Source organism: Styela clava, chromosome 11 (genome assembly GCF_964204865.1).
Source record: "Styela clava chromosome 11, kaStyClav1.hap1.2, whole genome shotgun sequence".
Taxonomy (NCBI): Eukaryota; Metazoa; Chordata; class Ascidiacea; order Stolidobranchia; family Styelidae; genus Styela; species Styela clava.
The window spans coordinates 16,244,278-16,357,766 of NC_135260.1; the positions used below are offsets into that span (position 1 = coordinate 16,244,278).

Sequence of the window (113,489 nt, forward strand, 5' to 3'; positions counted from 1 at the left end):
TTCGTTTGTGGGATGGCGGGATAATCGGAATAGTTGATTTGAAAACTCCGATAATTAAATTTTTCTGGCCAGCAATTGTTCATAACAGCCTTCCATTGTTTCATAACTTTCTAAGCGCCCGGGTGTCCATAAAGTCTCTCTACTGTTTCAATTTTGTTATGAAGTCAGTTCTCAATATATCTCAACCAGGTTTGTTGTTTTCTGATCAGTAATTGTTTAGGTATTTTTACGTCATTTAATACATAAGTCGGGGCCGAAACAATATATGGTATCGATAAATTCCCTTTGCAATTTAAAAATTAGGACTTCTTGGACACCCTGGGCCTATATAACCCTAGTCGTCGAGCGTCTGAAACAAAAAAGATGCGGTCGTCTGAAACAAGAGAGCTATGCTCAAATATATGGACATGTAGCGCCACATAATTTTGATGACATCCTAGCAAAAAATAGAAGTAATAGCCTTCTGGAGAAAATTCCATCTTTAACTAAGGAAAATTCCAAATGGTCCAGTAATCAAAGAGAAAAGGGATTTCTTCAAAACGATACAAAGAACAACAAAACGATCGTTATGTCCAGTTGTCCACTACGTGTCCGACAAGAATAACTTTGCTGTGAGAGAGAGAGATTTAATATTTTGTTAAGCCACATAATTTTGATGACGTCCTCGCAAAAATAGAAGTAATAGCCTTCTGGAGGAAAATTCCATCTTTAACTACGGAAAATTCCAAATGGTCCAGTAATCAAAGAGAAAAGCGATTTCTTCAAAACGATACAAAGAACAACAAAACGATCGTTATGTCCAGTTGTCCACTACGTGTCCAACAAGAATAACTTTGCTGTGAGAGAGAGAGGTTTAATATTTTGTTAACCTAAAAAACAATGATAATGTAGCAATTTTATTTCTGTTACATTTTTATTGTATTTGATGACTGTTTGATTGGTTGACAAAATAATAACAAGAGAGCAATGCTCAAATATATGGACACGCAGAACAATTCCCCCAAAATCATATGCGGTGACCAACGACTAACATACCGGCGGTGACTTACCAGTACCTGTATCGGGGTACCGTGACGGTACAAGGACTGTCATAGATATTTTAGGTCCTGTGACAATTGAAATATCTCGTGATATCAGTCAATTATGTACCGTATTATCGGATCAGGTACCAAACCACAGTCAAACATTTCACATAAAAACTTTACTAAATAACATGCGTCAACTTAACACCAGCCGAATCGGGGTACAATTTTTGGTACAGTGACTGTCATAGCCGTTTAGGGCTGATCAATGACATTAAACAACATGATGCGCAACTACGGCATTTTGGCCGAGGATCGTATCCGATAGCACGCTCCAATGCACATACTTGACGAGACGAAAACGAGCGGATGTGTGCTGCTTTCAAGGCATAGCACGAATGGTGTTCGTGCCTGCTTTGACAGTTGTTGTCGATTTTAATGATATTTTGGAAAGTTGAGGTAAAAAGAAATCGGAAAAAGGTACGGTAAATACTATTGTTGTATATCACACCCGGGCATCGCACTGTTAAGAACATGTGGGAAAGCCAGCTTTTGTTATATACTACGAAGTTATTAATTCAGTACGGTACGTAGTTGCCCATTTGCCGAAATTGCATATTTACTTACCCCTTATGGTTTCAAATAGTTCATGCACCTCCATTTAGATTTTTTTTTAATCAGTGAGGATTGAATCAAAGGGTTAACAAGTTCACCTAACATTTCACTCATACCGGTCTATATTGTATAGTCTGATCTCTCAAGTATATGGAGCCACGAATGCTTGTAATTTTCTGACCAAACCCCTTTATTAGTTGGTTTATATACCAAATTCAGTAAAACATTTTTTACATTAAACATGATTTATTGGATTTATTATCTTTTCCATTCTAAATCATATAGACTGCTTCATTTATTATTGACGAAAATTAATAAATCTCCTCTCTTTTTTCAGATGTGAATGTTGTGGACAAACCTGTCTAAGCATTGTGAGACTCCTGCAGCACAAGAGGCAATAGCTAAAATAGTACGTATATCAATCAAGAAATTAAGCCGACATAAAGCAAAAGTTTCAACTAATCGTCTAATCTCAATTTCCTATCATTTATTCACAGGACAATTATAGCAGAAGGGGAGATATCAGAAGTCTGGCGACATACCAGTGACCGTGTGATTCCAAGAAATATAATTAGAGTACTCCATAAATGTTTGCAATAGAAGAACAACCTATGGAGGCATGCAAAGACATTTGACCCTCCGGTAGAGTTGTGTATGGCCCCCACATCCTGCATGGCTTAGGGAAAATAACTAAAAATTCTAAAGCGTGAGATTGCATAAGCGGTCCTATTTGTAAAAAGGTACAAAACACGCAAGACATACTTAAAACAGCTTTGGAAAATGAGGATTACGGGTAACTCACTACACCTGTGTTATATTTGGTTCATCAACTTTTGGTAGTACTATATAAGAAATTCAGGAAAGGGTATAATCATGATTCATGATAAAATACTGTTATATATATTTTGGACAACTTCAATCTAGACCAGGGATGTCAAACTCGCGGCCCCAGAGAACTTCCAGTGCGGCCCTCGAACGCTTAGCAATAATTGTAATAGCATTTTGGAAGTTTTTTTCTTTTTAAATGTAATAGATTTTTCAAACCTTTTAAAGTGAAATTGATTATTCACACAGAAAACAATTTACTGAAAGTAGTTTTGAAATATTAATTTTTTTTTGTTCACATTTTTACCCAATTAAGAATACACATCAAGCTAGCAAAAGAATACTTGAATAAAACACTTGAGTGATTAAATTAAACGCAAAGTACATGAAGAAGGTGGTATTTTCAAAGAAAATGGAGAGTTGCAATATTTCTGCATTTCACAAAATTCTGAAGCACGTTGTTTAATTTGTTATATTTCCATCAATACACTGAAAAATCGCAATAAGCTCAGCAGTCAATATGACAAATTCGAAGAGCAACTTTGAACAGAAAATTTTCATGTATTTGTATATTAATATAATTATACAACTTAGTTACTAAAAATCAATATCAATAATATTTCAAGCAATCCTATGCCACGCAATGTGGTGCGAAATGTCTTGTCGAAAAAATCTGTCATTTGTTTTTTTACTGATCTATACATGAAATTATAAAAATAACTTTTTTGCATTATTGGAATTTATTAAACATTCGCAAAGATCCAGATTAGCCCATGATCATGGTACTATAAAATCATTTCAGCCTGGCCTTAGTATGCTGGTGACACAAAAAAGATACCAAACGTCAGGACAAATGTAATTAAAAAAACATTGAGTTTATACTGTAGTATTTTTGTTAATTTTAGGTCCATATATTTAAGTTAAGTCATTTTTAGTGTGTATTATTCTTTCCTTATCCAAAGTTTGTTCAAAAATGATTTTGATGGTTGTACATAGAATTTTATGATTTTTTGTAAGAAATACAGTAACGTGCAATAATAGTGGAATGCAAATATTAATATGTAATTGCATTTGGAATTAAAGAAAATAATGAAACTTAATCCAACTGTTTAGATGCATCACAACATATGTCACAAACTAAAACTATCTTAAAAATATCTTCCAAGTATACATTATCGAAAACTGTTTGCGGCCCTTTTTACAATTTCCAAAACGCAATGCGGCTCTCAAAAACCCATTAGTTTGACACCACGATCTATTCTATACGATTCAAGCATTGCCTGGGAAATAATATCACTTTAATTAAATTGAAAAAAATCTTGCTATATTAAATACAAAATCGTTGCCATCATAAAGGTAAACCAATTCAGCCACTCAAAATATTTTGGCCTTCACAAAGCAATGGAGGCACAATTGAGAGTTCATGAGCTATGAACTCTTGTTCTTTTCTTTGTCTTGAACTTTTCATATTCCATAGCCGCTAATAATTTTTTTTTTAATTTTAATTACCATGTGATGGTCAAACATATCTTTAACTTGTATTTTCTGTCATGATGTATTATCTCAATGTGTCAAACTATTAATTAGTGTGCATATTTTGCTTCCAGATGACATAAATGTATTGTCTTGTTTATTACCTCAGCTTGGACTTGGAGTATTGACAAAAAAGAGGTGCCAGTAAATTACGTAATTTTTTTTTTAACTCTTTGTTATAATCAGAATTCACAATTAATAGGAATTATAAACAGCCAATAATCAATGAGAATTATATGCGAAATCCCTTAGAATAAATTTGTCTTCTAAAATCGAAGAAAGGTAAAACATATAGGTAGTTTCCATTCACACAAGTCTTTCAAGAAGACTTGCTCGAGCCAAACTAAATGAGCATGGTCAGGTGATCGGTAAGGCTGCAAGTTGAATTCAGCCCTGCAACCTCCTGCACAGAAGATAATATTAATTAGTGGGCTATGAGCTGAATTCCTAAATTTAAACAAACCTATCTACGAGGCATTATGTACCAGCAATGTTACCTACGATTAACTGAATATGTGATATGTCTAATTAATTCACCTACAAAAACAAGTTCGATTGGTGCAAACTTTGTGTTATGGAATTGTATCACAGCACCGTTAGGAGAAGTAAAAACAGTTTTGCTGTCCTGTATGACACCCTTTTTAAATGAAATTTCAATGTTTAAGCGCAAACATTAAAATTACTAACTTTGAAATTTGTCATTATCTGCAAAATGTTCCACACAAATCTTTCCGCTATCGCGTTTGTAATCTTCTCTGATAAAGAAAAGTCCATGATGTCCAGAATTGCTCTTTACAGCTTGTCTGCCATTCCAGCTTTCCAAGTGAGTAAAACTTCTTAGATATAGAGATTATTTTCTTTCGTTACAGTCGCAAAAGGGCAGGTACTACACGTAAAGAAGACGCCGAGTAGTAAAAGCGAGCTGGAAACGGTCGCGAAAGGCGACGAGAAATATGTGCATTGGAGCGTATCATGAAATACAATCTTTCGCTTGTAGTCTTACGGAGTGACGTCAGAGTTGCCTATCATGTTGTTTAATGTCATTGGGCTGATGGACAATTCGACTACACGGACAACTCACCAGGCCTAGGGTGGTGTAGCCAGTCTGCGGACAATTTCATTCAAACCGCTATAAAACAAAAATCAATATATCTAACCCGTTAATTTTTTCACCGTGGGTGGCGTGGATTGGCATTTATTCTACACGCTAAATCTCGTATTAACTTTCTACGACAAAGGGTTAAAGCTATACAAATCCCCTAAGTACGGCACTCGAAAGACGTATTTGCGACCAGTGTGCGACCACGGATTTCAAGCCTTGATCATCGTTTCTGCTGCGTCGAGACTATCGCATACGCAGCCATACAGCAATCAAACAGACAAAACACGGTGGTCGCAAATTGGTTGACAAAGATATTATCGACGTATTAGGATAGGATTTACATATTTATCCCGGGGGAGAGAAGTAACTATCAAAGATGGTTAACACAACTCTACCCACCTGCCAAGTTTCATCTTTTTATCTCTTATATTTGTATGGATTTTCAAGCTTTTGACAGCTACGAGTTAGTTCAGTGTCACCACGCTGTGTTACGGTACCAGAACTACTCTATCTTTAGAAGTTCCTGTCTTGTGACAGCGTGAAAACATTGAGCTTCTAATTGCATTTCTGACCGTCATATATTTCAAGAACACGGTTATTTCGAACAAAACTCGTTAAATTATAAACAAAGCACCACATCACAGCAATCAAACAGACGAAAACACGGTGGTCGCAAATTGGTTGACACAGATATTATCGACGTATCGGAAATGCACACCCCCTATTCCCCCTCCCTCAAATGTAGAAACGCGAAACCTTCAAATATGGTTAAAAGAAACACAACTCTAACCACCTGCCAAGTTTCATCTTTTTATTTCTCATATTTGTATGGATTTTCAAGCTTTTGACAGCTACGAGTTAGTTCAGTGTCACCGCGCTGTGTTACGGTACCAGAACTTCTCTATCTTTAGATTAGAAGGTCCTGTCTTGTGACAGCGTGAATTGAAATTGCTAGATGGTCCGTTGGACACAAAATGGCGTCCGATATCCGAAGAACGTTTAGTGACGTCATAGCAAACAAAAACAAATCTTACAGAGCTAACAGAAATATTTGAAATAAATAAAAGTAATAGCCTTCTGGAGAAAAATTTCATCTTCAACCACTGAAAATTTCAAAGCAATTAGTCCAGTAATTAAAGAGAAAAACGACTTTTTAAAAACGTGTCAAAGAACAACAACAACAAGAGAGCTACGCACAAATATATGGACACGTTAGACCAGAGCGAATCAGTCTTTACCGGTACCTTTGACGCTACCGGTACCCTCAAAAAAGTTCTGAATTTCCAGTAGCAAGAATTTTGCAGAATCAAAACGTACAGCCAGTCATGACACTGACTAAAATCCGTGTTCCCATGGATAAAAAATAATACAGCAAAATTTTAGACGAAATATCAAATTTCATAGAATTCACGCAAAATTTTGAAATAAATAAAAGTAATAGCCTTCTAGCGAAGAAATTAATCTTTAACCACTGAAAATTTCAAAGCAATTGGTCCAGTATCCGAAGAGAAAAGCGATTTTTTAAAAACGTGTCAAAGAACAACAACAACAACATAATATTGAAACGATCGTTATGGCCACTAAACGTGTCCAACAACAACATAATATTGAAACGATCGTTATGTCCACTACGTGTCCAATAAATATATCTTCAGACGTTAGACCAGCGTTTTCCAAACTGTGTGCTGAGAGATTGCCGCGGAGCTTTTTTGAATTTTAGAAAATAAGCTATTCGTATTACACATAGGCATGTAATGCAACGGGCAAGCTTTAATTATTTGATAATGGTATTTCATTATCGATAATATTACTGCATTAATATTAAAGAATTTCAGGCTAGTCTATCACAGCCTAATTTTTATTACTGCAATTAAATTAAAACTCCTAGAAAGACAGAGTGATCATTGAATTATCTGATTTTTGTTTAAGTTCCCAAAACACAACTGAAAACTAACGAATAGAGTTAAAAAACGCGAAAACGAGGTAATGTTTACAATCACGCTTGAAAATCTGTCTGAGTGAGAAAAGTGTCAGAGCGGATGCGAAAAGGGGGCATTGTTACGTCACTTTTTGCATCTTGCTGATTGGCCAATGTCACGAAGTAAACAAGGAAGTCCATGCTCGGGGAAAGGTCCATTGCATTTGCCTTGCCGTTGTTGTAAGAGTGATAGGATAGGATTTACATATTTATCCCGGGGGAGAGGAAAGCCGATAAGACGGCTTATCCATATGGCGAACCACGGCCTCTCGTCCGGTTACCATTCCAAGTCGGGTATGGGATTAGTTTTACTGTATTGTTTGTTTTCGGGAGCATGGACTTGGTGGTGGAGGAAGCCGTAACCGACCAGCGGTTACGTGAACCACCACCACGTTATAATTGTATGTCATATTGTATTTGTAATCAAGCCGTCCACCTTCAGTCAGTCAGTAGTTTATTTTTACCGAATGTAAACATTGACGAACAAAATTAAGAAAAATAAAAAATCGCATTTCATTGTGAAAGGAGACGCGATAAACCAGAGATGGTTATCGAGCAGCGTGACCGCGCTGAATTGACTAGTGCTTAATTTAGTTTAGGCTAACAGAAAAGTAAGTTTTGGCTATCTGCTTACAAATTCTATTTAATCATCTGTGCAAAATCCATAAAAATAATCTAGCCATTTGCATCTCCATGGCTCTGTGAGCACGAATTTTCTGCTCTGACTCAAATTAATATTTATATCTCACTTTTTGCATCTTGTTGATTAGCCAATGTCACGAAGTGACATTAGAATACAGAAACAAGGAATGCTCGGGAAAGGTCCATTGTGTGCCGTTTATCTATTCTTGGCACTAATGTGGCTCGAGAACAATGCGAAAATAATTTTGTGACCCCCGACATTGATAAACTTGGATCACGCAGTACCAATAAACATTATTAAAATATTATCTCTAAAATATCAGGCCTCTCTGTACGAAAAGTACCGCACCTGCCGGTATCGGGCAGGATTGTATGCCCAACGAAGTAGGCATACGTTGTACACTCGTCACGCTCGTATATATAGGCTTTGGTATACATCGCATACCGGTGTACATCAGCCGCAGGCCTAAATCAATTATATTCACTTGTTAATCATCTTGTATTGTTGAAAATATTAACCAGCTGTGTATGCATATGGCCTTCATCGCTTTCAAACATTGGTTGGGTCACATTTGGCTTGTGGCATCCTTGCAAATCCTATCCTTGTTGCTGTGTTGGGTCACCCTACAGATGCTGCAATGAATGCCATTACCGTACTAACCTTGAAAAGCGAAGCCACTAGGGCTGTAGGGTCAGACTTGACGTTCATCCTGTTTTTATTGCTACGAATGATCTGATGTCTTTTCGGTTGTTAGAATAACAGCTCTGGTGCGGTACAGTACCAGTCTGCCAGTGTATTTCAAATAGCCTAGTTTGTTCTGAAGTAAAGAAGCATTTGGGAAAAGCGTTTGTTTTGAAAAGAAAATGAAAACTGAGGAAAGTTTAAATATATTTTCTTGTGATTTCAGATTCTAAACACTTTTTCATAGTTTGGCTCACATAAGAATAACAAATTTTAAAAGGTATTATTTATGAACGGTAATGTATTATGATTAAATCAAGGATCTTCGCGAGGCGATTTTTTCATACTGCCAGATGCAAAAAGGTAGACTTCCTTCGCAAATCTTGCAATGTGCGGACACTGCAACAGTGTAGTCAGATAAAATCTAAAATACTGTTCGTCAGACATTTTCATAACAGTCGAAACTCATGGATGCCTGTCGTTTCATTCAATTTATCCGATATTGGTGAAGGAATAAAAGAAGTTGAACTAACAGAATGGTTTGTTCAAGAAGGAGATGAAGTTGCTCAATTTGACAGCATTTGTGAGGTGATGCTTTTATAATAACTTCAGCTGAATATGCCTACTTGATGCATATATTTTTACACTTCATTAATTTGATAAATTTACACTGATTCGTCTTACAGCTTATAATACAGTAATAAAGTGTGCCTAGTAAGAGTGAAATATGCAAAAATTATCGAACCACCCCACTGGAAGTACTTGTGGTACTATACCAGACCCGGAAGAATTGAAGATGTAGGCTACCGATATATCGGACATTTTTTCGGTATTGGCATAAATGAGACTGATATGTTCAGCTCTTTGATCTGATCTAGAATGTTTTGAAGTATAGGTAAGAATACATATATTGATAACTGAAATGTGCAAAAAAAAGGTCGATAACCATGGATCTAAAATTTGTTTATTACTCACTAAACAACGAAGATTCTATAGGCTATATAGCTGCAATTTTAACAATTTATTTATTTCGTTTCTAAGGTGAAGAGTGATAAAGCTTCAGTGACGATTACCAGCAGATTTGATGGCGTTATCAAAAAACTCCATCATGAAGTTGACGATATAGTATTAGTTGGGCAAGCCCTCGTTGATATTGAGACTTCTGGATCATCAGATGATGATAACCAAGATGAAGAAGAAGGTATTTAAACAGTCATAAAATCATTTACAGTCATTCTCATAACCCAGACAAAGATTGCTTGATCTATTAATTTATTTCACTTACAAACCAAGTTAGGAAGCTGTTTCAAATAATTATTTTTTTTGAGGTTTGTCTATATCCAAGAATTATTTTTCAGTATTTATATTTCTGATATTCATAATGATTTCCACAATCGTTGTGAGGCTACTCCAAACACAAATCTTCATTTCCTTTCCATGTGTCACACCTAATCTGGAATTTGGGTTTGCTTTGTTGTGTTTGCAAATTATGATTACCGATGAATGTTCATAACCGAGTGGCTTTTTTTATTTTTGTTGCTTCTATATAAGATTGTTGGGTCAAATTGGCATTGGAGCATATTTCAAGTCAGAAGTATTTTGTGATTTATTTGGTTTATCCAAGTTCATATTGTGTTGTTTACATAAATTTCTGCACTGATTATTTCAGTATCAGAAAAAGTTATTGTTGATAGAGATGATGAAGAAAATATAAATTTAATTACAAAGAAAGCGCTTGCATCCCCTGCTGTCAGAAGTCTTGCAAAGAAGAACAGTTTAGACATATCTACAATACAGGTACGTGTTTTATTTCACGGTGAAAAGTTTTTTAATTATGGTATGTTAATTCGCAACTCAGATGTATCATCGAATATTGCTCAAAACCAGGATTATATCTATTAGACTTTTCGACTGAAGTCACTTTTTTCTCAACCTGTCAATTATGTAGTTTAAATGGAGGAGATCACTAAAAAATTTTCCAGCAGTCAGTTTATCCTGCTTTTGATGTGTTTATTTATAATCATTACAGTATGCTGGTTTATTTAACATACTACTTTTTCACAGTACCTATTTAAATCAATTGACATGAAGTAATAAATATAGTACAAGGCCAACCAAATTAAGCAATCTAAGTGGAACACAATCTGAGGAAAGAACAAAACAGTTAAATCATGCAATGAAATGTATTGTAACGTTCAGTACCCTAAGAAAGTTATCTTTTTGGCATTATTATTAATAACAACAAGCTGCTTTTACAACCTAATGCAGTTCGAATCTTGTTTTTCGACTTATGTATATTGTATCAGGTTATATACTTTAGTCATAATGATATTATAATCTTAAAATATAGCTCTTGCCTGAATATACCTGACTGCTAATGTGAAATAAACTACATTATATTCATCTATTATACAGTAATAAGAGGAATTTTTATTTGTAAATGAATAATTTTTAATATTTCAGGGTTCTGGACCTGATGGTAGAGTATTGAAAGAGGATATTCTTAATTTGATAAAAGGATCAGATTCAAAGCCTGTTCGTAAGCCCACTATTTCTCCACCTGTGCCTGTATCTGCAACTATCCCAGCAGAAGACAAAATTGAGCCAATTAAAGGAATACGAAAGGTTAGCTATCCCATTCGTAATTAGGTATTTTATTTTATTTGTCTTGCATACTTGAAATAACGTGGAGTATGAGTTTTAGTGAATCAATTTGAATCAATTGTTTTCATAGGTTATGTTGGTAAACATGACGGAAGCAAACAAAATCCCACATTTTGGGTATAATGACGAATATGATCTATCAAATCTTGTTTCTGTGAGAAAAGATCTTAAACATGAAGCAAAGAAACATGATATAAAATTATCTTATTTGCCTTTCATACTCAAAGCTGTCTCTATGTCATTGAGCCAATATCCAATTCTCAATTCCAGTATCAGTGATGATATGGAAAATATTATCTATAAGGTAAGTGTAGTTTTCTGCATGAATTACCATTTGCAACTAATCTCGTGAAGTTTTATCCATCTGAAATGTGATCAAATAGTTATGTTCTTTGTGATTTTGCCTTCATTAAATCTTTTTTACTCCCGAAGTATGTGAACCAAAATGGCAAACACCGGAACGTATTATGTATACCAGGTTAGTTTTAGGCCATAATTTCAGGTACAAATACGAGAGTCACTTGGCTAGTCCCCGAACTTGTAATAGAACTAAAATAAGAAAAATTGGAATAAAATTATGACCTAACCCTAACCTGGTACACATACTACGTTCCGCAGTCCGCCATCTTGGTTCACATACTTCGGGAGTATCAAATCTTTTTCATGATAGGATATGATACAAGCTTGTGCGAATAGTTTTTTTTACATTTTGCACATAATTAGGACTTCAATTTGAGATTAATATCATAATTTACAATGAAAATTGGCTCATCATCAGGGAACAATCCTTTTTCTTAGTCAGTAGTTGTGCCTTTCATGATACATCCTCATGGTTACTTGGATTGTCTTGACTATACCAACTCAAAATATAGTGACCTTGAAATATTCGAAAATGCGCCTCTACTTGTGTCTACATGTGCCAAATAGCTTGAAATAATATTCCTGACAATTCTTGCTTTCAGTCAAGTCACAACATCGGTATTGCAGTGGATTCACCACACGGTCTTTTACTTCCATGCATCAAAGATGTTCAGAACAAATCCATACTTGAAGTTGCACATGAAGTGATACGATTACAGAATGCCGGACTCGATAATAAACTTCACCCCAATGATCTTTCAGGAGGCACTTTTAGTATTTCTAACATTGGATCAGTGAGTTTTCATAATAACTGTGGAAATGTTGACATACTTTTGGTTTTGATTTCAGTTAGTCGTAATGAAGCATTCTTAAATTTAATTCTAATTTCAGATCGGAGGTACATATGCTCATCCAGTTATTTTTCCTCCACAAGTTGCAATTGGAGCGCTTGGAAAAATTCAGGTACTTTTGGTATCTAAATTAAAGATTTTGATTTTTTATATGCTTCATTTTTTCCATCGTCACATTTGTATTAAAGCTTTTAGATTAGGTACGCATTTCTGCTTTTAAAAGTTTGGTGACTGTTGCCTTCCAAGTTATTTTAAAATTGTGAAGAAAAAAATGATGTGAGCAGAGTGAAAATAAGAGCAGTTTTCCCGTAGTATGTGAACCAGGATGGCCTACACCGGAATGTGTACCAGGTTAGGGTTGGGCAATAATTTCAGGCACAAATACTATTTATCAATAATTTTATTTTATTTCCAGGTTTTACCAAGGTACGATCGTGAAGGTGATCTAAGGAAAGCTCACATAATGTGTGTGAGTTGGTCAGCAGATCATAGAATTATTGAAGGAGCTACAATGTCAAGATTTTCGAATAATATTAAGTATTTATTGGAAGACCCATCTCGAATGGTATTTTACCTAAAGTAGCAAATATTCTACCCTTCGATGCTTTTATGTACATAATTTAATAGTGGTTCTCAAATTTTTTAAGCCGTGCCCACTTTTTAGAATTTGTCAAGTCTCGCACCCCACCTTTAAAAGAAACGGCTTACAATAAGCTACAAATAACAGATAGTAAGGCGAAAGTATGTTTTATTCAAAAAACACGTTGAAAGACGTGGATGGAATGTAAATATTCAAAGTAAAGAAATGTAAATATCCCAAGTTAGGCGATTAAAATCTAACAAATATATTTTTATTTTCAATTATCCCCCCCATAAAATTTTCTACGTCCCTTCCTTGTGGGGGTGTGCCCCACTGTTTGAGAACCACTGGTCCAATAGAATTTTCTCGGTGCTCCCGAAGTATGCGAACCAAGATGGCGGACATCGGAACGTAACATGGGTAACAGGTTAGGCGATAATTTTTTTCCAATTTTCCTTATTTTAGTCCTATTATCAGTTCGAAGACTAGCCAAGAGCCTCCTGTAGTATTTATAGCTAAAATTATGGCCTAACCCTAACCTAGTACACATATTACATTCCGATGTCCGCCATCTTGGTTCGCATACTTCGGGAGCCCCATTTTCTCTTATCATTACATATTTTAGGATATCTTGAAATAATGACTTACAAACATATTGTAAAATTGGTTATTGACTCAAAAAATGACTCAATTTAAAAACAAAAATTTAGCTCTTGCTCCACACCATCATGTTACCTATTTATTCTGAGACGTACTTTGCATTGTTTTTCATAATCATGATTCTTTCATGCTGAGCGCTATGTTTGCTAGAGTAATTAGTTTCAGTTACCTGAAATTGATCCCTATCCCACACTCGATCATGTCTCAAATGATTCTATATATAGTGCTAATGTAAAAGTACAACAGGTTATAGTTTTGATTTTTAGTTTTGATGTTACATACAGTTATGTGAACATTTGGAATCTTGGATTCGTTTTAAGTATATGAGAAATTAATTATGTTTCGTAGAAGGGACTGAATATTTTTCCTTCTAATTTTTGTGATTCGTACTAGCTATTTTTAACTATAATCAAAATTGACTTGGTTGCTCTGTTTTTCTTATCTGAAATTTGTGTATTAGATGCCTGCTTTGCCTTTATTGCCAATATTGCATCCTGTTACACAACTTCATCAAACTGCTTTGTCAGTCGAATATATGGTGTTCATTCTCAATTCACAAATTTTTTAACAGCCAATTATGTTGTGTCTGTTGTTTTGTCTCGAGTCTCTTGACCTTGCATAAGCTCTCAATTTTGATCAAAATTTGGATTCAGCTATCTGTGTACATTCAATCTAAGATTCTGAAAATATTGTCATATAATTTTAGTTTTCAATGTCAGCCACACTTTGATTTGATACACTGAAATCTCGAAAAAGAACCGGATACTGTAGTGTAGTGGCTATACTGCATGGATCTTTAGAAAGTCTAGATTCAGATCGCTGAGGCCAGTGTCTCCCAACCTAGGGAAGGGATGGGACTTATAGGACCCACCATATGCGCCAATGCTTCGTCGAACTGGCTATCAGCAGTTATTGCGATTCAGATTATCAGGGCTTGTGTGGTCTTCTGGACTCTGTAAAATTTCTCGCCGCAACCAGCCAAAAACAAGAAATCCAAACGGACTACAGACCAGGTGGATTTTGGAGCTTTAAGGGCTACATTCGAGACACCCAAACCCCCGATTGCAGCCACAGTGAATGAATAGCTGAGTCTGGTAACTGATAAATGGGTTTCATTAGACAACGGATGCTTGTTTCCAGCTGTTTGAGGTCGCGCAGAAGGAACTAACAAATTTGTAGAAGAGTCGTGGTGCAACAAATTTCAAAATTGCTTGTGCGAAGCCCTCGCCACTGAATGCAAAATTGTGAGATTTAAGAAAAATAGCCCCGCCATTAATTAACAACTTTGTAATTATCCACTTCGGGTTAAGAATGATTTGAAAATCCAGCACAATCTGCATTACTAACCCCTAGCTGTATAGTTTAGAGATGTATCGGGTATCGGCCATGTACCGGTATCGGTTGGATTAAGGCCGATATTTCCGATATATTAACTTTTTTTATATGGTCCAGAATGTTTTGAAAGATAAGTTGAAATACTACTTTTTAATTTATTTTTTGTCCAAAGAGATCGTGAGCTATGAGCCATACATGTCCCCACCCCCGCGAGGGAATAGGATTCACCTGTTTTTAACTATTTATCAGCCAAACTAGCTCAACTAATTTGGCTGTTTTTGCTGTCAAATTTTTATATTGACATTTTTAATATTACATAGTAATTATGAAGAAATATATCAACACAGCACATAATAAAAAGCAACCAGGCGCCCAGTTTTAAATCATATACAGTGGTATTGGAGTCCTTGTTAACGCCACATGCACTTTGGGCACGGCCATAAATTCTGACTGTTTGTCGTCATATCAAGTATGAGTGTCATTTAGTCCGTCGACATCGATAAACTAAATTCCGACACAATTATCCCTCTACGCAGGTATTAATTTTAATTTTGTTTAACTACACAATTTCTTTATAGATATATTGACATGACCGCCTAGAGCCATAGACTGTCTCAAAATATATGATAGAAATTGTAAAAAATTAAAAAATAGTAAAAAAAACATCCTTGACAGTTATAGGTAGGTAGGCCTTCTTTTTGTCGGTGCTGATTGATATTCTTTCTTTCATGTTGGCTTTGATTTATTGCGGCGACGATTATGATCAACCACAAAATAAAATATTTGTAAAATGCTTTTAATTTGAACGTAGGACGGCGGTGTTAGAATGTGTGGGCGATATTCGATATTCTTTCAAACACGAATAACGATGTTCGAAGGTCGCGATATTAACATTAACTTCGAATTGGATATCCCGGCTTATGAGTTTTCTAATTGAACACCGAGATTACTAGCGTCACTGTACAATGCATCTTAATCAGCATCTAGATAGCAAACATCAATTTCATATTATGTGATATATCTCTTTTTTCGAATTTAATCTGAAATAATGTGTAGCCTACTATGAACAACGCTCAAGGACCATTGTTTTAACCCTTCTGCCCTACACAGCACACTTAATTAACTAATAATTACATAGTATCGGTATCGGAATATCGGCATTTTTGTAGTATCGGCGTATCGGTATCGATATCGGCGTTTTTAGCTGGTATAGGATCGGTATCGGTATCGGCGACAAAAGTGGTATCGGTACATCTCTAGTATAGTTACCAATTTTCTTATTTTGATCGTTGGAGGGGGGGGGGATTCGTACGAAATATCCAAAAACTCTATGGTGGAAGAAAATTTGTTAAAGCTCAAGTATAAATTCAAAATTTTGTGGTATTTGCTCTTTGTCTGATGTTGTGCCCCTTGTTGGCGTAAACTTTGATTTCCCGTCTTAGTTGGTGAAAGTGCTCTCAGTTGAGTTCTCTTTGGTTCAGCTCCGACCGGACTCTGTGGTGGTTAGAATATTTTCGGTATCGAGAAACTGCACGAGTTCGCAAAATCAAAACGGAAGACAGTCGTCCCGCTTGATAGGATTAAACTGTGTTTCCGTGAATAAAAATTGAACAGCGGAATTTTAGGTGAAATATTAAATCCCACAGGATTAATAGTAAATTCAGCGACAACAATATCTTCAACCACTAAACATTGGCCATGTAGTCAAATTTCGTGTCCAATAACGTAATCGAAGTTTAGACGAGAATATCGGTCGGAGACCGAAGACTTATCGATCGAAAGTTAGGGGACCCCCAAAACAGAAACTGCGGTTTCGATTCATCCGCTCTTACTCCATAGTGACAATGTGTGTCCATCACTAATTAATTAATAACTCGCTAATTATACGACATGTTTCATCCAAAATCGATAGGCTTCTGGTCCGAGATATGATGAATGCACATGCTAAATTTGGAGCAGATTCAACCTCGCTTTCGTGAGATATCGCGTGTATCTAACGGACAAACAGACAGACAAACAAACAAATACCTATCAACATACTTACCGATCAAGATCGATAAGTAACAAACGCTATACAATCAAATAAACAATAGGCCTATATCGGCTCAATGAGCCCAGCTATCTCAACTAACGCGATGGATGAGCGTGCTTTTCAGCTAGCGACAAGCTCATTAATACGAGGGGAAACATAAGCGACAGCCCAACGAAAATGATGTTCAGCGGTTTTCGAGCTTTGATCTGTATTTCGATTTGATTCCAAGAAGCACCGAAAATGTCGAGTTCATCATGTTGATGGAAACTCAACAAACCGCAAATATCTCCCCTCCGCAACTGAAGTTTCGACAGAAATGCTTTGACTTTAGGTATGAACTCCACACTGTTGGGTCTCTTTCTTGGAGACTCTTGTTTAGCATATTCTAAGCATCAAAAATATCAACAAAGTAGGCAAAATAAAAGTAAAAAGTTACTCAAGAAACAGACAAAATTTGTTTCATCAAAGTTAGTAACAACGGATTCCGTCGTTCCAGAAGACTATGCCGTACTTATAGCTTTACCTATATGCCAGGGGTGGGCACAATTTTTCAGTATAAGAGCCGCATGCTGCAAGTCAGAACTTTAAAAGAGCCGCAAAATTTGTGAATTTATTAATATTATTGAAATACCATGGACAGAAAAAAAATTCACACAAGAGTCTAATAACAATAAATAGATAAACAAGGCAGCTATACTCAAATATAGGCACAATTTGAGCTCATTTAATTTGTGTTTCCTTATAGCTGATTTACGAGGGTAGTCTCGTAAAAGGTTTTCATGATTCGTTTCATGGTGCCATTTAACATTGCTGACTTTATTCTGACTTAGTAGCTTATGACAGATTGAGCACAAAGGTTTATTCTCCTGACTGGTAAATGCGTATTCTTCTTCCCATTCTGACTTGACAACTCTGTTTTCATCTTCGTACTTTCGTTTTTTAATTGAGGACTTATCGCACAGTAACTTAGACCAGTGCTCTTCAATCGGGTATACGGTATACCCAAGTGTATACCAGACCATAAGTTGGGTATATAACTGATAAAGGGTATACGAAAAGTGTACAGCCTAAATCAGGAAATCTAAACTCTAATCAATTCAATTCAAAAGAATTGAATAGAATAGCCATTTACACTCTTGCTACAGCATCCTTGCGTAATACGCATACGGATCCACCTGCGCAAAGGCATAGAGAGCAAGGAAAGGTAGTTGGTATCACGCAACCTCAACTGTTAGTCTAAACTCTAATATATACAATAAATTATAAAATATTCAATTGGAGACAACAATGCAAACGCGGTGCACATGAAATATAAAATGTTATTAACGATAAGAACCGACGTGAGCACGTTGTTACATCACAAATTATATAGATAATACGGTCATGTGTCTGGGTTGGTGATTTTGGCTGCCATGCACTTTGTTTGATTTACGTCGAATATTATTCCCGTCCACGCTAAGGCAGTCAGTCAAATTTATAACTTGCGGTCACTAGCCTATTAAATCAGGGGTGTCAAACTTGCGGCCCCAGAGAACTTCCAATGCGGCCCTCGAACGCTTGACAATAATTGTAATATTTTTTAAGTTTTTTTTTATCTAAATGTAATACATATTTAAAACTTTTAAGAGTGAAATTGGTTATTCAAACAGAAAATGACAATTTACTGAAAGTAGATTTGGAAAATTTAAATATTTTTTGTTTCCAATTTGACCCAATTATGAATACACCTCAAGCTAACAAAAGAATACTTGAAAAAAAAAACTTAAATGAAACGCAAAGTACATGAAGAAGGTGGCATTTTTGAAGAAAAATGGGAGTTGCAATATTTCTGCATTTCTCAAAATTCTAAAGCACATTGTTTAATTTGTCACATTTCCATCAGTACAATGAAAGAATATTATACAAGTAGACATTATTAGAATAAGCTCAGCAGTCAATATAACAAATTTAATAATCAATTTCGAACAGAAAATTTGTATGTGTTTATATTTTATTATAATTATACAACTACCTAGATACTAAAACTCAATATCAATCATAACTCAAGTGTTCCTATGCCATATAATAGTAGGAAATGTCACGAAATGTGGCGGTAAATATCTGGTCCGAAAAGTCAGTCATTTGTTTGTTTACTGATCTATACATTGAATGATGAACGTAATATGTTTGCGTTACTCAAATTAATCAAACATTCTCAACGATACAGATTAACCGATGATCATGTGAACTCGTTAATTAGAGTTGGTACTGAAAAATTCTTTCAGCCTAATATTCATAAGTTAATGGTACAAAAGAGATGCCAAACGTCAGGACATATGTAAAACATTGAGTTTATTCTGTAGCATTTTTATAAATTTTAGGTCTAAATATTTAGATTAAGTCATTTTAGTGTATGTATTATTCTTTCCCTATCAAAACTTTATTCAAAAAGGTTTTGGATAGTTGTACATAAAAATTTATGATTTTTGTAATAAATAAAGTAAATCGCAATAATAGTGAAATGCAAAAATTAATATGTAAATCGCATTGGAAATTTAAGAAAATAACAAAACTTCACTCAGCTGTTCAATTACATCGCAATATTTGTCACAAACTAAACCTATTTGCCTAAAGTATGCATTATCAAAATATATAAAAAACTGTTTGCGGCCCTTTGGGCAATTCCCAAAACGCAATGCGGCCCTCGAAGACTCACGAGTTTGACACCTCTGTATTAGATTGTATGATGGTATTGCAGTACAATATGTGCCTAAATTTTATTGTTTATTTGAGCCTTAAATAAACATTGGTATTTGTGAAGGTATACAAAGTTTTTGAAAAACTGTAAAAGATATACTTCGATAAAAAAGGTTGAAGAACACTGACTAAGACTAACTAACCGCAATCAAGCTGCAATACCGTCGACGCATCAATAAATATTGACCATTGTGACGAAAGATTTGCTGACTTGACTGACTTAAATTCGAAATTCAACGCTACAGCGATTTTCATACCAAAACATAATTTGTCTTAATCATTGACGAAAACTTCTTTAATAAATTAAAAGAGTTTACATTATAGTTTTTCTCTTAGTTAAAATTTGGATAATAATTTATGTTAGCGAGAAGAGCCGCACAAAAAGTCTGGCGAGACGCATGCGGCTCGCGAGCCGCGGTGTGCCCACCCCTGCTATATGCCATATAGATTCATTAATTACGACATCCAGTGCATAGCTTTCGAAACGCCAATTATAACACTATTCGACATTTCAATAACTGGTTTACAAATGTAGCCTACTACAAACAACAGTCGTATATGATAAATAGCAGTATAACGATGTAAAACTCATTTCGGTGGTTTATACTTAAACATATGCTAACAATTACGCCATGTAGAAACAAGTGACAAATAAATATGTCATCGTACTCAGGGATTATAAAAAAACACGAAACGACTTCGACTTAAGACGTCCATCCCTCGGCTGCGAAGGAATATGTACATCACAGAAACAGTTGCAAAAAGTCAGATATTTATTTTCGTTATGCAAAACCAATATACGAAAGGAAATAAGTTGAAAGTACATAACAGATTGCAAAAACGGATATCGGCTTGTTTCAGTACAAGAGAGGTCGCGAAAGACTCAGAGTCATCCAGTCAACGACACCTTGTAGCTGCATTGAAGAATCAAATATATCAACCGAACAACTCAATATTAAACATTTACTAAATTCGACACAATCATATAAAAAGGGACAACAAAAAGAATACTAAATAAACTGCAAATGCCACAATGCCTGTGGAATATTACCTAAACATTCACTTAATTTGACTCATTATACAAAAAAGAACAACAAAGTTCAAAATAAAATACAGGATGCCATGAGCCCATGATGACTATGGGATATTAGACATTTACCTAATTAAAGTCAGTCATACAAAGTAAGAACAATATGAAATTCGAAATAAACCGCGCAATGCCACAATGATTATGGCGTATTAGATGGCTCAACAGCAACACTTGTAAACAGGATATATTATTGTCCCAAAGCTGACCCCACACCCCAGATCAAGCATGGTTTAAGTTAAGGAATGGAATTCTGTCTCAAGCTAAAATATTTGGGTTTGAATATGACCGCGTGTACAAATATCGATGGGTGCAAATGTCCCAGAGTGCATATGAACCGGTACAAATATTCTTGGGTGTGAATGCCAATGTGTAAAACCAAATGTGGTTGCAAATATCTATGTGTGCGAATTCCGTTAGGTATGAATGTTTTTTAGTAGTAAAAGTTTTCATAGGTGCAAATGCTCGTGAGTGCAATCTGTATGCGAATGCTAAAATCTGTGGGGAAATTGTAACGGTGAAATATCCATATCTGCAAAAGCTTGCAGGTTCAAATTTATTGGATGCAAAGATAAGGGAAATTACTCAAATATTTGTTTACGGCTAATTTTGGAACGTAGCGATCGTGCATTGACGTAATGCTGATATGTCACGCCACCCTGGCAGTCGCATGGAAATTGCACCATCTGTGGAGTGATCTCAAAATAGACGATGAATAAACAACGCTGAAAGGAGTTGCTTGATCCGATTATGGCGAAAAATAGCAAATCCAAAGTATATTAGGAATCCTGCTGTTAGAAAGCATTTATTCTGACATTTCATCTCTCAGTGAATGAACGACTCAGTAAACTATGAAGCTTCTTATTCTCGCCGCTCTTGTGAGCGTTTGCGGTATGTATATTGTTTGAAATATTTAGTTTAGAGCAGCGTTTCTCAAACGTTTGTGTTCTACGAGCTCTTTGGAGCGTTCCGTGGAACAGGGATCAGAATTGCGACTAAATTGGTCGCCATGCCGATCTCGGTCGTACGTCGGCGACTCCGGGCGGGAAACTTGTCTTCCTACTGGCGAAATACAGACGGACAAGCCTTGTTACCTAAACAGGCGGATAGCCTTCGTGCCAGTTTGGAAAGCATGGAGTTTTCGTCAACCGTTCAATATTATTAATCGTTGATCTTATTTTTATTTGTTAAGTTTACAGCAAACTTTTAATCTACCATGGGTGAATTTGTTGCAAACCACCCATCTTACCTTCTAATTTCATGGTGTTCCGCTAAGCGAGATAAAAAGCGTAGACGTTCCGGGGCTTAAAAAAAATTGAGAAACTTTGGTCTAAAATAAAAAATAAAATTGTAATAAGCAGGAGCAAGAGATCTCACCCAAATGTTTGAAGTAAAATACCTTATGTCAAATATTTTCCATAACTTTCAATAACATTGTATACATTCGATTATACCTTAAAATCTTACTTTGAATAATTATATTGGCAAATTGTTGGTGAACTCATCACAATGTGTAAACTTATTTTCTTCTTTAACAAGCGACGCTTCCAAAATCTATTTTTCAAATATTTACAATCATGACTAGGCTTACCATACGTCCCGTTTTAGGCGGGACAGTCCCTCTTTTTAAACTTAATGTCCCGGTGTCTCGACCGGCCAGCCAGAAGTCCCGATTTGGCGTTCAGCCAGTCAGCATAATACAATAATAATATCAATTGTCATGTTCTCGATACTGTAGTTGCTGTGTAGCGTAACAGTAGCCTACCTACTGAACGCGGATGCGTGGTTTTATCTGTTTCGTTGTTTTCCGCTAACATATTTGCTACGATTTGTCACGTGTAAGCCCCGTACGCCAAAAGGTTGCTTAACGTTAACGTAAATTTATTTCTATTTTTCAAACTAAAACCGACATTCAGACAGACAGCGCATGAATTCTCGATGACAATATGGTCAAGGAAGACAACCGGGATGGTTTTAAATGTAGACCTCTAATGTAAAATCGGTAAATTTAAAGAAGAAAAAATCACAGCTATGGTCTTTGGAGGCGTCCCGTTTTAAGGTCACAAAAATATGGTAACCCACATCATGACACATGTCGTGCTTTCCTATTTCAATGCGCACGATGCCTATTCATTGTGTTTCAAATACATATACTAACAATATACAATTGTTTTAGCTGCTGACAAAATAGTTGGAGGTGACGAAGCAGCGAAGGACCAATTTCCTTTCATCGTTCATTTGGACTCGAAAACAGTTCAAGCATTCTGTGACGGCTCCATCATCGATGAATATTGGATCATAAGTGCTGCTCATTGCTACCAAAGCGGGTATATAATGATATCATTTGCAAATAAAAAAATTAAATATATCGGTTTCCTGCAGTGTAGTGTAGGGCTCCCTAATATTTTTGTCATGGCATCACTTTTACTATCATAAAATTGGTTCATAACCTTGTTTATAATAATGAAGCAAAAGTCGTAATTTTTAAATAAAACCTTACATAAGTGAACATGAATCAAAAGCGACTCTCGATCAAAACTGTCTCTCCACCATTTTAAATCTATCCGATGGTAGATTTTGCCCCAAAGTTACATTCGAGAGATGTCATTGTAATTATGCGAGAAGAAACATAAGATTAATACGCAAATAATATGAACACTTATTTTGCAATTTAAGCTAATTTCCAACCAAATGTTATACCAATTGCGTTAGGTGTCTTATGAAAAATGAAGGAATAGTACCGTCATACCTTGTGTACCGTACCGTGTGTAAATTGTACTTAAAATTGAAATCAACAATTTTTGAAAATCTTTAAACACTGAAAATCTGAAATATTTTGGCCTCAGTTACGAGAAAAGCAATTGTTCACAACCCCATAAACCAACAACAATCTACCAACCGATTCATAGGTTAACTCCGCGTCCAATAAATTATTTCGTACTGTTTTTGACGCCATGTCTATATTTTATTACTTCGTACTAGAGATGTATCGGTATCGGCAATATCGGCCAATTTTTCGGTATCGGTAGTATATCGGTATCGGCTAAATTTAGACCGATATTTCCAATATATTTAGCTTTTCAATATGATCCAGATTTTTTTTTAAATTATGTTAGAATACTGATCTTGAAATTATTTTTTCTTGGATAGATCGTGAACTGTGAGCCATGCACGTCCCCACCCCCGATAATAGAAACGGGAATCGTATTCTGTGCTGTTTCTAGCCATTTATCAGCTAAACTGGCTCAATCAATTTGAGTATTTTCGCTGCCAAATTTTTAATATTACATGGTAATTATGGAAAAATATATCAATCGAATATTAGTTATGTTATAGTTATGTTATATTATTAATGCATTTGGATCCCAAACATCTACTTCTTAATAAATATATATGTGTGTGATATTTCTTTTTTTATACGGAAATAATGTGCACTTTTAATAATGCTCAAAGACTATTGTTTTAAACCGTCTGTCTTGCACACTTGAGGTAATAATTACATAGTATCGGAATATCGGCAATATTGTTCGTTTTCGAATATCGGTGCATCGGTATAGGCGTTTTCTAGATGGTATCGGCATCGGCGACAAAAGTGGTATCGGTACATCTCTACTTCGTACCTTCATTCGTACCCCTGGTCACCTGCTACTCTAAAAGATGTTTTCATTCGATATACAGGATTATGAGATTTAGTTTTTATGCACTTTTATTCAAATAAACAATTTATTACATACATATGGGCATTAGTTAGTGACAATATTGTTACCATTCTTTTGAGTTGACTTTGTAATCTATGATAACACCCACGGATATATACAACTCGGTGTGAAAGAAATTGGACAAAACTTGACGTTGATATTATCGTAATCCAATATGTTTTTAATTTTTATTCTTGAAAACATTATCGAGTATGAATTATTATGTAAAGATTGTTTCCAGATTGGTTGGTACTGACAATGCGACATTATTGTTTGCCTTGAGAGCCTAACCTACGACTTGGCACCTGCGGATAGATATAACGCAAGTCGGTTTAGAAAACGAGCGATTGATGTTTTTAATTGATGGTGTTATTTTTGGTTTTAATTGGTTCGATTTCGTATCATTTTAGGAACAGCAACAAGGCTGTTGCAGGTGACTTCTATTTACAAGCGGATGATTCTAGTACAGACGGTTCACAGAACAGATTAATCGAAAAATTTATTAAACATGGAGCTTATAATTCAAGAACGTTGGAAAACGACATCATGTTGATTAGACTTGTGGTTAGTATTAACTGGTTCAGGCTCTCAATTTCGCTTTTATACAAGTTTTGATTCTGAATTCAGTTACCAATCTTGTTTAATTAAAAAATATTCATTTTAAACCCCGACCTCAGTTTTGTTATCCACTGAACTATTTTTTTTTTGTTACTCTTAAAAACTTTGACTAAGAACTGTCGAATGACATTAAGACCGACAAGCATTATCGATTAAAATGACTTTGAGATATGTATGTGACTAATCACGACACTCGTATTATATTCACTATGGTGAATAGTGAATTCGAACGCAATATAGAGTTAGATGTCATATATACATATTTTTATGGAAAGTTTCGAATGTGAAATCTTGATTCAAATAAGCAATAACCAAACAACAAGTAAGAGACGTGGATACGTCGCATACATGCCCTATTCAATATAAATTTCAATCAAAACGCAATCTAGTGTGCATTATATTTTTTAATATCTCTGTTTCTCCGATAATAATCACAAAAGAGGGACGTTTAGTGCAATTTCTGTTCAGGAACCATTTACAATGGGAGCCTTCATTTCGCCTATAGCTTTACCCACAGAAACTCCACCAGCGGGAACCGAAACAGATATATCTGGCTGGGGAAATACACTATCGAGCGGAAGTAAGAGTATATGAGATAAAACTTCAATATATAAACAATATTCGAAAATCCCATCTTCATGGTTTTTGTTTAAAACCATTTGATTGTCGTCACATTAATCAAGACATTGGCGGACGTAAATAAAGTGAAACCGCAAATAAAGTGAAACAATCGATTCATAATTCTTGATTTCATTTACTTATTTATCCAGCCAACTATCCCGACGAGCTGAGATTTGTGACTCTGCCAGTACTCTCAAGGATTACGTGCAACAAACCCAGCTCATACAATGGTGAGGTTCTTGAGTCGATGTTATGCATCGGAGACATGTCTGGAGGCCAAGATTCCTGCCAGGTGACACAATTGCTTCAGAATGAAATGGCAGCTTATTCAAGGATTTATTTTCAATAGCATCCACAATTTCAATCATTAGATTTGCTATATGACTGTTAAATGTATGCTTTTCGTAACAAAATAGGCCAGAGCTTTATCAATATAAGAAGTAGACTGTATTACAATATCGCCCAAAACCACTCGTTACTTAATACACTAATCGGATGCTTCTGCATTAAAAGACAATATTATTATTTCACTCGTTTGGGGCAATTCTGTCACAATAAAATTCATTTATATGCTCTAGGGCGATTCCGGCGGACCAGTAACGTTGATGAATTCTAACGTTCTCGTTGGAATCGTGTCTTGGGGATACGGATGCGCACAACCAAACTATCCGGGTATATACACAGATGTATATCACTATGTCGAAAGTGGATGGATTACTACAACAATGAACAACAATTGAGCTCGTGATGATTCGAATGAAGATCGATGCTTCACTAATTCGTATTAATTTTAAAATTAACCAATTGTGGTATTAACGATGTGCAAAATAAAGTTACAATTAATGAAACATGTACTTGTCATCTTTTGTTCTTGACGTTTCATGGTTTAAAAAATTATCAATAGGAAAATATTCAGGGGGAAATTTTTTTCTCTCACCCTAGACAAACATCCATTTCCTTGCTTAGCGCAGACGCCGGTTTTTGTATCACTACAAAAAAAGATGTTGTTTTCGATCATAATGTATTTTGTATCTATGCAACGGCACGTGGGCTACTAAAAGTCAATGCACACAGTCGAGCGACAACTGTGCAGTGGGCGTTTACCTTCCCGGTTGCTGAGAGGCAGCGACTGCAAATAATAATCAACTAAAAAGCAACTGACGTGCAGTGCAGCCTTTCCGGAGGAGAAAAGAGTGCGAAAATACTTTTGTCTCACACCATATGTGTGGTAGGAGTCCAGAGCCGACCAAAACTGCCAAATCGAGGGTTGGGAAAAAAGCATATCGAGAAATATAAAAAGATATTGCCACAGCACGAACACGGACATTGAAATCCGTGACAATATGTCCCGATACAAATATTCATGGATGTAAATGCTAATGTAAGAAACCAATCGTGGGTTCGAATATCTATGTGTGAAAATGTCCGTAGGTATGAATGTTTCTAGGGGTAAAAATGTTCAAATGTTAAAGTTGAGTGAAATCTGTATGGGAATGGTAAAATCTGATGGTAAACTGTAGGGGTGAAGTATCTATCTAGTACGAGGCTGGGCAATTATTTTTGCTATCGGGCCACATTGAATATTCAAAATGCAGTGGCGGGCCGGACTAAGTAAAGCCAATTGTGCGTTTTTAATGCATTTCATTACACATTTAAATAAAACAAAATACTCTTGTACTCCGTTATTTTCATTTAAAGCACAGTTATTAAAACTAGTTTAAAACATAAATATCGCGATTTCGCGAGATATATCGCGAGACAATACATAGGATCAGAGAAACGTCACGCTTGCAAAACAATGCCGAATTTTATCATTAATGCTAAAGAGTAACTATGCGAAATTAAGACCATGCCTCCGATGGCCAAACATTTGTGATTCATATAACTTTGTTGTCACCATAGCATTTTTAACGTAAACAGGGGTCGCGGAAAATTTTAATGCATTGGAAGGCGATGCGAGTTTAAAAGTTTGGAATGCACTGCTCCGAAATACAACGTCTATCCGCGTATATAAAAATGTGAAATAAACTGCCGGAATATACTTAATTTTGATACCTATTTTTGCGATATACGGGTATATTTAAAATGCATTGATATGGGCACATTAAAATGTCTTGCCTTGTCGTTTTAAACTTAACCCGCGATTACTTTGACAAAATATAATCATTACTACTCTTAAAAACCACCGCATGCCGCGGATATAAAAAAAAGTGAGATAAGTGCCAGATTACTTTTATTCGTGTTTTGCGATTTCGTGAAATCAACAAATGTAATTTGTTCTCGCAACAATGACTTGGCTCTATTTTACAGATTTCACCAATAAAAAAATCCCTACGTCTGCGATAAAACCACACTGAGTAAAATTCAATTTAGTACCATGAAAATCGGTTGAATTTACTTTACTTTGTGCCATGGGCACCAGAAATTTTTCAGTTTGTAATGACTCGTTTTTCTCAATGGTTTCACAGTTCCGTATGTAAGACATATATATATATATATATATATGTTGAAGGAAATTTGTGATTTGAGTAGAATAATCACCGACGTAAAGGTGTTTACGCTTTAAATAACATCTCGAGCTGACGAAAACAATCGGTCATTTAAAAAAAAATAGTCGAATGGTATTGCCGACTTTTTCATTTTCCTAAAAAAAAATTTTGTTCACAGTTAATTTATAATTCATATTTTATATGTAAATAAAAAAGAAAGTGTCCACATCTAGGAACCTGCTCGCGGGCCGGATGAAACGTTGCCGCGGGCCGCAACTTGCCCAGGCCTGACTATATCTACAAAAGCATGCCTGTTTAAATGTATTGGATGCAAAGATAAGGGAAATAAGCACTCAAATATTTGTTTACGGCTAATTTTGGAACTTAGTCGACGTGCGTTGGCGTAATGCTGATAAGTAACGCTACCTTGGTGATTGCATGAAAATTGCACCATCTGTTGAATGATCTCAGAATAGGCGATGGATTAAATACGCCAAAGGAGTTGCTTAATCCGAGTCTGTCGTTAGAAAACATTTATTCTCACATTTCATCTCTCAGTGAATGAACGACTTAGTAAACTATGAAACTACTTATTCTCACCGCTCTTGTGAGCGTTTGCGGTATGTATATTGTTTGAAATATTTAGTTTAGAACTGTGTTTGGGGCCTAATTTTTTATTTGTCAAGTTTAGAGCAAACTTTTTAATTTTACCATAGGTGAATTTGTTGCAAACCACCCATCAATTTTACTTTCTAATTTCACGGTGTTCCACGGGGCGATATAAAAAGCATAAGCGTTCCGGGCCTAAAAAAGTTTGAGAAACACTGGTTTGAGGTAAAGTTGAAATTAGAATAAGCAGAGGCAAAAGATATTTTTCATAACTTCCAATCACATTATAAACATTCGATTATACCTTACTGAGATATGTAACTCTGCCAGTTCTCTCAAGGATTACGTGCAACAAACCAGACTCATATAATGGTAAGGTTCTGCATGGTATGTTATGCATTGTAGACATGTCTGCAGACCAAGATTCCTGCCAGGTAACACTATTGCTTTAGAACAAAATGACAGCTTATTCGATAATTTATTTTCAATAGCATTCACAATTTCATTCATTAGATTTGCTATATGACTGCTAAATGTATGCTTTCCATTCAACAAAATAGGCCAGAGCTCAATTAATATGATTTTCCTGATGAAGCGATTTAAGAGTCTCTCACCTGGTATTTACAAACGCGCAGTTCTGAACTATAAATCCTTTTGGTCGACAAATCAGCGTTCGCCCATAACTTCAAAATCAAAATCCTTGTTTTTGTGTAATTGCGCGTAATGTTGTTAATTTTGAAGACGCGAGTGGAAACAAATATTCGATATGACATGGGCTGTATTTTACTTATTGCCCAAAATGAAAATCGATTTCGTCAAGGGAGTTATTTGTTCATATACCATTTGCTCCATCAAATTATTCGAACAAACTTCGTTGGGGTGTTGAAATCTTACACTTTCCCCAAGTGTAAAAAGTTCTTATGGAATGCCGTAGCCTACATAAGACAATATCCGTTAATGGGGTTGAAACTTTAAAAAGAAGTTTCCATCTTAGGCTACCTTGTTGGCTAACAGTATCGAAGACTGTGACTTTCAACAAGACTCTAGATCAGATATAGCTGTGCTCGCTAATTTCAACACCGAGCCTACCTAAAAAGCCAACCTATACCAAGTTCTCATCGCGAGCTACGTCGATAGGCTTCATCACAGCTTTACTCATGGGTAATGGACATTACATTACTGAGATTAATGCAGTCATTATCCGTCATCTGGCTGAAACTACTTGCTCATTCTATAGTCTATACTTTCCACTGCTGTGATTCAACATTCATTCATAGTTCTATTTTCACATAGTTCATTTTATTTGGAACAAAATAATCGCAGAAACAAAATATAAAATGAATGAAGGCTAGTAGACTGTGTTTTGTTGTAAAGATATTATTCGCGATATTGAGTCGAATCCTCGTTTAGCAGAAAGTTGCGCAGCAGTCAGTCCGTCCTAAAACCAAAATTACCAGATAATTGACAAGGATTACTGCGGTGGAAATTTACTAACAATCGCTTAGTATCTATATTTAATAATTTCTGTTTGCGTGCCACATATAATACATACTTTATCATCATATGTACATTATGACGTCTTTTAATCAAATTGCTACATTGTTACTCCTGTAGTATATGAACCAAGATGGCGGACACCAGAAGCGTAGTATGTGTACCAGGTAAGGGTTAGGACAAAATTTTATTCCAATTTTCCTTATTTTAGTTTTATTACGAGTTTGGGGACTAACCAAGCGACTCCCGTAGTATTTGTACCTAAAATTATGGCCTAACCCCAACCTGGTACACGTACTACGTTCCGGTATCCGCCATCTTGGTTCACATATTACGGAAGTATCCCTGCATTGAGGTCGATATGATTTAAGTTATAGAATCGCAAGGCTAAATTGACCGTGATTTTTCATGGCCAATTTTTAAAATAAACATTCGGGATTCCTAATATTCTATAGGAATTGAGCTATATTAAATTACAGATTTTGATTTCTACTCACTTTGTCTTTTAGGTCCGCATTTGCACCGTTCTCCAACATAAGTTGAACAACACTGAGATGCCCGAAGTAAGCAGCAGCGTGTAAGGGAGAATAACCGCTCTGGTATTGTAATAAAATAGGAAATGTTAGTGGCTTAGTGGCATTGAAAAGTTATAGGTATGATATTGCCATGTACCTCTGACCATCTGCAAACGCTCTCTGTATTATTAGACTACACCTGCATATACTGTATATATATGTATTGTTGAATAACGAAATGTACCTTTTGCAATCCTAAATTCGCTTTTCTTTTCAATAGACAATTTGTTATAGTTCTATATCCTTTGCTTGCCGCTTTAAATAACGGAGTTACTCCATCATCATTTCTTGGTCTGGTAAAAAAAATTGTACTATTATTTTATACACGACTATATATGAGGAATGTCAACCCAACATTGGTACTGATTGACTTTGATATGAATCAGGGGTGTGTACCTTTATTACAGAAGGGCCAGAGCTCTGGATACAAAAAATCCAACTTACGAAGATTCTTCTCGTAAAAATATTGCTTCCGCTGACGTATAATTTTCTACACACGAAAGGCCGAAAACTTGAAAAATGCGTGTAGTGATATTTGCTTATTTTAGGTTAATTTATTGCAGAAGTGCTAGAAATGCTTGAAGTAGCGATGTCCAATTCGGATATCGCGACCTTCAAATATCGTTTTCCGTGTTTAAAAGAATATTGCATATGGCACACATATCCCAGCGCCGCTGCTGGCACACCATTCAAGATCTCCTAATGAATTTAATATTTCAAGATACCTTCTACCCGATGTTACCATTATCGGCTAACTTAGTCCATGCTAAATAGCTTCAAGTTTCTGCTCATTTTTTTGCAATATTGATACCCGTAAATCAATAGTTTATTAGAACGGTACATAATTAGTTGGATCTCGCAGCCTTTTATATTTCCATAAAATACATTTCATATGAAACACTCTTTAAACCACATTATTATAAATAAACGTTTGAATAAAATACTTGTCAGATTCAGCTCCGAGATCCAGCAATGTTTGAACAACCACCACGTGACCCATTTGGCACGCAATCCATAATGGTGAAGTACCGTCCTGTGTAGAATAAATATATATATTTATATATATGTCCGTTTGTTCAAATAGCTAGCTATACGTGCTAAACTGCAATTATCACTAGTCTTTTATTAATATACCACGTTGTAGACTACTGTAATTAACTTTAAAGGTTTATTGAGAGAGATACTAATATTACAGAACTGAGAGAATGAATCATCAAACCGTATTTTTTTTCTGTTGTCTAACCATCCAAGCACTAATACATACTACCTCCCTCCTGCAGTTAACATCGGCTCCACTTGAAACAAGTTGTCGCACAATTGCATCATGGCCATTTTGAGATGCTACAAATATGGGTGTCGTTTTATCGTGTAAACAAAGATTGATGTTGGCTCCTTTGGAGCACAAATATCGAACTACTTCCATGTGACCCATCTGAGAAGCGATGAATAAAGATGTTGCTCCATTCTAATAAAAAGAAAACACATTATAAACTGAAAAAATTCAAGAATGATTCAGAATAAATTTAAAATTTTTGACCTTATAATCAGCTAAAAAGTAGATATTTGCATTACTTAAATCTTACATTGCTTTGCGAATCGATCAAAGCCCCAACGTCGAAAAGAAAACGAACAACTTCTAAATGACCACCTTGTGCTGCAAGAAATAATGAACTTGTTCCCGTCTGCAAAAAGGAAAATAACAAAATCATTAATAAAATAATTTTTAAAAAAGATGGTCAATACAGGGTGTGGCAAAACTCTTCCATATTTTAAATTCTTACTATAGCAATGCTGTTGCAGATATTCACCTAGCTTAACATTTATATTGGTAATAAACTGCCAATTTGTTTACTAGAAATTTTATTAATAAGTGATTCATTTCGAATTCTATAAAAATCTTTGATGCCCAAATATTGCTTGGATGGGTAAACACCGTAAATTTATTGTTAATCTTTCCTCACTAACAGAGAATTTTTCACTGGAAACATTCCTACTAATGATATTCCGATGAGCAGTGGAAGACTCACTTTCATTTATCTGGTTTGGTTTTGTCAATAAGGAAAATTTTCGTAAGTAAAAAGTAACCCTAAGTTTCGAAAGTAACCCTAGAACGCTACAGGAAAGGCTTCTTCATAGAGAGCGAGTACAATGGGCTGTGGAGTTGCTATAATTTAGAGATTTGGGGGCCGTATATTTTTTAGGACGAGGAAAAAGCGGTTTTGATTAATCCCGCTTGTCATATGCAGATGCCGCAAAACGTTCTCGTTCAACTGAATGCAACAACTGCCAAACGGCAAAAATCTATGAATGTTTTGCGAGGAATCTTACCAACTCATTTGATTTTTTGCATGATGATATGGGATGGTCAATACGCTTGCCTGTCCTAACCTTGTAATTATTTTTTGTGGGGTTATCTTCAGAATGAGGTATACGAGCACCAATCAGCAATGGACTAAAAGCTGTCATTTGCAAAATATTAAATGAAATTTCACGAAAATTCACTCAGAGGTTGATGGAAAACTTTAGCACACGCTTACATCAATTAAATCTATATGAAGGTCGTCTGTTGTTTTCAAAAAAGTAGTTTACGCAAAATGGCAATTAAATACGTTATGCGTTAAGTATGTAATAAAAAATTAATAAAACCCTTTTTGTCTATTTTTTCAAAAAATGAAATGTGGGAGATTTTGTGCTTCACCCTCTTGAATTCAGCTATAGTTTATTTATTATTATACGGACCGAACGACGGTGCAAATTTTTTCGATCAATTAATGTCGATATCGTGTTACGTGATTACATCATCTGTTGAGCTCCATTTTATTGCTCGTAAATGTATTTTAAAAAAAACTTACTGATCTTCTTGCGTTGATATATGCTCCAAATTCTACTAATAATTTCACACAGTCTAAATGTCCCGCCGCACTCGCCAACATAAGAGGGGTCGTCAGTTCCTGAAAAACAAAAATGTTTTATGATTTAGAGTTATATCTGAACGAAATAATTCCCGAATAACAAATTTAGCAAAGCGCACTAACATGCCATATGAAGTTTTACGACACAACTAGAACGAATTAATTCGTGTAATTGAAGACGAGCAACCGTATAAATGCTCTGCTTTACTTTAAAAGTAACAATGATTGATATTTTCTAACTTAACCACGTGGAAGTACTTTCATTTTCAATATATCTGTTAATTGTCAAGCGCATGCGACTGTTTCTACGGTACACTTATCCATTGGACAACGAGAAGCTATTGAAAACTGATAAAACTGTTCAAGAGTGGTAGAAGTATCCAACCAAGCCCTGGCCACAGAACACAACTTGGAGACCACCTCGAGCGTACTTGGTCAAGGATAATGGTACAACAAATCAATCTCTTTCAAGCTGTTACACAACGAAACACGTCAGGAAATAACGAATAAATCGTGCTTTGTGTTGTGACCAACATATGGTCAAGTTGCAGATTTTACCGTATACTTTTTAAGTTTTGTTGTTACACAAACAATTGATTATGTGATGATTGACATCTAGAAAGTAACGGTGGTGAATCTTGGGGTCTAATATAATGGTATTTGCTAATTTAGTGTATAATGAGCTATCAAGAGTTTTGTTTCCATAGTAGTTCGCCGGGAAGTAACATTGTGTATGGTAATTTTAGGCAGCATCTTGGAATACTTCATTAATGCCGTAATGATACCAGTTTTAGAAATTCCGTGTGGTTTCTACAAGCTGTTTTAAAATAAAAAATCAACACCGCTATAGGCATATATATGTAAATCTATAATAGCCTTTTCAATGGGCACCATAACAATTATGGTAGGCCAGGTCAGAATTCCATAAAACGTAGTTTTAACATTAAAAATGAGAAATATTTCAATTATGTGCAGTTATCTCTTAAAAGTTACTGATTAATAAGGGGCCTCATTGAAGAATTAATTACCTGGGGGTGCCCGCTTTGCCATAAACCGATACTTTATTTTGTCAATTTAGTGGGTAGTGTTCCAAGACGTAAAGTAATGTTATGAATGAAAATGATTTCAGACGTTTTGTTTCTCGAACGAGTAGAAACTGAACATTCATAGAGTAGAAGTAGCAATGAATTTATAAAATTAAAATATACTTTTCGTCTAAAATATTTCTTTTTGTCAATAATTAATTCTAATTACATGACTTATGTCACCTATGATGACTGCATGCAGGGACGAATTAAGCCTCTTTGGTGCCCTAAGCACTGAAGACTTTGGTGCCCCCTCATGTGTAATTTAATTATAAAAATAATAGACCACATAAGTGTATTATCCATTGAATATAATCACAACCAACAGTAAATAAAAAAACTTTTACGAACATTTTTTGGGTTTTTAAGTTTTATATATAGCCGATTACCTAGTAGTCTACCTCAGGGTGGTTCAAGGTTGCTAGGTTGAAGGACCGCAAAAACTTTTGAGGAGGTCTCGCGGGCCGTAAGTAGGAGAAAACCCAAAAGTGATCGAAATATCGCGAGTTTACTTACTTTAAATTCAATAAACAACGAGAGTTTACCGTTCTAATCAGACTATTATTATGTTGTTAAGTTGCGTTCTTTTAAAGAAGATATATATAAAGCCCTCAGTTATTTTAAAGGTTATTCCCGAGAATCACCGTTGTATTTTGCGCATCTCGCGTTTAATGTCGATCCAAATTATTTTCTTTCGTGACAGATATTACTTGAAATCAAACCAGACACTGTGTGATGGGCAAGGAAATACGTCCACCGTGTTTTCCTTATGTCACCTTTCTTGCGACACTCATTTTAAAACGAATTGTTATATTGAGTAATTTAAAAACTTGCAGCGTGAGCAAGCTTAGTGCCATCGTCAAATACCAACCAGGTCCGTCTAAGTTGGTATTTCGGATCCTAGCTAAAAAAAAATGGATTGCGCGTTAAGTCGGCTCTGCGTTTCGTCACTACTGTCACATGGCCGACGCTTAAAAACAGAGGAGTGTTTTTACTAAATTAAGGTCACAAAAGGGTTTGAATCTCGGGATCTCAACCCCTGTTGCAATAGCTAAAAAAAACTCAAAAACGTTCCTCCATTAGATATACAAATATACGCTAAAATCGTTCGGTGAGCCGCACAGAATGTATCAGCATGACAGAGTTTGGATCACCCTGGTCTACCTTATCAAAAAACTCCCGACTTCGCTATCACCTAGATCCTTGAAATGCGATCGTGGAATCGCCACATAGTGTAAATAGTTCATTGGTCCAATAGTTGAAGAGAAAAGAAACTTTTTTAAAACAAAAATACAGCAACAAGGAGAATACTAGAAAGAAAAAACAACAACAATTCAAGAAAACGACTACTAGGCCCATTTCGTAACCAAAAAAAATTTCAGTGTTTATTTTTTATAAAGAGGGTTAATATGATACTTGAAGACGAAAAATAAGCGAACATTTTGAAGTTTGAGTCTTCTGGTGAACTCGTAATATTTTAATAAACACCGATAAACTATATAAAACTCTGCTCTAAAATTTCTGTGGTACCCCTCTTTGCTTGGTGCCCCAAGCACGTGCTTATATTGTTTAATGGTTAATCCGGTGCTGACTGAATGGTATATTTGGCGACCACCACCAACTCTCTTCAGTAACATTGTTGATATGGTTTAATGTTAGATAATACTGTGTGAACACAATTCAAACACTTGGAGAACGTATAAATGCTCATCTTCTCAAGGATTGAGTAACTTTAAAAAAGTATTTATAGATGAGCTTGATATCTGGAATTCTATCTATCCTGACAGGCAGTGAAAACAATTCAGGAAAGCTTCAAGTAGTGCCGTGTATGTGATATTGTATTCTAAATTATATATGAGAGAGTTATATTGCAATAATACTTATACTGAAAATATGAGCTACAACGTAAATTGTTCTCATTCTAGTAAAAAGCTCCGTTATTCCTTTGTAGTTTTATAAATGAAGGCTAAATTAATAAAAATAAAGATGTAATGACCGAGTATAATGCGACTGAATTCGTAGCCAGGTCATTTAGATTAGTCCATGCTTATGTAGAATACCTTGGTAAGCTAACGAAAGAACATACTCAAATTACATAGATGTCCTTTTGGTTTAACGGAAAGACAATTTAGTGGGAGAAGCAACTTTTTCGGTTAATTTAAGACATGCAGATAAATCCGAAATTTACTTCTATCTTGTTCCTGGTGATCGATGTGTTAATTGTAAAAATTACGGTAAAATCGAGTAAATTTGTTGACAACTTATACGCGCGTTCACAAGAGTCGATAGTACAATCTAATCTATAATGTATCAGTTGAACATGTTTCTTTGCATATCTGATTAATTTGACAGATCTCGCGCTCATGTCTTGTGTCAAAGACGGATCAATATGCAAATTGACTCCGCTTAATATGCTTGAGAAATGCTTCGACAATGCCTGACATAAGTGGCATTTACCTATCGTTTTCGGTGTGATAGCGAGGGTTCAGTTTGTGATGTTTCTTAGACGTATTTTGATACCGAGCTTATAAAATATTTAACAATAAGGGCGAGAAAATTTGTACTTGACGCATTTATGAAATAATATGAAGCGGAATGATGAGTTGCAGTTGGGGTTTTAATATCAAGAGAGAATCTTTTAAAATTTAAATGATCTCGAGAAACGGGCATTTGTGCTAATCGTATGTAACATTACAGCCTAAACATTAAATTAAATTGAGTGTTTTGGAAATTTATGTGGTATTTCTGTTAGTTTTCATGTATATATATATTTCCTGTTCTGACCCGTTGAATTTGCTAGAAAGGGTATAAATATAATGAAATACTGACTTGAGGAAATTAAAATTATTCGAGGGCGAAAGTAGATTTGTAATAATCAGATTTTAAGGTTCTTAACCTTGGTGAAATGAAATCGAGGTTGATATTTTTTATGTTTCAATTTTCAATCACCATTGAGAACACAGCTGCACAATGATATAAACACACAAAGCGGAACAGCAATAAAAGTCACACATACTGTGATTCACGAGTGCAGTTCCTCACTGCTTTATAAGTTCCAGATGCTTGCGATAATGAAGCAAAAGAAATTGCAAATCAGTTTACGACATGAATAGATAATTTTGTATAGGGTATATATATATATTTAAAACTTATATTGATATTAGTGATCATGTATAATCAAATTTCTAGAGAAGTTGATCTGGTTTCCACAAATTTATGCCAATATCTAACTAGAAACCCATTGGGCATATTCAGAGTATGGCTCATTGCGGATAGATCATTCTCTGCACAGCGTATCTATAAGAGGTAAATTAACGTCGGAGCAGTTAAACCATGTTTTTCAAGAACAATAATCAAATCGTCCGGTCGTTGCCCAACGTTATTCCTAAAGAATAGGCAGTGACATCGAATTATAATTTTTATTATAATATTTAAGACTTTTATTGTGTATAGAGTTTTGTTTGTTTAATTAAAGGTGCAAGGTGACGATGGCATTTTTTCTTCTTTTTTTTATTTATATCGGTGGCTAACTGATAATTCCGCAATATACAGAAAACGTGCTACTAAATTAACAATTTCCCTTCAAATATAGCCTTCACCCGTGCCATGTTGGATCCTTGTTAGTTATTCGGTATAATTTTAATTATGAGCTCATAATAAATTCTTCGCCGAGAACGCCTGGCAACGTGATGTAAACAAACAACGCGTTGTATTAAGATATTTGAAATATATGGCAGTAGTTGTTTGGCTATAGCCGCGGGGTCGTGGTCTAGGCTTTTTTCGTATTATCGTTCAAAATTAATATTGTCGATAGGTGAATATTAATACGAGGTGTTATGGGTTTTGCAAGCTTGTGGCTTATTTTGTTGCGATTCTCATCGCACATATGCTAATGCCAAGGCAATGGGCGTAAGACAAAGCAGACAGTCGTGTGTTACCCAGTCAATGTACAATTTTTTGACCCTCTAGAAGTGTTTGTACCAATATTGAAATAACTGATTTTGTTCGCCTACTTTACATCAAGTTGTATAAAGAGACTGAAACCTGTGGGCAAGAAGTATATTCACTTGGCTAACACAAACAGTCCCCGAACTCGCAATAGAATTGGAATATTCTCAGTTCAACCGGGAAGCTCTGAATAAAATTATGGCATAACCTGGTAGATATACTACGGGAGTACCATTTTTTAGCAATAAAAATATATATAAGGTGCACCGCATATGTGAGATTTTAAAAATGTTAATTTCAGCTCGATTGGGAACGCCTGCTCGAGTCTATCTGTTTTTGTTTTTTTTGTGTGTATGTCGCACAGAGTGTGAAGGACCATCACGATCATACAGGGCTATGCGTAAAGGATGTGATCTTTGATTATATTACGAGTAGGGTAGATTTCTACAATAAACATTGGTTGTAAAAGTTCGTGTGTCATTTCTGTGAACAAGCAAGGATTAGATAATGAAAACTGCAGTTTACTGTTTTTGTCAATAGTCACTCATTGACTTGCTTAACCTTCAGTGGATCAATGAAAATTTAATCAATTTATCACTGTACTACTACGATAACTTCATATCACGTGTCGTTGTAATACTTACGTTGCAATATTACTGACATCATATTGGTAGTGGTTTGTGAATAAACACGTTTTAAAATAACAAATTAGTAATCATCCGGTTGGTTGAAAATTCGAAGTTCCAGTACAATCTGCTGACCCAAGCCTTAACTGGTTAATTACTAATTTTCTTATTTTAAGCGTAGGTCGGGGTGTTTTCTTTGGCGGGGTCTTTGTACAAAAGATCCAGAACTGCGTTAAATCGTCATTTTAAATTTGGTTTGAGCGACAAGAATCTAGAAATCCACCAGATACAATGAAATAATCCGTTTATATACGTTTCAATGTGGTAAAACTTGTTCAACATTGTCTTGTTCAACGAGTGTCTTGCTAGCTGCAGTAGAGAAAGTATGTTACTTAGAACACAACGTACCATAACTTAAATTTTATTAGTACGAGTGTACTTGAGATTCTTCTAAAGCAAACAACTCTAGAGCGATGTCATTCTAGAAAACGTTCATGGTACGTTTCAACGGACGCCAACAAGCACAGCTGCTGTGCACCCTGATAATGACTAAGTCATATACCTACCTTACCTAATGAATTTGTTGTTGATTGCGCGTGGCCTGGTAAATCATGAAGTCTTATGACTTCATAGTTGTTGTTTACTCTTTGGCTGTGCGGGAAAGACCGGAAAGACTTATCGAAGAATTAGTGGTATGAGGTTATAAGTAAACGAGGTTAGATCGGTTTCAGGTTGAATAGTTTTATACCAGTTCAATGTTTTAATGCTTTGGGTTCGCCACCGTTAAAACGAACTTCGCCCAAGGAATATAACATAGGAATATTTTGAATGGAACATAATTTGTGCAAAACCGCTGATTAGACTTATATGTTACGTAAATGAATGAATTGAGGACTTCATTCAACGTTCGGATTCCATCACTGCAAAAACATTAGATTGGGTGGTGCGCGGAAAATAAGTAAAATCGTTCTAGTGGCAGGTTGGTAAAAGTTCTGCCACCCACAGATTATGTTTCGGGTTGCAAAAGTTTTTCTGAGATAATTTTGTTCCAAAAATAAGGCGATCAGAATTCCCCTGAAATCTCGATTAAACCATCCTAGTGACTCATTCATGCACTCAATTTAATGCTTCAATTATCTAAATATTGCATTATAAGCTGTGTCATTCGGGGATTTATTCCGGGTCGATAAAATAATGTAAGCGCGAAGATTTTCGCTTTGATTTATTGTCTACATATCACGCTCGTTCGACGATTCGAACCTTTATTACTTGTGGAGCGTATCTCATCAGTCAAATATATTTCGAATGTATGGTTAGATTCAGGAAAGAGTGAGTGTAGAGCGAACCACAATTATTCATAGGGCTATTTAGACAAAATTTCGAGACAAACTTCGAACCATGATATTCATTGCTAGTGCGGATCTTCATCTGGTTGTTTTAGGTAATTTTATATGTCAATATTGGGTACTCCTGAAGTATGCGCACCAAGATGTCGCACAACCTGAACCCTGACCTGGTACACAACCTGAGTTCAGGTTGTGCGACATCTTGGTGCGCATACTTCAGGAGGTCCCAATATTGTGATTAATACGAGCAAGTATGGATTCACTATACAGTATATATAAGCTATCGGATAAAATTCTTCAAATTGTCAGACCAATAGGTTCTGTAGATTTGTTCCGCAATGGGTGCTTCCCCAGTGCGAAAACCCAGCTGTAACATTATATATAATCAATTTCATAAAATGATCACAAGTCTCTATCACGTTTAATGTAGACGTGTGAGTCGGATAAAGACTTATTCTATGACATTTGTCATATCAAAAAATGAAGACAAAATTTGTCCTTTGACTCTTAGATCACTTTCATTTTTGGACTATTTCAAATTTCGTGTCATGACAATTATATTTTCCGTGTAACCACCTGAGATTTAGTGATTTATTGTTATATTCTACATGGACAAGTGACATTAAATAATATGTAAAAATCAGAAAAAGAAAATAAATCGCCATGAGAACACAATTTATTTATTTTGCATATGATTGTGAATTGTATTCAATTATCTTGTTGTAAAAGCTATCAATGACGAGGGCAGTATCTGAAATTTTGAAACCAAAAAAACCTAAACTGTTTGCTATTGTCCACCAGTGACAAAATATTAATTCATTTTGCGTTTTAAACTCAAAAAGACTTTACTCCTTGTTTTGCGATTACATATTATTGTTATAATCCTTTATTTCTAACAAATACCAGTTAATGTAACTATTTCTTAAGTCAACTCGCAATAGAATTATGAATGTATATTACGTTGCCTGTTATGGACTTATTTCATTGACGTTCTCCTCAGGTGAGTTACGTAAATCGAATCATAGTCTGCTTTTAGATATCTTGGATTATCGATGCTTTAAACTCAAGCAACAAATTTAAGTTCAATTTATGCCATTGCTGTAACATGGTTTCAAAATTTTCGGATATGACTTTCAGAAAAACTTTTACATAAAGTAAAGCCGCCAGCCATGACCCCCAGGGCTTGTATAATGTGCATAATGTAAAATATTCAAACAATATCCCTTTATTTTCGATGGTAATATCTGATTTCACTATTTAAAAATGATAATTTGTTTTAGTTCTTGCGTTGCAATGCTATCGATGTTCCAGTGCAATCAACGGAGCGTGCGACGACAAAAATTTAGTTTCTGCGCAACTGACACAATGCGTATCGTCTGGTCCACTCCGAGAAAGATTTTGTTCCAAAGTGACAACTAGCGGTGATAATTATATTTTAATTTATTTTAATGATTTCATAATATTCGATAACATTTATTGTAATATTTCTCTTATTAATCTTAACAGGGCCAAGCCAAGCAACTATGATTATGCGAACTTGCAGTGTATCAGACGTGAATGATTGTCGGAACATAAATGGAAACAATGAATGCACAACAACTTGTACTTCCGGTATGAGATAAGTTGAAAAGAGTAACTAGCGTCAATTTGTATAAAACATTGTTTTAGGGCGCAATAAGTGTTTTATAGTGAGTTATATGTTTTATAGTGCAATCAGAACAAAATTTCATATTACGTTAATATCAAAAATCACAAGATGTTGGTAACTCAATGTATTGTCGACATATGTCACAATGAATATCACAATGGAAAATTTTTCAAATGTCGTAGTACAAAAACTTACTAAGGTGACCAATTCAATGCCAAGTTTATTTGGAACGCTTTTTCAAATTCAGGTATTCAATTCAAGTAAATATTTTTGCACGCAATCTTCCTGAAAATACATAATTGAACCTTCACAAATTTTTATTGGGTCATTTCAAAATAAATACCAGCCCGCTTTAATCGTATGTTTGTTATAAAACGTAAAAAGAGGCGAAACAATTGAGTCCTGCAAGCGGTACACACCCTAGTTATAATCGAGCATGATCAACAAATGAATGGCACGAGGTAAACATACACTACTAGCCCTTGCGAGTTAACTTGACTTATTTTGTTTTGTTTTTAGATGGTTGTAACAAGGGTTTCACCATACGACCAGTTGTGATGAGCACAATTTTATGGATATTTCTTGTTATTTTGCTTACTGACCTAATGTCTTGAGTTTATGATGAAGATACTACAGAGTCGCACTAGTGTACAGTATTGGTCAATCACCATTGACGTATAATGTACGAACAGGGTGAATTCACCACAATTTTCTAAATTTTCCACCGATTTCTATGCAAGTTCCGTGAAGTTGTCACTTTCTGGACAGAATTGAACCTAATCTAATTCACAATTAGTGTCGGACCAAAGTTTGCATCCCACTGCATCGTAATTCTTCTCATACAGCGCCTAGTCGTTATCTCGCGCACACGTATTATTAACAAACGGCAGTGAAGACTATTTTTGAGTTGGCTACAATTCCAAACCATATAGGGCGATGATACCTTAATCATTTCGTTGGAGGTGTGGATGTGGCGTTTCAAGAGACGAGCCATCTCTAGTCCACGCGAAACAAAGACCATTTTTCGACAAGAGAATTTAATTTACTGTTAATATTCATTTTCACCTTTCAAATATATACAACTACGAAATTTCGTACTTGACTTGGTGTTGTGTATTTATTGGTTAAGTGCAGACAAGTTCTTTTATTGGGTATATACATTTCCCGTGCTGAGGGTGTCGCAGTTTATATGTTTTGCATTTCCAATAGCACTCTAATTGTCGCCAAGTGTATCAGAGTTGAGTATTTTACACACTCTTCGAGGGGGATAATGTGTGTCGTCGCAAAGTCTGGCCTTTCAAAATAGTTATACACGCTATGTGGTTTTACCTGAGAGACCCAATGCAATTAAGAGTATTTATTGTATGCTGTGGAAAACGCTAGAATGAGGTAATGCAATTGGAATTTTAATCTAATTTTGTGAATCATCATTTATATGACGTGTCTGGAAGATCACCATAGTGGAATTCAATGCGTATATATGTACAAGAAGTTTGACGTCAATATTGATTAGGCAAGTTTATCACAGGCAATTTAAAGTCCGAAATTAACATGACTTTTAACTTTGGATGTAAAATTAATGAGCAAACTCGCAATAGTGATATATATGACCTAATAGCAGAATACAATGATAAACTAAATTGGGTTAAAATTATAAAATGATTATTCACCGGTAAATGTTTTCAATGTGTGACTAAATGCTTGGTTTCAACACTGATTGGATTAAATAGTCTAGTTATTACAAGGCAGTAGTTCCTGGCCGAGATTTTAGGGGTGCAGGTGTTTTTCTTATTTTACTTACCGAATCGGCGGCATCCGGTCTGACTTTCCCCCTCTCTAGTATCTCCCTGATATTGTAGGCGTCTCCGCTGTAGGCGGATGCCTGGAGTAGCGCCGCCATGGCCTCCAGCGCCTAAAAACGAGAAAAAAACTAATTAAAGCCTCACGAAACAATGTCACAATGAACAGCATTGTACTAAATCAAACACAGTATACATTGACCATAGTAATATCCAATGTAATTTATTGTAACCAGTATTCACATATCTACCGACTTTTTTTTACAAATCTTGAACCTTCAGCCACACACGGTTTTCCCTATGGTATATACTTTAGTTCTATGCCAAATCCTACAAGAAAGACAGTTTCTATCCTAGATAAGAAAGTCCGATAGAAAAACTCCGTGCTCCAATCAAATCGCTTGCAATATTTTTTACTTTGAAAAAGAAAACATATTTTCACAATTTCACCTATGTTGGGTCAAAATTTACTGCATGAAGTCTTAATATATAAGTGTATTGGCGGAACTTTTACGGTGTTGGATTTACGCCCTTCGAAGCTTTGCAAATTACATGGATTTAGATGTCCTGGAAACAAATGTAATCAGGTACTAGCAACGAATGCCTCTTTCCCCGAATATTTATTGACGTGGTTTCTGCCTATTTGACTTGCTAGCTTTTTGGTGACGAGGGAGCAGCGATAGTAAATTCTTTAAGACCCTAACTGCACTTTTTTATAAGTGCAAAATTGTTAATGGCAATTATTGGAATTATATTGAATACTTTTCATTTAATGATCGGTATTTTTATAAATGAATTTCGGAATATAATATATCTAATGGAATTGCCCGTTTTGTTGTTAGTTTTCATTATTATATTTAAATCAAAATTTATTGCCACTGTGTGAAGTTTGTGAAGTTTAAAATAATATCAAAACAACCACAATTCACATGAGATCGACAAACGTCACCCCCAAATCGACAGTTGAGAAGAGAGCAAATTCCGACTAGAGCATGTATAAATATATTTGTTATCGACGCAAGAAATTCTTTTGCGTCCCTTGAACGTCATTAAGGGACGTTGGCTATTACGTGGTGCCCTTTTTCCAAATAACAAATATATTCGTTGACGGTCATCTGTAAAGATACTACTTGAATTTTAATCGCTTGAGCTTGATCTAATGATAAATTGAATTAGAAGCGATAAACTTTGCTTGAAAAATATGATTCAAATAACGCTCGAATAACATATTTGCAGAACGAGCAATCAAAGTTACATCTGATGATACGTTTCATGTTTGATTTATGCTTGGAATTTTTATTGGGACTATCATATCCTGTACGGCGTGCATGAACGCAAATAAACACCGGAAAACAGTCTAAATATAGCAATCCTCCTACGTGATGAAAAGTTGAGGCAGCTGTCATTTGCCTTATAATAATAACAACTATATTACACAATTTTGCTACGTTAGTTTCATTAGCTTCGGGGACAAAAATCCTATGTCTTTTCTCTGTCGAAGCTAGGCTCAATATGTCGTTATTTGAAGAGAATTTAGTACTGACTTTCAAGTTAGTATACTCTTTGGTTATTTTTGTATCTTGGTTATAGTTGGTGTTTGAACCCCTAACTATTTTATTGAGCACGAATAGCCCATATGGGTCGTTTTGATAAATGTTGTTGGTAGTCTGAATTGTTGTTGGGGGGAATTCGCCTCTTTTGCAACTAATGGACTAATCCATTTCAACTGTTCAGTACCTGAAGTTAGAAGATGTCGCGAAAAAGCCACTTTATATAAATTAACTCTGCGCCTCCAAGGACTCAACATTTCGCCTATAATTTTGCTCCTGAATTTTAATTCATAATGACACTCTTTTTTAATCCGCTCCTCCGTCACACCTCCGTCCGTCGTTCCGTTGAGCAAACTCGTTGTGCCTAATTTGTCAAAGTTCATAGAATTTAAGCAGACCAATGCAATGAAATGCATATCGGGAAAGCGAATATGACAAAGAATAAACAAGACAACTAGTGAGACGTGGACCGCACAGTCTCGGATGCTTCCTAAACTGGGATGGAAATTTTTCTCGACTAAAATGCGCATATTTTCCTTATTTCTATTTTTACAGCAAAAATTAAATCGTAAGTATCCATTAAATGTCTCATAGAGTAAATTGACGTCGCATTCGCCAAGTGAATATATCAAATATTATTCGAATAATAATTTCGAATTACAACGGCGTATGTGAGAACGTCGATGAAAATCGAATATTTTCATCCCAATCTAGGCTTTTTAGCGTAGTTGTTTGGAATTCGTGTCCATATATTTAAACAGTACTCTTTTGTTAATAATTTTCTTTCAGGTTGGCTTTCAAAAATGACTGATATATATCGGGATAAGATCGTTCAAAATGTAAATGTTGTAGTATTTAAAAACCTTTTATCTTATATCTAAATGAACCCTTATTAACTCCAACACGCCATGTTTTCGACAATCTTCGGAAAATTCTCTAAGAAGTAACTGTTCTTTTGTACAGATATTACAAAAGTTATATTTCGGGAAATTTCATTAGGTGTACATTAGTACCTGTAATTCTGTAAGCGGTTCCTCCTCCACGAAACAGCTTTTTTGTAGTTCTATATCCATGATACTCATTGCTAATGGCATCTCCTTGTCATAACTTTTCACTCAAAACTCGTAAGAAATTCGCAAATTGCGCTTTGAACTATTCTCTGGTCACTATTATCACAAACACTAAATTTCATTTCAATAATTCCTAAATCAAAACTATCGATCCGGCCCACAATATGTCACAATACCGCCAAAGAATTGAACGACTTTCTGCAAATGTCATGTCGTGATAAAAACTCGAAAACGTTTTTTGGTGATTTGCCAAAATAGTATTTGGTCTGTGTCTATATGTTCAACGGTAGTTTAAATTAGTTCCTGATCAAGCATCAGCAGCACATAAACCAATATTTTGAGACTGCCCAAACTCGGTTCAAGCGCGATTTGATAGGAAGTATTTCGGCAAAAGATCATTGCGGATCATATTGTTTGTGTATGAATGACCATCTTTAACCCAATTAGGTTTCAAAGAACTAATAGGTGATGATAGATCCGGTCATCAGAAATGCTGTTTATATCAATCACATTTTGACATATATGTCGGGCATAGCTTGGCATGGGATGTAATACGATCCAGTGCCATAGAATAAATTGCTCACGATTCCAATAACATGAAACTGCAATTTGATTACGATATATTAACTTTTGGTCTTAATTCAGAGTTGAAAATAAATAATTTAGTTCGTGTTTATATATTTTGGTCCAGTAATCAAAATTCATTCACATCTATGAGTAAATAACTGTCGCCTTAGAATGCATGTAATGCACAGTTGTCACATCCAATAATCGAACTCGAAATATTTTATTGTATACACATACAGTACTACCACAAACATGTCGATATGTTATTTTTCGTTCAATTCAGTTCATTTTATCATATTAGTTACTGGTCAAGAGAGAGTGATCGGACATACGCCGAATTACGACAAAGTAACTTAATTGAAATAAGAAAAGCTGAAGAACGCACAACTTGACTGCAATTTGACGAATAATAGGTTTTATTTAATTTAAGAGTCTTGTTGTACACTAACACAATGGACTGAAATTAGACAAAACGTTACAGAAACACATTTGTTTTGGTGTGGTGCAAGACTCTTGAATTAAAAATAGAATATTGATATTTATTATTGCTACGGAATTCTTATGCGCATACGGATCCACTTGCGCTGAGGCGTAACCACAACTTATAATATATTCATTCTATGTGATATTGTTTGTTAATCACTAGCAACTTATGATTACAAACAAAAAGCGAGAGTCGTTACGTACATCTTAATAACGTGAAATAATTACACTATTAAGAGGTTGGTAAATCAAAACTTTAGATAAAGAATATATATAACATACCTTTTCGTGTATAGTCTGATAGGAGTCGATGGATCAATCAATACCAAATCACCAGAATATCCAGGCAATGTTGCAATTCTTCTACCTCGGTTCATACGCATAGAATCCCCACTTGCTACAGAACGGTCGTAGTAATTCATAACGAAAATTAAAATTGAATTGTTATGTTTTTCTGATTTCAGTTCACAATTATACCCTTTCGTTCCAACCAGCTCAACTGCTAAGGACTCCTGTACGATGTAGTTCACTCCGTTTTATCCGAGCAACTGTTTTTTATTACCATGAAAACAGTCATGGTACATAGATAATACCTTAACTATGCTTCTATTTATATCTGGCTCAAACTTGGCCGATGTTTTCACTCGTCCGAAACAGTTCTCAGATATAACTACGTCGCTATGCACTCCCTTGTGTATTCGGTCGGCAATTGTTATTTTCGTCGTTTACGTGGGAATGTCATCCTAATCGCATGGTAATGGGTTTTGACATCATGGTTAGCAATTTCTCACAGGATTCCAATAACATCAGATTTTGTCAATAACTTGATTTGAACCAATATATCGTAGCGAGTATGATTTTTAATCGAAGAGAAGCATCCGAATCTTGGACGATATTACATACACATATTTTTAGTATTATTAAATTTGGTCATCATGAATTTCATTTTCTAACCGCGGGCCATCGAAGGAGGGCTGATATCAATCGCGCTCGGCCTTTATACCATCAGTCACTAAAATCCTGCAGTACACTATAAAAACATTTTTGATTACTGAATTACTCTCAGTTTAAAGATATCTGTCATCACTTGATATGATTTCATGACTGGTTACAATACGGAGGAACTAAGAACCTTGCAACTTAAATTAGAATAATTAGATCATCAAAAAATTATTCGTTTTCTTGCACTGTCCAGCAATCGCTCCAAGGCCTAGCATCGTGGAATACTCTCGTTTAGATAAATAACCAAAAAATCATGGTACGAGACTGCTTCATTAACCTACAACAACCACAAAGTATATGAAACAAATGTCCTATACAACATCAGAAACGATCCGTGGCTAATTCGCACTTTCAATAACATGAATATCATCGGCCACCTGGGAATAAATTACCTTTTCCCGCAATATAAGTTTATTCTTTCTAATGCAGAAGGTTCATATTACTTACACTGCGTATAGTATACTTAATGACTGAATATTTCCGCTCTTTCAATTTCGTGCGGTGACTATCGAATAAAATTCATGTTTAATTCCTTATTTAATTTACCTGCTCGACTGCGTTGTTATTAATGCAAAATCTGCAATGCTATCGAACTTGTTTCATATATGATGCGAATCTGTCCTCTATGTAGAAAAACAGCGAACGATGTCACGGTTTGTTCGATATGTTTTGAAAATAGGATAATCTTTTTTAAACATTTCTGTCGCGACAAAGTTATTCGCAAAATTAGCAAAAATTCAAAATCTTCTCTAAATTAATGTTAGTTTAGGAAAAATGGGACGAACCGCTGCCAATTGATCACAGTACATAAAAAAATATATTTCTGAGTAGGTCAAACTCAATATTAAAAAGACTGGGTAATGTATATATGACCTAATGAAACTTCAAATATCGGTCCACCCTCAGGCGACCGACAAGCCACCTAACTATACGCTAAGTTTTTATTTGTGCTCTGAGGTTAAATATTCATAGAAAATGTACGAGTGCCAACTGATGTTTCTTCCATTCACGCAGTTGACAAAACATACGACTTACTCCGTAAGTTGTCCACCTTTTCGCTTTATATATTGGACATAAAATATATCAGCCTACATTTTTCACTCTATAGAGTTACAAAACTGAATTACGTTCATTAGAGAATATATATCTGTTGCAGAGTCATTGTGTGTGGGTCTGATTATACCTTGCGTTTATACGCTGACGAGTTTATTTTGGCTTGTGGCTCTAGCTTTGAGTCATAAGAGTAAACGAGTTATGCATCATCTAAAGACGTAAATTGAATACTGAAAGTAATACGACATTGAAAGATGCTCTACGTATATGCTGTAATATAATATATTTACACGTTCATGAAAACGCTTCGTTTTTCAGAGGTTCGTAAAAATGAGAAATGAGAATTTTGGACTCGAAGCCAGTTTTTGGTTTACAGTAAATGTATATGGGTTTGACCAGCAATGCATATATAAGTTTATTATACCAAAAAACTTCCGAACTCGAGTCTTCGAATTCTTCCTGCCTCGATATGGTCCGTTTATCGGTATGGAATGATCCTTACTGGTGCCTATGAAAACATATTCTCGAAAAACTACTTTGAAATGTCGGTTACTGAGTAATTTAAATGCTCGATTATGTAAAAAGATAAATTAGTTAGAGAGCATGAGTGAGTTTTCCATACCCCGCATAACTTGAAGTATATATCATTCTAATAAGCAATAATTTTCGTCATAGAGGGGTAAATTTGATCCGACATCATCAAAATGTCCCCACTTTTTACGCCAACAGATAATTTTCGTCCCTGTATTTACGAGAATTTAAGATGAAATTCTTCGAAATTTATTAACTTAAACTTAATTGGTTGAGGTGCACATAGTCTTGGCCTGTTGAGAGGCGTACATTTGGGATTTAATGATAAATAACAGAAAGCAATTGCATATTGACGAAAAAGACATTCAAGTCTGCCCTCGATCTCTTGCAACAATTCCGCTTCCTATTGTTTCGATTGCTATTGCTTTTACTTTCCAAAACGGTCGAAATTACACTCGACAATTGACTGATTAATTCTATTTTATCAAAGTTCTCAAACATTTCAAGCCGCGCCTTACTTTGGAAATGTTTCGCTTCCCACCTAAAAATAACTAGCCAACAATGAGCTACAAATAACAGATAGCAAGGAAGGAAAAAGTATGTTTTATTAGAAAAGCATGTTGAAAATACTAGGATGAAAAGTACCGTATATATATCTAAAATAAAGAAATGTAAAGATCCAAAATAAAACTAGCAAGATCACAATTTTATATTTTTGATTAGCTTCACGCCCCTCAAAAAATTTTCTACCGATGCGCTCCACCGTTGGAGAACCACTGTTCTAGAACTTACTACTCGCCATCAAATCTTGTAGTCATGAGAATAACAAATCCCCCGCTGAGAAGTAAATATAGGCTTATTTAAATATAATTAAATTTTATTTCTGAATGTACGATCCAAAATGTATGCAGTACTGACGGGACACTAAGCCGAAGTGCGACTTGGCTTTGGTTTACGCTGAACTGATAACACAAGAACGGCTCCAAATAGACATTGAAGTCCTAAGTAATTCGGAATTAACCATTACCCCATCTGGTTGCACATGAAAGTCCATTCACCTGCTTCAAGTTAAAGTATATTCAAGCTAGCTCTTTTGCATCGCACGGGTTTTCTTTCGATATAAAGATATCAAAACCTTCAAAGGCCTGGCAAATGGAATTTTTCGTCTGTGGAGCGATTTACTTTTGTCTTAAGTATGAGTTGTTCTCAAACATGCCAAATGCCAATGCCAAATATTATATTGACTCGTGAGTCGAAACCTATAAAGGGCTACATGAATCCCGTTACGGTCTGACTTGACAATTATCAATTTCAGATCCCCACCGCTGAAAATTCCGGACTACGCACCGATTGTCGAACTCTAACCTGACCCGAATGCAAGTCATACAAGGTCATCAAACATGATTGCTGTACGATATTTTATTATTTTATACTTAGTAACTTCTAAGCAAATTCATTTCCTCTGTTTGCATTGATTCTTACTCTTTGCAAAAGTGATTTATTGTCATCAGTCATGATCCTGAAAAGTGAAAAGCATTTCTGCAAATTTTACCATGTTATAATTTCATATATTCATCCTCTATTACTTACTTGTACAGCATCTCTTCAACTAGTATTTTCAACTCTTCCTCTAGTAATCTTCCGATTCGCATGAATATCTAGATCCCCACTTAGCGCAATATTGATTGTCTTCACAATCAGAGTCCTCATAACATTCGTGGTCTGCGAGAATTCAAAGAATTTAAATTATGTAGAAAAACCATTCACATCGTTGTTAATAAATCATTGAATACAATTTTAAAAATGATGATAAACTTGTTAAAATTGAGTTTACGATCCAATTTTGTTACAAAAAAGTTATCTGCTTGGTCCAATGGTTACTGGTAAGACAACAAAATTGCTTTTGAGCGCCTCGATTAAACGATGACAATGGTGACATAAAACAATAAAAACTTTTGTGTCGTAATGTTGAAAACTCGACGATCTTTACCAATATTGAGGTAACTAATTTTGTTCTCCTATTTTACATCAAGTTGTGTAAAGGGACTGAAACCTGTGGGCAGGGTGTAGTATATTCACTTGTGGCTAATACAGACATTCCCGAACTCGTAATAAAACGGAAATAAAAAAAAATCAGAATAAAATTATGGCCTAATCCTAACCTGATACACATACTATACGGTAGTACCAGAAAACTTACCTTTAACATAGCATTTCCTCTTAAAGTAATCGCAAAGTTTGTCTGGATTATTGCAATCCTTGTGTTTTTCGCATTCTGCGTTGATTAAAAATTAGCAATATGTTGTAACTGCATGATTTATTCACAACAATTCTAGTGGGACAAATATCGGCCACGCAGAAAAGAAGATTGTCGATAGCTTCACAGGCTTGTTCATGGGAATCCGGGAACCACTCATGGGATGGGACAGCACACATTTGTATTTCCCATGGGACACGTGGGACACGAAAACCGTATGATTTTCGGGAAAATGAGGGTAAAACATTTCGTTATGTAATTCGTGTCGATATATTTGAGCATATCTCTCACGCTAGTTATAAAGAGCAAAATATATTAAGCATTAACAATATGAAGGGGCTAGTGGACACATGTATAATAGTTATGAATATAAAGTAAACAAAGTCCGTAAATTTTGTTGTTTTGCATGTCTCGTCGACGTAGTGCTATTTAGTAGACGCTAACCTAAATTTAACAATTTTTGTTGAATTTTATTCCAATGGGAATCCCACGGAATGGGATGGGGCAGGCATAATTGCCATGAAATGGGAATGGGACAGAAAAATATGTCCCATGGACAAATCTGCAGCTTCAACTATATCGGATTGGTATTATATTGAGTATTGAATTATAATCAATCATTAATTTGAATGAGATTGTAAAGTTCGACAGGGTGTAATATTAAGGAAATTGCATTTGTGACATTTTGACACGTGGGGCGTCACACATGAACAATTTCCGACAAAAATTCATTTCAACTAGTGTTGAATGTCGAATCAGACGAAAATAGGATGGGTTCGGGCTTGAAAAGAAATAATGCTTTAAAAACACAGAGCCGAATTTGAGAGAAAATTATTATTATGTGAAAGTTGAAAGTTTTGTTCCCTAATATTAGAAAGTTACCTATAGTACGACATTCTCCTGTAAGCTTGACCTGATACTCGTACTCATAAGACCTCGAACGTTTATAGCAAAATTCCGAGGAATCACAATCTTTGTCTCCCTCGCAGGCTGCATGTGTAAAGGGAAAATTAGAAATGTATTGCAACTGATTCATTCGCAAGAAGCCAAATATCGTTTTGCAAAAAATGGTGATCGATAGTTTTAGCTATATATATGATTGATTTTATGTTGAATATATGATTGATTTTATGATGGAATTAGTCGATCTTCAATTTAATTGGTAATAAGTAACTTTTATTTCAGACAAATGCATTTGTTTTATGGTTTCCGCAACTCGGAAAAACAAATTCCTCTGCAAGACTGAGTCAAGTAAAGTCGTCAAGTTTGTCAGTTTGTTCGTCACGCATGAGTAATTTTCCACAAAAATACAATTTTAATATGAGGTATTATTAAGTGTTTAAGTGACAAAATAGGCCCAGTCCAATGTGGCTAACGTCAAAAAATTCCTCCTAAACAAGGAGAAATAAATGAAATACAACAATAATAAAACTGTTGGTTGTTGAGTTTATGAACCGATGATGTACTGTAAAAGTTCGCATGCTGCTAGCGATGGAGTCTTTAATGACAATTGTGTCGAATCAGTACGATGTAATTGTGGGAATTGAAATTACATTTTCATAATACTGTATTTGAAATTTACCTTTATAAGAACAACTGCCATCATTGCAAAATTGGTCCGAATCACAGTCTTCATTTTTTAAACATTCTGCGTAAAAGACAAATTAGAAATATACCGAAATTGACAATAAACAGGTATAAGCCAAATATCGTAGAGCAAAAAAAGATGATCGACAGTTTTATCTATTTATGATTGGCGTTATACTGAATATGGAAATAGTCGATCTTTAAATAATTGAGACTCTAATAGTAGAATGTTTGGTGGCGTGCAATTTTCTGACAATTGCATTGATTTGTGTGATGTTACGTAAATAAAATCAATATCACACAATAATTTTTGCCATTTTCAACCCTCAGAACTTCTTGATGCATAATATTAGAATTTACCTGTACACTTTCCCTGATTTGTATCGCAAAATCGGAAACAGTCTGAGTGTTTTTCACATTCTGAATAAAAAAAAAATTAAAAATTTTTTGTAACTGAGTAATTCACGACAATTTTGTAAAACAAACATCGGTCATGCCGAATAATTGATGATCGATAGTTTTAGTTAAATTGGATTCGGATTATAGTAATTATTGAATGTATGTGTTGCATAGGTAGTTTATATGGAGGAATTTTAACAAAACTTAAGAGTTGGGGTTTAAGATTGATAAATATAATACTCATTCTGGACAGGAGTATGAATAATATCTCGAAAACACGAAACAAAGCTGCATCTAATCTGCATGGATAGGATATGAATTCAACTGATGGGAAATGAAGAAATGTCAAATAATTTAAAGTTCACTAAATAAATTTAATCCAGCAAACCTCCATCATAGTCCGATTGTCCGTATGTACCATCGAGTAATATCAGCATTACAGCAGCCGACAGCATGATTGATACAAAAAATCTCTGCATAATGATTGGGAGGTGGTAAAAGTTTAACAGTTTATCTTAAAACTAGATGAAATACTGAATTAGTAAATAATATAACTTGAAGAACGGGAGAAAAATTTTCTATTTACGCCGATGCATAAAGAGAGATTTGAAACTAATTTTTGTTCTAAATCTTCAATGAGCTGCCTCTTACCCAGCGAACAAACTGATGTTCCCAGCTCGATGTATCGAGAATTTATAATCTTTCTTCGTTTGTTTGTTTCAATTAAATGAAGTCACAGAGTTTATTTAGAACAAAAATGCAATTAAAGAAACAACGATCGCGCAAAAGAAATTTCCGGCAAATTACTGGTAAAAGTAATAAATTATATAATATGTTCTTGGTAATATAAAGCAAATATCTTATTTAATTTCATTGTCCAATACAATGGTATTTGAATCAGTTTTCGCAAAATATTGACATCCGTATAGCCAGCAGGAACAATGATTGAAAATACTTTGCACTCAATTTTATATTCAAAACAATCATAAATTGAAGCAGTTCTTGTAAAACTTTGTCTTATGTAGGAAAGTAGGAAACGTATAGCTTATGAGAACAATTGAGCTCGAAGTAGAAATTCCTAGAACATTTTTTACAATTCGTTAACTACTCCACGAAGACGTGATATCGACTGCGTTCGTTACTAATTGCTCTGGATTCCAACTATCGGGTCAGCTATTCAGCATAGCCAACTTTATTCAGATATTGTTCCTGAACTATACACTGGTTTGCGTGGGTGCTCATTGAATATTGTAAAAATAACTAAGGACGAAAACGTATCGCGCGAGTATATTCAAAAAAATCCCAAATGTAAATCTGCTACCATACTCTTTAATTTGAGAAAAAAAAAGTAAGTAAATCGTTATCGTCCTAAATCCATGAAGTTTAACTAAAAGGGCGACTTTTTGTGACATAATATAACGATTACCATGACGTCATGCCACCTCAGAACAGAAATTGCCCGGTCGACAGACATACAGACATGGCGGTCCACTCCCTCACTAATCTTCGTTAACTATTAATGTATTAGTAAATCATCAGCTTCCGTGCAAAAAAAGGCCTTCACGGAATTCGTAGAAATTTGAGAGATGTTTTTTGCACCAAAACATAGGGTCTCGCTATGTTCTTATTTTTCTCGAGAAATCAACATTTATTAAACAACATACTACAGCGCTGGAAAAACAACTAAGCCAGATTCTCCCTCGTTAGAAGCGTGGTGCGTCTTTACAGTAGTTCAGGCACATCAAATGGAATTGACGATGTAGGGGGTAGGCCGTCTTCTCAAATGGGAATATTTGATTTCATTTTCTGAGGGTATTCTATATTGAGGGTATCATGAGCTCGTCCTAGCTGTTACATAGCATTTATTATCGAAATAGTATAGGTAAATACTAAACAAAAATTAGATCAAACTTCGCCATCAAGTGTTAAATTGATTATGAATGTATAAATCAGCTTGGTCATAAAATGGCTACGTATTCAACCAAAAGGCAAAAGCAACACTTGGAATTTATTCAAAATTAGAAATCAAGCTCCAATTTTAAAGGAAAACTATTATATCAAACATAAAATTTATTTATGATCTACTTTTTGAGTTAAAAATGATTTGTTATGGATTAAAAGAATTCTAATCAAATATTAAAATTGGACAGAAACATATTCAGAATTCGAACATAATATTTTTAAAATAACAAAAGAGTAAATTAAACCAAATAGCCTTATACTTGCAGAAAACTAATCATAATTCTTTTGGGGCTTAAAAATCTTTTGCCATGTATTAACATCCCAGACAAGTTTTCAATTAAATAGAGAAATGGACGAAATATACCAAGAAGTCAAACGAAATACTTTCAATGCACAAAAAATGTCATTTCGCACTGAAATACTCAGAGAAAAGGTCTAAAATTTCGTATAATCTTGGTTTGGTGTTCAGAAAATCGTTATTCTGTGTTCACGTTTAGCGGTGGGGTGAAAAGTCTGTAATCTCTGAACGTCATACGCCGTCAGAATGACATTTTTACACAGCAGACAGAGAAACAACACATCAAGCAGATCGATATTCAAAATTTCATTACTTGTTTCTAGAATTTGCAATGAGATAAAAAGAATTGTTTCGCCGGCCGGAGGGAAGTCTTCTCTGCAATCTGTGTTGGCCAAACGTTCACTTCTGCTCATATATATATATATATATATATATATAATATCACAGTGTCATTTCATCTCAACTTCACTGCATAGACCACTTTTTTGACTTAGGATTTAAGGCATTGAACAAACACTCATTAAAATGTATTTGATGCTGCCTTGTCTACAGAATGTTGTTCCTATGGTTACCTCTCTGGGCGGTGCTCGGAGTTGTATTTTTGTTGTTGCTGTAAATTTATTTAATGATACAATTTAGGGTTAGAATAACGGTTAAGGATTAAGTGGGCCAGGGGTTTCCAAACCAATTTTGAGTTACATTTCAACTTATCACGAAGTGCATTAGGTTACGTGTAAGAATAATCCTTCCATAACTACTAATCTGCTTTAAATATATTTTTTATCGCTTGTTGTTAATAATTTGAAGACTTAAATTAAAGAATTATTTAGAAAGTCACATTTCCATTCCAGTATACGCTTCAACAACAACTAACATTTCTATTTTCTAAGTTTACAGGACTTTTTGGTCCAATCGCCACTACCGTATGAGAACCACTGATCTGAGCTATTTGTTCTGTACCCAAACTGCTCTTTCGCAAAACTTACAAACTTTAGAGACTATCTGTGAACGGGTACGTCTATCCTCGAATCAATTTCACGAATCACAAATACAGGAATTGGAGACGAAATGCCTTTTTGGCATTATAAATTATATTTTTATATAAATTTGACGAGTAGCATTATCAATGTCTTTATGGAATCATTTATGGATGCATTATGGAATCATGGAAGTATGTGTTTTCCTTGTTAGAATTGTTACCAATGTCACGAGTTTTTCGTTCCTTATGTATCAACATTCCATTCCCACATTACAAAGCTATCCACAAAAGGCGTCCTACTCCGAATTGAGCATCTTCTTTTTTTTTATCCCGCATGTAACCCGACATTAATAACACTTCCTGATTCGCCCGCCATGGGTAACCGCACTTCAAATTCACACCAATCCCAACATCTATTAGCAAGCTGATTCCATTCCACCAAATAGTCGTTCAGTGGTGGATGACTGCTATTTCTGCACACACCTGTTTTTTCTTCTTCCTGAGTTGCAGTCTTTCTCTGAAATACGAAAGTTTCTCAAAGAGATTGATTGGATTTTAATTTCTGCCTTGCATCGATATTAAGACCCACCAGTGCATAGGATATGCCTTTTAAGTGACATGCCTTATCTTGAAACCGAAAGGCGTGGCGATGTTTTTTTTTAAAGGATGGGATTGAGATACGAGGTTGATACACATTCATCATGAAACATACAACATTTAGCAGCTCTACACATTTGATGATATTGACAACACCAAAACCCTCCCTCATTACTGCTGTAAGATTGAGGCAAGTGTTGTTTGGACAGCATGGACGTTGGGAATAACCTCCTGGACTTGCAGTAAACCTTATCGAGCACTAAATATTGCGGACAACTGTCGGCGTAGAAACTCACAGTGTTTCCCCAGTTCATTTCCTTTTTTTGATGGGGGTTGTCTACAATGTTGAAGATTTCAAGCGACAAGTTGTTTTATTTGGGCTTCTTTGTTATGAAAATACATATGATTTTTTTTACGTTTTGCGGCAATTCGTTTCCAAAAATCTCATCTTTTTGTTTTCTACTGCCTAGCCATAACACATCATATTGTGGCTTTGCAGCACCATGATCATTGGAAAAGGTGAATACCAACAACAACAATTTTGCTTGAAAGAATACTTGAAGGTTTATCGTAACAATAATATTTGTGCTTGGTTTTTGCGAAGGGTGAAAAATTGCCCAATTCATGAGAATTTGATGGTTACAGATCCAGGTAAAAAAATTTGACTTCTTTTATTGGTGTTGAAACATTATTATGAGTCGTATGTTCGATCATTTTAGTGTGCTATACGAGAGCGTGTTTTTTTTAAACAAAAGTTATCAACTAGTTACCATGAATATTCACTTTGTCATATTCAGTACAATCTGGAAAGATAGAATGTGCAGAGACAAACCTTTCACTCTTACTTGATCTTTAATTTATTCATAATCATGTATAACAACATCTATAATTTGTTTATACCTGAATTATTTTTGAAGTTAGGTATAAGGAACATCATATCAGAAACTCGTCCTGGGCAGTAGAAAAGTTTGGTACGCCCCTGTTTACATGGGGTATGGCATACAAACTCGTGCGAAATCATTTAGCAACAAAATCAATTCATCATTACATTCCTTTACTCTTATGTCACACTTCAGATTTGTTTCTTTGTCTTCTGCTCCGTCACGCCAGATTGCCATCCACCTACAATAGCAAGCACTAATTTGGTCTTGTCGTCAACAATGCGTGAGTAGAATATTCGATACATTTTCTTTTGCAGTCTGGTTACAATATATGTGTTACCTCAGTAAGTTGAAGGAGAAAAAATTTATTGCACCTATCTGGAGCAATGTGTATCAAGTGAGGTACAATGTTGTGAACGTTCTTGAAAGTTTACGTAATAGCGCCAGTATAAGTTATATTCAATTCAGTATTGAGGTAATTCAAAACTGCTCAAAAACTAACGTTAGTTACGGCGAAAGAACGTCTTGGATTGTGATAATCCTCGATATTGTTTACCGGAAAGTACATTATTTATGTGCGAATTTAAACCGGAATACCTGGCGAACCTCAGATAATGTTTTGTTATATACAGTATATTTATATTTGTTATATTGTAGTATATTTGTTTAAAATTTATTTGCTGCTTCGCATATGAAGAGAAACTGTTCACAGTTGACAGAATCAGCAATAATAGGGATTGTAAGTTCAAAAATAAATCAAGAGTGTATACATCAATAATTTTCAGCTTCGTGGGCTAATTTGTAAATTCAAACTTCAAATAATTTTTGCGATTTTAAATCATATTATATTTACAGAAAGTTGACATAACAAATATCAAACTGCATATTGAAGCTAACTATTATTGCACTGTACAGTTTCACCTTAGTTCATTACATTTACGCATGGGTGAACGTTACATCGAGTATTCAAAGGTACTTTCCGTGATGTTAAAATATGAATTTCATTTTTGTACACCGAGTTGATAATGATAAATTGAAAATTATTGTGCTAAATTATTGCTATTATAAGAATGCTCATCTTCGCAACCATGGAGCCAATTGATTTCATATGCTCATCATTTGAAAATGGATTTTTATTTCGAATCTTGCGAGCCCGATATTTTATCCAATATTTTGTTGGTTTATTTTAATTCATGTAAACATTTTATATGACATTTGGCTTTCGTGGTCGTATATTTGAGCATCTTTGTTTGTAAAGGGTTTAAGAATGACTCTTTGTCGCAGAAAGCTACTTTGTAGTCAAGCGATTGTTAAACATCACTGAAGACTCTCGTCCGCGATTAGTTAGAAACAATTAGATTTTCCTACCGAGTTATTTATAGCATTTTTTCTGTTAAAGCACGTGTTGTAATTTTCAAGTACTGAATATAAATTAACCATGTCTCTCTTCGAATGGATCAGCGAGAAATTGAACAGCATAAATTCCAAAAAGGAAGATAGTCAAGGCTGCAGTGATATCGAGGAAGAACCAGGATTCGAGATTTGCGACAAAAACTACAATAAATGGATTCGAGATGAATTTGTGAAAGAGCATGATCACATCAGCGTCAAGAATGATTCAATCAAAAATCATTTTTGGAATATAGATCGAACATCTTCAAAGGAGCCAAGTTGGACATTTGCCTTGCCTTCTGCAGGTGGACAACTATACGTTGCGTACAGTATGGATATGAACGATAAGGAGATTACAATGGAATACCCAATGAAAAACGAGGGCAGAAAAGGAATGTAAATATACATTTTAGGCCTACTATATAACGAAAATATAATTATATTCATTTGACTACATGACGTCTGCATATACCATAATATATATGTACCATACCACTTAGCTGCAATAAGAAATAGTTAGACTAATTCACAACAGAAATTGCAAACTACAGTTTTATACCGTAAAACTGATACCATTTTAGCGAACCTGGAACCTGTTTTAACACATTTTACATCGTATTTTACAAGTGCGATTTGTACACGAAGACACCCTACAGAAAAATATCGAGAATCTCGATGTTTAAGTTTTTTTCTCTTTTACAGTAAGTTCACGATGTTATTGCAAGCTGGTGGAAGAATGTTGTTTCGGGCAGAGTCCTCGTCCAACCGCTATCTTGTGCGTAATCAAGACGGTCTATTGGGAATGCAAATAACTGATAATCCAACAGATGAAATGGAATGGATGATTCACTATGTCAAACCCTCGATGGGCATACCGAGGTGAGAGTTTTTTACAATAACACACGATGGACCACATTCATTCTATACTGGTGCCATCTTATTTAAATTCAAATTTCATAATTCAATATGTTATTTACTGTTGATCTTTCTCTTTGTATCATCTCTTCTTAGCTCACTGGTGGTGTCTCGGTCATTAAATGCTATGATTATGCTTATCACGGATACGAAAAATGGCTCAGTGCAAGGTTACAACTCACAGCTACACACACAGAATAGTGAACACTCAAATGCAAAGACACACACGACTACGAGGACTATAATATATTTTAGACATGAAAACTGTTAAAGTGTCGGAAGTAAAAAATCCACAATAAAATATAAACAGATACAATATATCTTTTTTACATATGACTTGTAGAATGAAACACAACGACGTCCTCAATCTGAATACTCGACGCAAATAACTACACATAATGTTGGAGCAGCATAGAATAATTTACATTTCGGTAATCTATATTGGCTCTGTTCAAAGTATGAATATAATGTTTCTTTTTCAGTTCACCGTCAAGTTATACGGCTCAGATTGAACATGGTAGTGAATCCAAGAAATGGAAATCTTCTGGTCCTATTGATTTTCACCATGTTCAACAAATACAAACCAGTGCCACAGAAAACTGGACGGTTATACCAAGTGCTGGCCACATTCTTCAGTTTTTGTCGGGACCTTTTTTCCACATCTCCCAAAACCTACTTTTTGGATCCAGTAATAATATTGCGTAAGTATTCATATTTTTCCCGGTAATTAACTAATTAACAAATAGTAAAAGTACGAATCACTTTTGTGTTGCAACAGAAATTTTCACTCTACCAAATCGGGATCGGGAGTTTTACTTCAATGCAACAACGAATACGTCCATGGACCGGAAGATCACGGAGATCTGGAGATGAAGACAAATAAATCTGAAGCTACCACATGGGAGATAGTTATAAGCAATCCCGGATTCTTTGTTGGTGGAAAGAACATCCTACTCTCAGAAATACCTATCGAGGAGAGTGACATGGAATGAAACTTACGTTGTCTAAATGAAGGAAGTGTTAAAACAAGTGTTAACGCCTAGTTATGACATATAGCTTCATTCGAATAATGTCTATCGCAAGAGTGTTTTGTCTTAAAACTTTTATAATTATAACTACCGTAATATACATATTATTATCATTAATATTATTATGTACTAAGAATAATTTTAACAACTTACACGGTGTATTAATTGAGTGTGCGAAAAATCGGGCCATTTTGAGATGAGATATTTTTGATTTTATTCGGGACTGGTTACCAGCACTTCGCTTCACGAAGTGCAGATTGCAGATCCAGTTCACAGACAAATTACACGCCCAGGTTCGAGGGTTGTTGACAGAAGAACACTTAAAGACGCGGCCGTTATGACACCATAATCTCCCAAAAGCTGATCGCTGTTATCTTGAGAAATGAGTCAGTCACAACAGCAATATTTTTAGTTTCTTGAATGAAATATCGTGTAGCCTTTAATAGTAAACTCGCGACGAATCAATCAAATGAAAGTAAAAACAGAAAATTTTCTCAGCTTTTTCATTATTTGCATATTTTGCCTGTTTTGACTTGTGGACCTTACGCGTATATTAGATGTGACAGAATCATGAAAGTAGGCCTAATGCTTGATATTTCAAATATAGATTCTTTGTCTTCCAACATTATTACCGCCTTATCGGTCGTTTATATCTATTTCCTCTCACTCTTATGTTTGTTTAGGTCCGATCTATACATATATATATTTTATAGATACACATACATGGACGCGTCAATAGGGCCAACCGGGGCAATGCCCCGGTTGTTTTTTCGGTATAATAAAAAATATTCGAAAAATACCTCAATATCGGTTGCACAGACTGTCTACACTAGCCATATTCTCCCGACATGGTTCATTTTTCGCTCGCAAAGCCTTCGCCGAACGTCGACGGGGCGACGCCGATTTTGCCCCGGTTGCTCATTGTATATCGTATTCTCTCTTTTATATTCCACTCGCCGCGTTTGTCTCGTTTGTTTTCTGTTTCTTTTACTAAATCATCGGGGTCGATCGGGGCTAGCCCCGAAATTATGACGACACAATGCCGACGTTTCTTACGACAACGTGTTGAGATATTCACGCATTCCTTCTCGTTCGTTGGTTGCTTGAAGAGTTTCCTCGCCTTCGTTTTTGTCGCTTGTTTCGCTATTTGAATCAGTTAGAGACCTTTAGTCCATTTGCCTTCGATTTTCCACATTCCTTTTGAGCTCCTCACTTCTTTCCGGCTTCGCATTTCTTAGCCTTAGACCTCATAATGAATAAGGTTGATGCACTACTTCGCACTCCGTTTTAGAGGTACAACGTCTTGGGCCTTATCAACCAAAAAATTGTTCACTGGAACAATCCCATGACGGAGGAAAGCGTCGGCGTACATTCTGCGCAGAAACTTGGTATAAAAAACACGAATGGTTGTGTTACAGCGAGGACGAAAATGCACTTTTTTGTTTTTATTGCCTACTTTTTGCTACCGCCCGTGACTCACGTTGGTGTAAATTTGGTTTTAGAGATCTTAAACATCTTTCCGAGCGTGCCAGGGATCATCAATCTTCTATGGAGCATCTGGACAATGCAGTAAAATACCGAACATTCGGAATGTTAATATTGCAGCACAGTTGGATGAAGGACGCGCGGTTTCTATTCGTCGGCACAACCAAAACGTCGAGAAAAACCGCCATGTTCTCGGTCGATTGATAGATGTTTTGAAATTCATTGGTTGTCACGAGCTGTCCCTCCGTGGACACGATGAACGGGCTGGCTCTTCTAATAGAGGGGTATTTTTGGATATGGTGGAATACACCGCATCTCTAGATACAGTATTGAGAGATCATCTTGATGCCGCAACTGTTTCGAAAGGGACATCTAAGGATATCCAAAATGATTTGCTCGAATCAATGTATAAAATTTATTTACAACATTTGGCTCTGGAAATTGAGAATTGCCAGTTCCTTTCGATTCAGTCTAACGAGACAACTGACATCACGTGCGTTTCCCAACTGGCTGTGATTTTTCGGTTTGTGAAAGATGGTAAACCTACCGAGAGATTTCACAGCTTTGTACCAATCGTTGATCGCACGGCTTGCGGGATATAGGCTGTACTGAAAGAAGTGTTAAGCCTTACAACGCGAAGTCAAAATTGATAGCTCAAACTTATGACGGCGCGGCAGTCATGAGTGGGTCGAAACATGGTGTTCAAGTTTATATAAAAGAAGATTTTCCTCATGCGCATTTTTTACATTGTTATGCACACCAATTAAATCTCGTTATTATAAATATGTGTCTTGATACCCCTTTTGTCCGTATATTTTTTGCAAATGTTTCGGGGTTTTCCTCATTTTTTTCCGTTTCGCCGAAGCACTCTGACCTCCTTCGCCAGATATGTAGCCGCCGTCTCCCAGCTTGTGCACCAACACGTTGGAACTTCCAATCACGCGTGGTGCAGGGCGTTTCCGAAATTAGGTCTGAGCTCATTGAGTGTTTCAATGGCATTCAGTTTGGTTTGAGACGAACGCTCTGTAAGGGAGGCGGCAGGTCTAAAGCGTCTGCTAGAAGATGGTGAGTTTTCATTTTTTCTCGCTTTTTTCTCCACAATATTCTATCACGTGGATGTATTATACGGCGCATTGCAGTCAAGGCTAATGGATGGAGCGTCTGTGCAGTCGTGTATTTCAGACTTCTGCGATGCTGTATCTCGTATCCGGGAAACAATAAAATACGACGACACATGGAGTGCTTCTTTACGCCGCGGGCAAACAACGCAGCGTTTGATTTTGTCTGCAAAGGAATGCTGTGACATTCTGGTGAATTAAATAGGCGATCGTCTGCGCACTGAACACCTTGCCGCGTTCTCTTTGATGAACCCCAAAAATTTTTCAAAATTTGCACGTCAATTTCCCATCCATTTGTTGGCTACTGTCTCCAAATTTTACCCCATGATAAACGTGGGTAAATTGGAAAATGAATTGCGATGTATATACACCAATCAAACTTTTTTGAACATCACATCAACTTGCGCGCTCTATGAGTTCCTCATAGATAACACTCTAGTAACTACCTTTGCGGCGTCTGCAAAATTTCTGGACATCATTTTGACGACGCCTATTTCTTCCGCCGACGCAGAGCGAACATTCAGCACGCTGAAGCGTATTAAAACGTATCTCAGAAACACAATGAAGCAAGATAGATTAAAATCCTTGGCTGTTTTATCCATTCACAGAGATGTTATTTCTGGGATGCATGACTTTAATCAGCGCGTTGTTGAGCATTTTGCTTCCAAGAAACCGCGGCGTGTTGCATATATGTTCAAGATGTAGAAGTCTAGCAGCATATATATCTATGAGTGAGCGACGCATGCCCTTATCTTTGCATTAGCTTTCCTTTCTTCATAGTAACGTTATAAAACCTTATTTTAGGTTTTGTCTGCTTTCCCGAAGTTTCTGTTAATATGTTATTGTATTTATCTGGGTAAATATTGCCTTTCCTTTTGAAAGAGGTTTCAAAATAAACTATGTCTATATTTATTAATCCCTTGACTTGGACCGGTTTTAAAGACACTTTCTTATCGTTAAAAATTGTCGCTTTTGCCGATTGGTTGTTACCGATGGAATGGTTTTTATACTCATAAAATGATGGGAGAACTTACAGCGCTCATCCTGTCCCCGTAGATGGGGGTGACTTGGTCCCGCAGTAGCTTGCCCCGGTTGTCAAAATGACCACGCGCCGCCACTGCATACATCTATAGGCATATAAATGCTATTGGTGTTCTAAACCAAACAAGTGGTTGAAACCAAGTTCATATATTCTTTTAGGCATAATCATATATATATTATTTCAACAGTGGGCAAACCGCGGCCCGCGGGAGTATTTATGCGGTTCTTCTCGCTAGCATTCAATATTATCCAAATTCGAATTAGAGGAAGTGTAGTGTAATAGTATTTTTTAAATTTATTAAGCGGTGGAAGAAGTTTTCATCAACGATTATGACAAATTACGTTTTAGTAGGAAAATCGTTGTGGCGTGGAATTTTAAATCGGTCAAGCGACAAATCTTTCGTCACAAGGCTGTGTTGGCGGCATTGCAATTTGATTGTGGTTAGTCTCACTTGCGATATGTCAAGTAAGAAGCAAAAATACAAAAATGAAAACAGAGTTGTCAAATCAGAATTAGAATACGCATTCGCTAGTCAGAAAAATAAACCCTTGTGCCTAATCTTCCATAAGCTGCTCAAAGTAAAGTTAGCAATGTTGAACGTCACCATGAAACGAATCACAGAAACCTCGTACGGGACTACCCTCGTGAACTCGCTGTAAGGAAACACAGATTAATTAAATGACTTTTAATTATTACTAAAAAGACTGTAGAAATTTATTATATCATTTGGCAAAAAATCCGATGAACCAACCTAGGCTAGTTTTGTTATATTATGGAATATTGCTCGTGCTAAACATTAATGCTCTGACTGTATTTTGTGGAAAAAATATTGCTCATGTTGTCCCAGTCAATAGCGGAATAGGTCAAACACCGAATTTGCGTCTCCAAGATTAGTACCAATGTAACAGTTACAATACAAAATGATTTGATAAGCTCCAATATTATTAATTTCATAAATTATGCGGCTCTCACATATTTTGGACTTGCTGCATGAGGCTCTGATACTAAAAAAAATTTGCCCACCCCCGATATTTATCATGGACGAGCTGTTTTGTTTTTAACGTGTGGATGGCGAAGAATCGACAAAGGGGAAGATGATATTTGTACCAATGATCCGAGTTATAAATATCAGCAACAAATTAGGACAAAAAAATGAAAATGGTGTTATATATATATATAATCGATCTCAATTGTTGAACTGGGTAGCCTACTCGGCACAAGAAAAGAACGTACAATTCTGTAGTATAAATACGGAACTTAGTGCTAGGGCTGGGCATTTTCGAATACCTGATGATTTCAGAATCGAATAATTTTTTCGAATCGAATCGAATCTCGAATACTTGGAAGGTATGAAATTGTATGTAACTTTATTATTATTTTAGGTCCTCCAGACACATAAATTACTGAAAACATAGAATACATCACTGACAAAAAAAAAACGTTTTCATCAATACCTCAATACAGAAAAGAGTCATATGTCAGAATTGTGTTGAAAAAATATGGCTTCAATGAAAAAAAAAATTAGGAAATTTACTTCGACCATTGGCGGAAAGAGTAAAACAAGATGGCGGCGATTCGAAAATTTGCTCCTAACCGATTCGAATAATTTACTATTCGATTCGAAATGCCCAGCCCTACCTAGTGCAAAGGTTTGGAACATTGAAATCGGTTTGTGTACTTGGTTCTGGGAATTTAAAATTGAGTGTTCAAACGGAAAGAAAGTCATACATGCCCATCGATGATGAACATCGGTTATAGGAGATACAGGACTATGGTGCACGATCCTAAACCGACTCGCTGTACCGGATACAAAAGATTTGACTAGGGGCGGATTTAGACCCTGGGCTATGCATTTTGAGGCTCTCTGGTTCAAAACTTATAAGATGGCATCCACAAGCAGGGGCTAGGAAAGGTCCATGATGGCAACCGCCCTCGGTATCAAGTTGTAGGCGCTGCGTCCAAGGCGCTGTTGGGTTCGCGTTATAACAACTGTTTTCCCGATGCGTTTTTATTTAGGTGGAAGATGACATTACGTGTATAATCTTGTGTTCTTGATCGTTGTGATGGTGAAGCAGCAATGGCTGACTGTCCCTTCCCGTCAATTTGCTCATCTGGGCATTGGGTGACATGGCGCAATAATACAAACATTTCACTCTTACTTGATCTTTAATTTATTGATTCATGTATAACAACATCTATGATTTGTTTACACCTGAATTATTTTTTAAGGTTAGGTATAAGGCAGATCATTATCAGAAACTCGTCTTGGGCAGCCGAAAAGTTTGGTACGGCCCTGTCTAATGAGGTATGGCATACAAACTCGCGCGAAATCGTTAGGCAACAAAATCAATTCATCTTACCGCTACATTCCTCTGCTCTTATGTCTCACTTCAGATTTGTTTCTTAAGCTTCTGTTCCGTCACGCCAGATTTCCATCCACCTACAATAACAAGCACTTGTTCTGGTCGTCAACAACGCATGAGTAGAATATTTGCTACATTACGTTTTGCAATCTGGTTGCGATATATGTGTTACCTTAGTAACTAGCAGGAGAAAAAACTGTATTGCACCAATCTGAAGCAATGTGTATCAATTGAGGTACAAGGTAACGTTCTAGAAAGTTTATGTAAGAGCGCCAGTATAAGGTTTTATTTAAATCAGTATTGAGGTTACTCAAAACTGCTTATGCTAACGTTAGGTACGGAGACAAAACGTCTTGATTTGTGATAATCCTCGATATGGTTTACTTGATTATACACTATTTATCTGTGAATTTTAACGGTAATACCTGGAGAACCAGGGGCGGACACTTTCCATTTTTTTTTTTTTTTTTGGGGGGGGGGGGGGGCGAACTTGGAACGACAACCGCAAAACACCGCATCGTGTATCGTCACATAACAATAACCTGTCGATGTCATTCTCTAATAATTAGAATGTCATTTTGCTACTCATATATCGAGTACCTAGGCCGCTTTGCTTGGACATCGAACTTGCGCGGCACTAAACCGATCCTTTGAATTCCGCGAGAATTACCTCACGGCTCTTGCTAACAAACAGAAACGACAAATTTGAGGAGTCGCATTTGGGTATTGATTCAATTCTCAGTCCTGCATGAAGCGCAATAAATTTAGAAATGCAAAACAGGGTAACAAACAATCTATTGTGCGAAATATTACCTAAATTTTACAAAGGAATTAAGATTTGACTAGTAGAATTGCCGATTTAATAAATATTCAATGGAACTCAAAATGACATTCGGGATTCACGCAATGACTTTTCAGAGTTTTTATTATTAATTTAATACGAAAATAAACAGGCACAAATTCAGGCGCACAGCCAGGATTTTCAAAGGGGGGTCAAAATCCGCGATAACGCGCTCGTTAAAAGAGCCGCCGTTTTTAAGCGTATAATAATTTTTCTGTCGCGTAAAATATTCAATCCGTGATTTTTCTGTCGCGAAAAAAATATTCATTCCATGACTAGCACGAGATTCTAAAATGTCCCTATATATATATTAATTTGATTGTGTGCAACGTAACTCGCGGTTGCGACTTCTTACGTCAGAATAAAAATTACTAAACTTTAAAAAAAACGCCGATCTGTGGACATGAAAATAAGAGATAAGCTGCCTGATGTATTTTGATACGTATTTTTGCAACCTTCCAAACTCGTTATCGCCGTTACAAAAAACTCGATATCTGATATAAAATCCAGTATAGTGCAATTTTACTTCATACAATGAAAATAATTATGAGGTATACTAGTAAATCAAAAATACACATTCACCGCCTCGAAATCCACGCTGAACAGTCGCCGCGATTGCGCCACTTGTTAAAAGTGCCGCTTTTTCAACGAAAAATTATTTTTCACCTGTGCAAAGGAATCAATCAGAGACCGATACGGGCTTATTTAACATGTCTTGCTTTGTTAATTTAATTGTCTCCAATTTAAACTGCGGTTGCGTCGACAAAACGAGAGCCACTCTAAAACACCACGGCAATCCGCGGACATAATAATGTGTGGTAAACTGCCCGATTATATATTGTTTTGATCTGTATTTTTGCCGTTTTGCGAATTCGATAAATTCGAGATGTACTTGTAATGCTGACTTCGCTCAATCGCAATGTTGCCACTCCGATTATTTTTGAAGATAAAACCTTTCAAGAAACCCGTAAATCTGCTGTAAAATCTCACGAAGTAAAATTTATTTCAGTACAATAAAAATTGATCGAATATACTTTAGATTAATTATCTTATATATTATCACAAACCGGGAAATAGTCGCGTTCTCAACCTTGTTTAATGTTAACACAAAAATTTTCGACGTCAATTTTAAAGTAATGGATAAAAAGGCAAATCCCACCCACAATTAACCGTGTTTCGATTTTAGTGACAAAATGTTTCTAAACGCTAACCAAACATAATGTGTGCCTTAGGCACACGAAATTTTGCGATTTCCGATGCATTCGATCGATACACGTCACAATGAGGAAAACAATCGACGATTTTAGCAAAAGGCAATTGCACGCGTTATTAGCGACTGTTTCAGTTTTCAAAAAAATTCAAAGAAGGAGGGGAGGGGGGTCGACCTTGTAATTAATCGACCCCGTAGTAAATTGCACTACTTCACGGACGCGAAGTGGAATTGGAGAATATTTCATATCTCGAACACAAAAACGGTCATATTTTTTCGATAGTTTCTGTGGTCTGAAAAGTCTAAAAAGCGTTTCGACATAGTAAAAGCTTTGATCTCTGCCCGCATATTATGCTCGGGCCTTGCACGAAATCCAAAACGTGAAAAGATACGTCCAGCGGTAAAAATTGTTTATAACAACTTTAAATATACCTAATGTTTTAGCGATAATAATTAATTGTTGGAATGAAATACAGTTTCCCTCTTTCACTTCTTTCGCAAGTGCCAACAATAACACTATTGAAAGATTTTGACAATGGAAAAAAACATATTAAATTGTAACAAAAATGATTTAGTTGTGCAAAACCGTGGCGCGTGATCGGCGATGCGTTTGAAGAAGAAGTATTACCCGTGCGGGCGCGCATGTTTCACGAAAATGTCCGAAGGCGCTCCGGTCTACATTATTCGAGATGAATTTGTGAAAAAGCATGATCACATCAGCGTCAAGAATGATTCGAGCAAAACTCATTTTTGGAAAATAGATCGAGCATCTTCTCAAAAGGGGCCAAGCTGGACATTTGCCTTCTACAGATGGACAACTCTACGTAACCTACAATTTGGATATAAACGATAATGAAGTTAAAATGGAATACCCGATGAAAAACGAGGGCGGGAAAGAAATGTAAATATACATTTTACTATAAAATGAATATATAATTATATTTATTTGACTACATGAAGTCCACATTATAACATATATACGTATATCATACAACATAGCTGCAATGAGAAATTGTAAGACTAATTCACAACAGAAATTGCACGACTGCACTGTTATAGCCTACCTTAAAACTGATTACCAGTTATAGCAAACCAGAAACCTCTTTCAAAACATTTTACAAATGCTATTTTTACACAGAGACACATTACGAAAAAATATCAAGAATCTCGTTGTTTGGATTCTTTCTATTTTACAGTAAGTTCACGATGTTATTGCAAGCTGGTGGAAGAATGTTGTTTCGGGCACAGTCTTCGCTTAACCGCTATCTTGTGCGTAATCGAGACGGTCTATTGGAAATAACTGGTAATCCAACAGATGAAATGGAATGGAGGATTCACTATGTAAAGCCCTCGATGGGCATACCAAGGTAAGAGTTTTTCACAATAACACACGATGGACCACATTCATTCTATACTGGTGCCATCTTATTTAAATTCAAATTTTATAATCCAATATGTTGTTTACTGTTGATCTTTCTCTTTGTAGCATCTCTTCTTAGCTCGGTGGTGGTGTCTCTCGGTCTTTAAATGCTATGATTATGCCTATCACGGATACGAAAAATGGCTCAGTGCAAGGTTATAACTCACAGCTACACACACGGAGTAGTGAACACTCAAATGCAAAGACACACACGACTACGAGGACTATAATATATTTTAGACATGAAAACTGTTAAAGTTTCGGAAGTAAAAAATCCACAATAAAATATAAACAAATACAATATAGGCTACTAACAGTTGAGGTTGCGTGAAACTAACTACCTTTCCTTGCTCTCTATGCCTTTGCGCAGGTGGATCCGTATGCGTATTACGCAAGGATGCTGTAGCAAGAGTGTAAATGGCTATTCTATTCAATTCAAAAGTCTTGCTGCACACGAACACAAATATATTTCTGTAACGTTTCGTCTGACCGAGGTCAGACTTCTTCAGACAAGCATTTTACAACTATAACAAGAAACGCAATTGCATGCACATAAATATTGATTTCAAATGTTGGGTCTGTTTGCGATAGAGAGATATAAATAAAATTGGGACAGTGCCAGAACAATAGGGAAGATAAATTTGATTTAAAATCAATAGATACCCCACAGTGTAGTGAGTGACAATTAAAAAGAAAATTAAACAATTTCATGCTGTTATCCCGTAACTCCGACTGTGGTATCTCCTAAGTTCCTTTAAGGGTCATGGCTGCAATGTAAGGAAATGACTTAAACCGCGAAATAGAAATCAAGTGTAAGTGACAATGAAATGTAATGTTCAAATTAGCATAAATTGTGAATTTATCCATCTCTTAAATTCATCTCTAGTGGTTCTAATGTTTTGAATTTGTTAATAAAATAGGTTTCTTTCGTTTGCCGGTATACTTGATCTCGATATAGTTTTTCTATTCCAATTACCAGAAAGTCGTTGATGGAATGGCCTGCTTGATTGAAATGTTTGCCAACTGCAAGGTCTTTGTTTTTTTGATTGGTGCTTCTAATGTGTTCTGTATTTTAAATGTCTGCCTGTTTCACCGACGTACTGCATGCCACACTTTCTACAGGTTATCAGGTATATGACATTTTCTGAATTGCACGTTATTCTTTGATTGATGTTCATTTGAAGTCTTGTGACGCTGCTAGTGCTTGTTTCAGTTTCCTCTGAATATTTGCAGGTTGAGCATGATTTCCTGTTGCATTTATAGAAGCCTGATTTTACTTCTCTTGATGATTCCGGTTTCAACTTGGCCCGAACTAGTCTGTCCCGTAATGTTGGGCACTTTCTGTATGCAATTTTGGGGGGTGCCGGGAAGATGTTTCTCAGTCTTTCGTTGTTGTTTAGTATGTATTGATATTTAGAGAAAATGTTTCCAAAGTTGGGTTGATTAGGATGCTAATTAGTAACGAATGGCAATAGTTGTTGATCATTGTGTTTTCTTTTTGGTGTTAACAGTGAATCTCTAGTTATTTCTTTTACCATGCCTATTGTTTTGTCAATCGAGGTTTGTTTGTAATTTCTTTTTATCAGGTAGCTTTTCATAATTTCTGCATGCTTGGTGAAGAATTCTTTCGTTGAACATGTTCTTCTTATGCGTATAAATAGTCCTTTGGGAATGTTTGCAGTGACGTGCTTAGGGTGGCACGAGGAGGGTAGAAGGTATTGGTGAGAGTCCGTTTCTTTGGTGAAAATTTCAGTTTCTAATTTGTTGTCTATTATATGAACTTTTATGTCTAGAAAGGCACTGTTTTCCGTTGAATAATCGAAAGTAAATTTAATGGTAGGGTGTATTGGATTTGCATGGTTTAGGAAATCTTTGAGCTCGGTTTCGCCGTGTGTCCATATCAGAAAACAATCGTCGATATATCTGAAGTAGTAGAGCGGTTTGATCTTGGCTGTTTGAAGGATCCTTGATTCTAAATTTGCCCTGAATGTGTTGGCATATTTAGGCGCCATTTTGGTTCCCATTGCTGTTTCGTTGATTTGGAGGTAATGTTTGTCATTGAATACAAAATTGTTGGTGTTCAGAACCATATTTACTGCTTCTTTGATCCACGGGATTTCGTGTTTGTCGTTACTGTGCTTTTTAAGATACTTTTAAACTGCTGAGATGCCATCTACATGTGGAATATTTGTATATAATGATGACACATCCATGGTTACTATAAGGGATCCTGAGGGAACATCGCCGATTGTTTTCAAAATATTTAGTCCATGCTGTCTCTGACATACGACGGTATTATTTCTTTGCACATGAGGTCAGTTAACTTGTGATCGATATATGCCGAGAGTTTTTCTGTTGCTGTTCCATTTGCTGAGATATTTGGGCGACTGGGATGATTTTCCTTGTGGATTTTTGGCTGTAAGCGTAAACGGCCTGGTTTGGTTTTTTTTGGAATCATCGCTTTAAACTGTTTATCATCTATGACGCCGGCTTCTTTCATATTATAACATAATTTAGTCACTTTATTTCCAATTTGTTTAGAGATGTCTTTAGGATTGTATTCGTAGACCAGACTGTCTGCAAGATGTCGCATGCCTTCAGTGGTATAATCTGATCTAGAGAGAATGCAGGTGCCCCCACCTTTGTCAGCAGTTACGATAACAATATCTCTTGCTGCTTTTTGTTCGAGCTCTTTTAAAGCCTGGACTTCGTCTTTTTTGAGGTTTGAAAACGTGCGTTTTTTTATTGCTCCTTCGTTAGTTTCTCGTTTCAGGGTGTTGGCAAAGTGGTCCAGATCTGAATTTCTCCCCGCGGGGGGTGTCCATTTGCTTGGGATCTGTAACGACTTTGGGTAAGCTCGAGCCAATTCGCTTGTGCTTTCTGTAGTTGACCAATCAAAGAAGTATTCTCTTAGGCGGTAGTTACGAATAGTTTTAACAATATCAGCTTGTAGTTGGAAGTTATCAAATCTTTCTGGGGTGGGATTAAAACCTAGGCCTTTTTCCAACAATTCAATTTGCGGCTCGGTTAGCGGGATATTAGAAAGATTGTATAATGTAGTATTCTTTGTCGCCATTTTCTCTTTCTTGCGTCGTTTCTGCTTTCTATTGAATCTTCTATTTCTTTTTGGTTTGGTTTTGGTCTCATTGAAATGGGCCGATTCTTTGTTATTTATTTTTGTTGCGGTTGTTTTGCTCATTGTTTCATTCTTGTGTTATTGAGTTTTGCGGTTAAATTAGTTCTCGAAATATCAATCATATACCGGATGGAATTCCAAGTATCTTCTTTCATTTTTGTTTGGAGGTTTTGTTCTGTTTGTAGCTTGTTACTGGTTGCCTCTTTTAAACTAGAATTGCATTCTTTAAGGGCTTGTTTTGTCAGTTGTTTGGAGAATTCCTTATGTAAGTTCTGCCATTTTGTCAAGTTTTTCAACGGAGTGACACAGGATTTATAGGTAAATTGGAGACCTTTCGGGGATGTCCCTGTTGCTACGAAGTGTTCTAGGCTCAGCTTGTGGTGTTGTAGTCTGGTTTCTTTTAGTGTAATTTTTTTCAATTTGTTGAAGTCCTTTTTGTGATGTTTGTAGATTTGTTTCTTGTAGTAGTTGTTGAGTTCGGAGTTGATAGGATCATTGTGGATACAGAAGTCTCACGAAGAAGCAAACGTGACTAACAGTTGAGGTTGCGTGAAACTAACTACCTTTCCTTGCTCTCTATGCCTTTGTGCAGGTGGATCCGTATGCGTATTACGCAAGGATGCTGAAACGTTACAGAAATATATTTGTGTTCGTGTGCAGCAAGACTTTTGAATTGAATAGAACATACATTAGAACTATGCAATTCGAGAGCCCTACAGCACACTAGCACAAATGTATTCCTGTAATGTTCTGCTTGACCAAAATCGGACTTCCTCAGTCAATCATAATTTATTAGGTAGATTACGAAAAATATATATGGCATACATGTAACCAACAACAAAAAATACTTTAATTGTGTGACAGGAGTCGCGAGTGACCTCGAAAGCAGCGACACCAACAACGCTGATTCACATTAGTGAATAAATTTTATGTAATAACCACAAGCAGTTTACAACAAGAACAGCATAAAAAGCTACATCCATTTTATAGAAGCTATCAAAAGTATTTATTTTTAAGCAATGAAGTCACAAATTAACATCGTGAGCACGAAAACACAAATATATCAGTTATTTCTCACTTAGAAATTTACCGGAAAAGTCAAGAAAATTAAATGAATGTACAATATGTACATAACATATAGTGAACAGAAATATTACAATTAGTCTTTTTTTAGTTTATGTGGTTATGTATTTGAACGAAGGCAATATTATTTCTAAAAACAGGACTACGACACTAACAAATGTGCGAAAAAAATAAATAAATGATACTTATTAAATCAACTGCAATATCTAATTCATTTTCTTCTGAATTGTTTTCGAAATCCACTATCTCGAAAATCGACTTTTCCTCTATAAGTGTACTGTGATTTTTGCAGTCAATACAAAAATCTGTGCAATTTAAGTTGATTTTGGCACACTTGCATAAATTATTTTGACTATTTTTCTTACACTTGTAGTTTGCCAACTCAAGAACTGATTTGAGGGCCACATGCTTCTTCAGTGAATCATTGTTGGGTGGAGAGTATAATCCTTATGTTTGCCAGTGTTAAATAGACATGCCTTGGTATAATTTTCATTCTTCATATCCTCTTCATACAGTGAACAAACAAATTCCTCAGCTTCATTTATTAATGCCTCGTTAACCTCAAAAGATCTTCATAGTTGAGAAAAAATGAATTGAAAACCTCAATGAAGTCTGCAACATGAGTTTGATGGGCAGTTCCAATTGCAGAAAAGTGCTTAAGTATTTCAATATGAATAGCCCATCTAAGCTGTTTGCAACTATTATGATTCTCATATACCTTTACGCTTCAAGACTTCTTGCTCAATACATTTTATAGCACTGATAGCAGTGGCGATTAGAGCCTGCGTTAGGTCGGATTGGTGGAACATTGCCGTTTTCTTTTGTAGTACAGTATCTAAAATGAGGAAGAAAATCATATTTGGAACCAGAGCCATTATATAACGGCTCTGTTTGGAACAGCATGAGTGTAAAAATACCACTAAATACTAACTAATACCTTGAATACAAAATGCATTTTATCTGATGTACTCAATGAGCGTATATATGCTCATTGCATGTACTACAGTCCAGCAGTGTTTGCACACCATTACTAGACTATATCTACACTAAATTTTGATATATCACAGTCTGAAATGCCCTATGACAGTATGAGTATGGACATCAAATGTTTCTACTGGTAAACCAGTATAGTAAATGAACTTTCTTGGCTATTTGCTCAAGTTCTTGTAACTAAAAATGTTAAAATTTTCTAGTTTTTCCACTGTCTCGTTTCTCTCCATTACAAGCTGCAAAAGTTCTGCCTCAAAGTTTTCTAAGTTAACTAATTTGTCTAAAGCTTCATCTTTCTCTTTTCTGATTCGTAAATTTTACTCCTCGAGTAACTCCAAGTTGGATTTCTTTGGCGGTTGCATTTGACTCCCTATGAGATGAAGCTGCAGTATCGACTGGTTCTGGATTTCTATTGAATAGTTCTATTTTATGACTTTTCGCTTTTTTATGCGAACTGTAGTGTATGTATCCGTTTTTATTTGAACTTGTTTTTGTGATGACAAATAAACGATTGATTGATATGCACACTTCTATCTTTTGCACTGCTGTATCTGGAAAATCTTTTTAAATTGGATTTAAGCATTACAAGAGTTTAATTACATATCAAAAATAGAGCAATTCCAGAAATAAAAAAAACTATTGGCAAACATATGGATACTTACCACTGATAAAGTGCTTACCGCAAATGTAGACATTTGGGACCGTTGGATTCCACGCGTTAGATAGATAGTTTATTTTGAAAACTCCATAACAGACATAAATTAATGATGGAGAATTCTGGAGAGCAAGCAAAACCAATATAATCTCAAGCAAAGATATTGTGGGGAGTGGAATGTAATAAATTGGCAAAGATAGTCATACTCATGAAGCCATGAAAGCTTTAAGAAGAACCAAGCCATGAAAAACTACCGGTACACTGATTGCTAGATGGGGCATTGCGGAAAAGGTGATAAGTGGTTTAATATACAAACAAATGCAAAACCATGACGGCAAATTCGGTGTGCGGACACTCATAAAAACAATTATCAAGAGAAACACTAATCACATGTGAACAGGTCTGTAGTCTATAATTGATATATTGACGTGGCCAGCATTGTTAAAACAGTATACACACAGAGAAAACAAAAATATGCCAATAAATGAATGTTTAAAAACGTTGCGCATTAATATGGTAATAGTAAGTTACCCTGCAAACTATTTACACATGTTATATAGTTGAATACTCGTTTAGTATTCGTTCCATCGCTGTTATTTCTGCGACACGCTGCACACCTTTGTCGCCGTTCACTTCCTATTCGGGAACCTGAAATATCCTTATTGATATTCGCTTTGTTCCTGCATCCAAAAGCGATACAATATTATAGGTATCTTGCACTGGTACGTTAAGCAGTAGACAAAAATAATGTAACAAACCTGTAGTCCCGGTTAGCGCGTATACCTGCAGTTTTCGTCGCCTGGTAACCGTTGGTCACGCATGAGTGCGTCAGAATTACAGAATAGAATAGACGATATTTTAAAACATCAACTGTCTGTCTACAACTTGATTTCTCAACTCTCAATCGTTTCCAATGCTACTTTCTTTCCACTCCGGCATAACTTATCATTGCTTCCCAGGTTCTTGTCGACTCTATGAATTTAGATTTAGACCAACCGACATTAGTAAAATTGATTATTTTCTTCTCTTTCACACAACCGTGCATTACAGAAACAGCCATTAATTCCTATTTCCAAATATGCTGTGGCCTATATAGTAGTATAAGTCTGCTGAATAGTCAAGAAGAGTCATTAAATTAATCATAAACATTTCATGCAAGCCAGAAAATATCGTTGTTTGTGACATATTATTCTAGGTCTAGCCTTCCTTGGAGTTACCGCACCGTACCTATTTAACAACGTCTTATGAGCTAGTGCTCAACTAAAATTGCTATTTATGGTAAGGATATACAAGTGTTTAATATCTTACTTTTCAACACCTCCTTAGCATAACTGAACTAATAATAACTGAAAAAGACTATGGAAAGGCTACCGGTACTCAAAGCAAAAGCGAGCAGTAGTAGTACATCTGATATTCATCCGACCACTGGGGATCCACCTACAGCTGACTAATTTGATTGTTACGTCATGCAGAAGTCTGCATTCATTGGCCCATGATACCGGAAAAGCAGAGAAAATAGAACAGATGGTAACACATATTTATTGTAGTAAAAGCGTCTTTTCTGTAAAACGTGCAACTTCTGTAAGTGGGAACAAGGCAATATTTGTTACTAAATTTCTAAGGAACATTTTAAAATCATTTTCAGGTACCTTATGTGCGCTACGAAACGGAAAGATAAATGGCCTCGGCTCGCGGCCTAGAGATTTATTTCACAAATAATGTCAGCACTATAAAACATTTGAAGCAACAGACACAAAAAATAATAATTGGTTATCATTATTTGTGACGGCCAGTATATAAGACCAGTTAGACCACCGAGGCTCCTGACCAATGCTATATATAAGAAATCAGTCAGATAAAGCATTGGAGATGAAATATGGATAAAATTAGAGATAAAATGTATATGTTAGAGTCGGAAATTTAATATTCTAAAGTTAATAATGCTAGTCGTGGTGTTAAAAAATCACATAAAGTTTTTGAGTGTGGACAGGTCTGAGAATCAGAACAAATATCAAGATTAGTTTCATTTATTATAGTTTCTGTAATTAAATATTCACTGGACATGTTTCGGACTCAAATACTTCTGGAGCTCCAAAAGTAATAATGAGGCAATTAGATTATCACAGATTCAGCAATAATTAAAATATAGAAATATCATTAACAATGGCTTTTAACGTCGAACAATAATAATCATCACATTGATGACAGAGCAGTAATTTGTGTAAAAAACAAAGAGAAAAAAACAGCAACTTTAAATTATACACATACATGTAGCGGCTTTCCTTAAAATGAAAAGGTCGATGTCCATCGATAATGTGATACTGTATAAAAAAAAAACGAAGATATGAAGAAAGAATAATAATATTAAAAGCAAAAAGGCAAAGCTGGCATAATTACTGTAGCTCAATCGAAAAGGATGAAAAACTCTGCAATCTATGGATATAGTTAAGCGTCTCACTAAAAGTAAGGCATACAATACTCAACCTACAAAACAATGGTATAGTAGCAATAGAAGATTCCGATTTAAGACAGAAGTTCTTGGGGGTTCGTTTTCAGCGGCCAGTAGTAATAAAAACTACACCCCAACATTTCTTCAAAGAAAAATCGCATACGAACCCTTACATGACGTGACAATCTTCAAGACTATCCTCAAATTGATTAAAAGTTTTAAACCAAAAGCTCCAGGATTGGACAAAATTGCTCAAACTATTCAATTTTTAAAAAAGGAAGTATTCCAGATGCATGAAAGCGCTCTATTGCAATTACGATTCTTGAATCCAAAAAATATAAAGACAACCGTCGTTTTGAACTAGCAATTTATGCAAGGTATTGGAAAGAATGATAGATCGACGGCGGTTTATCGAAAAAATAAATGGAATATAGTATAGAGAACAAAGCGGTTTTGGTTGGAGGTAATCTACGATCGATGCATATCTAAAATTCTGATGTTGAGTGAATTTTATTGAAATACCTCCAAAAACTGCCTCGAACTAGTTGTGTGTTTTACAACAGGAAGAATACAGTACATTACAGGCGCAAAATACAATATACACATACAAGATATTTGAGTCTGGACGGGCCCGATAAAGCATATTATTACGTAACAAATGCCAGTTTTTTCCCTGCAAAGTTTAGAAAAGGAAGTGCCGAATATCGCGTCAGCGTGTCTAGACTTACAAACGATCCTACAATAACTTCCGCAATATGCCAGGCGGTAGTATGCGCGTGTGCCGTTATCTACATATTCAGTATATCCATTCGTTATTGTGTATGACTTTATTACCGATCAGTCGATCGCAATATAATTTAAAGATTTAGTCGATCGCGGTCGAAAGCAGGTTGGCTACACCTGGTTTATACTGTCGTTGCCTGATAATGCACAGAAATATATACAGTACTGTACTGAGGAAGCATGCCTAGCACATCAATTGCAAATAGGAGCACAGATTAACAAAATTCTAACAGCAACTGAAATTCAGTTCTATTTGCGTTAACCATATCAAAGTATCATGGATTCATGGTACTGAATTCACAAGTGGCGTAACAGTGAAGCATATACAGGTATAGTTTGTATGTAGTATAGCAGAATTACTGACTTTGCACCAATGAAAACTTAAGGTTTCATGCGAAGATGATATATTGATTAGAATGAGTGGTTATGAGTTGTACCGATTCTAACGCATGACATACTTAAAACCCCTAATTTCCTCTTGTTTGGCTAACAGGAACTTACCACAGCCAATATGGACCTTTACCCGACCTTTGACCCCCGAAAAATTCTTCCTATACTTTACCATTGCAAAATTCGGGGCTATTTTAATAGTTCTTTTGCGAGTTGGCGCCAGTAAAATGGGATATGTGTTTCAAACCATCATTATGATTCATCGCATACAACAATCTGTTTTTTTAAAAGTACCGGTAAAGAATTTTAGCCTAGTCTATCACAACTATTTCTATACTTATTTTTTATTACTGCAATTAAATTAAAACTCCTAGGAAGACAGGGTGATCATTGAATTATCTGATTTATATTTAAGTTTCCGAAACACGACTGAAAACGAAATAATAGAGTTCAAAAACGCGAAAACGAGGTAATGTTTACGACCACGCTTGAGTATCTGTCTGAGTGAGAAAAGTGTCTGAGTGGATGCTAAAAGGAAGCATTGTTACGTCATTTTCGCATCCTGCTGATTGGCCAATGTCACGAAGTAAACAAGGAAGTCGATATTCGGCAAAAGGTCCATGTTGAGGATAGCAACGAATATTTTTGATAAACCTTCAAGATTGTAGATTTGCAATAGATACCAAGATGTACTAAAGTATTATATATAATAGAGCCGATTTCACTTCTAAGATTTCCCTTTAACTACAGTTTTATAGACTTATGAAGGATAAATGTCTGTTCCGATGACAATCTTGAACCCGATGTAACGTATCGGTAGCTGATTCTCGCCAATTATCTGTTTCAGCACGTCAGCTGCAGCTTGCGAATTTACCCATATAATAAATGAGGTCTCTCGGTTTTAGTATTAATGACGAGACCGTTCTATTTTGCTTACAGCGATAGTAATAAAATTATATAACGAGACCGGAATCATGGACGATTATAAATCCGAAAATTCATCTGATATTTATAGTCAGTTTGCATTAAAATTTCCTCAGTCAGTAGCGAAGTATGTTATCAAAAAGCTGAAAAAACTCAATAAAGATAACGAGAATGATTTATTTGACTTAATGGTGGATGCTGGTTGCGGAACAGGCGAATCTTCAAAACCATTTTTGAAGTACTTTCGTTCTCTGGTAGGTTACGATAACAGTGAATTTCAAATAGACAAGGCAAAAAAATTGTGGGGAGATGGAGATACGAAAATGACTTTTCATGTTGCTGATGAATACAATATTCCAACTCCAGATAAATCTGTTGATCTAGTCATCTGTCACGATGTTGTTCATTATATGAATTTTGAAACGTTTATGAAAGAATGCAAAAGAGTTTTAAAAAGTAGTGGGCTTATTGCGCTATCCGGAGCAGATTATACCCAACTTTGGGCCAAAAAAGCAGAAGATTGTGAAATTCCCTTCGTTTCTGCGACGAACGTATTAGAAAAATATTATCTGTCTCCAACTAGGCAATACCAAATTGACATCGACCATCCAGCTTCCCAATGGGCACTGAGATACAGTGACCTATACGAATCAGTTGTGGGATTTAATAAGCACCGTGGTAAAGACATTGATACGGAACTTGCTGTCACTCTGGAGGATATGAAAAATATTATGTTTCGGGTTCCTCTAAATCGGAGATTTCACGCAACGTTTGAACCGGATAAAGCTCCTCTTGATGTATTTGGAGAAAAATTGAAGCAACTTGTTGACAACCCCGATGCAAAAGATGAAGCCATACAGTTACGATTGACTGTTTCTATATTTAGTATTTTTTTGAACTTTTGATATTACAGACATTTGGCTGCTAAGACAAGAATTACAGCTGAGATGGCAAAGAGAAACCACGGTTCCATTACATTTGAACCCACGTACATTTGAACCCACGACAATTGCACCTGCATGCCATTGCACCTATGGATTTTTTTTTTTGGTTTTACGGATATTTGTACCCATACTAACCTAACCCATGGGTTTTAGCACCCGCATATTGATTGAACCCGCGGATATACACATGGGTTCAAATGTACATGGGTTCAAATGTACGGTCACCAGAAACCACATATACTTGTATTAGTTATTGATTGTATACGTATAAATATCTAAGTATGTTGGAACAAAATATTCACTCAAAGGCGGTTCTATTGCTGTGTCTCTATATAAAAGACTTTGTAGGGTATAATGATGATATACAGGCTTGTGATAATCTGTTGCCATCGATACTAGGATGACGAAGTAGCAATATTTATCAAAAATAATTGGATACATTGGTTTAATCAAGCAATTTCATTAAATTCAATATATGCACCGTGTGACAATGACAAATTTATTTATCAAGTTGAGCTTATAGTTGAAATTAGTGAAAAAATAAGTCCATGCTAATGTAAGGTCCTCTACACTTCTTTTTATTGAATCCTTCGGGTTAAAAGCTGATTTCTTAAATAAATAGTTTCCAAGTCTGCAATAATGTATGCCGCCTTACTAATATTTGTCGGCTATATCCCATACAATTGGTGACGTGGAATGATTTCAATATATATAAAAATTTGTTTTTCCATTCAATTCATTGAGTAATTGTTTTATCCACCGATACTTGCAGTTTCACAGAATTCTGTCCATTAAGTATTGCGCAGTAAACAGGTCTCTTCGTTCACCCGGCCGTTTTGCAATGCCGACAGCTCTGTTGGACCATTGCTATGTGCATCTCTAATGTCATTCAACTTGTGAAACTGTTTTATATTCTTGTAATATACAATTGCTGCTCCAACACAATCCCCAAATACGTTGACAGGGGTACGTAATCTATCTCTGAAAATTTGAGAAAATAATTAGTGGCGTATAAAGTATTCAAAGATAGAAATGGAGCGTTCGAAATTATTAGTAGTGATTCGGTGTTGACTGTTGACTTCAAAGGCTCATATATAACAACCTACCGTAGATCGTTCTTTAGGAATGTTTGTTCCGCTGAGAACAATACTGAATATAGGTTCTACTCGTACAAGCTTATAATAAATAAATAATCAAACATTTATGTTTTACAATATCACCGGTGTCGGATTTTGTGTCAAATTATGTGGGTGTGGGAGAATAAATGAAAATACTTACAAATGTACAGTGACAAAAGCGAGAAAATGGGATAGAGTACTGGAACGGATCATTCAACTTATTGATATAAGACAGCTAATGCGGCTTTTTGTGGAACGATGTTTGCTGCCACGTCTCGAGCAGTCGATCGCGTCTGATGTTGAGTGAATTCCCCGCGGTCGCTTACAGCAAAAAACGGGCCCCAAGCGGTTAAAATTTAGAAATTTAGGCCGCAAAACCAAAAGCTGCATTGCAAAAGTATTAATGCACGTCTTATTTGATGTTAGTTCTGCTCAAATCGTTTTGTTACGTAACAATGCCGGAGTCGTCGATTTTCGTCGTCGTGTGGTTTGATCATAATTATGGTTTGATCGCACCGGCACAATTACGAAGGCTGTCAGAATGATGTCGAAAGCAAAAACTCTCAGTGGCTCACAGCAGCGAAGAAAAAAGGCAGAAGGGGAAGAACGTATGAAAAAAATTATTTAAGTAACCAAGATAAACGAAATATTTAAACCAAAATCGAAACAATTAGACTTGGGAATACCGAACGTAACTGAGGAGGAATTAAGCCTAGCACTGGTGGTATCGGAAGAAAACCAGATGCGTGTTCAATCTCCAAAAGTGATGGCGCCGGCGTGAATGAATTTTCCTCCAAAACTTACACGACAATTATCACAGTTAAGCTACTGATTTTTGAAGCAAATTGAAAAAATTGATATGACGAAGATGGTGGATGAGTTTGCTAACACGAAAGCGCAATATTTAGGTTACCATAGCCTTTTTATAGCGACATGTTATGCTTTTTGACGAAATATTTTTGCGGGGGGGGCCCGCGAGAGTCTTGCTACGCCATTGCGCAAAATACAATACACACAGTATTTAAGTCTGGACGAGCCCGATAAAGCATATTATCACGTAACAAATGCCAATTTTTATCGTGCCAAAGTTTAAAAATGAAGTGCCGAATATCGCTTGTATAGAAATATAAACGATCCTACAATAACTTCCGCAATATGCCAGCGGTGGTATGTGCGTGTGCAGTTATCTACATATTCAGTATATCCATTCGTTTTTGTGTATGACCTTATTACCGATCAGTCGATCGCAAGATTTTTTGAAGATTTAGTCGATCGCGGTCGAAAGCAGGTTGGCTACACCTGACATATATAAAGCTTTACCAAGTACCTGGTATTTTCCTAGACTTCGAAACAGCCCATGACACGGAGAAAAAGCTATAGAAGATGTATAACATTGGTATGGTATTGTAGCGAATGTGCATTGTGTAACCATGGATTTTAATGTATTTAACCCCTTTCATATTAAAAGCATGTAAAGGAGGCTTGTTATCTTAAAAGCAATCCCAAATAGAGCTTGGGTAAAAGCACCAACTCTCGGTTGAATAGAGTTTAACCCAGCACACAATTCTCTCTGACTCAGTTGGAGCAGACCATGAATAGTAACAAAGTCACCAACCTTTTCCTTGTTTTATTAGACTACACGAGAAGAATATATTAGCACGTTCAGTCCAATGAACGGTATGTTAGTCGTTGCCAGTAAATGAATAATATTAACCCTTCTACAGCCGGAACGCCCATATGGGTGTACTTTTAGATAAATTGTAAAATTTATGTACTTATAGAGTCAATATCGCTCTTAGCTGTTTATCGACGTAATGCCCTGATATGAGAGAAGCGATAAAACCTTCCAGCCGTGACGCAAAGTGCGAATCGTATAGATATCCTGGATTTCAAAATCACCTGTCAGGAAATACTCCTTTATAACGACTTATTATTGTTTTAGCATGTATTTTCAGTCATACTAACTATCCCTGACCATCCCTGGCGCTGTGTTGTTTTGATAAATATGATTTCGAATGCTCCATAGTTGGCAGAGGTATGGAGATTTTTTGTATGTAAAAAAAACGTAAAATTAATGGTAATTTTAACGCGTAAATGCGCGTATGAGATTGGTTACGCCGTTCTACGCGCATTTCCGTCGAAAAAATTTAATTTTTTTGCATTGGGGGTGGTCTGTGCAGTAATAATAAGAGCTGTGACGTCATCAGTATCGGTAATTTGACCTTGAACTTGACAATACTGTAAATACAATTGTGAATTTCAGAGTGATAACCATTTATGCTATAATAGTCGTTTTGGTATTGTTATGTTAGGAAAAACTTGACGAAAACGTTGAAGAAAAAATTAATTAATTAGGAATTAATTATTAACCCTCTACTGTACACAGAATATCTCAAAGTCCAATTTTTTTTTTAGAAATTTTTGAAAATTTTTTGCAAAAATTTTTTTCGAGGGGTGTGTTTTAAAGATATATTGCTGAATAGAACTCTAGCAGACGCTTTTAAAAACCCATGAATAAAGCTTTAGGGATTAATGGTTGACATAAAAAAATAAGTTTAAAAATACCCATAAAATGGGCAGGGCTTGAGGCTTAAAAAGGGTTAAAGAAATATTTATTATATAGAATGGTCGAGACGAATGTCATGCCTTCAGGGGATAGTTTCTTACGTATTATCATTTATAATAAATAAAGTAAATGTCCAGTAATTAAATTTCCGCAATTCTTTTAAACCAGTGGTTCTTAAACTGGGAGGCGCGAGATGCTTAAACTGGGGGGCGCGAGGGGGGGCTTGGGACAGGTCAGAAATATATACGTAACGGCTCCTGAAACGGTCTCCGCGTTCGTTAAAAGTACCGGCTTTTTCGTGTTATTTTAATTTTTCTGTCTCGTAATAACTACAATAATTCGAAATGCCTCTCTATTTTAATTCATTTGTGTTCAAGGTAACTCGCAGTTGCGGCGACTCACGACAAAATAAACTCATTACCTATCTAAAATACCACGCCAATCCGCGGACATAATAAAGTGTGATCAACTGCCAGATTAAATTTAGTTCATATATATATTGCACTCATGCGAATTCGTTGTCGTCATTAGAAAGATCTGATATAATATCCCAGAAAGTATATTTAATATAGTACAATTAAAATACATGTAAAGTATATTAGTAGATGAAAAATACATATTCATCGGAACGAAATCCCCGCGGTACGGCTTCTGAGTCAGTCCCCGAGATTACACCAGTCGTTAAAAGAGCTAACTTTTTCAACAGATATGTAATGGTTTTTCTGTTGAATAAATTATCCAATCCATGATTGATATACTTATTTGAAATGGTTGCTTCATTCATTTAATTGTGATAAATTAAATCTGCGATTGCGTCGATAAAATAGAAGCACCAGTACTCCAAAATAACACGGCAAATCCGCAACCATAAAAATGTTGATTACATTTTGTTTTGATTTGTATTCTTGCCAATTTCACTAATATAGGCTGTCCATGCAACCCTTACTCCGCTCCGGAGTAAAATTTATATCAAGTCTGTAGTTTTAGAACACTACTGGTGTGCCGCACGCAAAGGAATTTATGAGATTTTCAATGTCTAAGCAAGTGTTTTCAATCTGTCGCGGTCCACCCCAAAACAAAACTCATGGCGTTTTCCCTTTTATTTTTAGTATTTTATAATGCCTCTTTTACAATAAAGAAATTTTTAGTTACGGATTCACTTCTTTATTCTTCTCGCTGATGATTATAATAAAAACTAACTCGTTTTCCTCAGAGGTGTCATGGTTCCATTCGAGAACAAAAAAAGTAATTATAATCGTCTTCGCGGCACAAGAATATGTAAAGGGAAATTTCGGATTTAGGAAGAATAAACTCTGAAATCAAGATTTTTAGGGCCTAAATAACACGCCACGCTGACGTAAACAATGGAGATTTAAACAAAATGCAATCGCAAACGCCTTAGCGACAACAATTGAATTGAAATTTTACGTGTCTTATGTAAACGTTTAAGCAGAAAATACATTAAAGCATAGGTTTATTGCTTGTTTAGTTTTACTTAATAATTAGTTTGACTTTGCCAAGTATTGCAAATTGAGCTCACTCACTACACTGTGGGGTATCTATTGATTTTAAATCAAATTTAGCTTCCCTATTGTTCTGGCACTGTCCCAATTTTATTTATATCTCTCTATCGCAAACAGACCCAACATTTGAAACCAATATATATTTATGCGCATGCAATTGCGTTTTTTGTTATGGTTGTAAAATGCTTGTCTGAAGAAGTCTGACCTCGGTCAGACGAAACGTTACAGAAATATATTTGTGTTCGTGTGCAGCAAGATATATATATATTTCTTTTTAACCTATGACATGTTGAACGAAACACCACGACGTCCTTAATCTGAATACTCGACGCAAATAACAACACATAATGTTGGAGCAGCATAGAATAATTTACATTTCGTTCATCTATATTGGCTTTGTTCAAAGTATGAATATAATGTTTCTTTTTCAGCCTACCGTCAAGTTATACGGCACAGATTAAACATGGAAGTGAATCCAAGAAATGGAAATCTTCTGGTCCTATTGATTTTCACCATCTTCAACAAATACAGACCAGTGCCACAGAAAACTGGACGGTTATACCCAGCGCTGGTCACATTCTTCAGTTTGTGTCGGGACTTTGTCACATCACTCAAGACCTAATTTTTGAACCCAGTAATATGCGTAGGTATTCATATTTTGCCGGTAATTAACTAATTAACAAATAGTAAAAGTATGGATCATTTTTGTGAAAAAGAAATTTTTCATTTAACCCAGAAATTTTCTATCTATCCAATCGGGATCGGGAGTTCTATTTCAATGCAACAACAAATACGTCCACGTACCGGAAGATGACAAAGATCTGAAGATGAAGACAAATATATCTGAAGCTACCACATGGGAGATAGTTATAAGCAATCCCGCATTCATTGTTGGTGGAAAGACCATCCTACTTTCAGAAATACCTATTGAGGAGAGTGACATGGCATAAAATTTACGTGGGCTAAATGTAAGAACAGATGTTAAAGACTAATTGTGAATATAGCTTCATTTGACAACTTACACGGTGTATTATACGTGCGAAAAATAAGGCGATTTTACGGTGGGATATTTTTGGCTTTATTCGGGACTGTTTTTTTTTTTTAGAAATGAGTAAGCTACAACACACAACAGCAATATTTTTTCATTTTCTTGAATAAACTGTTGTTTAGCCATTGATAGTAAACTAACGACAAATAAAAAAAAATTAAAGTTTGGTGAAAACTATCGTTACAGGCGTTTCATTTTTATTTTAATGTATGCAAGGTATTGGAAAGAATGATAGATCGACGGCGGTTTATCGAAAAAATAAATGGAATATAGTATAGAGAACAAAGCGGTTTTGGTTGGAGGTAATCTACGATCGATGCATATCTAAAATTCTGATGTTGAGTGAATTTTATTGAAATACCTCCAAAAACTGCCTCGAACTAGTTGTGTGTTTTACAACAGGAAGAATACAGTACATTACAGGCGCATAATACAATATACACATACAAGATATTTGAGTCTGGACGGGCCCGATAAAGCATATTATTACGTAACAAATGCCAGTTTTTTCCCTGCAAAGTTTAGAAAAGGAAGTGCCGAATATCGCGTCAGCGTGTCTAGACTTACAAACGATCCTACAATAACTTCCGCAATATGCCAGGCGGTAGTATGCGCGTGTGCCGTTATCTACATATTCAGTATATCCATTCGTTATTGTGTATGACTTTATTACCGATCAGTCGATCGCAATATAATTTAAAGATTTAGTCGATCGCGGTCGAAAGCAGGTTGGCTACACCTGGTTTATACTGTCGTTGCCTGATAATGCACAGAAATATATACAGTACTGTACTGAGGAAGCATGCCTAGCACATCAATTGCAAATAGGAGCACAGATTAACAAAATTCTAACAGCAACTGAAATTCAGTTCTATTTGCGTTAACCATATCAAAGTATCATGGATTCATGGTACTGAATTCACAAGTGGCGTAACAGTGAAGCATATACAGGTATAGTTTGTATGTAGTATAGCAGAATTACTGACTTTGCACCAATGAAAACTTAAGGTTTCATGCGAAGATGATATATTGATTAGAATGAGTGGTTATGAGTTGTACCGATTCTAACGCATGACATACTTAAAACCCCTAATTTCCTCTTGTTTGGCTAACAGGAACTTACCACAGCCAATATGGACCTTTACCCGACCTTTGACCCCCGAAAAATTCTTCCTATACTTTACCATTGCAAAATTCGGGGCTATTTTAATAGTTCTTTTGCGAGTTGGCGCCAGTAAAATGGGATATGTGTTTCAAACCATCATTATGATTCATCGCATACAACAATCTGTTTTTTTAAAAGTACCGGTAAAGAATTTTAGCCTAGTCTATCACAACTATTTCTATACTTATTTTTTATTACTGCAATTAAATTAAAACTCCTAGGAAGACAGGGTGATCATTGAATTATCTGATTTATATTTAAGTTTCCGAAACACGACTGAAAACGAAATAATAGAGTTCAAAAACGCGAAAACGAGGTAATGTTTACGACCACGCTTGAGTATCTGTCTGAGTGAGAAAAGTGTCTGAGTGGATGCTAAAAGGAAGCATTGTTACGTCATTTTCGCATCCTGCTGATTGGCCAATGTCACGAAGTAAACAAGGAAGTCGATATTCGGCAAAAGGTCCATGTTGAGGATAGCAACGAATATTTTTGATAAACCTTCAAGATTGTAGATTTGCAATAGATACCAAGATGTACTAAAGTATTATATATAATAGAGCCGATTTCACTTCTAAGATTTCCCTTTAACTACAGTTTTATAGACTTATGAAGGATAAATGTCTGTTCCGATGACAATCTTGAACCCGATGTAACGTATCGGTAGCTGATTCTCGCCAATTATCTGTTTCAGCACGTCAGCTGCAGCTTGCGAATTTACCCATATAATAAATGAGGTCTCTCGGTTTTAGTATTAATGACGAGACCGTTCTATTTTGCTTACAGCGATAGTAATAAAATTATATAACGAGACCGGAATCATGGACGATTATAAATCCGAAAATTCATCTGATATTTATAGTCAGTTTGCATTAAAATTTCCTCAGTCAGTAGCGAAGTATGTTATCAAAAAGTTGAAAAAACTCAATAAAGATAACGAGAATGATTTATTTGACTTAATGGTGGATGCTGGTTGCGGAACAGGCGAATCTTCAAAACCATTTTTGAAGTACTTTCGTTCTCTGGTAGGTTACGATAACAGTGAATTTCAAATAGACAAGGCAAAAAAATTGTGGGGAGATGGAGATACGAAAATGACTTTTCATGTTGCTGATGAATACAATATTCCAACTCCAGATAAATCTGTTGATCTAGTCATCTGTCACGATGTCGTTCATTATATGAATTTTGAAACGTTTATGAAAGAATGCAAAAGAGTTTTAAAAAGTAGTGGGCTTATTGCGCTATCCGGAACAGATTATACCCAACTTTGGGCCAAAAAAGCAGAAGATTGTGAAATTCCCTTCGTTTCTGCGACGAACGTATTAGAAAAATATTATCTGTCTCCAACTAGGCAATACCAAATTGACATCGACCATCCAGCTTCCCAATGGGCACTGAGATACAGTGACCTATACGAATCAGTTGTGGGATTTAATAAGCACCGTGGTAAAGACATTGATACGGAACTTGCTGTCACTCTGAAGGATATGAAAAATATTATGTTTCGGGTTCCACTAAATCGGAGATTTCACGCAACGTTTGAACCGGATAAAGCTCCTCTTGATGTATTTGGAGAAAAATTGAAGCAACTTGTTGACAACCCCGATGCAAAAGATGAAGCCATACAGTTACGATTGACTGTTTCTATATTTAGTATTTTTTTGAACTTTTGATATTACAGACATTTGGCTGCTAAGACAAGAATTACAGCTGAGATGGCAAAGAGAAACCACGGTTCCATTACATTTGAACCCACGTACATTTGAACCCACGACAATTGCACCTGCATGCCATTGCACCTATGGATTTTTTTTTTGGTTTTACGGATATTTGTACCCATACTAACCTAACCCATGGGTTTTAGCACCCGCATATTGATTGAACCCGCGGATATACACATGGGTTCAAATGTACATGGGTTCAAATGTACGGTCACCAGAAACCACATATACTTGTATTAGTTATTGATTGTATACGTATAAATATCTAAGTATGTTGGAACAAAATATTCACTCAAAGGCGGTTCTATTGCTGTGTCTCTATATAAAAGACTTTGTAGGGTATAATGATGATATACAGGCTTGTGATAATCTGTTGCCATCGATACTAGGATGACGAAGTAGCAATATTTATCAAAAATAATTGGATACATTGGTTTAATCAAGCAATTTCATTAAATTCAATATATGCACCGTGTGACAATATGACAAATCTATTTATCAAGTTGAGCTTATAGTTGAAATTAGTGAAAAAATAAGTCCATGCTAATGTAAGGTCCTCTACACTTCTTTTTATTGAATCCTTCGGGTTAAAAGCTGATTTCTTAAATAAATAGTTTCCAAGTCTGCAATAATGTATGCCGCCTTACTAATATTTGTCGGCTATATCCCATACAATTGGTGACGTGGAATGATTTCAATATATATAAAAATTTGTTTTTCCATTCAATTCATTGAGTAATTGTTTTATCCACCGATACTTGCAGTTTCACAGAATTCTGTCCATTAAGTATTGCGCAGTAAACAGGTCTCTTCGTTCACCCGGCCGTTTTGCAATGGCGACAGCTCTGTTGGGCCATTGATATGTGCATCTCTAATGTCATTCAACTTGTGAAACTGTTTTATATTCTTGTAATATACAATTGCTGCTCCAACACAATCCCCAAATACGTTGACAGGGGTGCGTAATCTATCTCTGAAAATTTGAGAAAATAATTAGTGGCGTATAAAGTATTCAAAGATAGAAATGGAGCGTTCGAAATTATTAGTAGTGATTCGGTGTCGACTGTTGACTTCAAAGGCTTATATATAACAACCTACCGTAGATCGTTCTTTAGGAATGTTTGTTCCGCTGAGAACAATACTGAATATAGGTTCTACTCGTACAAGCTTATAATAAATAAATAATCAAACATTTATGTTTTACAATATCACCGGTGTCGGATTTTGTGTCAAATTATGTGGGTGTGGGAGAATAAATGAAAATACTTACAAATGTACAGTGACAAAAGCGAGAAAATGGGATAGAGTACTGGAACGGATCATTCAACTTATTGATATAAGACAGCTAATGCGGCTTTTTGTGGAACGATGTTTGCTGCCACGTCTCGAGCAGTCGATCGCGTCTGATGTTGAGTGAATTTTATTGAAATACCCCCAAAAAATGCCTCGAACCATTTGTGTGTTTTACTTTACATGCGCAAAATCAGTGGCGTAGCATCCCCCCCCCCCGCGGTCGCGGGGGGGGGGCACAGCAAAAAGGGGCCCCAAGCGGTTAAAATTTAGAAATTTAGGCCGCAAAACCAAAAGCTGCATTGCAAAAGTATTAATGCACGTCTTATTTGATGTTAGTTCTGCTCAAATCGTTTTGTTACGTAACAATGCCGGAGTCGTCGATTTTCGTCGTCGTGTGGTTTGATCATAATTATGGTTTGATCGCACCGGCACAATTACGAAGGCTGTCAGAATGATGTCGAAAGCAAAAACTCTCAGTGGCTCACAGCAGCGAACAAAAAAGGCAGAAGGGGAAGAACGTATGAGAAAAATTATTTAAGTAACCAAGATAAACGAAATATTTAAACCAAAATCGAAACAATTAGACTTGGGAATACCGAACGTAACTGAGGAGGAATTAAGCCTAGCACTGGTGGTATCGGAAGAAAACCAGATGCGTGTTCATTCTCCAAAAGTGATGGCGCCGGCGTGAATGAATTTTTCTCCAAAACTTACACGACAATTATCACAGTTAAGCTACTGATTTTTGAAGCAAATTGAAAAAATTGATATGACGAAGATGGTGGATGAGTTTGCTAACACGAAAGCGCAATATTTAGGTTACCATAGCCTTTTTATAGCGACATGTTATGCTTTTTGACGAAATATTTTTGCGGGGGGGCCCGCGAGAGTCTTGCTACGCCACTGCGCAAAATACAATACACACAGTATTTAAGTCTGGACGAGCCCGATAAAGCATATTATCACGTAACAAATGCCAATTTTTATCGTGCCAAAGTTTAAAAATGAAGTGCCGAATATCGCTTGTATAGAAATATAAACGATCCTACAATAACTTCCGCAGTATGCCAGCGGTGGTATGTGCGTGTGCAGTTATCTACATATTCAGTATATCCATTCGTTTTTGTGTATGACCTTATTACCGATCAGTCGATCGCAAGATTTTTTGAAGATTTAGTCGATCGCGGTCGAAAGCAGGTTGGCTACACCTGACATATATAAAGCTTTACCAAGTACCTGGTATTTTCCTAGACTTCGAAACAGCCCATGACACGGAGAAAAAGCTATAGAAGATGTATAACATTGGTATGGTATTGTAGCGAATGTGCATTGTGTAACCATGGATTTTAATGTATTTAACCCCTTTCATATTAAAAGCATGTAAAGGAGGCTTGTTATCTTAAAAGCAATCCCAAATAGAGCTTGGGTAAAAGCACCAACTCTCGGTTGAATAGAGTTTAACCCAGCACACAATTCTCTCTGACTCAGTTGGAGCAGACCATGAATAGTAACAAAGTCACCAACCTTTTCCTTGTTTTATTAGACTACACGAGAAGAATATATTAGCACGTTCAGTCCAATGAACGGTATGTTAGTCGTTGCCAGTAAATGAATAATATTAAAGAAATATTTATTATATAGAATGGTCGAGACGAATGTCATGCCTTCAGGGGATAGTTTCTTACGTATTATCATTTATAATAAATAAAGTAAATGTCCAGTAATTAAATTTCCGCAATTCTTTTAAACCAGTGGTTCTTAAACTGGGAGGCGCGAGATGCTTAAACTGGGGGGCGCGAGGGGGGGCTTGGGACAGGTCAGAAATTTATACGTAACGGCTCCTGAAACGGTCTCCGCGTTCGTTAAAAGTACCGGCTTTTTCGTGTTATTTTAATTTTTCTGTCTCGTAATAATTACAATAATTCGAAATGCCTCTCTATTTTAATTCATTTGTGTTCAAGGTAACTCGCAGTTGCGGCGACTCACGACAAAATAAACTCATTACCTATCTAAAATACCACGCCAATCCGCGGACATAATAAAGTGTGATCAACTGCCAGATTAAATTTAGTTTATATATATATTGCACTCATGCGAATTCGTTGTCGTCATTAGAAAGATCTGATATAATATCCCAGAAAGTATATTTAATTTAGTACAATTAAAATACATGTAAAGTATATTAGTAGATGAAAAATACATATTCATCGAAACGAAATCCCCGCGGTACGGCTTCTGAGGCAGTCCCCGAGAATCCGAGATTACACCAGTCGTTAAAAGAGCTGACTTTTTCAACGAATATGTAATGGTTTTTCTGTGGTTCTTACTAGTTACTGAATACAGCGCGAAACACCGCAAAGAGCGCGAAACAGCGCGAAACAGAAGGAAACCAGCGCAAAACAGAGGGAAACAGGAGACGCAGTCATTACCACATCCTGCCACGAAAGAACCACGGCGCCTCTCGCCATGGTTTTATGGCGCTATTTCCGGTATATTTACAAGGTTATGTACCGGATTATAGGTCATCATGCGAAATTTTATCTACCTTTTTGGTGCTCCAGAAGTATGTGCAGCAATATGTCGCACAACCTGAATCCGCTACACACACACATACTATTTTCAGGTTGTGCGCCATCTTGGTGCACATACTTCTGTCGCCAAAAATTGAGCTGTGCAAGATGGAAAAAGAGATAAAAAAACAATTGCGATCGTGCCCAGGAATAACAAATAACCTTTAAGACACGATCATGGGCTGTGAAGAGAAGATCATTTCTAGTGATAAATATACAAAATCGAGCAGTGAGAAGTGAACACAGGTAAAAAATAGAAATTATGCCCAGGGAGATCCACCTTATAGTGACACTACTGGGGCTGTAAAAGGGAAAACACTACTAATGTAGGCCAAGTGATACGTTAATGCATCACATCATGTGTTGAGTATTTTGGGGTTGATGACTTGGAAAGATTTACAACATAATCGGAAATTTTGAAAGATGTGTGGAGAGAAACTACAGCAACTACGAAATGTACATATGTTAAATTGGTTAGGATAGTGACAAAACTTTTGGCAGGCATGGATGATAGGGCAAGTGGTTAACACGAACGATGGAGAAACTTAATGAAATACATAAGTGAGACAAAAATAATTACTGCGAACAAATAAATCACGCGGTGATATTCTTTGATGGGGTAGATATATAGGAGGAAGTAAATAGCTACGTTATTTTTCTAAATGGGAGGATTTTCTCTCAGTTCGCTATCAGGTTTTAACTGCGATTCCAGCGGAGAAGGGTGAAATTGGACAGCTGTAGTCGTCTCGGAGTCACAAAAAGGAGGGAAAGCCGGGTTCGGGCGATCGGTTGAGGGATTCCCTTGAATTCAACCGTAAATACTTATTGGACTTTGAAATAGGCCTATGTGGTCCAGTATAGACAGACTGAAGTGATCCAGTATAGACAGACTGAAGTGCTCTTTTTGTAGAATCTACACGAATGTAGACGTGTATTGCACTACTGAGTTCTTCTACTTGGTTAGGAGGCTGCTCTCGAGTCGGCACACTATGTAGTTTTTGAAGAATCTGCGCATCTTGTTGACATAATTATAGTCTACGGTTCGATTGTGGTTTGATTTGGAGAGTCTAAGAGCTCACCAAGGAGGGGAAGATGTGCTCCGTACAGATTTCCTCCTAAGGACAAGCCTAGATCTTCTTTGATGACACTCCTAATGCCGAGCAATACAAATCCAAAATTGTCGAACCAATCTTCATGGTTTTCCATAGGTCGACGGGCATTCTTCAGCATGCGATTTGCGCGTTTGACTAAACTATTCATTTGTGGTGAATGAGGAAGACTTGTAGAATGTTCGGTGCCTATAAAATTCATTAGCATCATCAAAGCTTGCATTTGAATCGTTTCCCACAATCTGTGATGACCCTTTTTGGTGCTTCAAATCGTGATACTGTCACGGACCATAGCGTCCGCGTTTATATTGTGTGTATATACCGTATATTTTCATGTTTATAGACTGTTATGTTGACCCTTATTCAATGCTGTTTTGTCGGGACCACTTACTACACGTGAGAGGAAAAACTATGTCTCTCGCCCTTTTTCTCCGGCCGCTGCGCGGGCAGTCAGTCGTGTTCTCCAGTGATGTTTGGTTTGACTGTTATATGTTTGTAATTTTGGAGTTGGCGTACAATAAACAACCAATCCGGAACTCTTGAGTCTTCTGATTCATCTACATCCACATTGACCATATCCTTTAAATTGTGACAATACCCAGCCAAATACAAATCCGTTGGCAACACTTTCAGCGGAAATATCAGACAATGGGATGCATTCTAACCGACGTGAAAAACAATCTACACACGTCAGGATGTAGTTGTAGCCTCTGCTTAATCCGAGTGGACCTAATATATTGTAGCGTACCGGCAGTCTATGAAATGGTTATCCAAGTTCTGAATATCTTCCAATATAATCTGACGTCAAGTTTCCTGTCAGTATTCACTTCAATTTATGCTATTTTGTTCTATTTATTAATTATCAATCCAAGCAACGATTAATACAACCAAACACTCCAATGAAACGGAAAGCATACAATAAAGCGACAAGTACCAGGCAGCACAATGTATATATTTACGGCACAATGCATGAAAACAGAATATACACAATGAAAACACTTTGAACAGTACTGATGACAGCTAATTCCCGGACAACAACCAAAAATGCAACGCTAAAATAACTGCAATGGCACTGTACTGAAACAATAATATCAGCATACTGTCTACTAGCATAAAAACCTCCAACAAATCCCGAGTGTCCTAATTTTGTGAAGAAAGCCAAAACGTGGCAAGCGCGTCACGGGGTCACATGACCTGGTCGACAAATACAACTAAATGTTGCACGCATTTTTCTACTAAAAACACCTAGATTCTGGGCATTTGTTGGAAAGATTATGCAAAAATTATTTCTGTCTACTCTGATTGCTCTTGTTCTTTGCACAGTTAGAAACAATAAAAGTTTTTTCATACTAAGTTATTGGAAGCAATAGTTTCCGTTTAGCACTGTTTTATGTTTGAAGTAGTAATTTTAAAATACCCATGTGTCATTTTGACTGGATCAGCAAAAAATATGCAGCATAACTAATAACCCATGACTTTTGAAAAAGAAGACAATCAAGGTGATGGTGAATATCAATCAACATTCAAGATCAATGACAAAAACTACAAGAGAGCTATGCTCAAATATATGGACACGTAGCGCCCCCTAATGGCAATAATTTTGATGACGTCATAGCAACAACAAAAAAGTGATAGCCTTCTGGAGAAAATTTTCATCTTAAACCACTAAAATTTCAAAGCAATTGGTCCAGTAATCAAAGAGAGAAGCGATTTCTTCAAACTGTGTCAAAGCACAACAAAAATAAGAACAACATAACAACAAAACGATCGCTATGTCCAATACGTGTCCAAAAACAAAGGGATTCGACACGGGGGCATGATAAACGTGCCCAGCCAATCCTTATTAGGCATGGTAATAGCTAAGGTGAAAGGTTATCGTTTCAGATGTATGAACCCGAGTCAAGGAGGAAGTAGACCAGCGGGTACCACCCTTCCGTGATCAAAAAATGGCCGCTTACCTAGTAAACGACTTTTGAATGCGAGTCAGATCAAATGTGAACAAATACAACAATTTTGCACAATTGTGCATTTCAACGCAAATAAAAAAAAAAAATTCAGAGGAGGACCTCGTCTTTCATCAACAGACAATATTCAATCTTTTTCAGCTGCGAAAACCTATGAATGACAGATTCGGTTTGCATACCAAAACACACGTGTAAATCCAAGTTTTGACATTTACTACAGCAAACTGAACTTGCGATTATGATTGAAGTTGATTTATATTACGGGCTATCAATATAGATATCAAATAGAATATTCATTCTTTTTGCAGCTGCGAAAGCCTGAATTACATCACTGCTTTAACGTCTATCGTCGATAATCATTTTTAACAATCGCGGTTTTTGACGGTTCTACAAGAAACATAATAAAACTAACATCAGCGTAGATCGAACCATTGTAGATTAGAACATATTCGTTAAAAACAGTTGAATAAAAATATTCGAATTTACTCACCCCTGGTTGTTCAGTTCGTATGTTAATATAATACCTAAAATGACTTGGCAAAATTATATGATATGCGGCGTTTCAGCAATGCGAAAAGAACAGCGTTTTTCTTTTCAAGTTGCAACCCGTAAAAAAGTTGCATATCTGACCTGCGACTAGCAAAAGGTTACTGATCCCTGATTTAAACAATCAAATGATACCTCAAATTTTATCATATTGCCTCAATTTCAAATTTATTAAATTGTAATGAAGATCAAAAAATTCATTGCAATTTTCCTGCAAACAAATTTCAGTGTGTTTGATTGATTCAAGACAAACACAATAATATAATTTGGCATCAAGTTTTTAGTTTCATCTGCATGACAGATTCACTGATAAATATTCTTACCTCAAGCTAGTTTGACTTTCCAGATCGTCCAAAGAAAAAGGCAAATTAAAGATGGCAGTCTTTATTTTATTTTTTTAGGTACAGACACTATTACTACAATCAACAAAAAGTTGTGAAAAACCAATGTTATTTATTTACAAATGGTAAAAATGGAATAATTAGCGATAGCAAATTTTATGAAATTCATTAATGCCGGCATTGGAATAGAGAATAACGAGTTGATATTTTATCCAAGGCCAAGCTCGGTTGAAAACATTTTTATACAGTTGCCTTGGAATGATAAATGTATTCAAACCTAACATTTGTCATTTACCCATGTGGAAAGTCGGGCATGCCTGAACAAATAGTGTAATGAAGATAAACAAAGCGGACAATCAGGTTTTGACAGCTGAAACATTTGAAAAAGCCCAGTATAAAAATCGGGAACATAGTTATTTAATCCTTTTTCTTCTTCCTACCAGAATTCGATATTCCAGTATCAAGTTTTCGCTTCTGGGAGCCCCCACCAACAGAAGAAGGGGTTGATGCTCTTGATCCTCCACCTGGTGTATTGGTGCCCCGTTGCCTCCCTTTCTTCCCAGATGACTTGTCTCTTTCTTCCAGTTCTTGGTTTTCTCTTTCTATTAATGTGATAAGGGTGTTACATCTTCGCTGAAGTTCTGTTGCCGTTCTGGACTTTATGAACCAATCGAATCTAAATTGGGGAGCATGTCGAACTGCCACGCGTAGTTCATCGTAAACATTCTCTCTGTCAAGTCCAAGTTTATGCAGCATGCAAATAAGGAATCTATCCTCTTCTTCCGTGTAATTCTTCCCCTTATTTGTTCCGTACTGGATACGAAGTTGGTGGAATGGGGCTCGATATCTTGCAATTTTTGCATCAAGAGCTTTTTTGACACTGATTTTCCGCTGAATGCGAGCTTCTCCTCTTTCAATCTGTGCCATTATTTTATCAATGTCAGTCAATTCGTTGCATCTCTCCCAAAATACTGCGGAATATTCTATAACTTCTTGTGGCGTCTTGCCTTCCACTTCTTTGGAGATACTTTCAATATCATCACGTCCATATTTTTCATTAGCTCTGATGAATTGATTGAAATCACGCTTTGTCCAGTTGGTGAATCCACATTGCAGAAGACTCTCTTTTTCAGCTAGTTCCTCCTCAGTGAGCGGCAATGCTTCATCAATCTGGCGTTGTTGATCTTTTTCAGCTTCAATATCTCCATCTGGATCTCTGGGTACTTTGTATCCAATAGAAGCACGATACTGTAAAATCTCAGCCTCAAGCAATTCAAATAATCGGGGAGGAAAAAACTGAAAATCTTGAACTGTAGGTTGCTTTGGAGGCCTTGGGGCTTTGGGTGCCTTCGGTTCACTTGTTCTCAGGGCTTCTCGGAAGTACTGATCAACGGCGTAGTTAGCCTTTCTCTCTCTTTTAGGTGGTTCAATCCAAGGCAGTAAGCCACCTTCTTTTGTTTTATCTTTCCAATCCTTGCCTTCAAATTGGTAAACAGAGTACGGGCTCTCCGTGTCATCCAACGTAAATTTACGAAGTCCGCTTTCGCCAAGATTTTTCAGTCGTTCTTCCATTTCTTCTGTTCTCTTTTCTCCTACAGCAATAATAGCATCGATATCAGCATCTGTGATTTCACTTTCTTTAGATGCAAAAACATGATTCGCTCCATGTCGAATCATGCTCAGCATCTCATCTTTGGCAAGTTTTTGACTCTGAGCTACCAGTCGACCCTGTTGGATAACAATATTGTCCAGATGCAATTTCATATCAGCTCGTTCAACAATTCTCTCTTCCACTGTATTTTCTGTAATCAATCTGAATACCATCACTTGCTTTTTCTGACCAATTCGATGTGCCCTGTCCATAGCTTGTAAATCGACTTGAGGATTCCAATCACTGTCATATAAAATTACTATATTTGCTGTTGCCAGATTTATACCCAAACCACCAGCACGAGTTGACAACATAAAAATAAATTTTTCACTACCAGGCATATTGTATTCATTGATTTGACGATGTCTATCCTCGTGGGGTGTTTGACCATCCAATCTACAGTAATTGTATCCCCTCCACATACAATAATCTTCTAGAATATCCAACATTCTCGTCATTTGACTGAAGATCAGCACACGATCTCCTTGCGCTTGAAATTTTGGAAGAAGTTTATCGAGAACATCCATTTTTCCACTATTGACTACAAGATGCGCATCTGTGGTATAAGGTGGTCCAGGTTCTGCCCCATCAAACAGATATGGATGATTGGTACATTTTCGCAACTGCATAAGAATATTTAAAAGTCTAACTCTATCCTTTTTGCCTGCGGCGTTGATGACATCAATATCTTTGACTAGAATTTTTGTATACCATTCTCTTTGCATTTTGCTCAAACCAATGTAAATCTTGGTTTCTTTTTTCGGCAGTAAGCTTTTTTCAACATCACTTTTCAATCTTCTTAAAAGAAAAGGTCTCAATACAGAATGCAAACGTGAAACCAACTTCTGGTCATCTAGCTTATTTGCAGAAAACCAGGAATCAAAATCTTCAGAAGAATTAAAAACATCTGGTAGTAGAAAGTTGAGTAAAGCCCATAATTCATGCAAATTATTTTGCAGTGGTGTACCGGTTAACAGAAGTCGATTTGTACTGCGAAATTGGCGAACAATGGTAGAGAGCTTTGACTGCTCATTCTTAATTCTATGTGCCTCATCAATAACAACATATCTCCAGTTGAATCGTTTAAAACAAGCCTTTTCACGAATTACAATTTCATATGATGTAATACAAACATCCCACTCTCCCGGCATCATAACATCACGAATGATCGCAGCTCTCTGATCTTTGTTTCCTGTTAAACATACCGTTTTGATTGATGGACACCAACGCTCAAATTCATTCACCCAGTTTTGAAGAGTAGATTTTGGTACAATCACCATATGGGGACCAGGAATATTTCTGTAATGCTTGAGATAGCCCAACAAGGAGATGGTTTGTAAAGTCTTTCCCAGACCCATTTCATCAGCGAGAATACCACTGATCCCATTTTCGTACAATGATATCATCCAGTTTAATCCTCTGACTTGATAATCTCTCATTTCACCATTTTGAATGTATTTAGGAGATTGTTCAAATCTTGTTATCGCTCCTTGTGTTTTTCTAGCATCGGAAAGTAGTTCCTCGTCCTCCTCTTGTTCTGTTCTACGATGACGATGATCAGTTGCATTTACACTAGTTGACGAACCTGACACAGACTCACGAGAAGTTAGTCTGGGTCGTCCACGAATTTTCAGAGGGCTCGTAGGTGATTTGGTCTTGACATTGGGATTCATGAAATGAGCAAAAATTTCTGTCTGCTGCAACAAAAAGTCAAACCGCTTTCCATGATCCTGAGCCATTTTGCTGGCATATGCAGAATCAGGTGGTGCCACGGGTTCTTCAGTTTCCTCTGCATCAGAATTTTCAGATATATCTGATTCATTGTTTGGTTTTGAAGCCATCTTTATCGATTTTCTTTTAAAAACAGCTTTATGATAATGTTTTTGATTCAAAATCTACAAAAATATCAGATTGAAAAATGTCGTTAAATGTTTTTGTCGGTGATAAATATGGGAGCAAAACTTCAATGAAGTGATAGGATTAGCCTGAACATTAAGAAATATTCCACTTCGTATTAGAAAAAGATAACCATGATAATGTAGAACTGATATCGATAAAACAGTCGCCATTATTTTATTGTATATATTATAATAGGCTATTACATTTACCGGTATATACAAAAAAGTTGGGTCTCCTTGAATACCACACAAAATAATTTTCACTTCTACTTTGGCAGAGTTAGACAGTGAATTAATGAAATGTTGAAAGGTTTTCTGCTTCAAGTTAAACACAGTTGAATTTTATTTAAGATTCTAAATGGCAAATTTATAAAAGTCAGCCAGTTATCATGATATTTTAAAATTTATGAAACAAACAAGAGAGTTAGGTATTCCGACAAGTTTGGAATCATAAAAAAACACCCATTGAGCAATTATTTCGAACACTAAAAATCTATTCCAACTCTTCTTCCCTGCACCTAAACTTTAAAATTACATGATTTTTCCAGGGATGTTCAAAACATATCAAATATTCGAAAAATTGGTTGATGGATTTGGTAGATTCTTGATTTTAGGTCCAATTTAGAATATATTTATTCGAAAATGTCTTTTCAAGCATTAGGATAGGATAAGATTTACATATTTATCACGGGGAAGAGAAAAGGCGATAAGACGGCCTAATCCTATGGCAAACCACGGCCTCTCGCCCGGTTACCTGGCCTGGCAAGTACGGGATTAGTTAGCCAGCTATTTGTTTTCGGAAGCATGGACTTAATTATTTTATAATAGACAAAAATTGATTCTGACAGAATAAAATAGAGCAGGGTGGTCCAATCCAAACCCAGGCCCGCAGCGTAATTATCTGTGGCCCGCGTCGCCTTTGCTGAAGGGTAATCAAAAAATCGTATTTGGTTTTGTTTCGTCATAAAAATAATCAGAAAATCTTTTCGATATCTTGCTACATCACTAAATTGACTAGTGTCACGACTAGCTGGAGCATCTAGCGAAGTGGAATATTGTGCTTGGGTATTCCAAATTGTTCATTGGCTTTATATCTTTTTGATTGGGAATATATTCCAACAGTTATGAACTTGTAATAAATAAATATCAATGTTACATGGCCTGAGAATATAATCCATACAGTGATTTTTTGCAACCAGCCTAAAGTATTACAGAAAAGTCAGAAAAATTGCATTTTCAAATTTTTAGGGATTTTGCTTTGAGAACCCTACCGATGTTCGAACGTACTTATAATTGCGGGAGCCCTTTCTTCGTTGTGAATAGTTTGAAATCTTATATTAAACATAGATATTTTGCATGTTTTAGCTTGATAAATGACAAATAATGACCAATTGTTAGCACAATAAAGTGTTTGTTGCCCTGTTTACCTATTTCTGACACTATTGTGGCCCGGGAACAATGCAAAAATAATTTTGTGGCCCACGAAGGCGACAACTTGGACCACCCTAAAATAGAGAAAACTGATTAAAACAATGCTTATCTCAATTATTCTGCATAAACAAATTAAAATTTTCATGAATTTACAATAGTGGAATAGTCTTGAAGCATTTCTCTTGTGAAACAGACCCATTTCAGAATATATTCAATAATTCATATTCAAAAATATTATTTAATAATCTGTTCGGAATACTTAATTATTCGATTTTGGCTATCCCTGAATTTTATCAATCCCAAAATATAAATAAACCCATTTACTGTTTTGTTGGTATAGCAGTATTGTATCACATTTGTGAAATAAAAAATGTGTTCCATTTGACTGCATTTTTTCATTTCTAGAATGATACAGCGACATTTCGTACAATTTTCAGATCTTTATTAATCACAGAAGTGCAGCTTAAATCTGCAATTTATAACACAAAACTTGATTAACTTTCTAATCAAGTTTTAAACATTTCACATCACATTCTGAAATTTTTGTTCAGTGTTAGACTAGACTATATACAGATATACCAGTATAAGCAGTAGCGAACTAATTTAAGCCAATTTTTTTTTTATACAATTATTTTTTGGAGTACATTTGCATGTATTGAGTTCCGATTAGTTGAAGAGGAATAAAACAGTTGTATAAACAATTTATTTTACATAGGCTATGATAGGCTATCCAATGTCAGAATGTTGATAATCCAGTATTCGTCATAGCCTATATCCTTTTGTATTGAACATTGTCGACATTCAATCAGAAGCATATCATTATAATGTACATATACGGTACAATTATTTATTTTATATTAGCATGAAAAAAGAGAAGATTTCAAAAAATTGGACAGAAAATTCGAAAACCCATCATGCTACTACAGTACTAGGATTTTCCTTTTCGCTGTCTACGTTATGCAAACATGTAGGCTACGGTATATGGACAAACCCAAATAAAGACAATCTAACTTCCTTTACTTTCAACTCATTATCGATTTTTGTAGCAAATCATCCAAAATTTAATCAAGTGTTATTCTTTGCCTATCAAAATTAGTCATTAATTTGGAATTAATCGGAAATTAATTTGGAATGTTCCCGGTACGCTTTCAACATACAACGTTGCGGAAAGCGCGGCATGAGTAGTCCGAAATAGATTAGATCACTGACGCCACCGTGTGGCTATCCGTTTGCCGCGAAAGCCCTATGGAGATTTCCCCAACCTTTGACCCCCGGAAAATTCTTCCTATACTTTACCGTTGCAACATTTTCGGGGCTATATCAAAAGTGCTTTTGCGAGTAGGCGCCTGTAAAATCGGGTACGTCTTTTAAACCATCATTATGATTCATTGCATACGACAATCTGTTTTTTAAGAGTACCGGTAAAGAATTTCAGACTAGTCTATCATAGCTATTTCTACACTAATTTTTATTACTGCAATTAAATTAAAACTCCTAGAAAGACAGAGTAATCATTGAATTATCTGATTTTTATTTAAGTTTCCGAAACACAACTGAAAACTAACGAATAGAGTTCAAAAACGCGAAAACGAGGTAATGTTTACAACCACGCTTGAAAATCTGTCTGAGCGAGAAAAGTGTCTGAGCGGATGCGAAAAGGGGGCATTGTTACGTCACTTTTTACATCTTACTGATTGGCCAATGTCACGAAGTAAACAAGGAAGTCGATGCTCGGGGAAAGGTCCATTGTGTCAGCAACACCATATTTTCTTATAGATAAGATAGCAGACAGCGCAATGAGCATAATTGGATATAAAATGCTGATAACGTGGAAAATCCGAAAAACTAACCTGTTTTTTTATTGTTGTGTTGATTGAATACAATTTGGAAAACATAAATTAAGTCGAGGACGTCAGTTAGACGAAAAATGTGTAATAGGAATATATAAATCGAATGGATGTTACCCCAAGCATCGACTCAGTTTACTTCGTGACATTGGCCAATCAGCAATATGCAAAAGTGACGTAACAACGTATCCGCTCAAACACTTTTCCCACTTTGACAGATTTTCAAGCGTGGTCGTAAACAATGCCTCGTTTTCGCATTTTTGAATTCTATTCGTTAGTTTTCAGTAGTCGTTGGTTTTCAGTAGTGTTTTGGACATTTAAATATAAATCAAATAATTCAATAATCAATTTATCTTCCCAGAAGTTTCATTTTAATTGCAGTAATCGAAAGCTAATATAGGAATAGCTGTGATAGACTAGGCTAAAAAAAAATTCCGTTACTTTTGAAAATTAGATTGTTGAATGCTCTAAATCAGAATGATGGTTTGAAACAAATGCCCCCATTTTACAGGAACCAACTCGCAAAACTATTCTTGAAAAAGGCACCGAAAATGTTACAATGGTAAAGTACAGGAAAAATTTCCCGGGGGTCATAGGTCAGGGGAAAGTCCATTGGAAGAGTCTGAGAGGAAAGTTTGTTGGAAAATATAAATCGAATCCAAGGAGTCGGTCGAGAAAAATGTCAGATTGATTTTGGATAAGCACGGCAGTCACAATTATAGAGTTGTTAACTAGCATGGATCTGCAAAGAGGAGATAGGCAAAGCAATGCCGAAAATTCAAGAGAAAAAATTTATGATATTATACAGACTCTTTAAGAAATAAGGCATACATAAAGATAACGAACAAGTTCCAACCAATTTGCTACTATTTCATTTCATCGTTCATTCTGGACGGAAGAGCAACCCATATCCATATAAAGAACATTTGTATCAAACATAAAAAAATTGAAAATGATGTGAATAAATAGAGATTGAAAACAGTGTTGGTCCCAAACTAGAATACTCAGGGATATGGTGAATATCAAGTGAGGAATAGCAATATGTACTAATTTGAACATATTGCTATCTATCAGATTCAGATTCAGATAATTTATTTCTATCATGCAAGAATTAACACAAAATTTAAAGCACGAAAAATTGACAAACGTGTATAATGACAATCGTAAACAAGTGAGAGATTCATAGCAATAGATAAGAAGTCGCGAAAGACTGTGACAGTCATCGAGTCAGCGACACCTGTGGGCTGGAGATTTAGAGGGAATGACAAAAAAAAATTATACAAATTTAATCAATCATAATTGACAGAGAAACAAAATCACAAAATACCACCAGAGTATCTATCTATCAGTCGAATAATGAGGGCGAGGAGTGATATGCTACCTTCCCGATTCCCCGATGCCATAATACCACTGATTATAGATTAAGGCAGCAATACCCGAAGCAAGCGATGACATACAAGGAGTGCGTACAAATTCGATAAGCTGACATTAAGGATCATGTTATAACTTTAGTATTTATTCGTTTTAGATGGAAAATTACTAGCTTCGTTTTCAATAAATTAATCTATTTCCGAGGATCTAGTGAATCGTCTTCCGGGCCTAGGGATTGTAGTTGGTATAAAAATTTAACGTAGTTTTCTTTTTCGTTGAATGGAAAAATTATAGCATGGAATTTTAGCAATTATATTTGACCATGGATTGTATATTTATCAAAGCAAAAAATCAATATGACTCAAAACGCTTTTATATTAGTGTCATATTCGTGGTGATTGTTTTAAAAGTTCGTTGCATGAAAATTTCCGCAACGTGGTATGTTAATATTTGAAACCCATCATTTTGAATGATTCGTATGCGCCCTTGTGTACCGTTATACAGCTTCAGGAAACCACGCCACTAAATGGAATACCCTTATAAAATATTTTCTCATTGACATAACCGTTTTTCAGTGATTAATAAGCATCGAGTGCCATAAATCGCCTCAGTCTTGATATAAATGCTGCATGTATGAAGATCAAAACTACACAATACCAACCAAGGATTATAAATCACGAGGAAAGAGGAATCAGCGAGTTTCTCATTGATCAAGATCTTGAATAGAAAATCCAGGACCCACAGTTTCTTTTTTCGTAATAAAAATTTATAAATGTTGACCGTCGCGTTTCGGGCAGAGGAGCAGTAATTAATGATTGATTGCCCCCTATTTTAAGAAAGGTTCGCCTTTTAATGGACGTTTCCCTGACCCTTGACCCCCAAAAGATTCTTTTTATACTTGCCCACAGCATGTTCAAAACTATCATTTTTATACAAAACAATAAAAAAACGTGTCGCTTTTAGGCTATGATAGCTCATTTTAGTCTATTGCAGCGTTTGCGCTATCAATTTTGATTATTGTAACTAAACTAAATATCCCTGGATGACATACCGGTACTGGCAAGTAAGTTGTTTGATTTACGACTATTCTTTGAAAACCCAACTAAAAATAACGAATAAAACGCAAAACTACCAAAAGAAGGCAATGTTTACAACTACGCTTGAATAATGTCTGAGCGGCGGCATGAATTCTAAATGCTACGTCATTGTTAACTTATTGCGGATTAGTAATTGTTACGGAAATAAACAAGGAAATCGATGCTTGAGGGAAACTTCATACCATTGAGGTGTATGGACCTTTCCCCGAGCATCGACTTCCTTGTTTACCTCGTGACATTGGCCAATCAGCAAGATGCAAAAAGTGACGTAACAATGCTTCCTTTTCGCATCCGCTCAAATACTTTTCTCACTCAGACATATTTTCGAACGTGGTCGTAAACATTACCTCGTTTTCGCGTTTTCGAAATCTATTCGTTAGTTTTCAGTTGTGTTTCGGAAACTTAAATATAATTTAGATAATTCAATGATCACTCTGTCTTCCTAGGAATTTTAATTTAATTGCAGTGATAAAAAAATCAGTGTAGAAATAGCTATGATAGACTAGGCTAAAATTCTTCACCGTACTTTTAAAAAACAGATTGTTGTATGCGATGACTCATAATGATGGTTTGCAACACATATCCCATTTCACAGGCGCGAACTCGTAAAAGCACTCTTAAAATAGCCCCGAACATTTTGCAATGGTAAACTATAGGAAGAATTTTTCGGAGGTCAAAGGTCGGGGAAAGGACCATATAACCCACAGAGATATATAAATATAGAGTGTGCTTCTCTCTCGTTTTCGCGGGGTCATATGAAGCCTCTCTCGTTTTGACGATATGCTTCCAACTTTTCCGATGCGCGCAATGCATTTCTTATGGGATTTGACAGGAATTAATTATTTGCGTCGATTTTTTTTGCATATTCGCAAGTTCTTGATTCGTTTCTCATTATATATCAAACGCTAATCCTACCCCAGCCCACCATACGGTCTAATTTTGGCAGGTATATGAATATGCGTAAGTCTCGGTTAATAATATGGCCAACATATCAGTCGAAAGCGAACAAAAACGACCACAGAACATTAGCCAAGATGGCTTATTGGAATCGATTCCCTATTTGCCCATATCTGGCCGTATTTTATCGCCGTGAGTACTTTGCGTAGCCTGGCGCTGTAGTGGCCTACCCGCTATTGGGCGGGAACGAAAAAAAAGCTTAATTTTTATTTCTAAAACATGGCCCTAGCCTTATTCACTGGATCGACTCAGCAGCCAGAATAAAACGGTAGTTGTGCGAATCATGTTATGATGAAATTTTGAGGTTGTAATTTTTAGAAAATGTTATTTGACACACAAACCAAAACTTATACTCAATATATTGAAAGTAATATTTGTATGTAGATTTTCCGAAAAAAATACAATATATCATTAATCTATACTATAGACATCTAAATTGAAAAGCTTTCAAATGATTTGGTTACATACTTGATCTTCAGACTTGATAGGCCTCCATCTCACTCAGTGATGAAAAGCTGGTACTTGACGAATTTCTTTTGCTACAATGATAAATTGTCCTGTCAACTTTCAAGCAGTGTTTTAAAAAGCTGAAAATCAATATATATGTCATGATTTTGTGCAAGCCAATTCTAAATTTGAGTTAAACTAAATTTCGTTGAGCCAACTATGTCATTAGGTAGTTAATTCAGACAAATGTTATTTGACAGAGACACTGCAAAGCAAAAAATAGACGTTAGTTTCAATAAAATACGTAACGGGTAAATTTCGACATTAGATTTCATAAAAGCCAAACTTTCCTCCGATTTTTTTTTAAATACACAAAACTAAGAAAATTTAGACGAATAAAATTTATTCAGCGATTGCCATTAAATTTCAAATATTATAGATTAACATAGAAATTGCTTTTCATCGACCTTACAGTTACAGGTATATGTAATCATTCAATTTCATAAATACAGCTCCATATTTTATAACATACCAGGTGTAGTTTTCAAACTGCACGAGTTGCAAATATTAGAATAAAAGTAAAACACCCAATGAACTTTTCGGACTTCTGCTTTAAAACACAATTATTAAAACATGTACAGAATCTAAATCTTAAATTTCGATATGCACAGGATCAAATATACAGCGTAACAATGTTGGCTTGCATCGAACTATTTAGCCTTTTAAACGTGAACGTGGGTCTTACTTTTTTGGAATTTTGATTCGAAAGACAATTATTAAAACTTGTGAAAATATAAATCTTACAATTTTGAGGGAAAACACACGATCAAATAAGTGGCAATGCCGACTTTGATCGCAAGACCCGAGACGCGGTGCGCTTGCATCTAATTGTTTAGCATTCTAAACGAAAACAGTGGTGTACAGGAATAAAATAGGCGTCGGAAGTCAAATCTTCTGCCAACGCTCCCGCCACGTTTTAAAATGACATATTATTAATAATCCATTTGGGGTTAGGAATGATTTAAAATTGAATTCCCAGCGCAATCTGCATTGCTAACTTAAACTGGATAATTATTAATTCTCTTATTTTGAACGTTGATAGCGTCTTTGTACAAAGATCCAATCTATACAAGGCGATCCGGTAGTATTCGTACCAAGATGGTGCACAACCTGAACCCTAACCAGGTACACATACTGTGTTCAGGATGTGCGCCATCTTGGTACGAATACTCTGGGAGCACCCTATACACAATAAAATATGAAAGGGAAAAGGCTACGGCGAATCTCTAATAAACCATTGATTTTGCGCTACATTTGCGAAAGTTTTGAAAGTTATGCTTTACATTCATGTAAATCTTGTCCTGTTGAATGCAGCTTACGTAGCGACGTAGATCAGTATATTACGTTTAAGTTTCTTAATATGATAAGTCTATGTATTGTCATATAGCTTTTAAGTTCAACCAGTTTTGAGGAAACGATGGAACCCGTTCGATACAAAAGAGAATCACCCACCAATCTAGACTTCTGTATTTGGTTAATAATTCCAATTCGTATAGGCCCGAAAACCTCTAATTTACCACTTATACAATAGAAAAATGAAAGCAATGGAATATCAATGAAAACAATAGGTTTAAAGAACATTTAGCTCACCTGAATATTGTTTCAAACTCGCTGTCATAACCCAACAGTCAGCTTGTCCATACATTCTACACAAAATCAAACCTTATCCTACGACGAACATTTGTGACTGCGATGTCGCTTGTGGCTTCCCGCGCACAAATATTTGACGAAAAAAGCTAACTGATTGTTGTAATCAAATATTTTTAACTGATTACTTTAATTACTCCAGGTTGCCGTTACGGTCCGATCACGCTTCTAACGCGTGATCTCAAAGTTGCAGAATGAAGATGACGGTTGGGATTTGCTTCATACATTTTCTGATCGCATAATACCTAGTTCATAGTATTTTTGGGGGTGTTTATCTCGGTGACCGTACATTTGAACCCACGTATATTTGAACCCACGTACATTTGAACCATGTACAAATATCCGTAAAACAACTAAATTTCCATAAGTGCAATAGTACGCAGGTGCAATTGTCGTGGGTTCAGACGTACGTGGTTCAAATGTACGTGGGTTCAAATGTACACGGGTTCAAATGTAATGGAACCGTTTATCTCAGATCTCACATTTTTACATCAGTGACGGGAGCTTAGTACAAAGAATCCAGCATTTCCATTATATTTGTCTGTTTTGTTTTTCGAGTA

At 35.9% G+C, this 113,489-nt stretch overlaps 8 protein-coding genes and 1 long non-coding RNA gene across 11 annotated transcripts; 6 read left to right on the top strand and 3 right to left on the bottom strand.

Moving 5' to 3' along the window:
* The first annotated feature begins 1,295 nt into the window (after positions 1-1,295).
* Positions 1,296-2,832, top strand: LOC144429513 (uncharacterized). The gene is made up of 3 exons (XR_013478814.1): positions 1,296-1,502; positions 1,975-2,046; positions 2,135-2,832. It is a non-coding gene; the product is annotated as an uncharacterized LOC144429513 (long non-coding RNA).
* A 5,770-nt stretch (positions 2,833-8,602) lies between these two features.
* Positions 8,603-14,284, top strand: LOC120347375 (lipoamide acyltransferase component of branched-chain alpha-keto acid dehydrogenase complex, mitochondrial-like). Its single transcript, XM_039417302.2, has 8 exons — positions 8,603-8,987; positions 9,441-9,600; positions 10,069-10,196; positions 10,863-11,024; positions 11,134-11,367; positions 12,026-12,217; positions 12,315-12,386; positions 12,690-14,284. The coding sequence occupies exons 1-8, from the start codon at positions 8,706-8,708 to the stop codon at positions 12,855-12,857; spliced, it is 1,398 nt and encodes a 465-aa protein (XP_039273236.2). The 5' UTR covers positions 8,603-8,705; the 3' UTR covers positions 12,858-14,284.
* Positions 14,285-21,408: 7,124 nt separating this feature from the next.
* On the top strand, positions 21,409-26,381 carry LOC120347872 (trypsin I-P1-like). The gene is made up of 6 exons (XM_039417985.2): positions 21,409-21,595; positions 22,881-23,031; positions 24,813-24,966; positions 25,489-25,600; positions 25,791-25,933; positions 26,220-26,381. Exons 1-6 carry the CDS (start codon positions 21,556-21,558, stop codon positions 26,379-26,381), a joined length of 762 nt encoding a protein of 253 aa, XP_039273919.1. The 5' UTR covers positions 21,409-21,555.
* Positions 26,382-30,016: 3,635 nt separating this feature from the next.
* On the bottom strand, positions 30,017-49,250 carry LOC120348083 (uncharacterized). Its single transcript, XM_039418199.2, has 9 exons — positions 48,125-49,250; positions 44,175-44,285; positions 33,661-33,759; positions 32,392-32,490; positions 32,076-32,273; positions 31,753-31,841; positions 30,993-31,101; positions 30,731-30,829; positions 30,017-30,177 (listed from the first exon to the last, which is right to left on the bottom strand). Exons 2-9 carry the CDS (start codon positions 44,271-44,273, stop codon positions 30,088-30,090), a joined length of 882 nt encoding a protein of 293 aa, XP_039274133.2. The 5' UTR covers positions 44,274-44,285; positions 48,125-49,250; the 3' UTR covers positions 30,017-30,087.
* Positions 41,611-43,467, top strand: LOC120348084 (uncharacterized). Its single transcript, XM_039418200.2, has 4 exons — positions 41,611-41,725; positions 42,006-42,146; positions 42,232-42,336; positions 42,893-43,467. The coding sequence occupies exons 1-4, from the start codon at positions 41,671-41,673 to the stop codon at positions 42,985-42,987; spliced, it is 396 nt and encodes a 131-aa protein (XP_039274134.2). The 5' UTR covers positions 41,611-41,670; the 3' UTR covers positions 42,988-43,467.
* Positions 49,251-51,827: 2,577 nt separating the features above from the next.
* Positions 51,828-55,320, bottom strand: LOC120347853 (uncharacterized). Of its 3 annotated transcripts, none has more exons than XM_039417960.2 (7): positions 55,060-55,318; positions 54,633-54,692; positions 54,268-54,333; positions 53,568-53,675; positions 52,629-52,703; positions 52,019-52,150; positions 51,828-51,967 (listed from the first exon to the last, which is right to left on the bottom strand). In XM_039417960.2, exons 1-6 carry the CDS (start codon positions 55,148-55,150, stop codon positions 52,059-52,061), a joined length of 492 nt encoding a protein of 163 aa, XP_039273894.2. In that variant the 5' UTR covers positions 55,151-55,318; the 3' UTR covers positions 51,828-51,967; positions 52,019-52,058. The 3 variants fall into 3 exon arrangements, with proteins under 3 accessions (XP_039273894.2, XP_039273893.2, XP_039273897.2); XM_039417959.2 differs by having other exon boundaries at positions 51,828-51,947; positions 55,060-55,317; XM_039417963.2 differs by lacking the exon at positions 54,268-54,333 and having other exon boundaries at positions 51,828-51,947; positions 55,060-55,320.
* Positions 55,321-59,903: 4,583 nt separating this feature from the next.
* LOC120347693 (uncharacterized) lies at positions 59,904-62,875 on the top strand. The gene is made up of 5 exons (XM_078118217.1): positions 59,904-60,360; positions 60,788-61,176; positions 61,483-61,659; positions 62,178-62,396; positions 62,474-62,875. Exons 2-5 carry the CDS (start codon positions 60,827-60,829, stop codon positions 62,685-62,687), a joined length of 960 nt encoding a protein of 319 aa, XP_077974343.1. The 5' UTR covers positions 59,904-60,360; positions 60,788-60,826; the 3' UTR covers positions 62,688-62,875.
* Positions 62,876-69,233: 6,358 nt separating this feature from the next.
* Positions 69,234-76,403, top strand: LOC144429943 (uncharacterized). The gene is made up of 3 exons (XM_078118190.1): positions 69,234-71,683; positions 71,979-72,149; positions 72,573-76,403. The coding sequence occupies exons 1-3, from the start codon at positions 71,646-71,648 to the stop codon at positions 72,730-72,732; spliced, it is 369 nt and encodes a 122-aa protein (XP_077974316.1). The 5' UTR covers positions 69,234-71,645; the 3' UTR covers positions 72,733-76,403.
* A 24,147-nt stretch (positions 76,404-100,550) lies between these two features.
* LOC120347053 (SWI/SNF-related matrix-associated actin-dependent regulator of chromatin subfamily A member 5-like) lies at positions 100,551-112,959 on the bottom strand. The gene is made up of 3 exons (XM_078118176.1): positions 112,873-112,959; positions 111,244-111,362; positions 100,551-104,069 (listed from the first exon to the last, which is right to left on the bottom strand). Exon 3 carries the CDS (start codon positions 104,013-104,015, stop codon positions 100,941-100,943), a length of 3,075 nt encoding a protein of 1,024 aa, XP_077974302.1. The 5' UTR covers positions 104,016-104,069; positions 111,244-111,362; positions 112,873-112,959; the 3' UTR covers positions 100,551-100,940.
* Positions 112,960-113,489: the final 530 nt, after the last annotated feature.

Bases quoted from the DNA above. Each gene is read 5' to 3' on its own strand.
- LOC120347053 (XM_078118176.1), bottom strand. From the start codon at position 104,015: ATGGCTTCAAAACCAAACAATGAATCAGATATATCTGAAAATTCTGAT.
- LOC144429943 (XM_078118190.1), top strand. From the start codon at position 71,646: ATGGAATACCCGATGAAAAACGAGGGCGGGAAAGAAAT. The intron at 71,684-71,978 runs GTAAATATACAT...TCTATTTTACAG, and splicing joins AACGAGGGCGGGAAAGAAAT to TAAGTTCACGATGTTATTGC. The intron at 72,150-72,572 runs GTAAGAGTTTTT...GCCTTTGCGCAG, and splicing joins CCCTCGATGGGCATACCAAG to GTGGATCCGTATGCGTATTA.
- LOC120348084 (XM_039418200.2), top strand. From the start codon at position 41,671: ATGAATGTATATTACGTTGCCTGTTATGGACTTATTTCATTGACGTTC. The intron at 41,726-42,005 runs GTGAGTTACGTA...AATTTGTTTTAG, and splicing joins TTCATTGACGTTCTCCTCAG to TTCTTGCGTTGCAATGCTAT. The intron at 42,337-42,892 runs GTATGAGATAAG...TTTTGTTTTTAG, and splicing joins CACAACAACTTGTACTTCCG to ATGGTTGTAACAAGGGTTTC.
- LOC120347872 (XM_039417985.2), top strand. From the start codon at position 21,556: ATGAAGCTTCTTATTCTCGCCGCTCTTGTGAGCGTTTGCG. The intron at 23,032-24,812 runs GTATATAATGAT...GTATCATTTTAG, and splicing joins GCTCATTGCTACCAAAGCGG to GAACAGCAACAAGGCTGTTG. The intron at 25,601-25,790 runs GTAAGAGTATAT...TTATTTATCCAG, and splicing joins AAATACACTATCGAGCGGAA to CCAACTATCCCGACGAGCTG.
- LOC120347375 (XM_039417302.2), top strand. From the start codon at position 8,706: ATGATTAAATCAAGGATCTTCGCGAGGCGATTTTTTCATACTGCCAGA. The intron at 9,601-10,068 runs GTATTTAAACAG...TGATTATTTCAG, and splicing joins TAACCAAGATGAAGAAGAAG to TATCAGAAAAAGTTATTGTT. The intron at 12,218-12,314 runs GTGAGTTTTCAT...TTCTAATTTCAG, and splicing joins GTATTTCTAACATTGGATCA to ATCGGAGGTACATATGCTCA.
- LOC120347693 (XM_078118217.1), top strand. From the start codon at position 60,827: ATGTCTCTCTTCGAATGGATCAGCGAGAAATTGAACAGCATAAATTCC. The intron at 61,177-61,482 runs GTAAATATACAT...TCTCTTTTACAG, and splicing joins AACGAGGGCAGAAAAGGAAT to TAAGTTCACGATGTTATTGC. The intron at 62,397-62,473 runs GTAAGTATTCAT...GTGTTGCAACAG, and splicing joins GGATCCAGTAATAATATTGC to AAATTTTCACTCTACCAAAT.
- LOC120348083 (XM_039418199.2), bottom strand. From the start codon at position 44,273: ATGGCGGCGCTACTCCAGGCATCCGCCTACAGCGGAGACGCCTACAAT. The intron at 31,842-32,075 runs GTAGTATGTATT...TATTCTACACAG, and splicing joins ATGTTAACTGCAGGAGGGAG to GACGGTACTTCACCATTATG. The intron at 30,178-30,730 runs GTGAGTAGAAAT...TTTTGGTTTTAG, and splicing joins ATGCGGACCTAAAAGACAAA to GACGGACTGACTGCTGCGCA.
- LOC120347853 (XM_039417960.2), bottom strand. From the start codon at position 55,150: ATGCAGAGATTTTTTGTATCAATCATGCTGTCGGCTGCTGTAATGCTG. The intron at 54,693-55,059 runs GTTTGCTGGATT...TTTTTTATTCAG, and splicing joins ACAATCGGACTATGATGGAG to AATGTGAAAAACACTCAGAC. The intron at 52,704-53,567 runs GTAACTTTCTAA...TAATCAACGCAG, and splicing joins AGGAGAATGTCGTACTATAG to AATGCGAAAAACACAAGGAT.